General features: G+C 41.9%; 3 protein-coding genes across 13 annotated transcripts; 2 read left to right on the top strand and 1 right to left on the bottom strand.

Annotated features, from left to right (window-relative positions):
• Positions 1 to 209: 209 nt before the first annotated feature.
• Positions 210 to 13333, top strand: jade1 (jade family PHD finger 1). 8 transcript variants are annotated; one of them, XM_056393249.1, is made up of 12 exons: positions 210 to 516; positions 2709 to 2791; positions 3150 to 3293; positions 4170 to 4237; positions 5359 to 5516; positions 6080 to 6264; positions 6996 to 7207; positions 7645 to 7812; positions 8556 to 8672; positions 9205 to 9807; positions 10858 to 10975; positions 11392 to 13333. In XM_056393249.1, exons 2-12 carry the CDS (start codon positions 2743 to 2745, stop codon positions 12471 to 12473), a joined length of 2904 nt encoding a protein of 967 aa, XP_056249224.1. In that variant the 5' UTR covers positions 210 to 516; positions 2709 to 2742; the 3' UTR covers positions 12474 to 13333. The 8 variants fall into 8 exon arrangements, with proteins under 8 accessions (XP_056249224.1, XP_056249229.1, XP_056249232.1 ...); XM_056393257.1 differs by lacking the exon at positions 210 to 516 and adding an exon at positions 679 to 797; XM_056393252.1 differs by lacking the exon at positions 210 to 516 and adding an exon at positions 816 to 927.
• Positions 13334 to 17225: 3892 nt separating this feature from the next.
• Positions 17226 to 32675, bottom strand: nsd2 (nuclear receptor binding SET domain protein 2). Of its 2 annotated transcripts, XM_056393247.1 has the most exons (23): positions 32350 to 32675; positions 30228 to 30874; positions 29694 to 29862; positions 29312 to 29478; positions 28698 to 28931; positions 27037 to 27256; positions 26373 to 26432; positions 25956 to 26065; positions 25598 to 25703; positions 25334 to 25449; positions 25003 to 25092; positions 24626 to 24752; positions 24312 to 24512; positions 23046 to 23225; positions 21964 to 22120; positions 21678 to 21880; positions 21353 to 21456; positions 20970 to 21239; positions 20165 to 20281; positions 19486 to 19627; positions 19255 to 19361; positions 18814 to 19012; positions 17226 to 18660 (listed from the first exon to the last, which is right to left on the bottom strand). In XM_056393247.1, exons 2-23 carry the CDS (start codon positions 30843 to 30845, stop codon positions 18344 to 18346), a joined length of 4014 nt encoding a protein of 1337 aa, XP_056249222.1. In that variant the 5' UTR covers positions 30846 to 30874; positions 32350 to 32675; the 3' UTR covers positions 17226 to 18343. The 2 variants fall into 2 exon arrangements, with proteins under 2 accessions (XP_056249222.1, XP_056249223.1); XM_056393248.1 differs by lacking the exon at positions 26373 to 26432.
• A 2211-nt stretch (positions 32676 to 34886) lies between these two features.
• Positions 34887 to 64214, top strand: letm1 (leucine zipper-EF-hand containing transmembrane protein 1). 3 transcript variants are annotated; one of them, XM_056392666.1, is made up of 15 exons: positions 34887 to 35249; positions 40110 to 40167; positions 40550 to 41039; positions 44826 to 44969; positions 45831 to 45968; positions 46345 to 46548; positions 46753 to 46872; positions 47103 to 47234; positions 47380 to 47538; positions 47792 to 47911; positions 49306 to 49440; positions 49627 to 49820; positions 50695 to 50727; positions 51364 to 51520; positions 52155 to 64214. In XM_056392666.1, exons 1-15 carry the CDS (start codon positions 35165 to 35167, stop codon positions 52305 to 52307), a joined length of 2322 nt encoding a protein of 773 aa, XP_056248641.1. In that variant the 5' UTR covers positions 34887 to 35164; the 3' UTR covers positions 52308 to 64214. The 3 variants fall into 3 exon arrangements, with proteins under 3 accessions (XP_056248641.1, XP_056248643.1, XP_056248642.1); XM_056392668.1 differs by lacking the exon at positions 50695 to 50727 and having other exon boundaries at positions 34888 to 35249; positions 51382 to 51520; XM_056392667.1 differs by lacking the exon at positions 50695 to 50727 and having other exon boundaries at positions 34888 to 35249.
• Positions 64215 to 105875: the final 41661 nt, after the last annotated feature.

The following is a 105875-nucleotide window of genomic DNA, read 5'->3' as shown; positions in this document are numbered from 1 at the left end:
GGAGGAAAGTTAATCTATTCTGTATTTTTTAAATTTCTTAACTGACTTGTTTTTTTTTTTTCCATAATCGTAGCTGTAGTGTTATATTGGCGGTCTGTCCCTTTAACAGATGAAGCTTTTACTTGCCAAAAAAGGAGTGAGTGTCAGTCAATGGGACTGCTACGTCATGCCCACTTAGGAAAGAATTATGTTCACGTTATTATGTTTGTTGACACTTAAAACTAGCAACTGGGCAACGGCTGGTTATATTGCGACGCTGGAAACATAATGATGATGCATTTTTTCCAGTATTAGTCCCCGGATCTGTTGGATCATTGGCTCCGGGGGCCGGTTCAGGGGTTTCTGCTGCCCTCCAGCGGCCTACATGCGCAGCTGCAGTCCGGGCTGGGTAACCTCCTCCCCGGCCGCCGCCGCTCCGTGTTTGTGTATGTGGAATGCGGGTCAAGCGGAACTCACGGCAAAAACTGCGCTTCACATCAAACTCAAACACCGGCTTGCATCGGCCTGACGTGCTCTGTATGTACTGTCCACTTTATTTTCAACTCTACACGGTTTTAATTCATGTGCATATGTGCCAGAGTGTTCTTAACGGGCTATTTGAGCGAGTTTAGGTCTGTAGTATGGTCGCACTAGCAGCCCGCTAGGAAAACGCGACATCGTCATTTAAAATGGCGCCAAAGATTAACCTCATCCAGTGGATCGCTGGTAAACCTGCCACACTGTGTCCCGCTGGCTAGCAAATGCATCATTAACGTATTAATCAACACCTTCCATTTGTGTGTTCACGTTGATTTCAGGTAGTTTGTTTGAATCAATAATTGACCCTTAACCTTTGGCAGATCGCTGGTTGTGACTGGGATTTAATGAGCGGCACCGCAGGAGAAACCCCTATGTTAGCGGCATTGGATAATGCTAAATACAACTACGGTAATTTACGTGTAGCTTAGCCTCCAGCTAACTAGCTTACCGACGCTAGTAACCACCAACGTCATCTAAATGTAACGTGCAGGCTGTTACTGCTGCTGTTGAGAAAAACACAATATTAACCGGTTTCTTGGGGGGCAGTTTTCTAGAATGACCTATTTTTAATATAACGTGGCGGAGTATTTTGAAAAAAAATCGTATCATAAACAACATTTCCACTTGAGGCGCCGGGTGTGGGCCCGCATGTTGCATAACGGTAGGGGGAGATTAGCAATCTGGCTAACGTTAGCCAGCTAGAGTCTGCAGTCGGGTAAAAAAATACAACGCTAGGTTGTGTTGTTGCTTTGAAGCAAATTATGATCAAATCGTAAACATACTATCTCGCCTTGTGTGTGTCACCGTGACGCTGGGGTAACGCCAATTAAAGAGGGTTTGGTTTAGTCAGCTGTTAGCTAAAGTTAGCCGCTAGTTAGCCTGCTTTCTGCTGTCTGTTGGTTGGAAGAAGGGGCGTCACACAAACCGTGGCTAGCCCGCTGTTAGCCTAGCCAGCTAAACCAGGGTTAGCATCTTCCCCCTTGTGCACGCTGGCAGCAGCAGACCCTGAGATATTTCCACCTGTCGGGAGTATAGAGTCCATGCTGTTGTGTTTTTTGCACGGCGCACACGAAGCTCATAGCGCTGCAAGGCGTTGTTTCCTGTCTGTGTTGCATGTGGTAACTTCTTGTTGTCATCGTTGGGACTGTGGTGTGTGTGTGTCTGCACATCCCCGCAGGGCTGGTATGCTGTCAGATCAGGAGGAAACAGGTGGAATAATGACAAGCGTTATAGTTCTGTCTTACTGTGGTGCTTTGCCTCGCGCTGCGTTGTTTCTAAGAACTGATATTTTAGTAATACATTTACAATTAGGGTGAGTTCACTTTCCTAGCATTCCTAAATGGTCCTGGTTGTTCGAGTAGAAACTTGTCATTCAAGTTGTCATTTTTAATCATGTTAGTTGAGGATCACATCACATTGGTATCTTAAATAAACATATTAATTATTTTCAGCAGTGGTAATGTTTCGTACATTAACATGCTTTTATTTGTGGTGTAATTGTGCATCATTTCTGTGTGTTTTCTAAAGTTGGGGTTGTAGTAACTTGCTCATTGATTATGCCAGGATTTGATTCAATTCAACCTATCAACATATGGCACTAATGGTTATTATCATTGTCAATTTATCTAATGATTATTTTATTGATATTTTCTGTTTCTAGCTTCTCAGTTGTGAGGATTTGATGCTTTTCTTTGTCACACCTGACTGATTTAGAATTGTTGGGTGAAAAAAAAAAACATTTGAAGATGTCACCTAGCACTGTGGGACGCCATTTTTTACTATTTTCTATTTCATAGACAAAACGATCCATCAGTTCATTGAAAAAATAATCCTCAGATTGTTAGATAATGAAAATAATAATTAGATTAAACATTCAGTCTATGAAACATCACAAAACTGTGAAAAATGAGTACATGGTTATGTCATTAAATATCTTTTTTTTTCTGATTAACAGTCCTTAATCCAAAAAATATTACATTTCTATCATGTAAAACAAGGAAAAGCAGCAAAGTCTCACATTTGAGGACCTGGAACCATAAAATGATTGATTGATTATTAAAATTATTGCTTCAATTGATTAATTAACTAATCTTTGAAAGTTATTTGCGCCAGTTTTGAGTCTGAATTCTTATCAGTTTCTCAAGTGTTGGAGTTTTACTTTATCTTAACCCCCTGCCTTGTCTGTGAAGTGTCCCCACGCCGGAGCTCCGCAGACAGACAACGATGAAGAGAAGCAGGCACCCCAGCAGCAGTGATGACTCCGACAATGGAAGTAAGCAAAATATTGTCTCTGCTGACTCATTCACACCAGGCCCAAATATAGACCTGAATTAGGTCAGTACAACCCTGCCACTTTCCTCAAATTCACAAGTGAAAGTGCAGTAATGTAAAGTCAGCAGGATCAGAGGAAACGCTAACTTTAATTCTTACGTAACTCATTTTGGCTTATATTTAATCATTACATACAAGTTAAGTTTGATTTGTAGTTGTTGTCATCTGTTTCTTGCCATTACTAAATAACAATTTCATTTTCAAATAACATTTTCTTTGTCAGAGGAGTTGTTTTGTCCTGAAAATGTACCTTCCATCTTGTTAATGTCAGTGTCAGTAAATCTACACTTCATGTTCAGGAAGGAAACAAAGAGAAAGAAAAAGAAAGAAGGGCGGCAGATGGATAAAGAATAAGGAAAAGGAAAAGAAGCTCCACAGTCTGAGAGACAGGAGACAGAGTAGGGACAGGAGGCGCATTTGGACCTTAAAAGACATCCCGGCAGGTCAGGCAAACAGGCTGAACTCAGTGCCGTTTGTTTCATCGTCCATAAATTCTCGGATGGGTTAGCTTTTTATCACATAATACAAAATGCTTGGGTAAGTTGCTAATCACAGAAAAAGCACACAAGTGTGTAGATGCTTCCCTGTGATTGTTTGGATTTTTCTTATCCAATTTATCTGATGTGCCATCTGGTATCAAAACAAACCCAAAGCTCTTATGGGAGATTGCTTTTAGCCAGCTCTCATTCAGGGGTTTGTGAGGTGAACAGTTCAGTGCTGCGTTTTATGATAAAGAATTAGAAAGACTGATATAACTCTGTCTGCTGATGAAGACTGTGTGTCTGACGGCTCTGAGAAAAACTAGAAAGTGGACGTGAAGTTAAGAATGTTTTATCAAGCTATTTGAAATGAGATTCAGATATATTTCTGACAAGTTCGGGAAACGTTTTAAAAATTTGCCCTGCATACATGAACCATATGTACACAGATTGATTCTATAATATGTAAAACGCATAAAAGTAAAAAATACAGTGTTTTTAGATTTGACGTAAAAATTCTTCAGGCTTTCAAGGTGCCACACTTAGTGCAGATGAAGGCTTGGATTAGTTTTCTCCTGGTCTCAGTGCGGCAAAGTGTCTGTAATATATAATAAGACAAAAGTCAAACTAGTAACAACTAATGAAATGAAACTGAAAACTGAAAAAAATCTGTTGCACCATTTTGACTATACAAACTAACCAAGTTTCCCCAATGGGGGAAATCCATACAGTTCTTGAGGATGTGAGGTTGTTCAATGTTCATTAGAGCAGCAGCTGCAGAAACAGACGAAGAAGACATGCTGAGACCTTTGCTCACTCTCTGTGGTGTTTCTCCTCCAGGTAACTCTACCTGCTGGTCCCAGCATTCATCGCAGCCGAGGAGGGGCACCGGACAGAAACCCTCCGAGGTACGTCCCTCCATCCAACTCAATCATGATGGTGTAGGATGATTAGATAAACACATAAACACGTGTGTAGTTCATGTCATCAACAGTCTTCCTATATTCTGTATATCTTGTTATAATTTGATTATAGTTTTATATCTTATTTTAAAAAATATGAAAACAATAGTTATATTAATCAAAAAAGGGACTTTGATAAACTTTTTAAATAATTTAAGGAACATTTTGAGGTCTGACATTAAACCATGTCAAAATATCTTTGAAATAAAATTTTATATGATGCGTTAACCTATGTATTTTGGCACGAGACAGCGAGTCCTTGAGAGTGGAAACGTCTCTCTTGTTATCTGCTGCACAGTCTGTGGACTTGGTCCCTGCAGGCCACTGTACACTCCCTTTGACCGAGGGCCAGTCAAATTAAAGCAAAACAATGACTCCGGCCCGAGCAGGATCCTGATTGGCCGGTTCCCGTTCAGCTGGCTGCACTCGGCCCGGTAGTTTTTTTTTAACCTGTGTAAACACTGATAAACGATATCGCTGTGCAAAAAAGGCAAATGTTATTTTCATTTGTCATTATCAATTTATCCAGCAGTTATTTTATTCATTAGTTGATTAATCATTCAGCCAGTGAAGCAAAACAATTTTCTTCAATTGTGATGTTATGAAATGTTTTTTTTTAACAGTCTAGTAGATAAAAATATTTAAATACTAAAAGGTTAAAAAGTTAAAGCAGCTAATTCTCACATGTGAGGACCTGGAATCAGCACATTTTGGGCATTTTGGCTTTAAAAATTACTTAAATTATTAATTAATTATTAAAGTAGTTGCTGATCAGTTGTCGACTAATCATTGCAGCTTGAAATTCGAGGTTGTAAAGACAATTATTACCAAAAATTTGCACTTTTGCAACTTTGGGTCCGTTTTCAACTTTATTCCAGATGAAATAATTGATCGTGAGTCATTGATTGTGTGGTGTTTTAATATTTTCACATCTGCTTTCCAGGCAGCTCCTCCTTTTCTCTGACAGCTGAAAGTATTCCTCCGTACAGTCAGAGCAACACTGTAGTTATTAATGCAGTGAAATGTTTAAGTGCTGTGCCGACTTTTGTTGTTGTTGTGTGCTGCAGGTGTTCAGGACGGACCTGATCACCGCCATGAAGGTGCACGACTCGTACCAGCTAAACCCCGAGGACTACTACGTCCTCGCCGACCCGTGGAGGCAGGAGTGGGAGAAGGGCGTCCAGGTCCCCGTCAGCCCCCAGTCCATCCCACAGCCCGTGGCCAGGTAGGACAACAGACAGATCGCTGTAACACCTGAAAGTCACAGCTGTGATCCTGAGAGTTTCCACCACTGCAGGAGAGGCTCGTGAAGTTAAAGTCTGTGTAGACAGCGACTTTAACAGCCTCTCTTTTACAGTCAGTTTTACAGGCGTGCAGTCAGAAAGTTAAGTAACAAAACCTGAGTCGTTCAAATAGAGACTGAAAACGTTGTGTTACGGGTGTTGTTGTTTTTAATCTACCAAAAAGAAACTTAAACAGGCGTTTGCACCAGAGCTGGACAGATGTGTTGAAGATTTATTGGTATTGGATTATATGTCAGCCTCCCACTCTGTGTGTATCTTGAATGTATATATAAATCTAAACAGTTCCTTATCAAGATTGTTTATTTATTTTATGTGATTATGTTAAAACAAAGATTATCAGCTTATATATTGTTATAAAATCTCTCAAGTACCGACAGCAGCATCAGCCTTAACCTGCACACAGGATAGGTTGTACATGGAACTATACTGTATGTGCAAGACAGTAAATGTAAGTGTGTGTGTGTGTCCCGGCTGTGTTGTGCAGGGTGCTGGCAGAGAAAGGGAAGGAGGTCATGTTTGTGAGGCCAAAGAAGCTGATCCGGACGTCGGGCACCGAGGCGCTGGGCTACGTCGACATCCGGACGCTGGCGGAGGGGATGTGCCGCTACGACCTGAACGAGGAGGACGTGACCTGGCTGCAGATCATCAACCAGGAGTTCGCTGAGATGGGTGAGTCGCCAGACATATGGAAGTCTAATGTTTTTTGTTTTAAGAGGTAACACGTCACAAATGTTGGGTACCGCTGTTTCACTGGATCAGTGTGGCGCTGGTTTAGAAGCTGATTCTGTACAATGTGAAGCTGCAGAAAAGAAACTGGATACTCAGCAGTGTCGGTTTTGGTTTTATCATCCCATAGTTGTACTGACAAAACTGACACAGGGGCCTGCGAGTCAAGTTATCTTTAACTCCCTCTCAGCTTCACTCCATCCAAGCTATAATCTCTGTTTATATCAGGACGTCTGAGGTTTTGTTTCCAGTAGAGACTCCCGTTGTTATTTTTCTGGCTGATTTCAGGCTGCGTTTGTTGCTTTGACCACATCTTTGTTTGGATACATATAATTATCTAAAGTTATCAACAGCTCGTTTTATCGAGTCATTGTGGTCAGATGACTTCGTAGTAATTAAATGTTTTGTGGCTGTTGGGTAAAAGACGTTATCGCCAACTGACAGCTGTTAGAAGAAAAAGGAAACGAGTGGTTAGTTTTAAACGTTGTTCATAATTTCAATAACTGTGTCATTTTGTCAACTAATCAAAATGATGAAAACTGGATTTCACTAGAGGAGGTTTTTATTAGAGTAAGAAAAAATGTCTGATCATTATCAAGTACAACATCAACAAAAGGATTAAAATAAACCTGGTGACAAACAAGTTGTGCAACATTACCTCCGTCTGTTTGCAGCCATGCCGCCGCTGGACGAGATCACCATGGAGCGGGTGATGGAGGAGCTCGAGCGGCGCTGCCACGACAACATGACGCACGCCATGGAGACGGAGGAGGGCTTGGGCATCGAGTACGACGAGGACGTGGTGTGTGACGTGTGCCAGTCGCCCGACGGGGAGGACAACAACGAGATGGTGTTCTGCGACAAGTGCAACATCTGCGTCCACCAGGTCAGAGGTCGTCACACAGACTCACTTTGATGCACTTAACATGAAGAAAAAAAACTGTTAATTAAAGTTGCATAATTGCTTTTTGTCATTAATATTAATAGATGAGTTTGAGCAACTTCCACTGTCTGTCTCACTTTCATAACTTTATTTATAAGAGTACACAAATTATGACAAAATATGGTAATTTAGAGATAATGCCGGCTTTATGCTCAGTAACATGTAACACAATAAGTCACAGTGAGATGTGATTCTGAAGCTTCACTGTGGATGAAAAGTACAATGAAAACGACTCGTCTAACATGTCAGATCAGCTGTTTCTGTGACTTCATCACACACACACACACACACACTTGTCTTGATTTGCTGCTGCTGTATTGATCCTTGTTCTGCTGTCTGGAAGCTGAGTATCTGTCTGGTCTGTTTGCGTTTCTCACCAGGCGTGTTACGGCATCCAGAAAGTCCCCAAGGGCAGCTGGCTGTGTCGGATCTGCGCCCTCGGCATCCTGCCAAAGTGCCAGCTGTGTCCCAAGAAGGGCGGAGCCATGAAGCCGACCCGAAGTGGAACCAAGTGGGTCCACGTCAGCTGTGCCTTGTGGATTCCAGAGGTGAAGACAATTTCTACCTGCAGACAGTCACAGTCGTGTACATATATTTAAACTTTTTGTGTGTTTTCACAGTTTTAGATACTTGTCACACTTGCTGCAACATTGTTAAAGGAGCTATTCGTAAGTTTTGCTATTGCTACATAGCTAACGTTAGCAGTAACAGCTGTTTACTCACCAGTCTAGAAGAAACGATGAGTTCAGCATCAAACTTCATTCCTTTACTCACCAACAGCTGTCTCCAGAGGTGCAAAACAACATGTTAACTCTTTAGTGTCTTGAGGTTTTTAATGTCTGTCACACTGCTACTGACCTTGATTCAGATTATTTTCAAACTGCTAAACAACTCACGCTTCAGTTAGAAAAGATGATCCATCACAGCAAATGAGAAGCCGACAATCACGTTTTACAAAAGTGCGTCAGGTGCTAATATCAACATGAACATTGTTTCACACAAGTGCTTGTTAGAGAAACTGTTTGTGCCTCTGCTTGTAAAAAAAACAAAAACAAAAATCAATTTTAATCTATGAAGTACAATTTTTAACCAGAAGTCTGTTTGTGAACCAAAACCTACTGCGACCGTTAACAGCACAAGCACTACAGGAGGTTTTATTCCCCCTGGAGCAACAGTGGCTGAACATTTCTGCACACGTGGTGGTGATTAATACAAACATGTCGATGTCAGGGTCACCTGTGCCGACGTTGGAACAACACGTGTCTCATTATGTGTTAATTGTGCCGTGCAGGTGAGCATCGGGAATCCAGAGAAGATGGAGCCGATCACCAACGTGTCCCACATCCCCAGCAACAGATGGGCGCTGATCTGCTGCCTGTGCAAAGAGAAGACCGGAGCGTGTATACAGGTAGAGACGCCGCTCGCGTTTCACTCCCAACAAACACTGAGACTTTTAATGTAATGAGACGCGAAAAGCGAAGCGAGACCCCGCCCGCCCGGTAGTAAGTGATATCCTCGGTGTTTGTTAGCGCTGCGGAGCGTTCATGGCGAGCGTGATGCTGCATCTGTTCCCTCTGCTGTTCACAGTCGAACACATGGGAAATGAAATTGTAATGACTTCACAGCTCAGCAGGGGGGAGGAGGGAGGAGGCCGCTCATCAGAAAACACATTTTTTCTGCTGTCACTTTCCTTAGAGTGACAGCAGAAAACTTTATCAATGTAACTGATTAGTATAAATGGATTTCCAGATATAATCCGGGTATAAAATGATGATTTTATGGATCTATTATTGGATGTTCAAGGATTATAGTGCTACCAGAACGTTTACATTTATTCTAGTTGGAGTCAGAGTTAAACCTCATCTTGTGTCTTTAGGAAACATTTGAAGTGTTTTTTTAATGTTTCTAAATCTGACTTGTTGTTATTGCTGCTGCTTTAGTGCTCAGCGAAAAACTGCCGGACTGCCTTCCACGTGACGTGCGGCCTCCACGCCAGCCTTGAAATGAACACCATCCTCACAGAGGACGACGAGGTCAAGTTCAAGTCCTACTGCCCCAAACACTCGGGGCTCGAGGGCGCCGAGTCCAGAGACGGAGAATCGGGGGGCGAGGAGGAGAAGGAGGGCGTCAGAGACAAGAAGGGCAGGAGGAGAGGCAGGGTGAGAGTGGAGGAAGACGCCGCCTCCTCCTCTTCTTCTTCCTATGTGGTCCCTCAGCTCATCGACAGAGCGCCCGGCGACCCGGAGGCCCTCAGCAGCCGCCAGCAGGACAAGAGAGTCAGCTTCCGCAAGCTGAAGCTGCAGGAGATGGAGGAGGAGTTCTACCAGTTTGTGGAGGTGGAGGAGGTGGCGAGTCACCTGAAGCTGCCGCCGGAGGTGGTGGACTTCCTCTACCAGTACTGGAAGCTGAAACGCAAAGCCAACTTCAACCAGCCCCTCCTCACGCCCAAGAAGGACGAGGAGGAGAGCCTGGCGCGCCGCGAGCAGGAGGTGCTGCTGCGGCGGCTGCAGCTCTTCACACACCTGCGCCAGGACCTGGAGAGGGTAGGTTTCCACTTCAGCAGCAGCAGCAAGGCTCAGAGGAGCACAGGGAGAAGCAGAGGCCAGAAGGAAAACATCTTGAAGAGGAGGGAGTGACGGCCTGTTGGCCAAAGAAATGTTTCAAATAAATTTAAATTAAGTCAGAGTTCAGAGTTTTTATTGATCCATAGAGCAGAAGTTCATATTATAGAATCAGATGTAGGAATGACTGAGCTGTTTAAAATGAAATAATTAGAGTGAGAGCGTCACACATGAGGTGGAAACAGGAGGCTAGTGTCGTGCTGTGTATGTACTGTACATAATATAACAACATGTTACATACAAGAGAATATTATATAATAGGGCTGCGACTAACGACTAATTAATGTTTTGATCAATAGATTAAGTTATTTAGATTTAAACAATTCATTGAAGGAGTAAACAGGGTTGTGCTGGTGAGATTTAAAACTGTAATTAGCACAACAAGCAGAAGAAAAAGAATAAAAAAATAAGAATAACTAATAATTATATGTGCCAACAGGAAACTACTCATACACTATACAAGGAGAAAGACGATCACCACATACAAAATATATACAAGTATCTTGACTCCTGAAATAAGCCTTCAAAGTTTTGTGATGATGATGATGATGATGTTGCATTTTCCTCAATTTAGCTCTCCTGTGTCTGATTCAGTTGTTCAGTCTGTAAAATGTCAAATGTCTCAGCATCGTCTCGTCCAAGACACAATCACAATCAATTTAAATTCATGAAGCAGCAAGTTGTTAAATGTAATGAACTGGACCTGGAAGCTCCAGAGGTGGAGGATGTTAATCTGATATGATCTTAATCTGCATCAAGTTGTAGTTACAGTTTCACAGACATATGAATATGTATATGATAATTAAACTGACAGCTCTAACACGCAGGCTGAGTTTTTACAAGGCACCTTAGCCACCGTTTGCTGACAGGAAAGTTGTATCAAAGGTCACAAGTATTTGTGGGTATGTGGAATGTTTTTTTAAGCTCTCGGTCTATATTAATGTCCGTGTGCTCTGACCTGCTGCTCTTTAGGTTCGTAACCTGACCTACATGGTGACTCGGAGGGAGAAGATGAAGCGTTCGCTGTGGAGGGTCCAGGAGCAGATCTTCCAGCACCAAGTCAGGCTGCTGGACCACGAGCTGCTCACAGGTCAGTGGACGGGACGACAGAACGAAAGACACATTCAATTCAACATGGAAAATACACTTATGTCCATTTGCATTTTAAATAAAATGTTGTTTTTAATGAATAAGAATCTGTTATTTAAAGTTAAAATTTTTGCCCTTGTGATTTAGATTCACAAGTTTTAAGTTGACTTTTTCATTTGTAAAACCTCATCTGATCTCTAATGATTTGATAAAGGCTGGGTAATTATTGATGAAGTCACTAATTAATTATTCCTATAGAAAGGAAATAATCAGAGAACTGTTCTTCTGATCGGCATCAAAACAAAATCTTCACGTGTAAAGAGACAAACTTTGCAGAAATTAAGGATAATATTATTGGATCATATCACAAAATGTTGAACATGAGTGTAAAGGTGGACTGTATTCTGTCTGTTTCAGGGGATCCCTCAGCGAAGGATCTGGAGAAGCTCTTCTCTCTGGGCTGGTTATCCTCTCAGGGCTCCCAGTCTCGCTCGTCCTGGAGCCACTCGGGACTGAAAACCAAACGAGGCTCTGTAAAGCAGGAAAAGAGGAAAAGCAGCGACAGAAAGAGCTTCTCCGACTCACCGCACAAGAAGGACAATCTGAGCAAACCACTGGAGACAAAGGACAGTAAAAGCTCTCGAATCAAAGAGGCGGGGCCCGCTGAGGCTGCGAGCGACGCCGAAATCCAAAACTCTGACATCAATCAGGAGATCCAGTTCCCAAAGCTCCAGAAGCTGGAGGTCGTTCAGGAAACAGTCGCTGTCAAGCTGCACAAACCCGAGAGCAGGAAAGGTCCTCGGAGGGACGCCCCGGCACCCGAGCACGAGGCGCTGACCAGAGGGAAACGAGACATCGACCACGAGCAGGAGGAGAGGAGGAGGAAGAGGAGGAGCGAGGTGACGGAGAGCTTCTCCAGCCAGGTGAAGAACAAGTTCGGGTCAAAGCATCTGGAGAAAACGGTGTCCATCAGGCTGGTGGATATCAGAAACTCTGACACCGATGATTACTTCTTAGACGAAGGAATGACCAAAAGAAGCCCCGTCTCTCTGGATGTGACGACCAACACTAAATTTAACAAAGCCAGCGTGGCATTGGACGCCGCCACTGCCACTAAAGCCAACGGCTGGCTGAGGAAAAGCCAGGCCAGCGGCTCCCACACATCCAATGGATCTGTGGGCGGACACCTAAAAGGCTGGGGCAAGTTCAGGATCCCTAAAAGGAGCGAGAGGCCTCTGACAATGAGGGAACAGGAGGAGGAGGCGGAGCAACGCAAGCCGCTGCTGAGGCCGCTGACCAACACGCCGGAGCCGTCGTACCCCAGAACGCGACTCCGCACGGGGACGGAGAACGACGGCTACGCCTCCGACTCCAAGCCGGGCGACGGCGACGTGGAGCCCTGCTTGAAACGATGCCACTCCCACCAGCTGCGGGGCGACTCGTCTCTCGGCCGCCGCTACGGGTCTGACATCATCCGCCGAGGCGTGCTGGCCTCCTGATGGCGGAGCAACACTTTGAGAATAAGCTGCACTGTGTTAGTGGGACAAGAACGACGGTCGCTATTTGTACCTTTATTTTTCTGGATGAATCATGAAATGCCTAGATTAAAAACAGAGCTGATATTTATTTTTTATTTGTAACATATGTAAAAGTGGGAAATATTTTACTTTTTACTTTATTTTGAGCTAGTTTAAAATTTTTTTTCCTCAAAGTAGAAAGATGTCAAGTTGCCACTTAAACGCTTGCTCAGATATTTACAAGCAAAAGCATCAACTAGGGAGAAGTTGTGATTGTTGCTTGGGACCATAAGCTTGCAATGTAATTTGTTTTTGGCATAGTATTAAACTCGACCACGAGTCGGTTGCACTTAGTCGAAAAAGCTGAAACAGATAATCCTCCCCTTGTCAGCGACATAGGACTCTATAGGTCTGTTTTTTTGTTTTTTTTTTAATTTTAATATCAAGCTTCGACAGCCACAAACAGGGAGTCAAACTGCCCTTTTATCGATATTTAAACTCATCGTTTCTTCAGTCTGTGTCCGGAGCTCAAAGCGATGAAGTGAGAAACCACAAACCGACAAAAAGAGAAAAGGAATCCAGACTGATGTTTTACCCGTCATCAGCACTTAAGTGTAATTGAACTGCGATCGTATCGTATCCATCATGTGCCTAACTTTTATTTGAAGCGTTTGCACTACGAGAGGACGGCACAGGTGTGAGGTATGAGTAGAGTTATTTTTACACTGAAAAATTACAAAAGCGTTTTGTACCCTCGGCCGCTGCTGTACTACTACTGTTATGCAAAATGAACCTTGTTTTGTCTTTTGTCTTAAAGAGGAATAAACACTCTGGAGGACTTAGTCTGGGATCTGTGTCTGATTAATCTTCTTCCTGCTTTTGCATGATGCAGATTCAAACTGGAAAATGTTATTCTGAATTTTCAGTCTTTGTGTTGATGTTTTTTTTTGGTATAAATACCAGTTGAATGACGAGTTGATTTAATCGATCAACAGTTTTAAGTAAAATTTTTTAGCAAAAATACAAAATCGACTCATTCCAGCTTCTCATGAGATATTTGCTGCTTTTCTGTTTTATAATCATCAATCAACTGAATCTCTGGATTTTGGACAAAACATTTGTAATTTCTTAAATTGACAAAATAAAAAGTTAAATCCATAATGAAAATAATTATTAGTTGCAGCTGTGCACATTTTCTGACATCTGTGAATAATATGAATGTTTTGCCTGTTTTTTAATTCAGTAAAGTTCTTGAAGTTAAATTTTTTCAATAAGCCTCGAAACTTTTCCTGAATAAAATGATTTGAAATTGGAAAAGAAAATTGATAAAAGTTAGTTAATATCTAATGAAACAAAGAACCGAGGTTACAGTGTGATTACACATTTTGGAGCATTGATTGATTATTGTTCTGATCATCATCATTTGGTCCATCTTTATGAACTTTCAAAATAAATTATTTTAAACTCTGCACAACTTTGTTTTAAATTCCAATCAAGAGCCAAAAGTTTCCAAAGACATCGAAAGTGTCAGATTGATTTTTGGGGTAATTTTGAAATATTGAGATATCATAATTAAGTCCTGCAGATCATGTCAGTTTTAGTTTTGTGACCCCGCCCTAATACAGTGGAGGTAAACTTATAACTGCCATTCAAAGACTAATATTAATGATTTAAATCTCCTTCACTGTATTGAGGTGGGGGCAGAAATCTCCAGAAGAACCAGTGAGCTGCAACTACATCATTTTTATATTATATTTAATATTTTACATTTATGGCAAAATACTCAGTTTCCTAAAACTTAAGTTAAATGTCTCGTTTTGTCCAACCTGTAGTTTTAAACAAAAAAAGAAGCAAATATTCTTACCTCAAAAATAGATTTTCAAAAATAGTTGCTGATTAACTGTTGACCGACTTGATTGTTTCAGCTCTATTCAGTGGAATTAAACAGAGACTACCTGTGAAAACGAAAAGTTAAAGCAACATGTTTAAAACTTAATTTAAATGAATGTAAAAAGGAACGAAAGCTGCTTTGAAGCCCCTAAAAAAATGAAAAGTCGTCACAAGTGATAAATATAAAAATGAACACTGGATAATAACAGAGGCTCAGTGGAGCGCAGAGTGGATGCATGTTCGACCACTTTTTATTGCACGATTCAACAGATGTGAGATCCTGCACAAAAGTGTTTCAGCACTGCATCAAGAAAAAAAAAAAAAAAAAAAAAAAAAAAAAAAGAAAAAATGTACATACAATATCAGAACTTGTATATTTACAATATCACTATAACCACTTATACATTATGTACATATTAGTAGTAGTTACAGAATGAAACCCCTACGCACACATTACACTTCAGCTCTACAGGGAATTACAGTGCTTACAAACAAAAACAAAAACAAAACAAAATAAAAAATAAAACTGGCTGGACTACATTCACTCAACACAAATCAAGGTTAGGATGAAGATCGTTACGTAGAAAGTCGCACAATACTCATACATGCTGCACCTCTGGACATGTCCCATTCACATGCCCAGGAAAAAAAGAAAAAGAAAAAGAAGAAGGTGCAGTTATTTTAAAACAGCCTCCTGTTGTGTCTGTACAAGTTTAATCTGTTTTTAGATGTTTGAGATCCCAGAAGTCGACGAGAAAAATAAAATAAAAAAATAGCACTGATAGTGGCTTTGAAATAAAAACATGCCTGTTTGGACAGATTCAAGGTGAAATAGTCCCATGGTTTTTTTTTGTCCATGTCAAATATGAAATAAAAAGGCACAGGAAAAATGTCTGTAGCCTCAGTGATACTGGAAAACTCGTAACATAACTCATAACTGACCTCGTGATGTGAACTTTTCAGTATGTTTCTGTTTGTTTGACACAGAACAAACTTCAATGTGAAACTTGCATCAAATCACTGCTGGAGCAAGAATGTATTAACTTGTGTTAGAAATTAAATTAGCTTTTGTTTGAGCAACACAAAACGTTTCGCCTGAGCCAACTGAGATTTAAGATCGGTGGCCATTTTAGGAAGTTTTCAGATTCATCTTAGCGTTTCTGTAACAGCTCCTGTTTCATCTCTAACTGGCTTTAGGCTCATCATTTTCATGTAAAAGGGGGAAGGTAAATCTGTAAGATTATGATGCAACTTTCAAGACTGAAAAGTTGGAAACTCCACAAGGAATCATGAGGTGAAACTAAGAGGTCACTAGACAATAACTGGACCAGAGGATGGTGAAGAACTAAACTTAAATGTGTCACATTCAGGGAGTTGGTGCCTTTTTCTTACTCTCCTTGTGACCCGTGCTACACAGCGACTTCATCGACAGCCTGGTGGTGGTGCGTTCACTGTCTGTGAGATGAGGCTAAACTCAATCTGACTGGATCTGTTTACATAGTAGGTTATCACTGGTTTCACGTCACCAGAAAACCTCAAGTTTTACAGAAAAACAATACAGCACCGTTTCCATTCGCACTGAAGCTGACGGTTATTTTTTCCATTCAATGACACGTCTGTAAAAATGTCAGAATACAGTGGAAAAAAAAGCCCAAAAAAAGTTTAGAAAAGTGCTTGTTCTGTCTGATTAACAGTCCAAAACATGAAGATATTCACTTTATATTCACGACAAAACGTCACAACTATTCCAGCCATTTGACATTTTTCCTTGAAAAACAAAACAAATATTCAATAATCAGTGTTTGCAGATGTTTCCTGATTGATGGACTAACCCTGCTTTAATAACCATTAAGCTTTAGGCTTATAACGGACTTGTCTTATGGACTTTAGGGTTTTAACTTTAAAGTATATGTGCTGTCTGCATATATAGTAAATGTACAGCTGTTATGATGCAAATCAATATTAACTCAAAAACTTTGACTTTCAAAAACCAGTCATTCATATTGGGCCTTTAGCAGAAATCAAGAGTTCCCCTGTTGAAATTATGACTTGGTTTTGATGTGACAGTATTTACCAGTAAGGACCTGGTGATTACAGTAACCTGAACACCACATGAACATAGAATTAGCACGACGGGCTGCACAGACTTTAAAACTACTATGAGCTTCTGCAAACACGATGTGGATCCCACATTTGTCTCAGTGTAAACTGGCCTGCGGACACAGTGACGCTGGCAGATGTTTGCCTTCACATCAGGCTGATCCTCGCGCCAAACAGATGTGTAAACATGGCTTCACTTCACGGTAAATGTACAGCTGAGAATTAAGTGCAGCTGGAGCTCTCGGAAAAAAAAAAAAAAAAACAGAGTCTGATAAATGTTGAAGAGCCAAGTCTGGTTCTAAACTGGCCACAGTTCTTTCCTTGACCTCGTAAAGCTTCGTCAAGTGACAACATGAAGACCTTTGAGTTACAGGTGTCAGCCAGTGTGCTGGCAGCTCACGTTAGAGTATTACACAGTGAGCAGGATGCAGTTCTGAGACTAAAAACCTCCTGAGGATTAAAAAAAAAAAAGGTGAGGTCTCCCTTTCAAAACCTCAGTTACAGATGAACTACTCAATGACTTTATCACCATTAAAAAGCCCGGTCAGTGACACCGAGAGGCCTTCAGATTCCAAACAGCATGATGTGTATTTATACATACAAAATCTTTGTACCTCAAGATTTCAGATACTTCAGTGGAAAAACAAACAGCACCTTAAGGTTAGGACTCAAAACTCCACTTATATATACATATATATATATATATATATATTATATATATATATATATATATATTAAAAAAAAAGGTTCAAGAGAATCGCTGTCATTCCTTCATTTATCTGGTTTACCCATAGAGCAGAGAGCGTCAAAGACCTTTAAACCTCCCAGTAGTGTTTTTACGTCAGACGGCAGTTTCAGAGCGCTCTCGCTTTAATACTTTCTGTAATCCCTCGTTCATTGGACAGGCAGGTAGATAAACGGTTTGTAGCGCCATTGTTCAGCATCCTGATACAAAAACAAAAGAAAAAAAAGAAGATTCAAATCTAAAATATAAAACTGAACTAAAACAAAAATAACAGGTTGTAAAATAGCAAACACATGTCTACAGTTAAATGTAACCTATGGCTACCAAATAAAAGTAAAGAGGCCATCTGAGGCCCGTCCATAGTGTCTTGGTGTTTGATATTACATCTGGCATATATATACTATATATAAAAATAAAAACAATCCATTTGGCAACCTGTTTGATGTCTTACACTATTCCAGTAATCATAATTTTGGTCTTTGATATACACATATATAGATATAGCTATAAAACTCTGCTGTTCAAAATGATCCGTGTTGAGTGAGGGGGGAGATTCAAGTGAGTAGACGGTGACGCTGGATGCTTGGCATCACGGCTGACTGCTTCAGTTTGTTTTCTGCAGAAACCAACTGGTTTCTTTTGTTATTTAAAAAAAAAAAAAAAAAGTCAAATGATCAAAACAAAGACAAAACAAAAAACAAAAAATAAAAAAAAAGTCAAATGATCAAAACAAAGACAAAACAAAAAATAAAAAAGGCAGTCTGGTTGGTGGAAGAGTGAGTTAGAATCCACTAGCTGAAGTTTCCTGACCTGCGCTCGCTCTGCTGCTTTGTGCTTTACCACAGATGGTTCGCCTCAGTGCAGACAAGTAGAAATAAACCTGAAAATGTTTTTTTTTAAAAAACATAAAAACAGAAGAGTTTGAGCGGCGAGCTCGAGGTCGTTGCCGAGCATGTGAGAGATCAGCGGCATTCCCTGATGACGAAGATGTACAGTGCCTTGGTTTTTGTGATCTTGAAGACAATATAACGTGGGGTTCATATTTGTTCATGAACGGGGAAGGAGGTTGTCAGAGTCTAGTTTGGTCTATTGGCTCTCTGAGGGGTCAAAGGTCACTTCAGGCCTCTGCTGCTTTCCTCTTAGAGCCCTTTGTTTTTGCTTCGGCTCCTTCTGCCTTCCTGGAGCCTTTAGGACGACTGACGATGGCGGCAGTAGTGGCGGTTGATGCAGTCGTCTCCAAGTTGACGTTCTGATCCTGGTTGTCTGTTCCGTCCAGCTCGTCGTGCTCCAGGCAGCACAGCTGTCCTGTGGGAGGCCAGGGGCGTAGCGCCCCCTCCTGGTGAGCCTTGCAGAAGGAGTTGGGGCAGAGCTGGCAGAAAGCCTCAGAGTTCTTCCCACAGACGTCACAGTGGTGCCAGGGGCAGTCCCAGCGGCCTGCAGGGGGTGAGGATGAATGATTTAGACAATAAGTTAGAATACAAGGCAATGATTTTCATTATTGATTAACCTGCTAATCATCGGTCAATGATAAATGTCAGAAAATAGTGAAAAATGCCCGTCGGCAGCTGCGTTTGTTGCGTTTCTTACCAAAGGGTCTCTTGGTGAGGTTCAGGCAGGACAGGTGATAAGCTTTGGTGCAGGTCTTCTTGTCACAGAGCACCAGCTGCCCTCCGTCTCCACAGCGGAAACACTCGTCCTCTGACTTCTTCTTTCCCTCACTTTTCCTCCTTTTATACTTTCTCTTCAACCTCTTCCCTTTTGGCTCAGCTGTTTGGCCGTTTGAGTTCTGCGGATAAGACGACACGTTGGAATCAATCTGAGCAACATGGGGAGCATTTCTCATACGATATACAACTGAACTGGTATTTTGACACGTATAAATTCTTTAAATTTAAAGTAAAGTTCCATTTTCTTATGAAAGAAAGACAAAGGGAAACACTCCTGAATCCACTTACACTGTATGAAACACATACCAAGTTATTCTATAATTAAGAGTGTAATTATTCTGCGATGAGACTAAAAACTCACCTTCGGGCGATCACCAAGGAAACCGCTGCAGTTTGGGGCGCCGCAGCGGCAGACTGTCTTCTCATTGCCGAGGCAGTCCAGGTTGTAGTTGAAAGTCAACTCAGTCCCTGCGATCCAAACAGAAAAATAATAAATAAAAATAAATTGCTCTGGAGTAAGTGTCCATCTTATCTCTGTGATTCTGTCGTAAAAAAAAAAAGAATCTGCAACCTCGTTTGAAACTCGTCTCACCTGCGGGGATGTCGCAGACGGCGAACAGGCCGACCCGTGTGTCGCCGTTCACCGTCCACTTCTGCGTCTCACAGTTGGGCTGACAGCTGTGGTTCATGAAGCGAGAGTAGTTTCCCTTTGGACCAGCGTCGATGATCCGGTCCTTGGAAAAACAAAAAGATGGAGGCGTTCTGAGTCAGTCACTTGTTGCAGTTTAGTTTATAATAAACTTGTGATATTAGAAGCAGGAGACTGTGGAAATATGAATGAATTACTCCTGTTAAACTCCTGTTTTACTTAAACTACTTTTATAGTGATATCAACGTTTGTATTTATATCATTAGCATTAAGGATTCCACTGGTACTTGTAGTATTGACTACTGTAATGTCACAGTTGTCTGTCATGCAACATTCCCAATGCAATACCATTTTGTTGCTCTGGCTCCCAGTAGAAGTGGCACTGCTGCTGAGAAAGCAGCACCCTGACACACTGAGGAGCAACGACAACCAGTCCCCCTGCGAGCGGACTGGGATTTCATGTGTCGCTAAATGACATTTAAAGCAGCAGATGCTGGAGTACAAGTGTACTACTGCCGACACACACACACACACACTCACACACACACACACACACACACACACACACACACACACACACACACACACAAAGACACACAATCTAGACGTGGCTTTTACCGACCTTGTCAATGGTGAGCATGTAGAAGTCTGTGATGTTGTTTTCTTGGGCGTACTTGATCCTCGCCCTGCACTCCTCCTCGTCGATCAGCTCTCCGATATATTCGTTCACAAACTCACCCTGTTTGAGAAACGCTACCATCAGACCAGAGACCAGCGGCGTGTTGACACTACGGAGTGTCCCGAGACGGAGACGAGCCACAGGATTGACAACGATGCAAGAACGCAAGATACTGGCTACAACATTCGTAAAGAAGTATTCACACCCCTTGGAAGTTTTTAAATAAAAAGGGGATGTAGAGGCTTTTTAAATGAAGAGAAAAAAAAACCTTTATATCAAAATGAAAACAGTGCTTATATTTTTATTGGCACTTTGTTGTAACACGAAGTGCTCCAGGGAGATGAGCTGCCAAAGAGGCCGTTTTAAACTTGTTAAACACCAGAAATGTTTCCTAAACACAATACTGATATACTGGCTGATATTAGTTTCTTTTACACAGCCTGTAACATGAAACTATTTTGTTATTTTACCATTGAAAAAAATAAACCTGTCACTATTCTCTGTCGCAGAAATTCCAAGCCTGATATTATTACTAATATTGTAAACTCTGCTTGTGTCTATCTTTGTGTCCTTCAGACAAAAACATAAGCAGCACAGTCTTCATATGTCTAGTATTCAGTTCCAACAACATAACAGACATATTGACCTTTAATAAAGAGGAATCTTGCTTTTTGGACACGTATTATTATTATATTATATGGTTCAACTAGAAGACTGTTTTATGTTCGGACAGCCTCTCCCTTCTCACCTTCTTGATGTCCCGCAAGGAGATCAGGCCCCAGCCTTTGCCGGGCGTCTTGATGATCTTGGTCTCTGGGTAAAGACGTTTGGTGAAGTCCTGGTTGCAGCAGCGCTCCCCGCTGGGACACACCTGAGGGTGGCACTCGTACTGCAGCATACGGTTCAGACACTCGGACTCAAACCCACACGGCCTCTCGTCCGTCAGCTTGCAGTTACACTTGGGGATCTCAGAAATGTCTGCGGTGTAGACCTGAACCTTGCCGAAGGGTTTGTTGACCTGAAGAGGAGGAAACATCAATGTAATGAAACATCATCAGAGCTTAAAGATAAAAAACAATATTATAAAACTTAGAGATAAAAAGCAAAGATTCACAGGATGAGATTTCACACCTTGATGAATTTGTATGGAGGTGGTTTTCGGCTGTTCTCTTGTGCTTCTTTGGCCTCTCGTTTCATTTTGATCACCTTGAATCGAGCTTCAGCCTCCAACAGAGCTGCGGAAACAAAACAATGTAAAGCTCATTTCATTTACTCTGTGCAAACATTAACCTGAACATTTAGGTAAAAAAACCTGAAGAGAAACATTTTCTGCATTAATGTGGCAGCTGTGCTTTGATGCAACTTTGGTTTCGCTTCTATCCTTCACGTCTTTCATGAGTTTCAATGAAAAAACAAGTGATTTAGGGATTGATGTGCATTCAGCCTAGAGCGTTACCATTTTTAAAAACTTTGCCGATGCCGGTCCTCTGGTGCTTGCTGCCCCTGTCTCCCTCCATGTAGGGAAACACTCGGCCCTGGTGAGTCCAGAAGTAATCCTTGGAGCCGAAGAAGAAGACGGGAAACTCTCCGATCTCGTGGCGAAGGTGCTGGATGTTGGTGGGTATGTTTCGCGGGTGGTGGATCTCAGCAGGCCACCATCTGAGGAGAAGCGGCAGCGGCATGAGTTACAGTGTGAATAACAAGAAGGTTCACTAACAAATGACAACTTCAGTGTCTCTCACCTGTATGTTCCTAGTTTGACCCAGATGATGTCTCTGTATCTGGGTTTCTTTCCGGCTCTGCAGTCGTTGCAGAACCAGCTCCCATCAGGCATAGCGATGTTGAGGCAGTCGGGGTGAAATGCTGCTGGACAGGATTCGCAGCACAGCAGCTGTCCTCCTGCAACACAAAGACAAACCCAATTAAACCTGACATTATAGATGGGTGGGGAATAATTCAGACATTTAGTTATGAGTCAGCAGCAGTGAAGCCGAAGTTTGAGCTCTAATTCACAGTTGAGTCATCTGTAGAAGGGTGATAAAAAACATGCGCAATAAGAGCAAATGTTTAGTCTGCCACGCACCCACTCGTTAATCCACACATTGTTGTTCTGTGTGTTTTGGTTGGAAGGAAACTGAACCAGTGGCTCAGATGCATTTACACAAGATTTTACACTGAAGGCAAAATTATTAGCAGGTAAAGATTAAACCAAGCAAACCGCTCTCTCTGTGTTTCAGTATCATTTCTCACACACTAAAAAAAAAAAAATTACACCCACATGAAATTACCACCGTCTCCTGGATGTAGGAGCTGGCTGTGATTTCAACTGAAAATTGATTCTCAGGAAATGCTGCAGTTCAGCATTTCCTCAGTGATTTTCAGCAGCAGCAGCCGCATGTGTGATTAATGGCTCCTCACCCACTCCAGAGCAGCTTTAGTGCAGGTGGCTGTGCCAAAATAATTTCACTACTACACTTTAAAGAGAATAAGTAAGACGACACTTTGCTGCTCCGAGCTGAGATTCGTGTTGGCCGAAAACAACTGCATAAAAAGAATTAAACAAGTGCAGAAGATGTTTACCCAAAATGAGAAACAGTTTCATTTCCAACCACAGTCAAATATGAAAACTACTCATGTTTATCAGTGTTATTAAAACTTCCTGTTTTATGAATGAAATCTGGTTCAACAGCACAATACAGCTTTAAAACGACTGTGCGGTGGTTACACTGCTCATTCATTAAGTAGAAAACAATCTATTATTATTATTATTGTATGGCTTCTGGTGACCGCGCTCTGTGTTGGTGACAAAGGGGAGGAGACGAACCTTTGGAGCAGACGAAACACCAGCTGACGTTGACGTGACTGTGGTGGCTGTAGCCCTTCTTGGCGTTGAAGTGGTTGGTGCAGATGATGGCGGTGTTGGTGATCATCTCGCTGCCTGCGGCCACGCACTGGTCACCGATGTGGTACGCTACCGGGCAGCGTAGGCAACGCATTAACCTACCTGCAACGAGGAGAGCGAGACAAACACCGGATTACACAGATATACAAACTCTGAGTGGATCCTTTGTAAAGATGGTAAACTGGTTCCTCTCCAACATTAGTGGTGAGCAAATTTTTTGGCATTGATTGGTTCATTTGAAATTCTAACTGCAGCCGTTGAATATTTTTCCACTATAATGACATGAACTTGCGTCATTAGTCTGGAACTTGGTTTATTCCTGTTGGGGATTATTACAGATGAGTCACAAACTGGCAATGAAGAATGACTGCATTATGTTTCATTAGTGCCGTGTTTTCATTGTCACTAGATCCAGTGTTGTAATCTGATCCTGCCACAAGCTAAGCAGATAAAAGAGGAGAAACTGTATTCACTGAGTTCAAGAGGAAGAGCAGCAGCAGCAGCAGCAGCATGAAAGGAACAAAACAGCACTTCCTACAAACAAATTCTATTATTCTAGCTCGCCTCTCTTTTACATTTCATGAGTGTAACTCCAGCTGCACTTGTAACATGAAGAACAATTTTACCGTCAGACCAACGCCCAGAACCAAGAACCATCTTTATACCACAAGCGTTGCTGGAGTTTTGACCTCTTTACACTTTTCTCCTTCTCCATGCACCTTGGAAGAAAGTGAAACTTTGCCAAAAATCTCTATTCTGCATCTACTCTAACTGGTATGTTCAAAGGGGTTTTCAAGTAATATTATACAAACTTCATGTTTGAATTTTCTGGCCATTGAACCGTTAATAGTGTCTTTCTTTATGTACACATATCTGTTATGAAACTCTGAAAATGTTAATAGGTTTCAAACAGATATGGGCGATGATGATAATGATGTTTCCTTTACAGTTATCACAATGGACATCTGACTCAAATTATTCCTGCCCACACAGCTTTAAAGAAGCCTCAATAAAAGTCCCATCCTCTGATCTGACGTTCAGCAAGAGAAAGAAATGAAGAAAACTGTATGTGCAACACCCTGATATAACTGATAAAAACAAACCGATAAGAATGTCTCAAAAGGACCGAACATGTCTCAGAATCAAAAGTCAAGGAATCCAAACAGTATAAAGTCATATGCTCCTCACCCTTGGTGGACTTTTGCTTGGTGCGGCAGCCGTAGTGGCAGCTCAGGCAGGTGTGGAGTGGACAGCGGAAGCCCTTGTTGTCGAACGAGGTGAGAGGGTTGAGGCGGACACACGCCTCGTGGTAAAACTTGCCGCAGTGTAGGACGTGGCAGCGACGCACCTCGCCCTCTGACTGCTTACAGGTGAAACACGAGTGAATTCCTGGGAAGAGAAAATGGCAAAATGTCGGTCAAGAACTGAATGCAGTGCAGCAAGAGGTTGCAACATAAAATAACTGCTCAATGGCTGCTTCTTGAACAACATGAACGTCTCACCTGTGCTGCACTCTTGACACAGCAGCTTGTCTTCAGGTTTGAAAGATGGACCCAGACAGTGGAGGTGAAACATCCCACAGCACTGGCCCTCACAGGGCACCAGGTCCTCACCAGCCTGTTCACACCTCTGCAGGAACGAATACACACAGATCAAAAACATACGCAGAGATTCAGACATTTCAGTGGATGTAAAAATGTGATTTTTGATAAAATTTGCTCTATTCCACACACGATTATAAAAAGGATGGAGACTTGTTAAAACCCACTGTGTTTGTTTAAATAAAACACTTGATCCTGATATTTTTGTATTTTGAAACAAACGAACCGAAAGTTTGTTGTCTCAACTCAAGTTAAGTCAAAAATAAAGGCAGACCTACCTGACAGACAAACTCTTTCTTCCGCTCGCCCTTCTTCGTCCCGTCTAAGCTGTCACTCGGAGAATCAGGACGTCCTTCACTCCCAGAACCCTGCAGCAAACAAAGTGAAGACAACGGCAATCCATCAAATAACACGTCTACAGTCAGATTGGTACAAAATGATGTACAATCAACTGAAGACTATTTATTCCCTTCACACTTGAGCCAGTGTGGCTTAGTGTGCTTGATACTACTTTAAAAATGTCTCAAACATTATGCTTGAGGTTTTGTAACATTTATAACCAGTGTGTGTAAATTAAGTTAATACCATACTGAGGTCACACCGTCTCACCTCAGGGTCAGGACAAGGGGAGGACCTCCTCTTCTTTGCTTTAGCAGGCGTGGTCTGGTTCTCTCCATCCTGTTTCCTTTTCCTCCTATACTTTGGTTTCTCTGCATCTTGGTCATCTATGCATAGTTAAAATGTTTGAACTATAGTTACCAAGTACAACAGGGCTACAATAAAAGCAGTTGATATGAACAGACACAGAGGCGTGAATTTAGAAGAGAAGCCCAGCAGTGGAGCTCGTCAATACAGAACAGTGCGGTTGTTTACCAGTAAGAGGATCTTTTGACTTTTTCTGTCGTCTCTTGGTTTCTTTCACGTCATCAGTTTTCTTCCTCCTCTTCCATTTTTTCTCTGTTCCTTCTGAAGCTGAGGCCTGGGGAGGTAAAAGCTCTTTCAGTGGATGTGATAAACACGTAAATCAAGATCCTACTCCAAAAAGGGCTTCATGCTCATTTTGGGTTAGTGTTTGACGTTCCATATTCAAAATCATTCTTGTTGATTCAAACATCTATTTTGTCAGGCATTTACTGTAAAAGTGAATGATTTTAAGTCTCCGCAGTCCGTTCTTCTTCTATTACTATTCAAGAACATGCAGTTATGTGTCTCACACCAGATGGAAACTCACCTGTTTTTCAACATCTTTGCTCATTTTGCATCTCTTTTTAGGCTGCTGGTCCTTTTCTTCTGCAGCGTCCGTCACTGGCCTTTTGGAGGTTTTCTTCCGCTCCCTCTTGACTGAAATGTTAAAATGTGGTTTAGAATTAGACATTTTTATCTGCCATTATTAGTTACAACAAGAAATTCTGACATTTCCAGGCAGCTTTCAGAGCGGCTTGAGGATTGATTTAAAAGCTCAGTCCCACCTTGTGCCAAGACCATAAATCAGCTAAAGAAAATACAAAAAGGGCCAAAAATAAACGTCAGACTCACAATGAGGAAGAAAAATCTCATTCTCCTGAGATTTTGTTCAATTACAAGGGACAATCTCAACCTTTCTGTGTTTAGGCAACGCTACGTTAAAGTTAACTGACAACTGACTCACCTGAGGAATCAGTCATATCTTCATGAGTCCCTTTCTTTTGCCTTTTCTTCACTTTGTCAACTACGACAACAAAAGGTTTTTCTTTTAATTAAATTCATTTAACAAATCTACATGGATGCCTTAACACCATTTTCTCCAAATTAAGTCCAGATGAGGATCAAATTATGAGTCTCACTTGTGGAAAAGTAATGATTCAAGTACTTTTATCACCTCTTATTTTAAATGTTCACTGCTTTATAAATAGAGACGAAATAAGCACCAAATCGCCATTAAAATTTAGTTTTCTACATGATTAACTGTGGAAAAGGGATGCTGGTGTAATGCGACAACAAAACAAAAACTATACACAACCATCAAATAGCATTTTGGATAAATTCTGTGCATTTCTAAGCTTCGGTGCTATTGAGGAAAAGCAGTCTCAACAGAAATTTACCCTCTCGACAATCAGGAATGGAAATTCTTAAATACAAATGCCACATTAAGTGATAAAAACCACAATAATCCACCCACTGCACTATTTTACTAGCCACATATGGCAATTTAAAGCAGGAGATTCCACAGCTCTGCTTTGGTATGTTTACCAGAGCTGCTGCAACCAGATTAACCCAACACTTTACTGATGGCTAACAGTGATCTGGTGCACAGGTTTCAACCTTCAACCGACCTGGAACTGAAACTGGAAGAGAGTCTGGATCGTAAACATCGTCTGTCGAAGAAACCAGCTTTGATTTCCTTTTCTTCACAGGGTCAGAGGAGTTGTCGGTTGCTGATTTTTTCCTTCTCCTCTGCGTCTTGGCGGGAGACTGAGCCTGTTTGGGTCGCCTCTTTTTCTTCTGAGGTGCAGCTGATTCAGCTTGTATATCTGCTTCTGAAGTGGTGGGATCCTGCAGAGAAAACAACCGAATGTGTTTAAAGAGGACCTATTATGCGTTTCTTTATTTTCTGGCATATGAATAATGTTACAAGGTCAGATGTTTAACGTGGTCAACGTTTCAAATAAGGTAAACGTATGTAAAATTAATCCCTGACACAAAAGCTCAGGCATCAGTCGGCTCTGAACGAGAGGTTTACAATGGTCTTTTCTACTTCTTTCTACGGTGGTCAACTCCAAACACGGCTTGTTCTCCCAAAACTTGAGTAGTATTACAGGCATTTAATGTACTCAGTTCTCCAGTGTACAAATAGCTGATCCTCGACAGCACACAGTTGTTTGAGAACGGTAGAATAACATTTTACAAGCATCGTTAGCTATGGTATTTCCTGACAGCAGATGTCTTCCATTTCCCACATGTACAACTATTCACAGGGGTACGTATAAAAAAAAAAAAAAATGTATGTACAGATTGTGATCGAAAGACTAAATCCACACAATAATCAGGTGATGGCTGTAACATTTACAGAAAGATTTCTTGCTGTAATGTTTGTTGTTCATGCTTCACACTTATATTCAGGATCAGATTGTGGATCAAACAAGAAAAGTTGGATGTGAGAAGTTTCCACTTCCAATCAGTTATGTTCTGTCACGGAGTTTTACAGTTTGCTTTCAGGACATCCACACTGATTAGAAGATGAGGCGGTGCTCACAAGCGCTGGGTGCTGCCCCTCAACAGGCTTCTAGATGTTCAGCCAATCAGGAGAAAGTGAGCTTTTAAGGAGGCCTCTTAAGGAGGCCCAAGCTAACATTGCCTGTTTCAGTCAGAGGCTCAACTGAGGGGCTGAATAGCAGGCACTTTTATTGAACTGTGAATGCAAATCTATTCTAGTGGAGTCCCAGAATAAAAATACAGAGCTGGAAATGAGCATTATTCATCCCCCTTTAATGATGCTGACCATAGTTAAAGGTTTTTCCCAGGATGTTTAAGTACGATCATTGTATTATCTTATTAAGGTTTTAAAAATATTTCCACTCCAAAACATTCTCTGTATTTTCAAACCTTGATTTTCTTGCAGAACTTACAAATATTAGATTATATTTAAAGTTAAACTATGGACTTAGTTGCGGGTCCACATCATTCAGATCTTTGGGGTTTGATCTGCAGGTTGAACAAAACAGGACTTCTGAAGACATCACCCTGAGCTCTGGGAAACTCAAGACTGAGATTTAGTATTTTTCTGAAATTTAACAGGCCAATTAATTAATCAAGAATGTAATCATCAGATAAACTGTGTTTCCCAACAGGACATTATTTACATGGCCTTAGCCTCTCTTCTGTCATTCTTCCGTTTTGAGTTTTGTTATGGGAGCTTGTTTCTTTTTCCCTGTTGTGTGTCCCAAGTGCTGTCTTGGGACTGGGGTGTGGCTGTGGGGTCATTGGGAAGGCCTACCAGCATGGAGGGAAGATCTGGGCTGAGCCGTGACTCTGTTTCCTGGTTCATCTCATCGCTCTGTTTTGGCTTCAACTTCTCCAGGATGTGGGGGTTTAGATGAGGCCCCTCTTCATCATACTGAAACACAAAGTTTGCCATGCGTTCATCCAGTGACATGTCGAGGGCCTCCTTGGCCTGAATGATGCCCATGTTCCACTGTGCCTGGAGTTTACGGGGCACGGAGGGACCCGTCTGCATGATGGAGAAAATGACAAGTTTATACAACAAGTTACAAAAACAGAATGCAGAAGTAATGTTTAATCATTGTGCTGCATGTTGCCATCGAGAAGACGCAACAAAAAAATCATTGTTTTTACTATGGGCATCAACAAGATTACATCATTGGTTAGCATCAAGTGGCAGTTGCTTAACAACTTGTGAGCCAAGTTGCAAAATATATTCTGTTGTTTACCTAAATCAACCATTTGGCTTTTCTTTCTTGTGCAAAACATTTTAAGGAAGTGCAATATTTTAATGTTGCAAGGTTTCCAAGTAGAGTCTTTCTATATGGGCCTTAGCAGCCTATAGAGCCAATATACAAGGGCCTCACAAAAGAAATGAAATTGATATACCTTTTTGTGGATGATGCGAGAGGCTGCCTGTTTGTTGCCCTGGCTAAGCTCCTGGTATTGATCCTCCCCAGAGAAGGACACCATGTTCTTCTCAAATATGTAGCCTCTCTCTGGGGCGTCTCCAAAATACTGTACATGGTAAAGGAGGCCTGACCTGCTATTGGCTGCTAAAAATAACACAATAAACCAACAAAAAAACAGTTTTTAAAATCAAAGGTGGTATAAGAAATGATGGATATATGTTGCATACACTAGCACAGATATAACAATAGTCATTCCTACTTAATATACTTAATAAATGGTGATTCTTCAACATTGAAATGCACTATATATCACTTAAAGCCAAGTTAGAATGAAGCAGGTGGTTGTGCTAGTTTCTCACCCTTCTGTTTCTGTTTGAAGTGACTACTGATTTCTGGATCTGTGGTCACCATGCAAGGCCACCAGGGGTATCCCGACACCTTTGTCCAAACCAAATCACCAACAGAGAAACGGATCAGCAAAGGAGACTCTTCTTCAGCCTCCTCTGTCAACTCTGGGATGAGATCAGGCTGGAGAAGAGACAAAAGAATCAGTTAATCAATAGACAAAAATAGAAACGAATCAAGGTTCCAAACACTTTCTTTCCCTAAAATCCTTTATATACACACACACACACACACACACACACACACAATCTATTTCAGACACATATATATCACTGCCAGTATTTATATATTGGTCACATTTGTATGTGTGGTCCTTAATGCCACCTCTCAGCATAATTGTAGTAAATTATTGCGCTAATGTTTAAAACCAATACTAGCTGGCCATATTGCAGTGTATTGTTATGTACTATATTGCTACAGCCAAGCAGAAGATCTAGCTTAAAAAATATTCATGCTTTGTTACTTAAAAGTTGGAATAAATGCAAAACCTCTTCAGCTGCTCCAGTTCCATCTACAGCATTTGTGTGGTCAAGTTCCTCCAAAGGGATGACAGAGGAACTGAGGTTTGGTTGAGGTTTTGGTTTGTGAGGTCTCCCCCTCCTTTTCTTTGCATCTTCTCTCTTGTCAGGTCCAGATATAGTACCTTCAGCCGCCGTAGCCAAACTGGTCCCATTGGCACAGCATGGTTCAAACAGCGGCTGCTTGACCACCTGGGGTATTGTCACCTTCAGTTCAGGTTCTGTGTGGGGAGTGCAATTGTGCTGATGGGTGCCAGTCGTAGTAGGGGCTTCAGCACCCTTAAGCATAGGTGGCTCTGGAGCACAAAGCTTGGGCAGTGTGTCTTGGTCCCCATTCAGCACACGGGAGGTGAGGTCTTTGAGCCTCTCGTGGCTGTGGTTGTTATGACTGTGGCCAGCCATCTTCTGAAGGACGCCGTCTTGTAGTGTGGCGGCCAGCTGGGCAGCAGCTTTGTCCATTAGCAGAGCAGGGTCACTGCTCATGTCCCCCCGACCTTTCCGTACACTGAGGGACTCTGGCGGCTGCTTCATGCTGATCGGGTTGGCTGGTTCGGGCATCGAAGGCAGAGAGCTACCTTTAGTGTCCATCCCATCTAACCCCCTCCAGGCTCACTGAGCTACAGGGAGAGGGAACACACAGAAACTTCTCATTCCACAGGTTCAGTAAGAAATCATTAACAATATCATGCAGTCCATTTTTGATGCTCTTCTTTCTGGCAATCTGTAAAATGGCATTCTGGGATATGAATCCTATGAGCATAACGTTACACATTTTACAAAATGGCACTCACTTGCTCCAGCGAAGCATGAACACAGAGACTGGGAAACAGAGAGAGCTGCACCTGTCACATAATGTTCTAGCCGCGTAGTTTTGGATGTTCTTGTAAGATAGGAGAGCGACTTATTTGACCACAAGTCTGAAGCAACAATACCTCAGAACAGTAAAAGAATACCTATGCCTCACTGAAATCCAAATCTAAATGTTAATCACAACTAATGTGCAAGAGGTCAAGTCAAACCTATTCCCGATTATTCCCATGCATACGAACAAAAACCACTGGGCGGGTGGAAAACCCTCTTACCGCGACAATTTCAAGTTGGCTTTCTCCTGGAAAAGGACTAGCTAGCTGCTAGCTGCAGTCTGTGGCAAAGCGGTAAGGAGAAGGCTGGCTGCAGGCTCCAGGCTCTACCGCATGCAGCGAATGCCCAATGAGTGGGTGGCTAACCGTGCCGCGTAACCACCACATCACCGGCTAGAAAAGCCGCGGAAATGGAAGCAGCTGACAAGTCGGTGTAATGCTACTGGAGTGCGAATAATTGCTGGAATCGAATGTATCCCGCTTTGGTTAAAAGCTAACATATTACATTGTGGGTTGTGTTAGGTTAGTTGGCTTTAGTTGCAACATAACGACATGCCGGCTGAACATATTTTGTTAACGCAAACGTTGCAACAACCCGGTCAATCGTTTTAAAGTTAACTTCAGCCTTAAAGTGTTCTGATGGAGAACCTAAAATACCCACTTAAACCAGCGGTTGCCCTATAATGTCATGCAGGAAACGGGCTGCGACTATAATCTGATGTGGAAGCCACGATGTGGGAATCTCATGGAGTCCAACTATGGACAAGCATTTTCCCATTGAGTACAACTGCATCTCTGTCAGTGCTACAGTCAGCCATTACATTCCAGCAAATAGACAAAGCCGCCACCCAAAAGCTAAATGCAATTAACTTACCAACTAGCTATCGTACCCGATTAAAGCAAATACGTGAATAAATAAACGAGTGCATGACTGGGCGATTGCAGTAGCGTCTTTTAAATGTTTTTCCATTGTTTCACTAGTATACTCAATTTGTAGGCGCCATGACAGCTCGTTTCAAAAAGGCTAACGGTGCTAGCCAAAGCTAACAAGGGTACAATTGAAGCCAAGCCAAATTGCACATTTAACGTTAGCACTGCTAGCTAGCTTGCTAGCTAGCGGATCCTCTTGCTAAAATGGATGGTCGGCCTGAACAAGTGTACTTGCAAAAACTCAGACCGGCAAATACCCCCGGGGCTGACAATAACATGAAAGGCCGTTTGTTTGTAGTTACCTGTTGAATCTCCTGTCGGTGGTTAAAGGGAGAAAATGTCCGTACTCATCCTGTAAAACGAAGGCTTTCATTCAAGTCGAATCAAAAGCTTGCGGGAAACTCAAACTCTCCGGCCAACCAGCGCGAAAAATACTCACTTCCGATTGGTCGGGAGCGGAGAGAGGATCCAACCGGTCCTTTCAAAAAACCAACCGTAGGAAGTGCTGACCCGGTGTCTCCCGTCTGTTTTCATGCCGTTTCACCTCATTTCTAGATCATAATTTTATCCGCAGCCACGGTATGTGTGTGTGTGTATTTGTTTCTTACCAACAGTAATGTAAACGGGCTGTAATTACTAAGTCTGCTAACGTTTAAATGTACTTTTTGTGTAGCCGTTATAACGGTTTCTCCTATACTAAACCATTATAACGGTTGAAATGTGAAAAATAAAAATATGGTATTTACCTACAAAAAAGTATCTCCACTAAATTAATCTTTGAAACGAAGGGGGGATACGAAAGATGACACAACCAATTCAGTGCATAAAGTCATTATAATATAATATAATATAATATAATATAAGATAAGATAAGATAAGATAAGATAAGATAAGATAAGATAAGATAATAGTGCTGTTTGTACCATGGGCTGCTTTCTGTTAAAGGATATGGTCGCCCTAGACCTCCCAAAATCAGTAGGGGCCTAACGTTTAGAGAGGCTGAGGCCTATAATCTAGTCTAATGTCCGTGGTCAAATTTGAAATTTCAAACAAAATAAAATTTTGTTGTAGGGCCCCACAGATCCCCCATCTGCCATCCTCTGAAAGTGGAACCTGCTACCTTCATATAGCCAAATGAAACTTCTGGTCCAACATATGCTGGGGTCCTCTGCCGAATCCAGCTGTTATCCTCTGGTGTTGTCTGACAGCCAGAAGATTTTCTGTGTATGTGCCAGAGAGATGCAACCAGGCCTCCATTGCTGAAACATACCTTCATGTCTTATTTTGTGGTAATTTCATTAAACACAACCTAATTATTTGCACTGCCTCAGTATAATGTGGTGCATAATGTAATCAGCCCCTCTGTGGAGCATCTGGTTATGCTGTCTCCTCTAGCTTTATATATTTACACTCAGTAGACAGTTTATTAGGCACACCTAGCTAAAAAAAAAAGATGTACTTTGTGGTGCCTTTGAACTGTATTGCATTATACAGACAAGTGTTTCTATTATTTTGTCCACCCCCTGTTTATTATCATTGAGGATAGGTTAAATAACAGAAACACCTCTTTGTATAATGCACTACAGCACTACAATATACAGTATATACCCTCCAAAATTACCATAATATTGAAACAAAACCTCTCTAAAACTGTTTCAACACAAACTGAGCATTATAACTGTCATGAAGGTAAGATTTATTGCAGAACTGTTGTATTAGGCTGCATTAGTTTTAGCTAGGTGTGTTTAATAAATTGTCAACTGGTGTATATATTTATTGTGCAGAAATCTGTACATTGCTGTTCTTGATTTTCTAACTCTTCTTAAGGTTTAGAATTACTACACTACATTTCTCACTAAAGTCCAGGGAAACATGATTCCATATCAAAAGGGCCAGATAATTAGCTAATAATGCAGGACTTACCTTAGCTAATATTGTACTTTAATGGTACAAATACACAGTTGTAACTAATCAAATTCATAGAGTGGATGAAAATGGGGCTTTTGGGGCCTCTCAGTGTTTGGGGCCCCTGGGCAGTTTCCCTCTTTGCCTGGTTGACATTCCAGCCTTGCTAATGTCAGTATCAGCCTTGATGCACAGTTAGCCAATGTATATAACCACAGCTCTAAATCTATAACACACAGGTAGAGATGGGGAAACACTGAAACCAAATGCTGGATGATGAAACAGCAGCATGATAATGGCAGCTGAGGCACAGGCCCCATGTTGCCTCGTTCTACATGAATACTGTGCAAATTCAAGCATAAACCTGCAGTACCAACAAAGGAAGCTAAGGGGCGTGAAACTTACTGGAAAACTACAATCCGCTTCCGGTAAAAGTGTGCCTTTCAAAATAAAAGACAATGAGGTTTGAAAATTTGATTGTGAAAGCTGCATAGGTTACTTTTCTATTTATATTATTTACAGTACTGTGCACCTGATTATTTACAGTCAGGGAAGTGTCTGATCAGTCCCAAATCTATTATATTAATGTATATGTATATAAGTACAGTATATGAATTTAAACACTGCCAAGGGTAGCTACACATCCAAAAGATAACAAAGATATATATCCAAACATTCCTTGGGGTAGACACAAAATTGCTATGGGTAAAAATGATGGGTTACAAAGAAAATAAATACAACATACAGATTATTTACAGACAACAGGAAATAACTGATAACGAGGATAGACAGGCAGCAGAATTTCATTACACTGATAGCTTACTGCATATTACAATAAAGCCTTTGAATATAATGTAATTGACTTTTATGTTATAAACTCACCGGAAGTTTTCCCTCCCCACACATCACGGGTCGCTTAACACAAACACCATCACTCAGATTGACGTCACTCGGGAGTCTGGGCCGGCTAGCTGTCATCCGTGAAGCAGGGAAGGGCATGCTATGACATGGAGCTACATTTTCACATGTACAGTTGTATATGCGTTGTATAGACTGTTAAAAGAAGACGAGGATTTCGGGATTTCTTTGTATCTGTAGAGGTCCTCTCTCGTTTCGACGTCTTGAACAAACAGACGCTAGCTAACGGGCTAGCTAGCTTGTAAGTTTACTGTAACTGTTAAAGGCTGCGAGTTGAGACAGAAAGATCTCCGCATGGCGTTAATCCTGTTTACGAGGTCCCGGGCACCTTTAATGAAAACATCCCGATCTTTAAAGAACGAATTCCGGAAAGGAAAAGGTAACTTTTCTGTGTTTGTTTGTTACTGTGTAGATTTAATGTTTATTTTGACGAAAAGAAGCTAACTTAGCTTGGGTTACATTAGCATCTATAGACGAGTAATGTATTCACGGTATGTGGTCCTTGTTTGGCCCTGTTTGGGTTTCAGGGGAGATGGTTGATGGCTCAAGGTGACAGGGTACCAGCAGATAACTGGGTATAACATGGTAAATAGTCTGTCATTCATTCCTGTAAGCTATAAATCAATAACCACCTTGTATCAATGTTGGGATTGCATGTAAAGGTTTATGTATCGCATCTCTCAAGAATCAGCATCAAGGCACCACACCTTGGTGATGAGAATTAAATAAGAAGCAAAACATGATGTGGGTTATCTGAGGACAACCTGGATTATGTTCTGGTTGGAGAGCGCCCCCTCTTTCCACTGCAGTCTGACAGGATGCTCGTTGCTATGGCAGAATGGTTTATTCCCATCTGTTTATTCTACATCCACAAGATAGCCATAGCTAAGCAAGATCTGCAGTGGGGAAAAAATAAGAAGAAATGGGATTTAAACACGAATGAAGCTATATTTGGATCTATGATGTGCTGATTTCCTTAAGTTAATCCAAATGCCTTGTTGTACAGTTTATCTTGATCGTTTGTTAGGACAAGGTTGTGAAATAAGGAACCATGGGAATGATGATGTCGCAAATGCAGAGCAGTGTGGGAATTTTCTGCTTTTCCTAAACAACTTCCTAAAAGGGCTGCTGCTAGCATTTGACTTATAGTTCTGGTTCATATGCAGTACATGTCTCACTTTTACTAGAGCTGCAATGATAATTACGTTGATCGTTCAAAAAAATAATCAACTATTTTCATAATTGACTAATTGTTTCATTCATCTAGTGAAAAATCCTATTTTTTAAGTTTTTCTGACATTTTGCAAACCAAACAATTAACCGATTCATCAGTAATGACAATAATTTTTAGTTACAGCCCTAAATTGAGTAATAGATAATCAGTGCAATTTTTCACATACTTATTTTATTATATATATTCACTATAGAGTGACATCATGATATAAAATTAGACAATGACAGAGGTTTTTATATATAGTGCTCATCTCAATGACTGATGTCGTAGTAGAGTAATCAGAGAGTAGAGTTCATCCATTTTATTCATGTCCACCCTCTTTTTAGAGGAGCACTCTTATGTTTTGTTCAAATCTGTCTCTTCACTGACTGGTCTTGAACTGGGAATTGGTTAAACTGCATGTGGCTCCAGACCAACTCAGTAACTTCATATCCCTGCACGTTTCTGATAAGGCTTGTTGGTTACCTGTTGTGTAACCGGCGTAGATATTAAGTCGTAGATATTGCACTTTCACTGTTTGATTTGTAGGTGTGTCACAGACTGTCAGTGAATGGGGTTTATGAATTAGACAACAATGCTACAGACTGAATGATAAATGTTTGTAGTTGAGTTGGTGCATTAAAGCTGTGCTTATAAATAGATGAGAGGGTCGTGATGGGGATTTGTCTGTCTGCAGTGGACAGTCCGAGACTGTGCTCTTGGCTTTAGGCCCAGATTATCAGACAATTTGCAGTGCTTCCATGAAGAAAGGTCAGCGCCTCTTATAACTACACCTGAGACAGACTGGACTTCATTTTCCCATTATGTATTCATGTCTGTGCTGACTTGAGCACTATTAAATTCCTATAATATGGTGGACATTAGTTAATTTCCTGGTAGTGATCATAATATGAGCATCTCATAAATACAGATACAGTAACTTGATCATGAATCTCCCTTTGGACAAAGCTGACAGTGTCAATATTTAGATAATAATCAATTGATAATAAATCCCAGCTCTAAATGACTCTGAATAAACAAGGAAAAAAAAAAAATCTTTGACTCAAGTTTTATAGTTGTGACCAAGAACACCCTGATTAGCCTTCAGTGCTGCTGAACATTGACCACTGTGCTGTCTCTGCAGAGTGGATTTTTAGCAGTCATCAACGAAAAGCTGTAAGGTCAGACATAGTAAAGATTAGAGCATTATCTAACACAGCGTCAAGAAAGTGTGAGAGAAACAGTAAAGTTTCAGTTGCGATAAGGTGATGGTACACATGCATGCATTGGTGTAGGTGCAGTGTTGGTGTGTGTGAAGGGGCGTCTACAACAACATATGGAGCAATGTGTTCAACCATTGGAGTGTTTACTCATTTTATGTGGTTTGTCCAGCTGCGACCACTGTGATTTAGACTCATTTCACACTGAGGTGCCTGATGTGAGTCTCTGTTGTCTCTGCACTGATGTTCAGTATGACTGAGAGTGTTCTTCCAGGGGAAATGACCCAAAAATGTCATATTTTATGAGTACTGTGAAAGGAGGTGCCTGACACCAGATCTACATACTCAGAAGGCTAGGCATAACAAAGTGAACAGTCTGGATTTAAACTTACTATAATTGATCCTGATAAACAAGCTTGTTTGTTTACATGTGGACTCTGTAGATCTAAACAAATAGATAAAAGGATATATATGCAGTGACGTAACAAGTCTCACAGTGGCTGTGGATCCAGGGCAGACGTTTGTACTGTTTGCTGTTCTGTATTTAATGTAAAGAAACATCTGTGATGGGAGGTGTCCAGTAGGTAAACCAATTATAAAGCCCTACCAGCTGTCCTCTTCTTTTCTTCCCTCCATTTCAGTTGAATTTAAACATGTGAACTCACACTTTTGATAAAACAAGGATATTTTACATAAGATCCAGTATATCGTTAGATAACAAAATGTATGGCTTGTTTGTGTGCAAACCAGTTGCACCTATATTGACATAGATGAAACTAAAAGTAAGAACTGATGTGTGTTTATTCAACCTGATCACAGGAGCATGTCAGGAAACTGACCCGAGGCTCACAGAGTGCATAAGGAAGTGTTATTAGACTGTTGTTTCAGTGCTTTACAGCCAAACCCCTGCAGGCTGTGAGCCACACATGAGTTAACTGTTGAAAAAAAAGTCAAGCAGGCAGGGCAGGTCATGACCTAGTCATGACCTTCCAGAATCAGACCGAGTTTATTTTGAGTCAAGACCAAATCAAGGCCATTGCCGCTGTAAAATAAGTCTTATCTGATACCTAAATGTCAATAAACACTGTACATTACTTTACAAATGCAACATTAATACTTCAGGAGTCTGCAGAGATTCACATGGTTCTTTAGAGGAACTTTGCTGGAGATGTCAACATTTAGATCAGAAGTAGGTTCAGTAGGTTCAGTGGACACGCTTCATAAGAAAACAAGATGTGGTTTCAAACTTTAGCTAATGCTAATCATTGACCAGGTATTCTGAGGTGGAAAATTTCCCAAGTACATAAAAACATAAAATCAAACTGGTATGGCAACATCTGTAGGTCACCAAACCTGAAACTAAATGTTTTATCTCATCGTCAGTTGCTGAAAGCTTTTGGTTCTCTGAAAACAAGTTTAGTTTTGCTTGAACGAGGTTTAATGTGTGTCAATCCACGGCCACATTACCATAGAAACAGTAACGAAAGTGATGTTAATGCGGTAAATTTACCTGCTATAGCCAGTATCTATACATGTTATACGTGTTTTGTATTGCCATCATGTTACACTACACATTATGTAAGACAGAAGTATTTCATCACATAGGGAGTGTCTGTGTGTAAAGGAAAACACATGCATAGACCACAGGTTATATATCTTATATATTTAATATATCCTTGTGTTATTTGAAAACAAACATGTTCATGAACAAATGTAGCGTAGTAATAAATAATAGTTGTACAGCCAGAATTAGAAAATGATCTTCCTAATGGAACATATCTTGGACTGAATGAAGTGTAGATGTGAAACCCAAACTGTTAAAACCCGCTGAGGGATAAACCCACAGAGAAAACACTGTTGCAGAATGTAGATGTGTGTGAAGCCCAGGCCAACCGTATAGGGTTAGGTAATCTACTGTATTTCCAGGGTTTTCTTTCTGTGCTGCAGCAGCCGGCCACTCAGCCACAAAGGTGACTCTGTTCCAGTAAACTCTGTGTCCTCCTGGCTGGCAGCCACAGCCTGTCATGTTCAACCAGGCCTTGCTGGATTCACTCCAGCCGGCCATGTGAGAACCAGAGGGAGGGCGTGGTTAAGCCATCTGCTCTCATGTGATTGGTTTGAAGTGTCTCGCCACTCCGCCCTCTCTCTGACGCACTTCGCCTCTGAGAGCGGCCTCTGGGGGTTAGGAAACCCCATGTGGGCCTCACTGAGGGTGTGAACATTACGGCCACCAAGGCAGGCTAGTGTGAAGATATTTACACAGGAACAATACACTCGAATTGTCTCGGAGTCACTTTAACACAGAATATTTAAAAACATTAGTAAGCAGTTAAATAATTTCTGAACTTGGTTGTAGAACAACAGAGATTAATTTTACTATGAGACCTGTCTTTAAAGTGAGTCTTTGTATATTTTGGTGAACTGAATTCAGGCTGTCTTGATCAAACTAGTATTAGCAAACCGTGAAAAACAGTGCAAAGGCCTGCTCGAGATCCCTTGCATTTCAAGATAGACTGTTACATAAGATACCGAGAGTGACTTCCCTTTATATCATTATTGCATAACCACTGTGCGTTTTTGATGGTGTCATAGCTCGGCCAGTGAGTTCAGAAATAAAATTGCACTAAGGCGTCAGACCAGACAACCCCTGCAGATAGCTGCTGATGTTTGATCTGCTCATTCACTCATCAGCAGCAGTTCATGAAAGCCCTGTGTGTGCTCTGTATGGGTGTGTATGTGTCCCTGTCTGAGTAATGGCTTATCACCAGAACTCAGCTGCTCATCTTATTTTTTTCTGTCCTTTCAGGGAAACTACAAGATGGTGCCTGTTTCAACTGCACAGCCCTCAGACTCTCCACTCAAAAGTAAGCTGAATAAATGTGGGGGTTACACAGTGACTGCAGCTCCTGTGAACATCTGAAAGTAACTTGTAAAATAAAAATAGTCCTTTAAAGACCCAGTACGTAGTATAATATAACACTTTTAGAAGCATTTAAAGCTTTGTGATTCCTGCTTTTATGTTAGAAACCAACCTAATTCATACACACACACACACACACACACACACACACACACACACACACACACACACACACACACACACACACACGTTCTGAAAGCTCTGTACTGTTTTTTCATTCCTGTAAAAGACTTCACTTAATGGTGGTGTTATAGTTTCACTATAGGTCTTATAGCATTTATATATTGTATTGTGTTCTGAAGCTCCTCCTCCTCTTGTTTTCTCAGACTTGATGGACTCCAACTTGGCAGTTTGGCCCAGTTCGCTTCACTCGGTCCTTCCCTCCCCCTGTCAGATGGATACGTGGGCCCCTGCCAGAGCACGGACTCACAGCGACTCTATTGCGCTTTTGTGCCGGGGGCCTCCTCTTCACCGTACCCTGCGATCGCGTCAGGGGCCCAGTGGACAATAGCACGACCACAGGACATCTCCGGCGTCAGGTGGATACACACTTCGAGGAGGAGGTGGGACGACTCAAAGGTGGAGAAGTCGCTACGTTCGATAAAGGACAAGAAGAAGCTGGAGGAAGGAGGGCCGGTGTACAGTCCGACGCTCGATGCAGAACCTGTGAGACGGACGCTCCGACAGCGGGTTATAGATGAAATCAAGCACTACTACCACGGCTTCAGGCTGCTGTGGATCGATACCACTATTGCTGGGCGAATGCTGTGGAGGGTGCTGAACGGACACACCCTGTCCCGACGTGAGAGGAGACAGGTGAGGCCTGCAGGGAGCAACTATACACTATACGTTCAGATGATGTTTTACCAAGGAACATGTTTTTTTCCTGTATTACACTGTCGAGCAGCCATCACTGCGACTTACATTTACACATTGTTCAGACTGTGATGTGCCAATGTTCATTTGAAGTAAATCAATGTGTTAAATTTGAGTTTTCTGGCTTCAAGTAGAAGTTGTTCTTAAAAGTTAAGGTCCTAAGCTTGACACATCAAATATTTGGCATATTTGAAAAATTATTTAAACGACTTAACTGTTTATCAGAATAGTTGCACATTAATTCTACTTTGATCAGATAATCAATTAATCAGCATATCATTGCAGCACTATTTTCAAGCATGTCATGTAGCTGATGTTAGCCTGATCAGCTAGTTAGCAACAGTGGGTAAAATCTGCCAGCAACAGTTGTCAATGTGAACTGCATGTGCTGTGTGGGGATGGAAAATTTTACAGGTCTAGCAACAGTAACTAAGGGGTGTGGCTTAGGAAACTGTGAATTACTGGTATATTTTGACCAGATCTGGTATGGTATGTGTATTCTGTCAGCCGTTTTATAAAAAAAATAAATATTGAAAGGTCTGCTCAATTACAGAACATTATGTTTGAACAGAAACAGTAATGGGAGAACTGATCCGTCAGCCACTGTTTCCAGTCTAACGAGGCCATTTCTCCTCTTTGACTCAGTGGTTTACACAGCAGAAAGCCAGTATGAGTTTAGAGATCAGGGATGACTGAGCAAGGATTCAAGTCGGGCAGCCCAGACATCTTGTTCTGTAAATGTTTAATCCACAGCTTCTCAAACCTAATGGGATCAATTATAGAAATTGGCTGCACGCTGTGTGTTTACTCACCAGGCGCTCAGTAGATCCGGCTGCTTGATTAAAGCTCTTTAGGTAGAAGCTTTAACACTTTGCGGCCTTAATTAGAAAACTCCTCATTTAACTTCAGCTTCTTCCAACGTTTACATCAAATGTTTACACTTCTCGAAAGTTTCATAAATGCTTTTTTGTAAAAAAAAAAAAAAACAATGATAACCTTAGTTACTTTTCCTGAAAGTTAAATTGAAGTTTTATGATGATACTGCAGCCATGTGATGAAAAACCTTGTTAGAATGTATAAAATTTCGCTTCGCTGAGATGTGTTGAAATAGTAAAACACCTCTTGATTATAGTTTAATTTTAACTGATGATTTGACCATATCATTCACTCATATGTGGATAAAGTCTTACAATCACTAATTTATACCAGATGCAGAATAAACACGGCTGTGAAGAAAAACAAGAAACAAGCAGTGAAGCAATAGAAACTGTTTAAACAACAGGTTCTTCTCATATTCTGACAAAATCAGCTACTTGTTCTGAATTCATGGCACCCGGGCCTCTGACATCCAGAGAAGCTTCCTGGGTTCATGCCCGCTGCTCACTGCAGTAATCTGATGCAGGAACTGGTACTCGGGTGCCATTTCAGGGAAGGTGAGCAGGTCAGTTCAGGTCTCACTTAGTTTCGCCACCCTCCCCCCTCCTGTAGTACAGGACGGTACAGACTTAGTCCACATGACTGGCGAGTTGTGAATGCTCCACTTGAGGGTGTGAAGTATCGAGTGACTGGATGACCGGGCCACTGCTGCCCTTGTCTGGGAACCTTGCACTGTGGCTGAGAAACTCTGCCAAGTTCAAAACTCCCCCGCTCATTTTGATAAATAGCTAAATTTAAAAGATTAAAAATATAAATAAAAACCTGAAAATGATGGTTCTTCATCTGCCACAGTGACTATTAGAAATGATTGTTGAAAACGCACATTATATGCTTTATCTGACATTGGCTAGAGCATTTTAGCCAAGTTGACTCCATGTTCATCTTCATTCCTTTGAACTTGCCAAAACCGACGAACTCCTGAGGTTGACAAGAGCATGAATACCCATCTTTACATTTTCTACAACATTAAAAATACAGGATTATAATAACATGTCTCTGATTGTAATCATCAGGTGCTGTTTGGGAACTTTAGAGGATGTACAGGCATCAGTGCAGAGGCATGTTTAAAAAGTGGAGTTTCACAATTCAGATTGACACACGAGGACAAAGGAACCTGCCGTGTTTGTAAAAGGCTGGAGCTCCAAACCAGTGAAATGAAGATCTGTAATGAGACTGGGGTTGCAACTAATGATTATTTCCATTATTGATTAATCTGCTGATTATATCTCAAATAATTGACTGTTCTAAAAACTCCATCCTATTTTGCAAGAGTCCAAGGTGACGTCTTCAGATGTTGTTTTTTCTGACCAACTGTTCAGTTTACAGGGATATAAAACAGAACATGCTCACAATTTAGAAGCTTTCACTTGGGATTTGTAAAATTACTTGATTACATCACAATAATAGAAGATTATTTTTCTGTCTGTTGACAAGATTATCTAAAATGGAAAAAATGTTATAAAGAGTAATTATGGGAAAATTTAGGGGAAATCGACTCACACCATTAATGTTTATCTGTTATCTTCTAGTAATTTGGAATAACAATGTCAACCCCCCCTCTCTGACAAATGCATTAAATGAAATTATTCTCAGTTTAATAGATGCAGTTGTGCATCACAATATGATTCCAGTGAAAGACAGTAAACAATATAATTTAGTTATTTCGATTTCCAATACATCCAACATGTTCTGTGTGATTAGGCTAAAGACACAGGGGAAATGAAGCCTCACTGCAGTGCTAATAGCTGCTGGTCAGTGCTGATGATGACCACCATGTCCCCCCACCCCACCCCTCCCCTCCATTAAACCCACACCACCATCCCATCTGCACCTTTTCAAATGCAGCTGACTCCCTCGGAGCGCATGTCCCGAACCCATCTACATCCCATTCATCCAACCTGGACTGGCTTTGCCTCCCTAATCTCCTCCTTTCATATTCGCTTACAATACTCAGGCCTCCGTTTAAGGCTCCTTCTATTTTAATCTGTCACCCCCTCCACCCTCCTTTTGATGTGGAACTCTGGGAGATGATATACATGTCAATGGGCCCGTGGACAAAGGCCTTTTCACTCAGCCTAGCCTAAATCCTTCACCCTACTGGTCTACTGACATGCAGGTGGAAAGGGCGGAGAAAGAAGGACTCGTGTTTTGGCCTTCTCCCCTCAGGGCCATTTCTGTAGATGGCCGGTTGGGATTGTGTCCCAGGACAGTCAGTAAGCCACAGTTGGACAGCTGTACAATGAAGTAGACTAGTGTCTGCCCGGTACTTCTATACCCTGAGGATTGTTCAGGTCTGTGCCGAACAAATGTGCTTCCTGTTGGCTCAAGTGGGCAGTTTTTGAGCCTTGTGAGGCAGAATGTTCACTTTGGTCCACGGCTCCATGCAAATAATGCACCAGTGAATTAGGAGGTTTCTGTTGCTCTAGGGATGTATGGGCACAGGGTTAAAAGTGCTGACTGTTGGAACTGTTATTAGAGGGATTGAGCAGGGTGATTGTACCAAGAGACAAAGGAAGATGGGGTAAACAGTTTCACAGGTTTCCCCCGGTGGCTTTTTCTCTCGATGCTGCTCTCTGCTGGAGGCTCACAAGAACTACAGCCTGGTGCAAATGAATGGCACTTGTAGGATGTTGTCGTACTTATTCTGATCAGCCATATTCATTGTTGAGAATCCAAACAGATGCAGACACTGACATAGACGGTCACAAGTGGACGTTGGCCTCAAACCTCAGGATACTCAAAGATGACTTCACATCGTCTTCATGCCACTTTCTTGAATTTTCTCCCCAGTTTCTCAGAACGTGTGCTGACGTCTTCAGACTTCTCCCCTTCCTGGTGTTCATCATAGTCCCCTTCATGGAGTTCCTGCTTCCTGTAGCTCTGAAACTCTTCCCCAACATGCTGCCGTCTACCTTCGAGACACAGTCAAAGAAGGTAAGGAAATCTGTGCTTCCTATTTAAACTAAAGCTGCATCAAAAGATGCGTAAATCAAATTTAGAGATGATTTTGCCAGGTGTTGTAGTTGCAATTGAATTGTGTAGTCTAGTTTCAGGTGGGTGTGGTTTTGAGAGTCTCAACTAGGCCTGCAGCTAATGATTATTTTCTAAATTAATTTATTAATTGGTTCAAAATGTCAGCTGTAATCTCCCACATCTTCACGTCACATATTCAAATTGCTTGTTTTATTCAGTTCAAAACCCCAAATATATTCACTTCACTATAATATGACAAAGAAAAGTATCTAATATAAAAAAAAAATGTATTTCATTATTCTGAAGACTGATGTTTCTCAATAATAAATCTTGACAAAATGAATATCACAGTCACCCATGTTGCAGAATCAGTGAGAATATACAGGTATCCAGAGTTTAATAATGAAATGAATGTTGATTTCTCATGTGTCGACATGAACTTTCACCCAGGATCCTAACGAGATGCTCAGAGTGCAGTCTCATCCTGACTGGAGTTAATCCGGATTATGGTCTAATCTGGATCGTAACAGGATCCCTGACCTGTTGTTGCACATTGCTTATGTTTGGCAACACTTATAATTATGCAATGTAAATATCTTTGTTTTAAAAAAAAGATGTAAGTTCTTTTCTTTCTTATTTTCCCTTTACGTTTTTTGTTTCCCTTTCACTTTATGTCGTCCTAATCAGTGTCACTTTTACTAAATTGGATCTAATTTCATCACATAGCTGATATTGTTTATTCATCACAGTTATTATGTAGAATGTGGATTTTATTTATTTTTTATACCACATTGGATTTATGACCTGTTGTTGTTTTTTTAGGAGGAGAGGTTGAAAAAGGAGCTGAGGGTCAAACTGGAGATGGCCAAGTTCTTACAGGACACCATCGAAGAGATCGCTCTGAGGAACAAGGTTGCCCAAGGCGACGTGACGGAGGAGTTCTCCACCTTCTTCCAGAAGGTTGGTGTCAGTGTTGCCGGAGAGAGATGGCAGCTCGAACATAGGGGAAAGGCTCAGTACTGCCCTCTGGTGGTGGAAACAGTGAATTGTCTGTGGTTGGTTGGTCTGGTGTTCTATATGTGTAAGAGTCAAAATGGCTGAAATCTGAAATATCAGGTCATTCATGTAACTGAAGTGCTTATGAATTTCACTTTGTTAGAAACGAGTTTATGACACCAACATTTGGACGAATATGAAATGTTTAGGTCTCAATTAGAGAATTCTGATGAAACTCCTTGATTTAGTGTCTGAAAACAGATATATTTTTGCCTGTCCCCCTCCCAGACCGCCATCATTCAAAAAACATCCACAAGTCTTAAAAACTTTGTCTTTGTAGATCCGGGACTCCGGGGAACGACCCAGCAATGAGCAGATCATCAAGTTCTCCAAACTGTTTGAGGATGAGCTGACTCTGGACAACCTGACTCGACCCCAGCTGGTGGCTCTCTGCCGCCTCCTGGAGCTCCAGTCCATCGGGACCAACAACTTCCTCCGCTTCCAGCTCATCATGAAGCTGAGGGCCATCCGCGCAGATGACAAGGTATATAAAGCTCTGTGGTGACAGTTTTCCTTTTTATCAAGTCTAGCAGTTTTCTTCCTCTTATCACTTTTCAAAACTGAGCAGACAGCTACACTTACAGATAGAGGAAAATCAGAAATCTGTGGAACTGGTAGCCAGCTGTGGTGAAATGGAGGTGAATTGATTTAAGAGGCTCTGTGTGACCTCTGTGCTCTGTTCATCCAGCTGATAGCAGAGGAAGGAGTGGAGAGTCTGAACGTGAACGAGGTGCAGGCAGCCTGTCGCGTCAGAGGGATGAGGTCTCTGGGAGTCACAGAAGAACGACTGAGAGAGCAACTCAGCCAGGTAACAACAACAACAACAACAACGACAACAACAACAACAACAAAGTAAAAGCATTATTTAAACAAAGGGAAAAAAGTACATGCAAAATGAAATCTTATTACAGTATCTGCAGCCCCAACTGATGCATCGTTCCACTCACTGATTCATCTTAAAAATTAACGTAGTTGTTGAGACTCAAACAATTTTATTAATCTGTGGAAACATGTGTCGTCTCTCTGTTGTGCGTGTAGTGGCTGGAGCTGCATCTGAATCAACAGATCCCCACCTCTCTGCTGCTGCTGTCTCGGGCCATGTTCCTCCCCGACACCCTGTCCCCTGCCGACCAGCTGAAGACCACACTGCAGACGCTCCCCGAGATGGTGGTATGTGCACAGGCCAGAGCTTGGATATGTAATGAATGTGTTTTATTTAAGTATTAAAAAGACCAGAATCTGATAGAACGTATTTAAAGAAACACTCATTCTTCACTCGTCTGCTCTGCTCGGCTCCCTCATCCTCCCCCTCCAGACAAAGGAGGCCCAGTTGATGGCGGCAGAGATGGAGCTCTCCAAAGTGGACAATAAGACCAAACTGGAGACGACGCTGCAGGAGGAGGCCGCCATACGCCAGGACAACAAGGACCGTGAGATGGAGAGGTTGGCTGACGCTGCAGAGAAGGTTGCCAGGGTAAAGACTCTCCTCCTAATGTATTTAATTTGTTGGATAAAAATCTGGCTAAGCTGCGAATGGCAGCTTTTGGTACTAGACTAGTTTTTAATACCTGGTACCACAGACACAGTTCAGTCAGTAGTACTGTACTCGATTGTGTCGTGGAGCCCGAGAAGCTCGTGTGTGTTGTCGTACGGATTATAAAAAGGTGGGCTTCTTTCTCTTCTGTGACTTTGTTGAGCCCTGTTGTTGTTTGTGTGGCTGATCGCAGGAGGGGGAGTTGGAGCTTGAAGCAGAGAGGGCGAAGCACAACGAGGCGATTTCCATGGCGGACAAGGCTGCTCATTCAGAGACGCTGAGGGATACGGCGCCCGTCATCGAGGGAATCAAGGTAACATCTCTAAACACACAGCTGGTGGAATCACAAGATTATAAAAGGCTGCACAGGGTTTTTTTTATTGATATTTTACATTTAGCTGCTTATAATATCAGATATAAATTCTATATTTTTTTGATTATTAAATCATGTCACATACACTTTATTATCTTATTGTATCTTTGTAATTCCAAAATCCAAATTTAATAAAGGTAATATTTTAGTTATGGTGTTAAATTTGTGTTTTAATGAACAAAAAATTTATGTCACGGATCATTTTTCTGCCTCTTTACCCAAAGTTACTATGAACCCACAAAACATTAATATTTGACATTGTGATTAGACACATTTTCTGTTTATTACTAAGTCATTTATTTATCATTCACCTGTCGCCACCTTTGTCACCTCTGTGTCTTCTGGACTGCGCAGTTTGAACAGTGGCAAGCTTTCCTGCGCTACCAGGTTAGGTTTAACAATGTCTCCTCCCAAAACGACCCTCACATCCGCTCCAGTCCGTCCCTGCACGCACACTGTCCCGTCTTTCTCTGAGCAGACCCAGATGCGGGTTAATCAGTACTTGCACATAATTGTAGCATTTGTTCTTCCCTTTTTTGACTGCTGTTTGATCTCCCGTTCAGAGGGGGATGAAGACGTAATCTGAATTACAGGAAATGACCTCTAAACACAAGGTTTTATGGGTATATGATTAGGTGGATGTTGACATCAGGCGGCAGGAAAACAGAGCAGGAGAAAACGAAGCGAGGGCAGACCACAAACGCTCATATTCGGCTTTGTGTGTTCTTAAGTGGGATGAAAAGCAGACAAGATAAATTACCGTAAAGAGTTCAGACAAATCGCACACAAGTTATAACAACAGGGAGCATGTAAGCCTGAAATACAGCCTCCTTCTTCCTAGAATGAAAAACAGTGTGGACAAACCAGGGTCATTATGGTGAAACAAATGCTAAATATGATTTGCAAATTCTGTTTGACCCACATCTGTACGGACTTTTCCTCCTGTACTCCCTGCCTATCCTCCCAGGCAGTGTCACTGACCGAGTTGAACCTTTTCTTCCCTTTGTAGCTGCACACAGTTCCCTCCATCTTGTGGTAACATGTTGTTGGGTTATGGGGAGTATCCCGACATCCTCTCTAGCTTCCCTCTTTTAACCATTTTGTGTGTTTGGGTTGGTCTCTTATGTGGGTTTATATTAAATGAACATGTGTTTCCTGTTAAGAGAACACACTTGACTCAATGTAACTGGGGTTTATAGTGACATACGAGCATTTTAGAGGGGAAAATGTGACCATAAGCTACATATTGGTGTGTTTTTAAAAATGTTTTTATCCAAGCAGTGATAATCAAATACTTTGGAGCAAATCTCTTCAATCGTATGTTCATGTTTCAGGGCGAGGAGATCACCAAGGAAGAGATTGACCTGTTGGGCGATGCCTGCTCAAAGCTGAAGGAGCAAAAGAGGCTGTTGACTCTGGAGAAAGAAGAGCTGGAGGAACTGAAAGATGACGTTCAAGAATACAACGAGGTGCCTGATTGTGACAGTAACTACTGTAGGGAGACGAGGGTCAAGCTCTATTTGCTGTTCAAATCAAAGGTTTCTGAGTAGCTTGTCTCAGAATGGACAAAAACCTAAGCGTGCAGTGTGCTTTTGCGAGCCTGGGAATGATCTTTCTGTGTTTTAATTTGTGTCTCCGTGATGTGTGTTGTCCAGGATCTGGAGGAAATAAAGAAGGAGCTCTCTAAGAGCGGCCAGGAGAAGACGGTGGAAGAGTCAAAGGCGAGCAAGCGTCTGTCCAAGAGAGTGAACCGCATGATCGGTCGCATCGACAAAATCATCCTGGAGCTGGAGAAGGACAAGGTCATCCTGGACGGACAGATGGACAGTGGAACCACGCCACCTGTCGGGTAAGAGCCGAACATGTCGTACTCCCCACTGCGCTGCTGTCAGTTGAAGCTTAGAACAATACGCAAACAGCTGCTGTGCGACAGTGTAGTGATGCCAGAGCTCATGAAGCAAAGACCTGAGGCATTATGACGGTTTTACCCTTTAAAGGATTCACAAATTTAACACAGAATATTGAATAAGATCGTTATCACACCTGTCCAATCCTCTCACTTCTGGAGAGCAAGCAGACAAAACCCCCCCCCCCCCCCCCCCCCAAACTATTCCCCTTGAGATTGAAGCTTTTCCGTCTGTCATGGCTTCCGCACCATCTCTCAGGTCTGTGGTGTTTGTGTCTGTGAAGGTCGTGCAGCTTTTGAAAGTGAATGATGCAAAGGCAACGTTTTGATGTCGAGGACAGTCACTGTTCGCGCGAATGAAGGAGCCAGCCAGTGCTGCTGTTTCATAATTCAGGTCTCTACTGTACAACTTCTGCAGGCAGTTCTGTCTGAGGAGGCGAAGCTCGCGCCTGTTTGACAGTGTTTTATGATCACTCTCAAAAAGTTTGGCCAAAATGTTGCCTATGAATTGTTTACCTCATCTCTCCATGACATAACATTTATAGCTTTAAGTTATTTCTTATTTAAAAATTTGATAATGTGCTTTAATTTGTTGTTATCCTAATTTTATTTATACGTGATGTTTGTTTTTTTTCTAACAATCATCCTCATCATCTCCATAATCTTCATCATCATCATTACTTTCACTGTAAAATGGTGGTGGAGATAAAACAAGGAACCAAAGGTTTCCCCAGAAAAAAACTAAAATTGATAAGAATTGTTTTAGTTCACATGTTTAAGACCAAATCCAGCTCCTAATTAATTTAAAATTTTACAGATTATTCTTTACAAAAGCTAGTGATGCCACAAGGTAAGACACATTGTGGTAAACCGCCATTTGCTTGCTTGCCCGATGCTAATACTGCATTATGGTTGTTGACCATCAGCTGCTGAGATTGTGCTGTAAAAAGGAATCAGTCATTGCTTTCACCTTATCCATAGCTTCCATTTCTCCTCCCCACTCCGAGGTGCTGCCCACTGAGTGCTGTGCTCCAATTTTACTAAACAGTTTTTATCCCTTAATGAATGAAATCACCTGAAATACAAAGATCTGACTTTGAGCTGCTTGATTTGAAAGGTTATTCAGACTGTGTGAGTCTGTGACCTTTAATGAAGCTAAATGAAGCTTTATTAAAAATTCTTGATTTATAAATCTACTAGAAAATATTTCTATGAATAAAAGCGCTCTTAATATAAGACTAATTTATTCCTCTTGCCACAATATATATCAGCTTTAAGAATAAATCAGTGAATCTGTTAGTGTGACGTGTGCTGCACTGCATTTAGGCATGATTGAACCTTTCTGTCCAAATTTAACCTGCTGTAAATTTAAAAAAGAAATGAAACTCTAAAATCAGTTTGATTGGTGTGATCTGGGCCTGACCTCTAGACTTTCTCCACCACATTTTACGTGCGGTCAAACCTGGTAACCGTTTCCTGTATACAGTCTGTTCTACACCTTCAGGGAGAACCTGATCAGCATCGACGAGCTGATCAACGTCATGCGGCAGATCCAGAACATTCCAGAGCACAAGCTGCAGAGCATCGCCGAGGCGCTCGACGACAACAAGGACGGGAAGATCGACATCGACGACGTCATCAAAGTGCGTCGACAGTGCGACTTTCCCGATTTATGTTGTAGTTTTCATTTTGTATTTTTTTAAGTTACTAGCTTAACTCTTTCTGAGTTTTGTGACAGACAAACAACATTAGAGTTAGTTAGTTAGTTAGCTGTGAACACATCGTCCATTTATTGTTGTCGTTTGTTAAATCTGTTTGATTATTTACAGTAATTAACATCAGGATTTAACATGTGGATTTGGGGTAATGCTGCTAGTGATTATTAGTAATTTAATTGGTTAATATGATTGATTTCATGCTAAAAGTTCAGTAAAGTTCAGGATTTTCTTCTAAATAGGCTTGTAATTTCAATTAAGAAGCAATACATTGATTTTCCATCCAATATAAAATATACCTTTAATTTATCAAGTCAAAAATTACTGGTTGGGCCATTAATCATAAGCTGTTATTGAAAGGAAAATATTTTTGTCCTACTAATCAAAATCAGAGCTGTAACATTTAAGTGAGAATTTTTGACTGTTTATAAAAGTTAAAGATTAATTTTTGTTCCTTCTTTAGCCACGAGTTTTTAAAATGTCATATAGAAATGCTTCAGATTTAACGCCGAATTTTACGAAGCTTTTAATGAATTCCCCGTGTGTTGCTTTATCCCCTCAGGTGGTGGAACTGATCGACAAGGAGGACATCGACATCTCCACCACTCAGGTGGCTGACATCATGGTGATGCTGCAGAAGGAGGAGAAGCTGATGGAGAAGGAAAAGGCCAAAGAGAAGGCGGAGAAGGAGCAGGCAGCCACACTCAACAGCTAACTCATTTCTCCTAAAAGGACACACAGCATTTGTAAAAAAAAAAAAAAAGAAAGAAAGATATATATATTGTTGAGAAGTTTGTGGCTAGTACGCGGTCACAGAAAACTGCGGACACCAGACGGATCTGGAGAGAAAAGTCAAAAAGGTAACAGCTCCCTTCTCAAAATGTAATTTCACCAGAAATCGAGCTCCGACTAAACAGTTAAAAAAAATGAAAATAGGAGGCTGATTGCCTTTTAAAATGCACAAAATCAAAAAGACACTGAAACTGCCATTATGTTAAACTCTTCTGGACTGATCATGTAACATATGTTGATATTTGGTTTTGTTTCATTTGACTCAAGCACTTATTATTAATACAGGGGGAACAGAATGACATGAAGACGTGGTTTAAGTTCTCCCGATATAAAAGTTGGCAAAAGGTTGAAAAATTCATCAAAAATTATGTTTGGAAAATATATTAGGAGATATATTATTTAAAGTTTGAGGTGAACCGTCTTGCCTTTCATTTCATTCATGTCATCATCTCAGAGAAATGATTGATCATTTCTGAACTTTGCACAGTAAAAAAAAAAAATCATCGTCATCAATGTCATTCCACTCAGTTTCTTTTCCTCTTTTATTTTGTTTCTCCATCAAACTCCCATGTTGTAAAGTCACTTGTTATGTTCTCTGAATTGTACCCGGACAGGAAGCTGATTGCTGGCTATAGGAATGTTTAAATGGTGAGTGCAACCAAAGACGTTGTTAGACACAACATAGAAATTCCTAAAAATGAATTAAAAAATATGAAATTATTAATTAACAAAATTAACAAATGCTATATATGCATTTTAACAAAAAAAAAAAAAAAAAATCAGTGTTAGGGTCATCACACCCTCTAATTAAAAAAAAAGAAAAAGATTATTGCTGCAGAAGTGTTGCTGTTTTGCCTAGAAAAGCCAATGAGTGAAGTTAGCAACATCTAACATCAACGTTAAAAAATGTCTGTACTGTAATTTTCTTTTCATTTTGTATTAGCCTTTTGTCTTAATGTCTATTCCCGTGTTCAGTGTAGCTCTCTGTAAAATACCAAAGTTGCACTGAGGCACATTTAATAACAGATTCTGATTATTCCCGAAAAATCAACAAACATCCCCATAAAAAATAAAGCCCGACTGATACTTTATGAACAGGGAGGTTCACAGTCAACGTAGGGACACGTAAACAAACGCACCAACCAGATATAAGTCAGCGGTCGCTGTGGGTCGTGGTAGAGTTTTCTTTTTCTTTTTTACTAGTTTCTGTTTCAGGAAACAGTCGTCGGCTGTTGGGAGGTCGTCTGGTCGGAGGGTGGGAGCAGCTTCTTGTGCACGAGTAGCACGATAACCTTCAGAGGTTAAATGCAAAGTGGCCTTCTCTTGACGCCCATGTTGTGGATTATACACTGTTGTGTATTTTTTAAGAAGACAGCAGAGCTCGGATATTCTTCACACTTGATGTAATATAGTTTTTTGGGATGAAGATGAATTCAGTCGTAGATCAGGTAGTTTGAATTTTAGGCACATACAACCTGAGTCCTCGTTTTTTTTGTTCTCTGCACTGTAGCAATGAATGTGTGTTGACTGGAAACAAGTTTTCCTCAGGAGGAGGTGATTAGAGATAATATTCGAGTCAGATACTCAGCTCTGTGTTCACACTGCAGGCAGCTTGGCCAGTCGTATTTTCGGCTACTTTGACACCATATTCCAGTTAACTAATGATTATTTTGATCATATTTGATTTGTTTATTTAATTATTCAAATTATAAAACGCCATAAAAGTAAGAAAAATGCCCAAAGTGTTGCCCACACATTATCTTTCGGAATAGAAATGCATTATTTTACAGATTAACTGACCTCATGTTTGGGGTTTTCCTCCTGTAATGGATCAAATAAGAGGCTTTTGTTGGAAAAACTGGGAGGCTTTGATCAATTTCACATTGATTAGAAGGCAGATGTTTGGTTAATGGTTTGGTTATGAAGAAAGCCAGGCTGCTCAGCTCTGAGGGAAATGTTTGTCGTGTTGCCTGCAGCGTGAACCCGCAGCAAACGTTTGATTCACCTCTATCTGCTGAACCGATCTGACTGTTAGTTTGTGGTCGTAGCCGGCCCTCTGTTATTCCTCCGCAGTAACCAGAGAAGGGCTCAGGTGTAAACAGAGATGACGGAGTGGTACTTGAGATAACGCTGAGTGGGCGACGCTTCGTTTTAATCCGTTCCCGGAATCCGCTGTCGTACGTGCGGATGATGAAGAGCTTGCCCGTCTTCCATCAGGCGCTGTCCCGGTTAGGACCCAGCGCTGCCTGACAGGGCGAGGGCTCTGCTTGGCCTGGGACCAGTCAGACTGATGGCCGCTGGGTAAACACTCGCCCCATACATGGGCCAAAGCCAGCGCCGCTGAAGGGTTGTGTTTAGGTTAGAGACGCTCCGGGCGGGACATGGCATGCTCGCCGCCGAATAAATCAGCAGCCAGTGTAAACATGTCGGAGGAACGTTGTGACAACTTCTCGATTACACTCGGCAGGAGAGGGTGCCGTTTGTGGCCCCCGTGTACACCAGCGGCACTGCCACTGTTTCTAGGCATTGAGGGGGTCAAAGGTCAAGAAGCCAATGTGCAATGTTATGCCGTTTTAACAACCTTAACATACACTTGTCTTCAGCTCGGTCTGGTGCAGATAAGTCGAATGATTGATTCGTTATTCGGCAGAAAGTGAATTGGAAACTATTTTGACAATCATTGTCTTTATTTTTCAAGCCAAATATTTCACCAGTTCCACCTTCAGCAGAGCGAGTTCCTTTTCTTTGTTTTACATCACAGTAAACTGAACAGCTTTGGGTCTGGACCGTTGGTTGCACAATAAAAAAAAAGCTATTTGAAGACGTTACCGCAGGTACCAGGAAACTCTTTTCTACATCAAGTGATTAATCAATGAATCATGAAAATAATCTTAAGATGAATTGATAATGGATATATTAGTTACAGCCCCACACTTTTATTTTCTCACTGGTCCCTCAAACAACACAATCTTTGCACTCGTGTTTTTTGGTGTCAACGCCTGCAAGAAAGGAGATGTAGAAAATATGAAAAGCTGTTGTTGTTTAATGTGTGATTATTTTCACTCAGGCTCGTTTAGTTCAGTCATCCAAACCAATAATGTAAAATAGATAAAATCAGCAAATCCTCTTATTCCAGAAGCTGAAACGAGCTGATGTTTATAATTTTTTTTATGCTTAATCAAGATGTTTCATTGATTAAATTTCTATTATGGACAAAAGCATTTATTTCAATTTTGCAGCTCCATTGTGACGTCTTAAAATAGACTCTGTTGTTCGGCCAGTGGTTTAAAACCCAAAAGATATTCAGTTCCACAGTGATGTGAAACAGAGAAAATCAGGAAGTCCCACCGTTTCTGGACGCAGAAGATATTTGGCATTTTCAGTAAACAACTTAAACAAGAAGAATTTTGGTATTTTAGCCATAAAGTCACTGATATGACGTGACAGTCATATTTCCCTCATGCAGCCAGGATGTGATTATGATATATGAAAACCTGTCAAATCTTCAAATACATTCAGGGAATCCTGGAAAAAAAATAATTACGTTTTGAAATAGAAAAACCTGTAGAAACCCTGATATGAAAATCAGAAGAACGCCACACGCCAGTCTCTGAAAGGACCGTTTGCACGTATCTCCCAAACACAGGCATCTCTCAGCCTCAAAAACAAAACGGAGGTCTCTGCCGCCGCGCACGGTACTCGATGATTGTGCGTCCTCGTCTTCGGCATCAGAGCGAGGAGTGGAGCAGAGCTCACGGCTCACCGCCGGCTGCAGTGTTGCTCTGTGCTGTTTAAGCTGCTGCTGTCGACCGAAGGCAGCGGAGAGATGCAGTTGGCAGGAGAAGCATTTTGTGACAGTGAACTTAAATCAGTCGTTTTTCATTGTCAGCCAGTTCAGGAACCAGGACGAGAGTTGTTTTCTGCCTTGCTTTATTCTTTCAGTGATTTTTTTTCTTTTAGTCGAGTAGTAGGAAATAATGGCCGATCGTAGCTCACTGTCCTTCTCTTTGCCCGTTATCTGCCGAGTATTGCCACTCTGTAAATGCACTATTTCATTTTTGATACAGTAGGTGTGTGTTACTTGAAGGGACTCAGGGTGTGAATGTTCAGTCTGACGTGGCTTCAGCAGGGAAACTGAACTGTGTCGTGAACCACGACACAAACCGTCCTAAAAGATTCCTGTTGAGCTCGAGGAGTTTGTGAACTAGAAGAACAAATATTTAGAGCAATAAGTCATTTATGCATCATGTACTTTTTTTAAATTTTATTTTGTTTTTCTCTCTTTTTGAGGTGTTTAATTTGTTAAAAAAAAAAATATTGTAATATATGTTAATTAGAAAAAGGAAGTGGATGGTGAAACTGAAAAACCAAGAAAGTATCTTGTGGATTCTGCTTTTCTTCTTGATATCAAGCTGATGCTCTGCTTATTTTGGGGGGTGACGTGCTTGTAGTTGATTATATGGACTTTCTGAGGACAGATGTACCCACTTTTTTGCACCAGCTTACTTTTTGTAGAATATATGAAAAGCTTTCTCTTTCAGTGGAAGTAAAGAAGGAGAGTTTAGGCAGCTGGAGACTGAAAACAGGATCAGTAACATTTTTAATGCCAGGGAAACATGATGCGGAGTCAGAGCCTGTGTCTGCAGACACAGACCTCTCGGGTTCATACTAAGTCTTTGAAGCCTACACACATATTATAAACTATTTAACTGCTAATAATAATAGTTGAAATAACAGGTCAGCCACCACCATTTACACAGAAAACTTATACTTATGTTGTATTCAGGCAGAAAGTGAAGCCAAGTTTTGCCTCAAATTTGACCAACTACACAGACAGTAGCTATAAAGCTAGCTAGCAACCAGCACAGCGGCCATGTCTGTGGGAGTGAACAGTATCTGTGTGTGTGTTTGTGTGTGTTTGCGTTCAGCTCAGCCTCTGACTGAACTCACACACAAACACACGCAAATTTCTGGCTCATTGCAGACGCGTATTTTGGACTTATTTTGGACTTTGCGTCTTTCCATTGACAGAGTGTGTAATCGTAGACTGTTAATAAAGGTTTAGAAAAGCCTCAGTTCGGCAGCCGCGCTCAGTTTACGTGACATTAAACCCCAAACAAAGTTATCAAAACATATTCCAGATCAGATTCTTAAATCAGGAAAAATCTCTGCCCAGTTTGAAAGGTGAGACGACACGTTGCAGTTTAATCTCTTTATTAAAGTTTAAAAATGTAAAAAAAACAAACAAAAAAAACATTAGTCATTGACTCAGATATAAACTATAGCATATATTGGAGTTTTTGTTTTGAGATAATTGTCATGTTATTTATTTATTTATTTAATCAGATTTTCCAAAGTTTTTTTTTTTTTTTCATCCAAATGTTGCACAAGAAATGAGCAGATACTGGCTTTGATTTCAGTTTTAACTTGAATCTCAAATGTATGAAAAACATCAGTTTTCTTTTTCTTTTTAAACACGAATCAAAGTGTTCATGTAAAAAACAAAACATCATTTACAAAATTAATCATAAGTTGTTGAATAAATAATGGTTGATCCTGAGTTTCTTTTTGTTTGATTTTGTTTCATTCTTTTCTTTTTCTCCATCTCACATTTCCCACCGTTCATCGTCTGTCTCTCATCACTTTCACACAGCCATTTTAGGTTGTGTGTGTGTCGTCTCCGAAACCTCCCACACCAGCCTTTTCTGTTACTTCTCATCCCAGAGCCTCATTCCTCAGTCGTTACCAGGCTCACCACACGCGCTGCCACTCCCCACACACGGCCTCCGTCCTCTGCCGCTGGAATGCAACCGGACTTATTTTTCCAGCGACAATTTTAAGGTCTGTGTGTAAAAGGGGGGTTATTTTAACAGACTAAAAGCGGGACACACACACAAACACGCAAAAAGACATAAAAGATCTGGTTTTTAACCCCCTGTGTGCACAGGAAGTGAACTTGTGTAGATGTTTCCAGCACGAAGCTGGAAAACGTCGTTGATGTTACGGATGATTTTGCTTCATAATCTTGAGGGTGTGAGGATTTTTAGATTCAACCAAAAGTAGTATCGTAGGCCCTGCAGTTGTTTTTACACACCGTCAATATCTTGAGTCCAACTTTTAAGGCTGAACTGCAGTTCATGATGCCTTAAAGTGCATTTGTGTTTACAGCTGATATCTTAAGAGCCAGTGGAAGTTACTCGTTGATTCTTTACTCGCTCCTCAAAACGACAGACGCATAATCATGAAATCGATGTCTGTTTTTTATTTGCAGTCACCTTAGTCAGAAATGTTGTGCTCATCATTAACATACGTAGTGTTCTCAGTTTCCCATATTGATAATATGACCAGCAGTTGGAGGAAAAGACATAATGTACTGTAGCTTTCACCAGCCAAAATCTAAATGTTTATTTGTTCACAGATTTCCCAGCAGTTGGCTGCGTCTCACCCGTGATCTGGATGATGATTGCAGTCTTAAAGATGTTTACCAGGAGTGAAACTTGTGTTTAAATACAATTTTCCCAGTAACATAACGAACTGAAGTCGAGTGCAGGAGGCTCAACTTGTGCTGTGATTCGCGTGTCACAAACATTTTTGAGGTTGGAGTTGGAGAATCTGGACTCGTGCGTGTCACCACGGGTCGCACAGAGACAAGTCTCCATCTTGTCGAGAGCTGAGCCCAGATGCTACAAGTTTAATATACCATGCTGTTGTAGTTGCAGTATCTTTGAGACAAGTCAGAAACACGCGTTTAGCGGCATTCAATGACATTGCAAAAGGAAACTGGAGGCGGGAAAGCAGGGAGACAGCGAGCATGTGCAGCGCATTCAAGGCGGACCTCAGGAGGGAAATCAGGTTTCTCTAATTTGCTACTGCTCCCGCTATAACAGAGACCTGGTTTCTCGTTCTTCTGCATGTCCAACGTCCTGCAGAGTGAGATCACAGTGACCCTGAGGAACCTCCTGCAGAATGCCAGCAGGTTATTCGGTGTCACACACTGGATTTGTTTGTTAAAAGAATATCGGGGGAATATTTTGGAGCCTGTAGATTCTTGGACATTCGAACAAACTCAATCAGGATTGTCACATATGACGAAGTAAATCCCAAACTTTGTGTAGAACACCGTCCAGAGAAAGCTGGACTCACAAAAACTACATCTTTGAATTTATTTTGGTGCAGCCTTAAGAATATAAAACACGGCCTGCCCTCTCAGTCTGATACATTCCTCCTGAAAATTAAACCCAGTCATGCAGAAGTTTTTTGTGACAAAATTTAAAACACCCTTCACCAGAGGTCTGAAAAAGAGTAAACCTGAACTCAGTGGCGCCGCAGACGCTCTGTAAGAGTCAGTTAAATGTTTCCCTGCTTTGTCCCTGCTCCCCGTTTCCATCCATCATCACGTCTCTGCAGAGAATCACAGATATTTACACCTCCGTCGGTTCGGCAGGTAGGTGTCAGGAGTTTGTCTGGCTGCCTGTCAGGATGGTGAAGTGTGTCTGTAACCAGCTCGCAGGCTCGTTGATCTCTGGGAGTGTGTGTGTGTGTGTGTGTGTGTGTGTGTGTGTGTGAACTTTCTGCTTCAGGGAGTCTCTGTTTTGCGAGGAGCGATGAGGAGGTGTTGATTACAGAGGAGGAAGATGAAAGCCCAGGGGCGAGTGGCTTCAACAGCACATGAGGATGATGCTGACAGCTGTGTGTGCAGCTTGTAGACGGATCCTGATATCAGAGTGTGATGTGGGAGGTCAGCTGTCTGCAGGTTAGCTCAGGATAGTCTTGTCTGTGTGAGACGAAATGTGAGTGGCACAGCTGTGACTGATTCAATTACAGTGATTTAGTTTGCGAGAGATTTCGAACGTGAGGGTTTGAAATGAACTGGAGATCAAAGGTTTTTACCCTGAAACTGAGTGAAACTGATTTATATTGATTAGATTTGTAGAGAGTTAGAGTCGAAGGCTCAGAGGTACTTGAAGAAACACTGGTCCTAGAGCAGCACATCACTGTCGGAGGCTGGTGGCTTCATGCGTTTGACATTGGATTTCAGAAATGTAAACAGCTTGTTCTGTAAATAGTAAGTGGAGAGGTATTATTTTATAAAACATCAAAAACCGGCATGTTTTTCAAACCATTCAGTGACCCCTCGTATCCATAGTCCTCCTAGAAGAGACCCCTCCCATCAGGATAGAAATATCTCATGGGATAAAAGTGATCACTCAGAAAAACTTTGTACTGATTTCCGATGACTAACTCTTCCCTCTAATGAAACAACGGGACCCAAACCATGTCAGTCCTTTCTCCATGGACGTCGGTGAAGCCTCTACTTCCCTCGTCTCTGTAGAGATGAGCCGATAGTTTTTACACCTCTTTTGTAATGACACAGTCTGATCACGTCCCCGCATTGACGTTCTCAGCCACCTGAGGAAGAGCTGCTCCTCTGTTTGTCCTCACATATCTCACTAATGCACTAAACGCTAATGCACAAGCATCACCGTCATCAAATGTGCGCCATCTGTTTACTGACGTCTTTCTCACAGATCTACATGCAGATGTCACTTTAGTCTCTGTTCCTATGGAAACACTTTTGTGCCCCCGCCATCTTTTTCTTCTTTCCATCTTGACACAAAATAAGACCTGAAAATTACGCCTGCCACAGAGCATGATGGGATGTTTCTGCCATAGAGAATATTTATTGGCCTTTTTATCATAAAAATGACGCAAACACAATTATCGAGAAAACTCATAAGATCATACTGTATAACGGAACAAGGACATCAGCGACAAGAAAGAGTAAAGCATGATGGGATATTAACTGTGTAATTGTACCATGCAGTGCAACTGTGTGGAAGCATCTACATCTGTTTCATTTCGTTTCTCCACTCATTTCTTTAATTTGTAACCAACCTGTATGTGTGTATATATATGTATATATATATATATATATATATATATTATATATACATATACACACACACACACATATATATTCTTGTTGATTTCTAGTTTCCACAAATTAAACTAAAATTTTCTAAAAAAATTGAAATAATAACAACAGGCTTTTGGAGTCTAAGTTGTCTTTTTAGGGCATGTGTGACTCATAGAAGTTTAATGAGATGTTTACAAGAGCCACACATAACTGGAGGCCTCCGAGACCTGAGCATTACTTGGGAAACTAGTGTGCACGTGAACACACTCCGGGGGCTTGATGAGACTAACCTGGTCAACAAACTGTTACAGTGATCTGAGGATGAAGGACATAAAGGGCGTTGAGGCTCTAACTACTGTACAAACTGTATGTACGTACTTCTTCTTCTAAAGTGCAGTTTTAATGTAAATATGTGAAGGAGCTCTCTGTGTGTCTCTGCAGCAGTAAGTGATGATCCTTCACTGAAGGGTAAACTGGGCACGCTCAGGATAACCACCTCAGCTGACTGCATGCAGTAGTGAAACAGTCGTTCGTAGAGTTGCATGCCAGTTCTCTCGCTGTAACCTTCACTATAATACTCGAATAATCTCCTGTGTTGATCCTGTAGCTGTAAAGTTTTCTCACATCTGTAAAGTGACTGGACGAGCCTGCTTCGTGTGTGTTGCACGCCACGGCTCTTCACGCTGTTAGAAAAAACACAAAAAGAAAAAGAGGAGGAAGTGATTTGCTCAGACACACAGATGAAGTCTTTTTCAGCTGAAATGTATATTTTAATGGTGCTTCATGATGATGTACTGTAGCGTTTTATTCTGAAAGTCCAGTTTATGATCAGTGCCTGGGGATTATTTTATCTTCAGTTCAACACATGTCCTTGTTTTTGTGGCTAGTTATAGTTACTGTGCTTAAAACAAGTTGTTCTTAGGATCTTTTATTGTTGTAAACACATTAATTGTTAACATATTATTTGGTTTTCCAAAAGGAGATTGTGGTTTCAGCAAACTATTATGATAATTTCTCATTTCCTCTGGAGCAGGACGGATGTTTTTTGTGTTTTAAAGGTGAAATGTCATTTTACAAGTTACAATTTCATATAAAAAAAACAAAAACAAAAGGCATCTAATACCACAAAATAACTGATTTCCTGCTCAGTTTGTGCATCGACATTATTAAAGAATAACTTTGGAGTTATTTTATTGCTGTTTAAACCAAAACCATAAAAAAGAAAAAAAAAAAAAAGAAAAAGTAGCTTCAAATACAAAGTTATGATTTCTTGAAATATGATTTCTTCCCACTCAGCTTTTGAATAAACATTTAATATTTAATTTTTAGACTTATTTTTGCACCAATTTCTTTGTATAGCAGCTTTTGTACACAGCATTACAACATTTAAACATTATCAAAAGAAAAATAAAGCAAATTAACATAGAATAATAATGAAACGAGATAATAAATAAATAAATAAATAAAAGAGCTGAGTTATTAAATACATAATTCTAGATGCACAAAATCACAATTAACTAGTAGTTAAAAAAAGTAGTGGAGTCGAAACTTCAGCATCAAGACAAGTGTGACTGTAAAATACTGAACAAACAACCTTGTAAAAGAAACAGTCAGCCATTGTGCTGCCTTCAGGGGCCTCTGCTTGAAGGAAAACAATTATTTACAGTAATTATTTTCAGTTTTCAGAGAGTATTATATTATTTAAAGCTGCATTAGTCGTTATTGTGAATCAGACAGTTGGATATTTACACGTTCAGCAGCTTTGATTGAGTCTTTTGACTCCAGACAGAAACACAAACTAAATAAATTACGAATAACTGTGGTAATACTTAAAGAAAAAACCACCCCAACATTGAGAGTTGGAAATGGGAGAGGGACAAAGGTCTCCCTCTTTATAGTCTAATGTTTTATTGAGCAATTGTTCAATAAGATATTGAGTAATGCAGCTTTAACACTTTTCAAACATGTGGAGGTTTAACTCCCATAATCCTCCTGCTGTGCAAACATCTGCAGACTGACTGTATTTAAAGAGACTGCACTCGGCAACAATCTGATTTACTTCAAACGATAACATGAAAACAAACACAAACTTGGCTGAGCAGCGCTAATGCTCAATGACAATGAAATACTTGCCAGATAATGAAATTAAAATGCCCCTGAAATGCAACAACATCTGTTAACTTAAGATATATCCCCTGTGAAACGACCCTTAATTAAACCAAAAGGGCTTTGGTATATTTTTAATAAATAATGCAATAATATTGACTAACAATGAAATAAGAATGTACATCTAATCACTAGTTACTGTTGAATCATGATTTACAAACCGTTTATGTTGTAATAAGTTATTGTAACGATGATGTTTTACCGTAATCTGAGGTTTTATTGCATTTTCAAATCATCCTGTAGTTATTATGTTGCTTTAAGCTTCATCGTTGCAGGTTTCCTGTGATTGTTTTTCGAAGCCTTAGAGGTCGAAACCATGTTAAAGATTTATGGTCACTACTGTTCCATCCATCAGTCACGACATCTTGAATGTTCAGTCACATGAAAGGCTCCATGCGCCACCACTTCAGATGTTTGGAAAAATGCACACAGCCTGAGAGACACACTGAAAGACGTGTTTTTAATCAAAGAAGAAGAAGAAAAAAATAGTAAGCAGAGTTTATGAAGAGGAGAAAGTGAGCCCTCTTTAAGGGTGAAAACTGTTTACCACTGATAGTGAAACCACACTGTTGTCTCCTACATTATGAACCACACAGTCTGTCTGCTCTGCTTACCACTGGGATGTATTGAAATGTGAAACGAAGACGAGCTGAACACATCTGAGACATCTGGCTTGTTCAGAAGCTGCTGTAATCACGCTGTTATTCACATCGCTTGAAACAAACTGCAATAAATCTGTGAAAACAGCTTCTCTCTGAGGCTCTGTCTTCTCTAGTAGCTGTCTCTTATTGCATATAACCCACTTTTAAATAGGCCTATACTGACGCTTTGGGCTAATGTTTATCTTTTATGAAACGTTCTGCTCCCTGCTAATTGCATTTTCCACAGTTATGTATTCATTTAGTCCTTCAAGAATGATTTTATGGAAATTAATTCCCTCATTTAGGGGCAGTAATAACATCTAGAGATCCACATTTTAAATACATGTAGGTTACTTTACTCTAAAGAACTGTTAACTTTGAAATAATGAGATAGCTCAAGTGTACATGCTTTTCCTAGGAGGTTTTTCCACCATGAAGAGAATAAAAAACGGTGGAAAACTCTTAATTTCTTAGATATTTTATTTCACAGAGGGAGAAAAGATCCATTGAAAGGCATCGTGAAAGAACCATTAAAGGTCCCTTGTTATATACAGTGAGATGTGCATGTGTTGTTTGATTATAGATCAGGTTTAGGTTCTATATTAATACTGTGAAAGTATCAAAGCCTCAGTCCACAGAGAAATGCACACAGCCTGTATTCAGAAATTCAAACTGAGCCTTAAAACAAGCCGTTCAGGACTTCTGTAACTTTGTGATGTCACAACAAAGCAGTCACCGTGCTCAGCCATGCCCCAAGCCCCGCCCACCTGGACCCACTATCCAACCTTGCAGGATTTTGGAGTGTTAAACTAAAATCTACGATATTTTTCAATCACTCAGAAAACAGTCAGCCAATCACAAGTGACGATCAGAGCCTCCTCTCTTCTGATTGGCTCGCCATCCTGTTGCTACAAGATCTCCAGAGAGAGAAGCTTGAGAGAGGAGATGTAAAACTACTCTGAGAGGAGACACTAATATATCTTCTTATGGATCAACACTTCAAATAAAACACAGAAGAAGAAGAAAATATGGGACCTTTAAAACAAGAGGGTAAAAACCCCAAATTCAGTGTCAGACCAAAATAAAACAAAAAAAATCACTTATCTGCATTAAAAAATAGAAACTGAATTAACTCGGTGGCTCCTCGGTGCCTTGCTCATGGGCCACTTGGAAGTTTCTGCTGTTGCATGAGCGCAGTTCATCTCGGTCTGTTTAGTGTTGTTTGCAGTCCGGCCACCAGATGGCAGTGTGTGACAGTGTTTCAGTAAATAAACTCTCACTGGCAAAACTGTGACTTCTTGATCTTGTAAGTGATGAATGAGCAGAGCAAAGTCAGACACACACACACACACACACACACACACACACACACACACACACACACACACAGCAACAGAAAAAAATGAACATACAGGAAACTGTTTGTCTTGACTCCCGTTATAATAAAATGTTTTTACTGCGTCAGGTAAGTTGTTAATTACAGAAAAAAAAACCCCAAAAAAATCAAATTGACTTTCATCCACTTCCCTGTGATTGTGAAACCGTTCTGGTCTCATTACATTTCCTTGTATGGCAAACGCCACCTACATGGCATCTCGGTAAGGAAAACAAGCCATTAAAAGTGGTTTATGAAACTGAGCTGGATTCAAACTTGATCTCCTTAATGAGTCGTTAACCTGTCATTTATGCATAAACTGGCAAAACGCATGTTGTTTTTCTACTTTAAAAGTGTCACAGTGATTCAAGATATACAATGACTAACACCAGTCACAGAGCTGTGTGCAGGAAGTACTCGGATCCTTTATTTAAAAGGATAGATTCTCATTTTATTATTATATTAACATGTATGTTGGTGGCTTTAATGATTCCTTCTGACTCCAAATAGATAAAATCCTAGAGCTGTTTCCTTTGTAAGTGATACAGTGGGACGGTCTAGAGTCTTGGCTCTGTGTAAAAAATAAAAACACTCTGGAGTATAACTGGAGCTAAACCTTTCAAGGTTAGTCTCTTCAGTATGAAATTCCCTCTTTGTGCCTCCAGACAGAGGGAAAGAGGGCTGAGCCATGGCAGAGGAAAGCTAACTAAAATAAATTGCTGTGAAAAAGGGTTGAAAAAATGTGGAAGATAGCCTCACTTAAATTGAAATTGCCTTCTGAAGGAATCACAATGGACAGAGTGAATGATTAACACGTAACCCTTTCAAAAGACATCGAAAGGATTGTTTAAAGAGAGACATGAATGAATTGTGAACCTATTCTATGAGCAAAATACCACAATGCTAAAAAGGGTCTCGAAGTCAAACCTCTCCAACCTTGTATTAAAAATTTAAATTACTAATTGTGGATAATGGTCTCTGTTAGCGTCAGTAATTAAAATCCAAACATTAAACATTATGAAATGGCAGAATAAAAACATCATCTTACGTCAACTCCCCTGGAGGTTCAGAAAATTCTCTGAAATGTCTCAAAGGCAAAACTGTTTTATGGATTTCCTGAGAAGTTGACATTTTGGAGATGTTTTTTATTTTTTTACTCTGTTTCCAAAAGTTTATGTCAAACTCAAATCTATAACCGGAACCTGTGAAGATAAAAGGCTTTGTCACTATTCGTTCCACCGCACACACATCATTGTCCATCACAATTCAGATCCAGAGGCAGGTTAGAAATGTAACTACATTGCCAAAAGTTTGTAGACAGGACACCTTTGTCCACCTACTTTTGTGCACGTTTGGTCTTGGGCTGCATTTCAAGTGGCAACACGCAGTTATAGAGTATTTTTGACAATAGCAGCCCTCCAACTTTGAGGCAACAGTTTGCTGAAGATGTTTTTCCTGTTTCAATATGAGATGATTCCAGTTTGGTGTGGAGGAACTTGATCCTGTCCTGCACAGAGCCCTGACCTTAACCCCTCTTTGGGACGCGCCGACTGTGAGTCAGACCTTATCACCCAACATCAGTGCTGGATCTCACTAATGCTCTAATGGCTGCTGCAAAGAGATGTGCAACAAAAGAGATATGTTCGTAATATTGGGGTGTCCATAAACTTTTGGCCATGTAGTGTATTGCTAAAACAAATGTTCCAGCCTGTTCAGCCCTGATGTGGAAGGTCTCAGCAAAAGGGAAATACCAGACAAGTAAAGTACCAGTATTACAAGCTGATTCCTATAGTACTTTACAGCTCTGGTTTTTGTGTAGGGCTCAGTTCAGTTTTCATATGTCAGCTAGTGGGCGAGCTACACTGAGCCCTCTCTGTCAGAGAGAGAGAGAGAGAGAGAGAGAGAGAGTCTCCAGGCCTGTCTCCCTTCCAGACCAAACACAAATCCATCTCCGTTTCCCTGGCTGCTGGTGACCTCTGCTATCTGGCGTCGAGCTAACCTTCACTCTGGCGTCCGCGAGCAGCCTGGCTCGTCACCGGAGGCCACCCAGCCTCTGTGGTCACTCACAGGAATCAGTATTAGCGGGAGATGATGATGATGAACGTCTTGGAGCGCTTCAGCAACAAGCCTCGCAGTCACCGAGAGTACATACAGGAGTTTTTTAAAGAGGTAATAAAACTTCCCCTAAACTTCTCACAGTGGTGGTGTTTCTTTGCTCTGATGGATGGACAGAGCGCAAGGTTTATTTCAAACTTTGTGGCGGATTTTGACTTGGAACTGTTCAAACCATCTCAGCTTTAGCCTTCAAACACAGGGCTGTGCTTTCAATCCACGTCCTTAATTCACTGCACATTGACCTGACAACTCGTCCAGCCTGAACAACCACACAAGTGATTTGTTTTTCAACCCTCTGATACGACCCATAGGAGTGTCTCCTGAAATAGCGTCCCTACGACGGCAAGCGTACCGGACCTTTGTTGTCATGGTGACAATAATAAACACACCAACTGTAGCTGAGCCTCGAGTCAGGAGGCGTGACTTTCGGAGGCTACATTTGAGGAATGAAGGTGGATCCTTCCTGGCCCAATATATCCCAAGATTCATTGCGCATGGGTCATGAAAGCAAACGACAGACAACCTGACAATTGCACTTTTAAATGTAAGTAATGGGTTTGAGCTCAGTTCAACATCTGACGGTACAACTGTAAAAATCTCGGGCCTTTTGCGGAAAAAAGTTAAGTGTTGTCAAGGTTGCTAGGCGACAGGAGCTGCGCTTTGCAAACACAACGGTAAGGGCGGGAACAGGCGGCGATGCACGCAAAGCAAAAACCCTCCGTAGACAGGACAGTCTCATTTTGGTTCGGCCAGTCGCGGCCTACGACGACTACGAAGGGCCACACCTTCCTACTTGAGACCATGGTTACCATAGCAACGCTCACGGCTTGGTTAGGTTTAGGAAAAGATCGTGTCACGGTTACAATAATAACAATGTGGTTAAACCTTGTCAAACTGTCATGGACAATAGAAGCAACGTAAACCGCTACTTCCAACTGGGAGTAGCTGTCATAATTACTACGACCACTAGATGTCGCCTAACAACAAAGCGTAACTAGGGGTCATAATAACCTGCTGCACAAACGACCCATGAGCTCGTTTTTTACAGTCGCCCATAGGAAATAGGTTTTCTGTTAGAATCAGCTGTAATTCTGATAGATACAAATATCATTTGATATAATTTGGGAAGCAGCGCTTACATCACTGTTTGTGGTTGGCTCAGACCGCTGTCAATCAGGGCAAACCTGTCTCTAAAAGACTAAATATCCTCCCAGTCGAACAATACATTTTCAACACATAAGAAATGAAACTATTTTAATGCAAACAAGTTAAAGTTTGGAAAAGAGCGACTTTCATTCAGAGAATCGGGGGAGTGTCTCGATTCTGCTCCATGTAGCCGAGCCTATATGGACCTGCTCTTATTGTTGTATTTCTGCACAATGTCTGCATCTATTCTCCGCATGCTGATATCTCTCTGCTGCCCATTTCTGCCTTTTAAGCCCATTCATCAATACCCAGCCAAGGACAACAACATGAAGAAAAAAAAGACTCTTCTTCTATTCATTGTGAGTCACGGTGGCTGCAAAATATTTACGGCGATTCCCCTGCCTGCAGATCGTCTTAATGAAACACGCCGAACCTCTGCAGTGAAAATGAGTCACCAAAGTGAGTTTTTAATTTAAATGCAGATGATGTTTTCAGGTGACTGAAGGCCAAGCGTTTGGCCGGCTGTTCGGGTTCACAGTTTAGTGCAGAGAGAGAGAGAGAGAGAGAGAGAGAGAGAGAGAGATGGAGGGAGGGAGGGAGACTGCCGCATCGTCTGGCAGGTGGCGAGGCCTGATGCAGGTTGCAGCGTTGTCCTGTCTGGAAGGGAAGCGGGTGAGCAGCAGGGATGAAATGATAGTTTTTAAACGGGGTTTCCTGGCCGCTGCACAGCTGGGCATTCCTCAGAGACTCATTAAGAGTTCCTGCGGGTCCTGGTGTCTGGTGGCATCACCGACTTCAACTCAAACACCAGAGAAACAAAGGCAAAGCCCCGACTGCTGCTGCTGCTGCTGCTGCGACGCCACTGGCAGGAAAACTGCTCTCTGTACATGTGAAGTGTTGTTTTCGACTCTTTGAGTATGAATGAATGTAGTAATTGAGACCTTAAGTTTTGGAGTTGTGTTCTTGCATTATCCACAAATGTTCCCCGCAATTTTCAAACCAGAAGAAATATGTTATTTTAATCCCGGTGACGGTTTGTTTCAGTCAGTCGCCTCACAATGGCGTCATTTCGCCTTTGTGCACCGTCAAATCCCCCACATTTTTATATTTGTGTCTTTTTCTAACATCTGCACACGGTGGCTACGTAATGGCTAAAGACTGACAACTAAAAAAACCTGTGTTAGTTAATATTTTTGCTCACTTGAGAACAAGAGAACAAACTGAAAACACAAGGCATGAGCTTATTATCATACAGTTGCCTGTTGCTAGGAGATACAGAGCTAAATGAACATTTATCTATTGTCTTGTGTCTCTGGCCAACTGATGAAAGTGAGTCCAATATTCACTCCTCTTTTATTTCTGTTTTGATCTTCAAAACAAATGTCTGTCTCTTCAGCTGCTCGGTGCTTCACTGTGTTCACCTGCTAGTTGCTAACTTTGTCTGTCTGCTGTTTTGCTGCTGAGAAAACAGGCGCCCGCTGAGGCTGAAAATGGCTCTGTGAGGGTGGTGAGCGTAAACCAAAACATTAGAGTGAACCATAAAAACACGTCAATGAGCCGAGGAGAGCTGGTGATCATTTTTCTGCAGGTTGTTATTACGAGCGACCCCTTTCACATTACAGTCTTTTTATCCATCATTATAAAGATATTGAAAATGGTCACTTTGAGGCTAGAGGGCGATCAGGGTTATGGGTTAATATAAATTGGGGACTGTAGATTTAAGTAATTTGTAAGGACTCTGGGCTGTTTGAGGGTTAACACGTCAGGGTTGAGGCCTAGAAATGCATTATATAAATTAGGGTCCAACTGTAGTGTGATTGTGTGTGTGTATGTGCTGTAAATAAAAGCGCAGATTTGTGTGTGGGGGTGGAGGTATGTGCGTGTAAGTGATGCTCTTAAAAAGTGCATGTGTGTATATTAGTGTGAACAGGTGGCTGCGCTCAGACGAGTGTGTGTGCAGCCGAGCAGATAAAGCCGCATTGTTCCCATTTAATCACCATCCTCTCTCTAATTGTCAGCTCTCTCACCGAGGGCTTTTTAAGGGCCATCATCAGCATTTTATCACCATTATGGCGAATTCAAACCGCCGCTCAGAACGAGACGTTTTCTTCCCCCTTGTGCAGTTATACATCCTGAGTAAACAGAACAGAGAAAGTCTGGGTTTATAAATATCCCCTCTGCAGGCTGGTAGCCGCCGCCGCCGCCGCCGCAGGTAGAGTGAGAGAATTAGTATCCTGTTCAGAAACTAACGTAATGTTTGTTCACCAAGCTAAATGAGAGTTAACACTGGCAACACCACACAGGAAAATGGTCTTTCAAGGACTTATGCAATGTCCATATAGATTATTTCATTGAGAATGTAAATATCTAAATAATCTTGCAAATAAATATGACAAATAAATATTTTAGAGTTAATATACTAGACATTTTTATGGCATATTATACTGTGACTTTTTTCTGCCTTACTTTACTATGACGTCATCACGCCTTACTATCGCAGTTATAACATCAGGATTTAAGTGATCATACTAATCAGTTTTTTTTAGCCCATTACCTGCAACATTTTAACCATTTTACAAACCACACACACATAGTTGGAAATTGATTTCCCATCTTCCAGGCAATCACTGGTTTCCATTAATATCAGCAGGCTACAGCATGAAAATCAACTTTCCTCTAACAGGTGATTCAGCACATTAAACATGCAGTTACTGTTATATCATTGTTGGGGGAAAGTAATTAGCCAGTAAGAATCAAAAAGATGCTTGCGGGGAAAACTTAGCACTCAGATGTTTGCAAAACACTTAACTACACGACTGTTTAGCCAGTTGCAGTGTGTTTGTGTAGAAACTGTGAATGAGTAAAGAAAAGATGATTTCAGAAACATATGGGCTGAAAAATGGAAGCGGACATGGACACCTGCGATGACAACCATGTCTCCAAGAAATTATGTTCATATATAACTTAACTGTGACAGGCAGAGTCCTGTCTGTGGTTATACATAACAAAAGCACTTTGGTTAATGTTAGAGAAAAGATCTTTTTGTTAAATGTAAATCTTTCTCGAACCTCGACAGCGTGCTGTGAGTCTAAGCAGAACCATAAAACTGTTTAATAAAGCTGTAGAGGATATTGTGCTGCAAGATTAGACATTTTGGCAGCAAACAAACACATTTTCTGTGAACATTTTGCTGATATGTTCAGTATCAACATATTTGCGTCTTGCCAAATATGTAAATTAGCAACATTTTCTCATTATGTCTATAGAAAATGAATCTGGTCGCAGTTACGCTTCCTTGAAAAATGTATTTACTGATGCAAATTAGTTGTAGATACAATAAATATCATTTCTAGGAGAAGTGTGGGCACAGAAAGTGTTATTGGTTCCATAGATGGAGTTTTTCAGTTTAAACTCTTTAACCTCATATGTAGAGGTTCCTTGAATATACAGGAAACAACATCAGACCAGCGCCTGTTGATGTTTACGTTTCTCTGCAAAGATAACGCAAGCTAAAAATGACGGAAACTAAATGTTTACTGTAATGGAGTGTGTTTAAAGTCATATATGAAATGAACCAGGGGAGTAAGCAACGAGGAAGTATCGTTAAAACTGAAGGAGAGTTTGTTTTTTCCTGAAGCTCAGTGCAGCCAAATGTGAAGGAATTCAGATCCTGCTGTATTTGTGATGTAAATCTGACTCCAGCTCAGTCACCAAGTCTCTATTTCTACCAGTGGCTGCCCACAGGTAGGAAATAAATCTGATAATTCATGGCAGGTCACATAAGATTTGTAGATAATGAGCCAGAAACGTGCAAAACCACTGGCATGGTGCTTTAAAGTGGCATCCAGCCGTCCAGGAAACGTGCCATGACGCCGGCTCTGGTCCCTTCTCTCTCTCTCCCCCCTGCTTCTTCCCTCTGCAGAAAGTCTCACCTAAAGCTCAAATCTGGGCGCCCTCCAGCAGTTTCCCATATTTTCCTCCATGCTAATGTATTTTCATCAATCCTGAAAACGCTTGATTATTGCTGCGCGGGGGCTGGTGTGCATCTCGAAGGCCGACCTCCAGGTAATCAACGGAGCTGTGATGGAGTTTCACACAGAGCTGGAGGAGTCCGTTTGCTTTCTCAATAGCACAGAAAGTTTAACTCCCTCCCTCCCTCCCTCCCTCCCTCCCTCCCTCACCACACACACACACACACACACACACACACACACACACACACACACGCACACACACCTCCTCCCTCCCTCCCTCTCTCCATCTCTTCCCTACTTTATAAACCAAACCATACTACAGATGTGGTGGGAGCTCTGCTGTGGGAGGGGGGGGCGGGGGGGTGGAGGGGATAAAACCAGCTAAATAAGATGGCTTGAAAGAGGAAGAGTGCACCGACACGCTGCCAAGAGGTTATTTCCATATTTCTTAAAAGCGTCTCTGTTAAATGGAAAACAAATGTGTGATTGATGTGTTCGACTCCGGCTACGACGAAAGAGAGGAGAGGCCGTCCCCATCTCTAAATGATCGCTTTGAAATCAGAACCGGCCGAGCAGAGAGCTGGAGTGAGGAGTTGTACGGAGCAACAGTGGGATGCAGAAGAATGTGAGGCCACTTTGATGCTGAAATACACAGATTCCCTCCAAGGCTTCTGATCAAAAATGCATTAGACACAAATAAAAAGGTGTGAAACCGAGACAAGGACGATTTAATTAGTGTCATTTGAAGCATTTATTCATACGATTCATAATAGAAAAACACAGGAGAACTGACCTTGATGGAATTACTGCTGGTAACAGAGAAACTCACAGAGACAATGAGGCCTAAAATAAAGTGAAATAGCAGCACTGGAGTCACAAATGAATCTCTCTAAGTTTAACTAAGAGAAGAAGAAGAGCTAAAGGCCTCACAGCTGTTGCTTCAAACTGACTTTTTGGCCATGGAAATATCATTGCATAGCTATGGCTGAAAGACAATACTCGTGTCTCGGTGTAATTTCCTGATCGCCAGCAGAAACTGTTCTCTGGTCCCGGGCTGTCCGTCAAACGTCAAGGTAATCTGTTGATCGGGTATCGAGAGCGTCTGCTGGCAGAGGGACAGACACACTAATAAAAAAGGTGAAATATGAAACTTCTTTTGGCAGCGGCAGCAACAAATCACAGGCCTTTTATGAAAAGGGGGTAAAAGGATTATCTTCATTCGTCTGGAAGTCAGACACAAAACCAAGCACATGTCTAAGAGAAGGAAACAAACAGAGAGGGAGAGACGAGGAGGAGGATGAAGATCTGAAACATCAGGAAAGCAGTCAGTGTATAATTAGGATCCCAACACAATGAGGAACAAGTGATATAAATTCTCCCGGTGGGTAAGAGTCAGGTGGTCTCTGTAGGGGACCACAAGCTGGACTGGTCGGAGTCTGTTGCCCCGGACAACGCAATTCATAGCTGATGGAGGTGGTTTTGATACGAGAGCCTCAAAGAAGTTTGAAGGCTAAATAAAAAATAGATTGATTGCGGCAACCCAACGTTTTGTAGCCCGAGCATGATGGACTTTTATATTTGAGGGTAAGGTATCACTCTTTCAGAATAAACTGCATCTAATTTCAAAATAAAACCAAAACAATTTGTGAAGATATATGAGGAAAGAGGAGCAGGACATGAGATCTGCAGAATATAATGAGATTGATTTAGTTTTGACTTCATCAGCGTCTCCTTGTTTTTCATTTTCTATCTGGGCGTGTGTGTGTGTGTGTGTGTGTGTGTGTGTGTGTGTGTGTGTGTGTGTGTGTGTGTGCAAAACTCCCCCAACTGTTGCAGCACACCTTTTCCAGAAGCTGCTCAACATCCCCCTCTGCAGGCAGGTGACCAAATAACACACACACACACACACGCACACACACACACACACACACACACACACACTTTTAAATTTCAGTGTTTTGGATGGTGGAGGGCCTGGCACAGCTTTGGCTGGATGACCTGCTGCCACCTTGGCATCCACACAGACAGGACCTTCTGAGTGCTGAATTTTGGGGGGGTGGGGGGTGGGTGGAGCAGAGGTGGGGCAGAGGTAGAGTCGTCCCGTCCCCCCCCCCCCCCCCCCCCCCCCACCCACCCACACACACACACACGGTCTGTCTGGGAGAGCAGAAGAACAGAAGAAGAGAGAGTTGGAGCTCCTCTTGTGTCTCTCCCCGTCACCCCCCCCATCCTCACCCCATTCCTAGCTGACCACCTTAACAGCTACGGGGGGGGGGGGTGGACATCTCTGCCACCCTCAGCCCCCCACCCGCCTCTTTCTCACCACCCAGCAGTCACCCATTCAGCTTCCGATTTGAGGACCTGGCAAGACGGAGGAGAGGAAGGAAAGAGGGAGGAGAAAGTGAAAGGTGGGAAGGAGATTGGAGGAAGTAGAGGGGTGGGGCTCACCTCCATCCCTCACCTTCCCTCCCCCTCAACCAACACACCCACAGACACATTCTGGCAGGGGGGAAGACAGGTGGAGCTCCTTCCCTCTCCCTCTCTGGGTAACTGCATTTTCATTTATACGGCCAAGTCCAGTGTGTTTGAAGGGCGTCCACACACACACACGGCTGTGGAAAGCTGCCAGGTTGCTGCTGCTGTTGATGAGAGAGAGAGAGAGAGAGAGAGAGAGAGAGAGAGAGAGAGAGAGAGAGAGAGAGAGGAGAGAGAGAGAGAGAGAGAGAGAGAGAGAGAGAGAGAGAGAGAGAGAGAGAGAGAGAGAGACCTGAGCCAGCTCTCTTCCCCACCCACCAACACCAACAGCAGCTCCTCTCTTTGTTTACTGCCTTCAACTCGGAGGAGAACAAAGGAATCCAGTCTTCAGTTCAATAGTAGGACTTCAAGATTAGATGAAAAGGTACGGTGGCCTAGAGAGCTCAGTGCTCTGCAACTTAAAACACATTCAAACAGACAAAACACAAGCAAAAAACATCTTCATTAATAAACTAATTAGGATGGATCTCAGACTATGAGTCTACAGCCACGTGAGCAGCTCCTAGACTGTATCTAGGCATCGCAGTGCTTTGAGCTTCATTCATGCTAATATCATCATCATGCTAACTTGCGAGCATTTGCTAATTAGCAGTAAAAACAAAGATTGATTATAAAGTCAGAAACAAAATTACTGGACTAATTACAATTTCTACCTGACGGTGGCCGGATGGAAAAGTTACGAGCTCATCAGAGTTATTACATCTCAGCGCGACCAAGTCTCATGGCAATCCACCCAGCAGCTGTTTAGATATTTCAGTCTGGGCCGAGGTGGTGGAACAACCAGCTGACATTACCATTAAAAAAGCAACACAAAAAATAAAAATGATAACTAACACGTTAAAATGCTAAAACAACAAAAGAACTCCACAGGGGTTTCAATATTCATTTCCAAAACATAAGTAACAGTGACAACAGCAGCTGATTAAACAGACCACATCGGATGATTAAAATGGTGATGTAAATACAAAAAAATCAATTTAATTGTATTATAATAGTATAAACTTCACATCAGTGTCGCAGTTCTTTTATGCTACTTGTGTCTCGTACAGCACTTGTGATTCAGTGTCCTCCCAGCAGTGTTATATTGCGTCCAGACTCTCTCATTACTTCCCCTCTCTCTAGTCAATTTTTATTTTTTCCTTGATGTTTTGTTTGGTTTTGCATGGACGACCCCCGTCACTCAGTTGATTGGTAATTTTAAAGGCCCCAGCAGGTAAAAGTTCTGAGTATAAGCAGCAAATGAACCAATTTATACCTCTCCTCGGGCTGTAATGGAGTCAGATGAACACTATATGTGCAGGGAACCTTATTGTTCTCTGATAGCAAATCCAGTTTGGAGCGATTAAACTTCATTAGTAAACTTTTGTTGGTGTTTTGTACGCTCTGGCCTGAGATGATGCAGCAGTAGTTTTTCTGTTGTCAGTCTTCAGGTACATGTTTCTCCATTACAACATGCAGTGGTTGCACTGCACCATGTATGAGCTTGTGTGTAACATGATGTTGTCATCTGTGTGAGAACAACAATTTTAGAAAAGTGTGTTACTCTTTTTTTCTGTCTGATAACACACAAAAACCAAGAAAAGAAAAAAAGTTGCCTGGTGCAGCTTTAATTTCGGGGCATAACAGTGTTGTTCAGACAGAAAGCCAAACAAGTTTTTGTCTCATGTCATTTGGGAGCAATTTGGCTGCTGGACTGTTTGTGTTTGTTCGCCCCAAACAGCCAATGTACTGACAGAACAGACATTATCTGTGAGCTAGCTAGCAGCGACTCTGTGTGTGTGTGTGTGTGTGTGTGTGTGTGTGTGTGTGTGTGTGTGTGTGTGTGTGTGAGATCAGTTCAGCCTCTGACTGATCACCAGAAACTCCATTCCTTTCTGTTATTTCCTTCCAGTTCTTTTCCTCTAGTTGCAATGAAACCTTGGGACAATTTTAACACGTTCAGCTTCTTCTTTTAAATTTGCATCAACAACAGGTCTGTGAGCCAATCAGAAGAGAGGAGGCTCTGAGCCTCTCTTCTGATTGGCTGTTTTTTTGAGTGATCCAATAAAAATTGAGCAGATTTCAGGTAAAACACTCAGAGAAACCAAATCCTGCAAGGTTTGGATGGTGGGTCCAGGTGGGCGGGGCTTGGGGCATGGCTGAGAGCTGTGACTGCTTTGTTGTGACATCACAAAGTTACAGAAGTCCTGACGGCTGGTTTTAAGGTTCAGTTTCTTAATACAGGCTGTGTGGCTTTCTCTGTGGACTGAGGCTTTGATACTTTCACAGTATTAATATAGAGCCTAGAGTTGATCTATAATCAAACAACACATGGACATCTACCTTTAGACTATATGGGACCTTTAAACAACACGACAGTTTGTCAGTACCTTCCCAATCACCATCTGTCATTTATGATTAAAGCCCCTCAACACCTCAGTCCAACTCCTGGAGATTCAACTCAGAAAAATGTGCTGAAACCAACACAGACTGCAACATTTCTTTTCCAGGATTGACTCATTTTGTACAATCCCAAATGTACGCCATCAGAATACTGTCATCAGTGTAGGAGTGTAAACTACTTGGACCTGGGACCTGTACACATACCCTCTTTTGCAATAGCTTAATGATGTGTGTGTGTGTGTGTGTGTGTGTGGTGCTGTTACAGCTGCAGTGACCAGTCCTAACATCTCTGTGGTGAGGCCATTATCTTAAAAAGCAGTATATTAAGTGAGGAAAGTTCATTCACCTTTCAGAGAAAGATCAACCCGGCACACTCACATGTGGAAACAGTTCATGTGGGGTTGAGGTTTGGATCCTCTACTACTCTGGAGGTTTAGTGCAAAGTTCTCAGATCAATTCAATTATCCACATTTGAGGAAGCTGAGGCCGGTCTGGGGGTGTAGCTGCAGTGGCAGAGCTCTGGGAACTCTGCCTCCTCTCTCTGTGACGGCGAATAGATCTCATTTAGATGGGGATGGATGAGGCTGCGCGCAGAGCTGCTGCAGCACAACTACATCACCATTTGTTTTCATTACGCAGCCAAAACAACCTCACCGGATAGAGAGACAGCGGACGACCACAGCATAGATTGTGGAGTGCGTCATTGTTCACACGGAGGGAAAACAAAAAAACAAAAAAACAGAAGCTCTTGAAAAACCTCTCCGTCCGCCACTTTCTAAACCTCTGACTTGCTGGTTCATGTGTGGATTATATATGAAAACCAGTGTCTTCAGGTTAAAGTGCGACTTCAGCAGGAGAATAATTGCACACCTCACACGCAGACAGCCGAGAGTCATTTTTAACCGCCTCGCCATCAAAACTGTGTCAGGAGCTCCCCCGAGGGTCCAAGTTAGCGGCAGGCTATTCTCCTCTCAGTAAATGTGCTGTGTCGCCTGTGGACAGGCTTTGTGATAGTTATATTCTCAGGGGGGAGAATCTGCTTTTCTTATCCAGAGACAGACACTTTAAAATAAAACAACTGTCGTTCTGTGGTGGGGTTTTTTTTTTTCACTTATATTTGAGCAGGATAACAGGACATTTTGAAGCCTCCAATTACACGTGTAGACTAAATTCTCTGACATGCTTCAGTGACAGTTCTATTGAAAAACTCTGAAAGGGATTACATTAAAAACACTGGCTGTCTTTTTTTTCTTGTCCTAGTAACTGTAACTGGTCTGAACACGGCCTGACGGAGTGTCTACAACACTTAGAGCAGTGGCTCTCAGACTTTTTCACCACCGCTCTGACACACACCCTTGTAGGGTAAACACTAAGGAATTATACAGATATTCTTTTTTTTAATGGGAAGTTATAAATTACAGCCTGAACGTTGGGATGTTGGTGATCAGCTGGGAGATTGTAGGTGTGAAAAATCTTTAACTACTTCTGAAGTGCCACTGAAACAAAGCATGCAAACCCAGAGCTGTGGCTGCCACCCAGAAATCATCGATTTGTTAGTTTGCAGTTAAAAAGACATCCAGGTGTCAAAGTTACAAACTGAACTTGGTTGGAAAGTGAACATTTTCTTTAGATGTTTGGATTAAATGTTGTTTTAACAACAGCTGAATGTCATCCAGATGCCTTAAAAAACTCACTTTTCAACTTTCAGAGTTGTGCTCGGCACGTTTCAGGAGTTGTGACCCGCAGATCAACAAAATCGATGTTTACCAAGCAGTAGAAGTTAGTTCGTGGCGCTACAGAGGTGGACTGCGTGACATGAATGTGAAGCAGCAGGTAAAAGCACCTGGGCCCCGACTGGTTGACAACACCAACTAACCTGAGTGGAACTGAGCAAAACCTGCTGAGTTCACAACGATGTGTGAATCCAAACGTGGAGAGAGCGGCGACGCTGCTCTGAAACTGGGTCTGACTGTGGTTCTTTTTCCTTCCTCTACGTGAGACGAGGGTTGTCGGTATCTGATTTTAACATTAATTATTCTACTGTAATAATCCTGTAATAATTCTACTTTGTCAAGCTTTTGTCATTTTCTGACTTTTTCTTTTGTCTGTTTTGGTTTCACCCCTTCGCTCCTGAATGAACTCAGTCAGAAAAAAAGCAAAGAATGAAAGAGAAAATTAAATGAAGAATTAAATATGATTTGACTGTTTCTTCGTTTTACTTCTACTGCCCACATGTTTTTTTGGTCATGTCGCAAGATGATGAAATTTTGTCTGAAGGCAGCGAACAAGCAGAAAAAGCCTGCAAAGAGGAAGCAGGAGCGTGTTTGAGGGTTACACAGCACAGACTTTATTCTATAAGATGAAGTTTAAACACAAGTGTTGCTTCATCAGAGTTTAAAAGACTAAAACAAATCACATCCTATATAAATATATAAGGCACCTGGATCTGAGCAGGCTATTAAAATGAATAAAATCTATATTATCTTATATTTTATCTTTATATTTGACACTTTTCCTGTGTTGATCCATAAGAAGATATATCCATCTCAGTGTAGTTTTACATCTCCTCTCTCTGGAGCTCTAGTAACAACAGGTCTGTGAGCCAATCAGAAGAGAGGAGGTTCTGAGCCTCTCTTCTGATTGGCTGATTGTTTTCTGAGTGATTGAATAAAAATATAGCAGATTTCAGGTAAAAACACTCAGAGAAACCAAATCCTGCAAGGGTTGGATGGTGGGTCCAGTTTGTTGTGACATCACAAAGTCGCAGAAGTCCTGACGGCTGGTTTTAAGGCTCAGTGTCTGAATACAGGCTGTGTGCGTTTCTCTGTGGACTGAGGCTTTGATACTTTCACAGTATTAATATAGAACTTAGACCTGATCTATAATCAAACAACACATGGACAGAGACCTTTAGACTATATGGGACTATGATATATAAGATATATAAGATATGGGACCTTTAATAAAGTCACAATGCACTTGACAAGCAAAAAAGGGCAAATAGAGAAAAATAATACTGAAAATGTAAAATGGAGGAAATGAGATTTACATTTAAAAACACCTCAAAAGTCTAATAACAAATATTTGAAATAAATCATTTCTGTTTCCTTGAAGCACTGAGTGTTCAAACTGTCTAACAGCACAGTGAACCGTCCAGTACAGTAGATTTATTCTCTCTGTACACTTGACTGAAAAGACTCACCACAGCACATGTGAGTCTCTCAAGATTTCAGCTGAAATAAGAATTAAAGCCAGAGGCTTAACTTATTTGCCATGACATTATGCAGAACTACTGGGATAGACGTGATTGATTGACTCAGGCTTATCCTTTCAAGTGCGTGGGCACTTATGAATCTCAAATATTGGTTGATTTCACGGATAACCCCCGACGCTCCGGCTTCACGTCACGCTCGGCTTTATCTCTCTCTGTGGAATTGTGCTACTACAGGTCAAAAACCTCAAGGAGCAGTTGATGAAATTTCATGAAAGAGCAACGAGGAGTTAGTCACACTGCTATACTGGGACACGTGGGAAAGTTGATGTGTTCCCCCCTTCGGCGCTCATGCAGCGCTCCCCCCCCCCCCCTCCGGTTAGCTCATACTGTCTCAGTGTGAGAGAGAGACCCCCCAGATGTCTCATTAGCTATATCATTAGGGAGACAGCTGGAAGGGGGTGCAGACAGCTGACGCGGGGCTGCAAGGGCAGGATTAGCTGTGACTTTTTGGAGGGGTGGGGGTGTGGGGTGTGGGATATATTCAGATCTCATGCCCAGTGTTTCAGGGTCTCATATGATATCCCACAGAGCACTCAGAGCTTTTAGTCGAAAACGACCCAACCGGTGAGTTCTTCAAATTTTAGCTCCTTTAACACCGATCCTCTGCTTGAAACGAGGCTCTGACATCACGTCAAAACATCTCAGACTTCCTGCAGAACAGTCCACTTGAACTCTGTTGATGCATATATTCAGTCTCCCATGTTTTTTCCGTCTCATAACTCAATGCAAGTTGCATATTTGGCAGTTTATTGGTGAATAAAAGAATATTAAGAACATATTTTTTACATGTTACATATTCTACCTTTAACATCATATTTAAGCCTGATCTGAACTATATTGTGCATGTAAGATATCAAATCTGCAAAGTAACCAGTAACTCTTGCTGTCAGATAAATGTAGTGGAGAACTTCCCTTTGAAATGTGCAAAGTAGCATTAAAAAAAGGTACCTCACTTAAATGCAGGTAAATGTATAATCGTACATTACTAGAGAAATCACAGTGGCATCACGGCTCCTTAAGAAACAAAAAAATGCTCCTTTGCCTTCAGGATCCCAAAGTCACACTTCTCTTACTTTACTTACTTTATATTCAGAAAAGACCTGGGAATGGGGAATAAACCCTCCATTCACCGGAGACCAGTTAAACAAAATAATGAAAACTCCATTTAGAGAAGTCACGATGGACAAATTACGCGGTTAAAGGTACGCTGTGATAAATGAACAGGCCGGGTAAACATTTGCATCAGGGTCGTGTTGAGCGGTTCTTACTCTCTCTAATACTTCACTCATTAATGCACTCTGCCTTGACTCATGGATCACTGACGGCTAAATTATAGGTTTGCCTTTGCTTATACAGTCAATGGGGAAATTAACGATGTAGCAAGCCGCAGTCAAGGCGCCTTTTTTCTTCTTCTTTTTTTTCTCCTGTTGATTCATTCACAGTGTGATATGGTTTTCACATTAAAACATGAAAAGTTGCGCCACTGCAGCTTTGGGCTGCAAACCGCAGGGATAAAAGCTCGGCTGTGTGTATGTTGTGCAGGGTGATATGAGCAGTCTAGTGTCACTAACTGCATCTGTGTGTTAAATCTGAGATTCTGTTTCATGTGGTAGGTTTGTGAGTATAAATATATCGGACTCGATGAGTTGAGTCACACGAATCCTAAAAAAAACAAACCCATTTTTATTCTAGGTCTGTGGGAATCCATGCAACAAAAGGCCAGAAATAGAGTTGAGTAAAGCAGCAAAATAGGATAAAACGGAAATGTATAGTAACAGTTTGCAAAGTTTATTCAAGAACAGTTGATGCAGAGCTGATTGGCTGCTCCGGAAAGCAAAAAAAAAAAGGGCCCTTACTTTCAGTATATTCCTCAAAAAAGAAAGAATTAACTTGAATTAAATAGTAAAGCGAGTAAACCAACGAGGTTGAAATGGAAAAGTGCAGTAGAAGTACCTCAAATTACAATTTTAGGGAAAGTTGACTAAATACATGTGGTAACTCGTCATCACTGAACACGTCAAACATCCTGCGTTGATCCTCCAAGAAGCAATTACATTACATTTTTGGAACCCCCCCCCCCCAAAAAAGAAAGATTAATTTGACCCCACATTAAAAAGAAAACCATAAAAGCCAAAAACATATGAACAATGTCGTGTTTACGTCATACGGGGTAGGTGGTTGAGAGGGGAAAGGTTCCCATGGTTACGACTTGCAAGCGTTTACATCACAAGTCGAGAGGGTTGTGTGATCAGAGTTGGTCGAGCAAAGGTTAAAATATACAGGTGAGGTGACCATATAGCACTGTGTCACATGATGTATTTAATCACCTGGTACAGGACAGGATGCAGGTCATCTCCATTCACTTTAATCTGAAAACTACAGCTTTCACAAAACTCCACTCGGATGCTGATGACATTTACAATAAGGATTCTTGTAATTACGTTAACAGGTCGCCTGTGGCATGAAAGTTGCACAAGTCAGTAAAAGTAATAATGGGAAAAGTGAAGTACAAGTACTTCAAATTTGCATATAGGGACGGTTGAGTGAATGCATGTGGTTACTCGCCCGTTTATTCAGGATCTTCCCAAAGAAGAGGAGAATTAAAGATTATACATGTGATGAATAATAACTTTAATAACTACAGTCAGTTTGTAGTCGTACAGTTTTAGGACTGGCTTACTTCCTCCAGCACAAACGTATGTGATGAACATGGGAGTGTGATAATTGTAAGAACAGCACTGTGGGGGTGAGGCGGGGGGGTGGAGGTTGGGGTTTACATTCTTGGGGTATTGCATTTTGCTGCACTTATGCTCCCTCAACAATGTCGTGCCTCATTGGGGCCACAATCCTCAGCGACCACAGGGGCGAGCGGGGGCGACAGCTGCCAAGCCAGAAAAACAACGGACGCCACTTTTCCTCCATGAGAAATTCCTGGAATGGCCGCGATTGTAATGTGGTCCTATAAGGTTACATAATGAGGGCGCTTCATAAACATAATCTCCGCTTCCTTTTTCTCCTTCCTCTTCCCTCGGGTTCACCTTCTCATCTCCTGCCCGTGAACAGGCTCACGGTCTCGCGGCGCTGGATCCGTTTCCCACCCCCCACTGTCTTTTACATATTTCACATTATGACTTTGGACTTACACAGCTGCGCTTATACAGCTGTTGTTTGATTGCAGTTGTGATTTGGCTTATGCACATTGTTGTGTTGTTCTTCTTTTTTTAATTCCAGGGCCCCATGACAGACTCACTCCAGGCCATGAAACAGTAAATACCCATAATCCCTGACATGCTGCACAGCTGATTTCTGAAGCGCCTCATCTGTGGCCTACGTGGCATTAGGAGAAATAGCAGTTTTCAAAGTCTTTTAATCATTTTTATTTAAAACAAAAGTGAGGGGATCCTCTGTGCATAAACAGTTTTGTCAGTTATTTCTTCATTTAAAATGCATCCATCTTTATGTGCAATTTCAATTTGCACATTAAAAACTGTCACAATTAAGTTTTTACACTTGGCTCAGATGGAAAAGTTGGTGCACAGCTGAAAGCAACATGCAAAAAGGAACAGACTGTGATGCACGTGAAGATCATGTCTGAAGAGATGAAAACATCGGATCTGTGTTGGAGAGACTTTAACCGTTCTCTACAAGAAACGAGAGATGCCACATTTCCACCGTGTTTTCCACAGTTTGACGTTTGACTGCGGCTCTTAATTACACCACTTTGTTGTGCCCTCTTTCTTCCACCACGGTTTAATTGCACTCGACTGGAAAACGACCTCCATCAGCTGTTTCTTAACTAACCTACTCCTACTCTCTGTATAAATGGTTTATGGATGGGAATTGCACATCTACTTAAATCTGCCATAATCTTTTTTTTTTAAATAATCAGGCGACAATGGAAAACAATATAAAAAGGGTCTCAGTGTAATGACCCCCCAGAGAATCATCACCTGTATCTGCAGCTCCCCGCCGCTTTATGGAGCTTTAGCTCACTATTTATCTGTTTGACCCACATCTTTTCTCTTGTGGTTCACTCTTGCTGCTCTAATTGTGTTGTTTTCGACCGCAGCAGTCGACTGATTTCAGAGAAAAGGCTTTAAAAAGCCAGTGAGCGCTACCTGCGCAGCAGCTAACAGCAGACACACACAGTCAGAAAGCAGCCGGTGATCATCGTGGAGCAACTGGCAACTAAAGAGCGAAGTGTCTCCCTCAGGAGCTGGTGGAGACCAAACACCGAGCTGAAAAAAAGGGAGGGAATAATGGATTTGCATTAACAATTCATAATGAATGATGTTGTGTGCTGTGACTTCTGTAAATAAACAACTGGTTTATAACAAAAGTGACTCATTAGCCGGGTTTCCATCATGGTTTTGTGCAAAATCACAATTGCGAATGGTCTGTGTTTCCACTGAGTGATGTTATGTGAATAAAGCTGGTTTCCTCCTCTCGAGATATCGTTCTAATTAAAACGTGACAATGGATTTCCAGCAGTCTGCATCTCAGTCTGAACTGGCTCCCTCCCACATCTACGAAATATTGCTTTGTCAAACAGTTTTTCAATTACGCTTTTTAACTTACTTTAACTTATTCCATGGAAATGCTCCTAATGTTTTCACAAGTGGCCAAAAACAAACAAAACAAAACCAGTTACTGCAGGTTTAATATTGGACGCCATGTTATAAGAGTGAGGGTCAAACTCAACTCCGTCAATGTTGGTGCTTCAGGATTGGAGGTGATTAGAGACGGACTGGCGTGATGTTCGCTGAGCGTGTTTCATGACGATAAGGGGACAAGTTCTTTACATTTTAATAAACACACAGCCTGTTTGACAACCCTCACCCTAAAGGCTGGAGTGTGCTTCAGCCAAACTGGGGGGGGTGGGGGGGGTAATCTATTCCTCTGCAGGTCATTACTGGGGCTTGTGGCCTTTCTCTAAAGACTCCATGATTTTCTCAAAGAGATGAAGTCATGCAGTTATAATCAAAATGTTAGACTGAAGTTTAGAGTTTATTTAACCAAGACATCCTGTTGGGACTAACACTCTCTCCTCCTATTCAGTTTCGTATATTGTACGGAAAACCACTCGACCTTCGGTGTTGACAGCTCGAAACAACAGGCGTGTAACAGAGGAGAGCGACAGCGCACTTTTTCCACCACACAGGGAACTGCAGTTTATGTCTGCAGTCCGTAAACAGGCAGATCGGCTTCGATACGCTGACTTTTGTTTATGGTGCACTCGTCCTCCTCTCCCTCCTCTTTGTTTCCTGGAGTACTTGGAGTGGGTGTTGTATGAAAAGGCCCATTTAAAAAAGGACCTGAGGGACCCCTAGGCGCTCCCCAACAGCTGCCCAGCTGTGCCCCTTGTTGACCACCCCCCCCACCCCCCCAAACTCCCAACTACCCCTGACCAGCCCGACCACTCTCCAGAGCCTCGACATCACAGCAGATATCTGTACAACAGCGCCAGCAGCTACTGTACAGCTGTAATGAAAGGAGCCTTTTTCTGGGTTCTCAGGGTTGTGTGAGGGTCAGTTTTTAATCCGTGTGAGGTTACCAGCTCGGCCTCATAAAGATATACTTTGACACTCACCGTCTGCTCCTTAAAAAAAACCCCAACACAAGTTCCTTTGAATGTGATGCAATGAGTAATGAAGAGCAGTCGGCAGATCAAGAAACTGCTTCTCCTATCAGACAACACTGATTTAAACACCACCCTGTCTTTTCTCTCGCTGCATACTTTTTGTCACTCCTCCTGCCTCACCCTTGAGATCCAGCACCCAGCCTCCCCACCCTCAACCCCCCCCATCCTCTTTTTTCCTCAGGCGGGAGCAGCAGATGAAAGGGAGACCGAGCGAGCATGAAAGGCAGTGTCTTGGCAGTCAAGTTGACCTCCAGGCTTTTCTCCTCTCCTGCGTTTTTTAATCCGAACCCTCCCAACTATTCACCTGTAAAGCCCTCAACCTCTCCCTCCTAATGCCCATCTGCTCCAACAACACCCCCCCCCTCTAAAAAATGTCTGTGGGTGGGATTGAGAAGTTCAGACAAGGGTGATTAAGAGTCCATCATCCCATTATTCCCGTCTTTTGCCCCAGAGGGAGAACTTTAAAAAAAAAAAAAAAAAAAAAATGCCATAAGTTGCTAAATTTTCCTTTCAAAGCGCAATTTTGTTAATCATAGGGAGAATATTAAAAGTGTTAGAGCACGTCTTATTTTAGCTTTTATCCTTTTGCTGATAAAGAGGATCAGGTTTTCGGGGGGGGGGGGGGGGGATCAGTGGTTAAGAGGAGGTTGAATGAAAGTTGCTGATCTGAGGCCGTCGCCTCAGTGTGCAGTGTAAGCATGAACTCATTGTGTGCAGGTGTGAATGTCATCAAAGGTGAGTGATGGAAAGCTGAGTTATGGATGTGAGACGGGGGGGGGGGGGGGGGGGTGTTTTGATGCTTTCCAGTTTACAAACGATACAAAAGATTAGAGGATAAAATAAGAAAACATGTTCCAATATGTTTTCCACTTAATTCTTTCACATGTACAGCGTCGAGATCAGAGCGTTTTTGTCTGGGTCAAAAATGGCGGCACAGTTTACAGAGCGACTGCAGCCGTGCCAGCAGCTCAGCAAGACGTTTCCATCAGCCTCAGTTTTACTTCATGTTAATTATTAAACGTTGGCATGGTAACACGCTAAAGTGGTAAACATGGTCAACATTATTCCTGCATATTAGCGTCGTCATTAGCATTTGCTTGAGCTTCGGAAGTCAGGATCACCAGCGTCATTATGATTCGTCCTGAGGGGAACATGGAAAGTGTGAACCAACAAGATGTTACGGAAATATTGTGTTCTCAAGGCCAAAAAACTGTTTCTTTGTGAGGTCACCACACCCATGACCTTTGACCTTTGACCCCCAAAATCTAATCAACTCTGTCGCAGGCGCGGAGGCATAAAAAGCAATTATGTTTCACAACAAAATATAATTGGGAAGACAAATAGTATGAAAATGTAAATCATGGGATTAAAGAAATATATTAAGTTGCATCTCAACAAAAAGGGGGAAATTAAGACAGTAAAAGGAAAAGTTTTCCACAGTCCATTTCAGCTTCGTTTTAAATCTTCGATGAGTTTAGCTGTTGATTGTTCAGCAGGAATCCTCCTCTGGTCCTCGGCTGAAACAGCGACGTCGCTGTGAGAGCAGCAGATGCTTTTACAGGAGGAAGCACCAGACTGAGGAAAAAACATATTTAAAAGAAGGGGAAATAAAAAAAAAAAAAAGAAGCAAAACAACTGGATGAACTCAACATCCCATCCCCACAAAGCACCTGTCAGACCTGCTGGTTGCTAAGCAACAGCTCCCCTCGCCTCTCTCCTTCACCGTGCTTTATTCTGATAGTCTGTTCCTCTTCTTGAACACACCCTGAAAAAACTAACGTGGTGTTCTGCTTAGCGAAGAGGTTTTTATTACCTCGGGGACGGGTATCGTTTTACCACGCCGAGACAAGGAGCTGCGTTAGCTGCTGTGGTGCGGACAGGTTTAGCGCTCGGGCTAATTAGGTTTGTGGCCAAAAGTGTTTGGTTTTTTTTTTTTTCTTCCCTCTCTGCCCTCTCACTCCGTTCATAGAGATGAACAGCAAGGCGCTAACAGCCATGAGAAATCAGGCATGGAATTATTCAAAAAGCAATTCAGTCTAAACAGTGGGGAAGATATGGAGCTAGCCTTTCACTGAGGCAAGCACCTACTGAAGAAACACCCACAGTCTTTCTCTTCATTTCACCCCACCAGTGATAAAATGTTGGGAGCAACAAGCTTGAACACCAAGGAAGCACATTTCACAATTAACAAGCTTTCATAACGACACACGGAGAGTATGTGTGACAGGGTTTCACCAAAGATGAGACATATTTTCCCTGTTTTTAATTTCATCTTCAAACTTGTGTTTCAGCTTGAAATGACATAATTTCAGAGAGATTAAAAGGCTTTAAACAAAGAGTGAAGTAATGCTGCTGATTTAATCAGCCACTGTTTTATTTAACTGTATTTGTGTCTTGATTGACGTGGTTTCTTGTCTGGCACGTGACGCGCCAAACGAGACAGGCAGTGACACTTTAATGTTATTATCCTTCCTTCCTCGAAGGTTTAGTCACTGCTTGGTGTCTGACACTGCGTCCTGTGATAGTTTGTTAAAGCAGCGACGGATAGAGAGCACTTCAACTTGAACAACAGGCAGATAACAGTCACAGAGTCACAGTCAACAGGCGTTCAAACAGGAGTTAGGGGGCAGAGCTGCCTTTATGGCTTCAGCCTGACGAGCCAACAAGCAACAGCTGAGCAGGCAGCGGCTCACAGCGATGATCAGCTGATGAGAGGCAGGTGTGCAGGAGCGGGAAACCTGCCAAAGGCTCCAATACTCTCTACGATCTACTTCTTGCTTTGTATTCATCTGTCATACAAATCAATGAACACACACTTTGTTTTGATGTGTGTTTGTTTAGTGTTATTATATATAAGCTGTAGTTGTGATCTGCCAAGGCACAGAAGAAAAATACTATAGACTATATAGAGAGGTGCAAGGTCGTAGCAGCGTGCACAACTCCAAATACAATAGCAGTGTGTCAGGAGCACAGTCACTGGTATCTAAACAGAGCAAGCAGACGACTCTAAGTAAATAGACATTTGTTTAATGTGGGGCACTTTAAACAAGAAGACTATTTATCTGTGAGTGCTGGTGTTCTGCTCGCTCTGTTTAACACCAAACAGAAGCAAAGTCAAAGTGTTGTGAGTCCTTGCAACTGTAGCACAGATGCTAGCAATCAAGATAGCGACGCTTGCTACTGTTGGCGAGATACAGCTGCTGATGTTGAGTCCTCGACAACTAAAAACACAAGGGGAGGGAGTTATGACTGCAAACCACAGCACACTAACCGGAGACATCTCTCTGTCTCAGCAGACATGCTGCGATGCTGCTCACTTCCATTTGCTTAGTCAAATCAGTTTTATTTTTTGGGGGGGTGTAATCACCACCTGGACGTTCAGGGCCAACATTTTTTTCCAAGAGTGAGAGATATTTTAAACGTCTTACGCTTCGCCGTGTTCCTTTATGTGGATAAAAATAATTAAAAAAAACAAAACATCTTTATTACTGCAAATCAGCTGCATGTGAATATAGTCACTCCTTCAGAGGTCATCAGAGGTCATCAGAGGTCAACACTATGTGACAGTTTGTTGGGTTGCTACTGCAGCTCCTGGTCCTGGGCTGTAAGTATGGAGAGAGATCATTGGTGATTAAATGCGTGAGTAATTTACGTCGTTCATGAATGCATCGTCCAATCTACAAACAAGTATATACACATTTGTAAATCTTGTTTATTTATAGATGATAAAACATGAATTTATCACCAGGACTGAGAGTAATTTCTCTCCGTGAGGGACACATGTTGCCATGATAACATGCTAATAGTTAGCAACTTATTTTTATGTATAACTTTTCGGTTATTTCCTCCAAAGCAGCTTCTAGTACAGAACAGCACCTCACAGAAGCTCCCAGCCATTTGTACCGATGCTTTCAGATGTCTTGTTCCTCGTATCTTTAACTTGTCTGTGCTCGTTACTGATGTTCATATTTTGCAGCGAGTTTACTTGACTTATAGATTCACATAGTCTGACTTTCTTTCTGCTGACAGTGTTTGCAAATCCTTACCACAAGATTTACTGTTTGTTCAGTCAGGGACAGAAAAACAAATCCCGAAATTTGAAATGTTCAAAATATTTTCTTCCCCGTCATGAATTTCAAAGCAAAAAACAAATTACCAAGAGAAACACATTTTTTAAGAGACACACATTCTGATGCAACAAAGGAAAAGAGCGTCTCAACATTTGGTTCGGTCCTCTGTTATATCAGCTGAAGATAAACAGAGCCGGGCAGACAAAACTTTTATTTGTTTCTACGTTTTGCACATCTGCACCACGAAGTTCTTCGGCATCAGTGAAGCGGACGAGTTCATGTTCCAGATGTGGACGTAATGACGCGCCGGTCGTCTCCGGTCAGATGAAAGGTTGAGCAGGTGGTGGATGTTTGTTGATACAGGAGAGCAGACGTCAGGAGGAATGTTCCAGATGTGATAATTGTTCACAGTCAAAGGAGTGTGTGTGTGTGTGCGTGTGTGCGTGTGTGTGTGTGTGTGTGTGGGGGAGGGGCAGCAAACAGAAAACCAACAAGCTGAGGAAAAGGAAGGTGATGAGAGAGAAGAGGAGAGGAGGAAACCTCTGGGTGCTCAGCGGGGGTCATGAGAGTAAATTACACTTGGCAGAGACAAGTGTATGTTTGTGTGTGTGTGTGTGTGTGCGTGTGTGTGTGTGTGTGTTACAGGTCTAAACTGAATCCCACAAACCCTCCAACCTCTCCTCGTCTTTATTCTCATTGCTTCCTGTTGTTGTTCTTCTCATCTTCTTTCCTGCTGTTTCTGCTTTCATCTCCCACTCGTCTATATATTTGCCTCTTCTGTCATCTCTGTCTCTGTGCTTGTCATCTTTCCACTTATCTCTCTCTCTCGCTCTCATTTTTTACCAGCACTACTGTTCTGGATCTAGAGGAGGTGACGCTGGTCGGTCCGTCCGCCGCTGTGATCCATATGTCTCATCATCATCAGGATGGATCGGCACAAACCTTTACACAGATGTTTGTGTTTTTCAGACGATGTGTTTTAATGACTCGACGAAAAACTAATGACATTCCCACCAGCCTCCATTTACTTTTGTCTTCACTGCTAACTAGCATGCTAACACGCTAAACTCAAAGTTTCACCTAGGCCTCCAAAACATTAGCATGTTAATTTTGTCATTGTGAGCATGTTGTTTCTTCCTCGCCACCATCCTCCTCTTCCTCCTCCTCCTCCTCCTTTTTCTTTCCTTTCTCTTGCCACCATATCTCACATTTCTGTCTCCTCACCTTCTTTTCAAATCCTGGTCTATTTTGTCCTCCTCATCTTGTCCTTGTTCGTCTTCACCTCCTCTCCTCTCTTCTTCCTCATCTTATCCTCCTCATCCTCTCTGCCTCAGATCCTCTGCTCCTCTCCTTCCCTCCTCTTTTGTCCCTCTGACATCCCTCTCCTCTTCCTTTCTCCTCTCTCTTCCCGTCCTCCCTCTTCTCTTCCTCTCCCTTTCTCTCGTCTTCCTCTTCTTCTCTGCTCATTTCTCTGTGCGCCGCTGCCTCCAGGAAGTGCCTTGTCAATGGGGACTATTGAGCGTGCCCGGCTCTGGCCCAGTTGGGCCTCTCTGGCCCCGTCAGCAGTTGTCTTGGAGAGGGACAGCAGCCGCCAGAGCTGGCCGTCCTCCCGCTGCGCTTCTTTGACCCGGCCCGGCCCCGAGCTGCCGGGCTGCCCGCTTCCAGCCCAAACAAGCCGGTCCAGAGCCAGCGGTGGTGCGGCTGGTGGAGGATGTGTGTATGTGTGTGTGTGTGTGTGTGTGTGTGGGCTGGTTAGTTGGCTGAGCTCAGTGTCACAACACAATAAACCCTCTGGCCGGAATGGGCCGAGCAGCCGTCACTGGCTGACGAGAGGAAGCAGCAAAATTTCTGTGATTTTGCTTTTGCCTCGTTTTTGACGTGATGTAGAAAAATAAGTCAAATTATTATTATTATTTGCCAAATATACAATCAATCACAGAACAGTGCTGGGCTGCCGCCTCCTCAGACTCTAAAAACTGTCCAAGAATAAAAAAAACAAACAACCAAAGCGCCAATCCCACGTTTTTCTCTCCCAGCTCTGATCCCCGTGTTCACTGCTCTGCATTTTGGATCACTTTAATTTAAGTAACACGAGGCCAGAGATTCCTGTGGCGCACAAAAATGTTTATTTGTCAGTTTTCTCTGCCTCTGAACATGGTTTCTTCCCGGGAGCGGGTGGTGGTGATTGTTGCTTGACAGGAGCTTCGACCATTGTTGCATTTACAAGACAAGAGGTTTTAACACGTCCTCTGAGCAGGTAGACTGGTAAGTAAACAGCTGTTAATGCTAATGTTAGTAGCAATAGCAAAACTTACAAATAGCTCCTTTTAATGAATGTATCTGAGAGTGGAATCACTGAGTTTTTATGACACATAATTTGGATCAAACACGTTGTGGTCGCTACCTGATCTCATTAAACACAAACACATGACCAGTGAAAACAGAGCCAGTATGTTTAAGATCAACGTCTGGCTTAAAATCTAAAATAGGTATGAATACTTTAGACAATAGCACGCTTCCATCTTTGTGTCAACAGTTTGTGTTTGTCCCTCTCCTGTTTCAACCTGACAAGACGCCCTCGTGCACAAAGCCATAAATAAAGATAGAACTGATCCCTACAGATCCCTGACCTCAACACCTTTGGGATGACACGGAGCGCCGACCGTGAGCCACACGTTATCACACACCGGCCTCGTGTCGCCAAATGACGCTTTAATCAAAGCTGAAAGTCTGCACTTTGATCTGAGTCCTCTGTGTTCAGTGTGCTGCAGCACAAAGAGAAAACTGCACTGTGCTGTCATTACACTCTGAATGTATGTGCTGTATGTGCTTCATGGCCTCGGTGACCATGAGCAGGATAAACAGATGGATGGATCTACTATATAATTATACTATAATGAGTTGCAGCCTGCTTCTGAGAGATGAAAAAGGACAGAAATATGAGATTTATGTGATTTTTATTTTGCTCTGCTTTAAAATACTCCATGAAAACAAAGTTTATCTGTGTGAGTGCACGCAGCGCTGCAGTTACACCATATAGAAACTATGCTGTGAGCCACAGTTGCGGCTCTTCTTTGGTGTGATGTAGGAAAACACGATGCAACTGTATGGCTGCATGTGATACTATAATTATGTGATGTACATTCAGCTTGTAATTATACAATAAACCACAGGCTGCGGTTTCTTTTCAACAAGCGAGGGTGTTGTTGAGGAAAAAGAGGGCAAAGTACGAGACTTCTGAGCCTCTACTTTGCTCTTCTGCAGCTGTGAGGGGAATAAAAAAAAACTCTAGCACCAATGTGAACAAGTCACTTAAAACTTTCTGAATGTTGCTCCCTGGTTGCACTTCGTCCCCACTTATGCATTTATACAGAGGGGTCAGAAAACAGGGTCAAGCCTCAAGGACACGTAGACCTTAGTGGTGACACTGAAGAAGTTACTGGCCTCCCACCAGTTGCTATCTTATGCACTTATGTTACCCTAAGTTACTATCCACCTCTGAGCTCATCCACACCAACCAGCTGTGTGATTGTGTGCATCACTGTCACGTACTGAGACCGAGCAGAGGTCAGGCAATGAACCACGGCTGCAGCCTTTGTTGTTAAGACAGAAAATTTAATGATTTTTATGCTTTTATTTTGCTCTGCTTTGACAACACACTGTAAATATTTGCATGGGAATGAGCTTACATAACTATATATATATATATATATATATTTACTGCATAATTATATACACCACCTGCTGTTAAACATAACATTTCTGTGCTTTTTTTCCTTCTCCACCTAAAAATGTTGAAGCAAAACAGTGTAAATGTACAGTATGAGTGTATGTAACACTATACAGTATTTACACCATGTGCAGCTCAGACAGCATCTTTTATTTGACGTAACTAAGTAAAGAGTAAAGTCTTGCACTGCCCTGCTTTGGCACCGTGTTTGAAAATATCACATAGGAGAGCATGTAATATCGTATTTACATCATAGATAAGCTTCAGTGTAAACAGTCGCAGCCACTGCTGTTGAATGGAAAACTAAACTAAAACAATCTTCGTTTTTTTTTGCTGCTTTGTTTGCTGTCATGTTGAAAGGACAAGAAAAATAGGACCCTGGAATACTAATGCACTGTAATCACTATAAAACACCGGGCTATAAACAAACGGCAACTCTTTGAATACTTAAAACACTACATCACACAGCCAACCACCTGCATCCTCTGACTGATGTCAGGAGGAGACACTGTGGGTTTATTTTGCTCGGCTTTGACGTACAATAATGGAGGAGAACGAGGAAAAACGGGAGAGTATGTAAAACTTTCTCACAGGGAGATTACAGCTCTTTGAACCCAGCAAACGGGAGACGCCTGCAGCCTCTGACTGAGGTGATGCAGGAGGAAGAGAAAAACACAAGGTACATGAAACCGGTCATAAATACACCACCACCTATAATCACTATGTCTGAACACATTACATCTCTGGATGCATGTAATTCACAATGAGCAGACGTACAGAATGATCTCTAACACATGAATAAAAACGGCAACAAATCATCAAATATTAATATAAATGATAGTGAAACCTGCTGCTTCAAGCTTTTGATTTGACTTTAACACCATTATGAAATATAAACAATGTCATCATGACTCGATCGAACTGATACGATGACTTTAGAACAAGGTAATTTTGTTAATGTAAGATGTGTTCAGTTGGGTTTTGTAGTCGTACAGGGTTGTTAGTAGCTTCTCTGACCGTTCATTGAGAAAGTTAAACTGAGTATGACCACAGACTGTAAATAAAGATGGACGTAGCCTCCATGACGTCACCCACAGGTTTCTGAAGAGTGCTTTTGAAGCTCAAAAGCGGGCTGCTCCACCGTCGCCATCTTGGCAGAGCCTGACTCCGCCAAACTCCCAGCTGATCCAGAGATGCACAAAGAGGCGGGGCGTGTGTGGAGCTGAGACGTCGGTGCAGGTCGGTTTGTGGCAGGAATACACTCACCCACCTGTCACTCAAAGCATCACGTCCTTGATTATGCAGAACTGAAAGCCTTAATAAAATTGAAACGAGAGAGCAGTTGTTATGAAGCGCTAGAGAACAAAACTGTTTTCGTACAAGGCTTCAAACATGTTTATTTCTGCTGTAAAGTTGCACGTTTTAACATGGGAGTCTATGGGGATTGACTCACTGTTGGAGCCAGGTTCAAGTGGTCATTTGAGGAACTGCAGATTTTGGCACTTCAGTGTCTATATTCTGAAATGTAGAAGACATCTTATTTACCGCTGGTGTGATAGAAATATCATATTTTTGATATTTTCTCATCGATTTCTTTGATTTAATCAAAAATTGTGACTGTTTGTGACACAGATGCAGATAATACTGCGGCGCCCGTCGACCTAAAGTGCTGTTTTCACACTCTGCAGAGAAATCGATTCAATTTTAGGCACCAGACGGATCCTGTTGACATTTATTCTTTGCACCTACACAATCAGATATATTCTACTGAATGTGTGTATGTGTAGGTGTGTGTATTTTACACTGATGTCACAAAGTGCAACTGAAAACAGCATCATCTTCAGTCAATACCTGCAAATCATTTATATGTGATTTTATTGCTTCTATTTTATTGTAATCGTTTACTTTCATGTATATTTTATGTTTTTACTGAAACACATTTCCTCTTACATCAGCGAACTGTTCCATGTCATTTAATAAACTGTAACACACTAAAATACATTGTAAGACATTGTATTATATGTTAAATGCATAAGGCTGCACTACATCATGTTTAATACTATAAAAGCACTCTGCCGTGACACACTATGTTTCACCGTCATTTTAATTGAACTCCTCTGACAGTGCCGGCAGTGCTTTCCAACACTCTACCTCCATATTGATCGCGGGGAGAACAATGGAGACCTAAAGGGCCTTTGTAGTCCGGCCTATGACAAAGGGCCTCACGCTGTTCGGAGACAGACAGAAATGCAGCGTGGAGCGCAGAGCCGCCGGACTCACCTGCCACTGCTCACTGAGGAGCGTTTAATCTCCTCCACGGCTCATCCATCACACACTGACAGCACAGGAGACAGCAGCTATGTTTACATGCGCACAGCGTTCACTTCTTAACCCGGTTACTCCACAGTTATCAATTGTTTGTCTCACGGACAAGTAAAAGACCATTTCCGTGAAAGTAATAAAACATTTTTTTATTTATTTATTTTTTCTAGCAGACAGCTCAACTGCTTTTAATGCAGAGAAACATTTTCCAAGTCAGATTTAATTCACATGCAGAGAAGGAACCCCCGGTTTGGATCAATGCATATAAATGTCATAACACTGAATAACCTTGCTAAGCTCATAATTTAATTATGGGTCATAGGTAGATTTGAATGTCAATAAAAACGGCATGGCGAGCGAGCAGCGCCTGCGATCACGGCTGCAGTGGGAATCTTCATTTATTTCCCCTGTAGGCTGTTAGCGGAGGCCTCAGTCGCTGAGGCAGCGTGCAGCCGAGCCCTTTCACATATTTCATGGAGCGGCACGCTCCGAGCAGACAGGAATACTCTATTAACTTTTTTTGACAAGAAGGAAACTCAATCCCACAGTATCGAGGGTTCATGCGAAGGTCTGGTAGCTTAACCTGAATAACACTTTAAGTATGACCAATAGCCGGGTGGCTCTGTGCATGTATTTCCCCCCGCTGTACGGACCTGCACGGCCTGTATTGTGTTGTACCGACGCTGGCGGTGCCGCATGGATTTCTGTTGTGCTTTGTGTGGTCCAGGGGCTGCTGGGAGATTTATTATGTATTAAGATTAAGGTCCTGGGTCTAGTAGCAATTGCGACACCCTGTTGAGGCTTCGGCTGCGACTCTCGACCCACTCTGCTCTCAGGGTCATTACTGGTGATGCTTGTAAGACTCATCATTGCATCCTGTACAAACAGGTTGGGTGGTCCTCTCTCTCTCTCTCTCTCTCTCTCTCTCTCTCTGAAAGGCCTGATTTGCACATGCATTTGTTTATTTGCGAGGCCCGTATTGGAAAGCTGCCTCCACATATTTCTTCCATGCTAGTTCAGCCCTGGAGTAGTTTGGTCCAGTGGACTAATGACCGGCTCACGCTCCGTGTCCATCGAGTTCACGCTGAGCTTCCACCTGGAACTCACTACAAATCACTATGATAATGTCAAACCTTTTAACTTGTTTGTACCTGCTTTAACTGATTTTGTTGTCACATTTTTTTATTAACTGTATTTATATGTTTATTTTAATGGATTGTTCCTCTTTTATCTTGAATCTATATTATTTTGTACCTGGTCGATGTCACTGATTTATGATACTGTTTGTACGTTTTTTCTCGGGAGGCAGAGGAAGTCATGTCGGGAGGTATTTTACGGTGGCCCTGAGAGCTCAATGCACTGCAGCTGCAGAAAACACTTGAAAATAGACAAGAGACACAAAACAACTTCATCAGTTTGACAAACACATGTGCTGCAAATACTCAAACACAAACCAAACAGAGAAACATGCTGCAGATGACAATGGTGTTTCCATAGCGATGAACCCGGCTGGGACGCACTTGTTTAACATTTCTGTACTTGTGTTTGTGAGTATTTGCGTGTGTTTTCTTTAGTTGCATTGCGTCGAGCCCTCAAGGTCACCCAAATAATAATTATATGCCTCCAACAAAGTCTGTGAAAATGTGTCGAAATGGCTGCGTTACTCAACTTGACTGTTATGGATACTAAGGTAAAAAATAAGCTCCCTGCTTTCATAACCGTTCCGACCAAAAACCTAAGTCGACAAGCAACAGGCAGGAAACACCGGAGAGGGAAACACTCTCAGCTCAGATATATCAGCCGCTGACAGAACAACGAGGCTGGTTGGAAATAAACAAGAAAAGCAGCGAGCACATCGGCAAACTAAGCAGAGTGCTGATGTAAATTCAAGCCTGGCGGGGGGAAAAGAAACGTGGTGCTTGTCTTGAAAGTTGTACAACTATGTAGCTTAGGCAGTGAAAGAAACAGTCAGGCATTGTGCTGGCAGGACTAAAGAGCTGAGGTGCAGTTATACAGCAGAAAAACTATCTGGAAGCACAAAGAGAAGTATTCTCAGCGGCGCAGTGACAGTCGGCCCGGAGCCTCGCATGAAGAAAGTATTGTATTAACAGCTCTCTGTGTTAACTTTACTAATCTTGTATGGAAGAAGCACAGAGGAAGGTAAAGCCCACACAAGATTCTTCTCCTGCTTCTTTTCGCTTTAAGCTCCTCTATCGTTTACGCTTCCCATTCTTTCTATACGTACAGTATCTCTGCAAAGGACAGAGGCTGAAGCTACAGCTGTGACATGAATGCTGTGACCTTGACTATTGAACTATATCATTTTGCTCTGGATTGACGCCTCTGGTTCGTGCATGTAAAGGCGGTGACCTGATCAGTGAAGGCTTCTGCTTTGTGCAGATGCACGACTGAGTTAGTGAGAGTTTCCAAAGCCAAGAACTAAAAAGAGATGCAGAGGGTTGACTTGCAAACTTGCAGAAAGCTGGACAAGTTGGCCGCACTGTTGAAAAATACATGAGCTGTGCTTATATTTTGCAGCATAAATAGGTGTGTTTCATCACCCTTACAGGATCCTGGCTGATGGCAGCGTTGTGGGAACTGCAGGGGGTGATGTTTTCATCCCGCTCTGTTTGCACTATAATATCTGAAAATGTTTCAGTCTGATTTGGCTGAATTTTAATGAACAGACACAGACACAGTCACAGTCACGACCGCGGCTGCAGTTTATTCCTTGTGTTTAGTATTTCCGTCTGTCGTGTGCTTCCTGTGCTCACCTGTCTGCCTCACTCTCTGTATCTGTGTGTGTGTGTGTGTGTGTGTGTGTGTGTGTCTACGTTGTGGGCGTGGCGCTCCCGTCACTCTCCCGTCTCATCAGCCCGCAAACATCAACCCTGGTTCTTCATCCACTCGTCTCCAGATCGTTGTTTCAGTCAGTGTGGCTTCGGCTCGTGTTGTTTTAAATCACCGAGCTAATCCTCGTGTCCCTTCACTTGCTGTAACCTTCACCTCCACCCACCTTCACGGACAGCACACAATAAACCTTCTCTTATTCTTTCCCACTCTGTCCTGTGTTCGGGATCCCCTGCTGATTGCAACACAGATTTAATATCTTGATACGATCCTGCATCAGTCCAAAACTAGATGCACAAGGCAAACAGTGGAAGCTGATTTCCACTAGGAAAAGAGAGAGAAAAAATAAGTTAAGCGTAATAAAAATATCCATTGCCAAAGTTTGACTGAGGTCAAAACTCACAAAACACTTTATCTCATAATTTTGACTCCAGAGTCAAAGTCAGAAGTATTTCCACGGTTCACAGATTCGACTGTTTAAAAGATCATTTTCTCATAATAAGTTGTGAAGCAGGTGAATCTGAATGAGATCACATTAAACCTCTTTCTGGTATAAAGCCAAAACCCATGATGCCCATTTTCCCAGTTTATGACTTTTCACTCGATGTCAAAAAACGTCTCCCACACGACAAACAACAACGCCAAGACCCTGCCATTTATCACCTGATGATGCTGTCGTGCGTCAGCCTCTGTGGAAACATCCTCAGTCGCCGTCTGCGTCCGCCGCAAACTTCCTGTTCACACCTTCTACCCATCGCGCTCCACCTGGCCCTGTGCACACGGACCGCATGAGCTCCGTCTTGACGGTAGCAGCAAAGTCTCACAACCACACTTTAAATTCCACATCGGTAGCACTGTGTTACCTCAGTGTCATCAGTCATGTTCATTTCTGGCTGAGAAAGAGGAGGAAGAGTGTGTGTGTGTGTGTGTGTGTGTGTGTTGCTGTGAATCATCAAAACACTCAGCAAGGTCAAACAGAAACGTGAAATGTGAGTGTGAGGAAAAGAGATGTATTGTTGGTGTTGAATGTTGTTAAGTTTGTCATTGATGCTTCTCTCTAGGTCAGACGTCTGGTGAGAGGGAGATTTGTACTCTCAGCGGGGCGACCTGCGACTAGCTTAAGGTTACAAAAATAAAAGAGTCTGGCCCGAGAGAGAGAGAGAGAGAGCGAGCGAGCTGTCTTTCTTTGTTGTGCACCTTGAACGTGAGATGGAAGACAGTTTTCGCATGTGGAACCGTTTCGCCTCGGCCCTAATGACTCCTCTAATTTCATGGCAAATAAACTAAACAACGATGCCTTTGAGTCTCGCTCCATTTGTGAAGCTCTGCTATAAGACAAGATCACATTCTTTTCCAGTTAAAGTGCAGTTTAAATGTTCCTTTCTTATCTGCCCATCGACCTGCGAGTGCACTCGCTTTGTTGTCGTGGTTTTGTTTTTTCAGATGTTGCAGTTGGTTTGAGGCCTGATGCTCCGTGTTCGGACGCTGTCAGGCGATCAATGTTCCTTTAGATCTCAGTCGTACTCTTCTTTAAAAGGAGCTATTTGTATGTTTTGCTACCGTAGCTGATGTTAGCGTTAACAGCTGTTTATTTACCAGACTACAAGAAACGTCGTGAGCTCAGCATCAAACTTCGTCCCCTTGACTCACCAACATCTGTCTCCAGAGGTGGAAAGAATCACCAGTGTTAACTCTTGTCTTTATCACGTCTTTTCTTCTACTGAAGTTAGCACGCTAACCAGCTAATCAGCTAGCCGCGGCCCGTCTCGTCACTTTCCGATAGCGACTCACTGTCACTGTCTACCCCTGCAGACGTAACGCTGCTCAGAGGACGTATTACTCTTGTATTATAAAGCCAGGTGTTGTAGCTATAAGAGACTGAAATGCAGACCATCCGAGAAAAGGTAAAATCAGTGATTTATAAAGGAAAGGAAAGACAGAAACTTCTAAAAACCAAGAATCAAAAATACACCAGCCAGAAGCACAAAAACCAACTGAAAGTCAAAGAATGAAAGAAAACACTAGAGAACATTGAACGGGAACATCAGAGCGAAACAGAAGCAGCAGCCAGGAAAACAGGACGAACTGACAGAGACAAAAGGGAGCAGAGACTAAATAGACACAAGGGAGGCGAGGGTGATTGAACACAGGTGAAACACATTAGGGTGGGGGAGATAATCAAACTGGGGGGAAACAGGACAAAGACAGGAAGTAAACAAAACAACAAGAGACACAAGGAAATCTACTTCAAAATAAAACAGGAAATGACCAAACTAATTAAGTCCAAACAACTTTGCCCCTTTACCCCCTCGACTGAGGCTAATGCACAAATCATTTTTAGCACGTAGTTTGTTGGCCTGGAGGTTGTTGCTGTTTCCCGTAGCAACAGGGATTTTGAAAATGGTAACAGGGATATAACATGGTCATTTCTGAGCTTTTATTTTTGAACTTTGGACACAGCAAAACCAGTTGCGTCCCCCTTTTTTCCCTCAGACTTTATGCTAAGCTAAGCTAACTGCCTTCCTGCTCCAGCTCCATATTTAGCACACAGGCATGAGAGTGGTATCCAAGTATCCAAGTATTTCTGTTGTGATATTTGTTGCCTAAGCTTTTAATCCACAGCTTTACTGTTAAACAAGAGTTTTAAATTTATTTTCATGGGTAAAAAAAAGTCTCTTTCATCTGTTACTGTGTCATTTTGCTTATTTGAAAAAAGCAGACACATAATGTATTTAATGAACATATATGAATATCAAACACTTCTTAAGCCATAATTAGGAAACAGGATGTATTTGTGTGAGATCATTTTTTTTCTGTGCAAAAAAAGGGGCCAGATTCTCATTGTTCACTAATTTCCCAGGGAGCCACTGGGCAGCTGCAGCAGGAAGACACTATAGAAAAATAAAAATAGCTTTTATCTAGAGCACATATACATTTTTTTTATTAATATTAATGTGTTGTATGATCCTACATCACATGGTGAGCTCCCTCTAGCCTCGATGGGCTAGAGATAGTAAATCTTGCATATTTTAACACACTTTATTATCATTATAAATGATTATCCTACAGATGAATACACACATAAAGCCTCATTCCACTGATGTCATGCAATTTTCTATGAAATACTACAGATGGAAATGTCATGTAGTAATACTCTCAGTATAGTTAACGCCACACACAAGGAGTTATGATTTGTTTGCTCGACCTTTCTCTCTGTAAATCACCGAGCACACTTTCAGAAAAACGAGCAGAGGGACTCACGACTCCTCTCCCCTGAATCATCCTGCAAAACGCTGCTGAACATTGAGATACCGTGACCTACACCGACATTTTTCCCTCATGATCGCACATCATGGGCGAACATGTCAAAACAGCTCAGAGACGACTCTCAACAACCAGGGCCTTCCCGTCACCCTCTAATCCAGCAATTAGAGAAAAGGCCAGAGAGATGGAACAGATGTTCCATAAATGGGAATGGCAGAGGGAGTCCTGGCCACCGATGGTATTCCTAATCTCTCCGAGGAGAGGAAGCGAGCAGCCACCCTGCGGCAGCGCAGACCGAGGTCAAGCAGAGCTCCGCTAATAATTCACAACATCAGTCGCCGGAGGAGAGGGGTTTGCTTCTTAAAGGGTCACTATACTTCAAACGGAGATTTGGAGCTTGAACGCCACCTGAAGCCTCCTCCGCCCACACATTTCTGATGCGTGAACTCGAGGGGAGGTGTCCGATAACTTTTGTAACTTTCTGAAACCAATAATCGGAGAAACACGCCCACTCGGCCAGGTGTGTGGAGGCGAGAGAGCAGTTAGAGCTCGACCTTCTGACTCGCTCAGATTTAATTGTTTTTTTTAATTTATTCTTTGCACAACTTCTCAATCATGTGTTTGTACGTAGAAACCATGAACATCTTTGAGGACAGTGTCTCATTTTAAAGATTATCACATCTCTTCCGTCTCTATGAAGTCACACTTTTCCATCCGTCTTTGATTGTTGCTGTTCGAAACGTTTTTCATACGTGGTCCCACAGAACTTTGGATGAAGGACTTGGTTTTAAACATTTCCTGGCTGATACAGCGAAGCAAAGAGAAACAGTCGATTGAACATGTCCAACCCCGGACAGAGTTAGAGACGAGCTGAGGGACATGGTGGAACATCCAGCAGCTAAAAGCAGAGCTGAGCCACAGGATTATATTAAAGCACATTTATTTTTGAAGACATGAACATAACATAGAGAACTTTAAACACGGCTTAAAGTTTGTAAAGTTTGTTTGTCTTCCTGCCTCCTAGTGCTCAAAAATAACATGCAGGGTCTTAATTTTAACAATAATAATATTTAAATCGGTCATTTTATTGCTAAATCATTTGTACATTAATTCTTGATCTAATAGTCTGGTATGACTACAGGTGTCATGGGTGTTTTTGCTCTAAAAACACAGAATTCTTATGAATATTTTGGCATGAAAATGTCAAAATTGATCAATACTAATGACAAACAGTCAACGTCATATTGTCCCAACATGTTTTTCTAAGGAGAGTTTTGTTGGATCCGGGTTTCAGACAGTGAAGAGCTTGTCTGTACAGCACAGTTTCAGATGGTGTGAAACTGGGTTTTACAGTCAGGGTGAGGTCCAAACTCCATGTTTTTGAAGTTGTGTCCAACGGTTTGACAGCGCGCGGCTTTCGGCTGCAAGCAGAGTTTTATGTGCTACTTCTGGTGTCCATACACACACTGTGGAATCAGTCATGGTAGTAAATTGATGTGAAGACAAAGAAAGAAGGGGAGGAATATCTTGGAGTTTGTAACGGGGTTATTTATGTCCTTGTTATTCTGTGAAACACACTCGAGTACCTGATGAAAACACTTACAAAAGCACCTAAACTTTCACTACTTTTCACCTGGGTTTGATTCCCCCTACACCTGCCCAGCTGTGGTTAACAGCTATAGGCACTAAAACAATAAATATACTATGTACTCAGATTTTTATATGTCAGATTTTCCAGTTTTTGTTATATTTGACATAAATACCAATAAATTCTCCAGTTTGTGTTTTATAAAACCTAAATCTTGAGCCATGTTTGTACAGAAAACGTTACAAATGTAAAGCTCATGTAGCATCAGCTTACATGACCACATCATTAGACTTACATAAACACTTAAACCTCATAAAACATCTTGTTGATGCTCCCTCCTATACAGTACCCCCCCCCAAACAAATGTGGTTGGGTTTGTCTTTATTGTGAAGCACTTTGTGACGTCAGCGCTTGAAAGTTTCTATATAAATAAACTTTAAACTCACAAATATGGATGAAATAAGAAATGTGCATGAGCTGTGTTTGAGTGTGTTTACCCTCCTGATGGAGCCTGGAGGTGAAAGACGTCATTCACTCCAGTGTGATCTGTGGCGTTCGCTGCAAAAACTTTAAACTGGCAAAAGCCTGTTTTCATAAAGCATTCGGCCTCCAGAGAGCTGAGCTGTGTCTCTGCACTGCACCTGTCAATCAAACAGTGTGGGGGCGGGACTGTCAAGTTCTTTCTTCTCCTTAAAAGGACTTCCTGTTCATGTGGCTCTATAGGTGGTTCTCTGTGCAGTACACTCAGTATCTCAGTCATCCATTAACTGATTATTGATTTATTTGCAACATCTTGAACAGTGTTACCTTTTCTCTGTTTTTACTTATTTCCCTTTATTTTATTTATTTATTTGATTTAAAAAAGACAAGTTCAAGTCCAATTGTTGCCGCTCTGACGGACACTTGAGAAGACGGCTGCTGTCAGAGAGGCATCCACAACCTAAGCAGCAAACAAACCTATGTTGGTCCCTAAACTATCATCAGGTCTATTCCTGCTGCTCAGTGGGACTGCAGTTCTCCAAGGAGCGCTGAAAACCGGATTGTTTTACACACACCTGTTCCTGAATGTCACTCGGCTACACGCCTGTCTCAGAGGGAGCGCAGTTAATCGCTGATTTGGCACACTTACAGTGACAACATACCAAGGTCCAGTTTCAGGAACTTAGTATGCACACACACGCACACACACATGCACACACACACACATGCACACACACACACACACACACACACACACACACACACGCACACAGATAGAAGCATGGTATCGGTTCAGACCTCTGACTCACACACAGATCTGCACACATGCAAACTCTTTTGCACAATGGCTGTGAAACTGAAGACACTGGAACCTCCTGATGAGGCAAACAGTCCGGCCGCTGGCTCAGCAGCCATCTTTGATTTTTTCCTCCGACTGTTGACTCACCAAAATAACTTCAAACTGTGCAAAACACACAAGGCCGCGTTTCCCAAGCCAGGCTGAAACTTGCAATTATTTTCA

The sequence above is a fragment of the Seriola aureovittata genome, chromosome 13 (genome assembly GCF_021018895.1).
Source record: "Seriola aureovittata isolate HTS-2021-v1 ecotype China chromosome 13, ASM2101889v1, whole genome shotgun sequence".
NCBI lineage: Eukaryota > Metazoa > Chordata > Actinopteri > Carangiformes > Carangidae > Seriola > Seriola aureovittata.
The sequence above is the reverse complement of the archived record's forward strand: the minus strand, read 5'-3'. Positions and strand labels throughout refer to the sequence as shown.

Coding starts and splice junctions, on each gene's coding strand:
- jade1 (XM_056393249.1), top strand. CDS start 2,743: ATGAAGAGAAGCAGGCACCCCAGCAGCAGTGATGACTCCGACAATGGA. Junction 3,294..4,169: donor CTTAAAAGACATCCCGGCAG/GTCAGGCAAACA, acceptor TTTCTCCTCCAG/GTAACTCTACCTGCTGGTCC. Junction 9,808..10,857: donor TGCGCCAGGACCTGGAGAGG/GTAGGTTTCCAC, acceptor GCTGCTCTTTAG/GTTCGTAACCTGACCTACAT.
- nsd2 (XM_056393247.1), bottom strand. CDS start 30,845: ATGGACACTAAAGGTAGCTCTCTGCCTTCGATGCCCGAACCAGCCAAC. Junction 21,457..21,677: donor CGGCAAAGTTTTTAAAAATG/GTAACGCTCTAG, acceptor TTGTTTCCGCAG/CTCTGTTGGAGGCTGAAGCT. Junction 18,661..18,813: donor CCTCACCAAGAGACCCTTTG/GTAAGAAACGCA, acceptor CACCCCCTGCAG/GCCGCTGGGACTGCCCCTGG.
- letm1 (XM_056392666.1), top strand. CDS start 35,165: ATGGCGTTAATCCTGTTTACGAGGTCCCGGGCACCTTTAATGAAAACA. Junction 44,970..45,830: donor TCGAGACACAGTCAAAGAAG/GTAAGGAAATCT, acceptor TTGTTTTTTTAG/GAGGAGAGGTTGAAAAAGGA. Junction 45,969..46,344: donor TCTCCACCTTCTTCCAGAAG/GTTGGTGTCAGT, acceptor TTGTCTTTGTAG/ATCCGGGACTCCGGGGAACG.